Below are 144179 nucleotides of genomic sequence, written 5' to 3'. Positions count from 1 at the left end.
GTTTCATTGAAAGTCAATGGGAGTTAGATTCCTAAGTGCATAAATCACTTTTGAAAATAGGACATAGCCTCCTAAATCGCTTAGGTGCTTTTGAAAATGTTATCCCCTATTGCATACAAAGTGGGGTGGTGTTTTAATAGGTGCTCCATTTGTTGAGCATCTTACAGCTAAATTGTTGGGAAATTATTGTTCACAATATCCTCCCACATGAGTCCATTGGAGCCCCTCAGACAGGCTGTTCCTGAGGTCTGCTGTCTGAGCCTTGCCTACACTCTACCTACATGCCATGGAAAGGATCTCCATGCTGGTCCTGCATAGCCTGGTGTAGAAGGCCACTGTGGGGGTGGGCCAGGAGAGAGGCTGAAAATCCACATTTATGTGGATCCAGTGGTACAATCCCTAGCTCCGAGGGACTGTGGTCATTATTCCACTCCATAGGCTGGGAGATATGGAAGTACAGTAGTACTAAACCACTGTCTTGCTTGTGGGCCCTGTGGCAGGCAGGCAGGTGGTTGAATGACACTTTCCCAGATACTCTGCTCTCCACTGCATAGAAGCCAGATACTCAGCCTTTATGCAGGTGGAGTGAAATAGCAATCAGACTAATTTCCTGACTAAGGAGCTGAGTCTGAACTAGGACATGCACTGTGTTTGAACTCAACAGCTCATGTTTTGCATCATTCTCAGTATACTTCTGTATTAATAGCAAAATATGGTAGCCCTCTAGTGGCTGTAATATCTCAGAATTCCAGTGAGTATTAAGCTAAAGACTATAGTTTAGTAGATAAGTGGCTTCTTCACATTTCAAAGGGATTCTTCAAATCCCATGAAGGTTTGAATTGTGTTTAAAATTCCTATTAATCTTTCCCCCAGTTGTGTCATTATAGAGTAATTAATTCTGCTCACATTTCTAAAACAAAAAACAAGACTGATATCTGTTACTAAACATGTAAAAAACCCAGCACAATTGGAAAAGCAGCAGTCCAGACATATGAAGATGTAGACACTGGTTCTGCAAGCCTTCCTGATGTGGAACTCCCTTTGCAGTGACGGGTACTTCCTCACATGAAGCTTTGCAGGACTGATCTCAGCTCTTTCTATCTATGACAGCAACCGTTTGGCTGTTTAAATGCTCAAGATAAACAAGGACATAATTAGGGCAAAATTAGTTACTCCTCCCTAATTCACAGTTCTCATGTGTATGTTTAAGAACCCCAAAAGTGGACAAAATTGAGTGGTTTTTAGAGTTGAGTTAAAAAATAGTGTAGTGGATGGAGCACAGAACTAGAAAACACAAATTCTGGGTTCCAGCTCCAATTTTTAAAACTGACTTCCTATATCACCTTGAGGCATGTCACTTAATTTACTAGAGAGATTAGGAACATCATCAAAAAGTAATAAAATCATATACATCCTGGAAAAATGCCAAGTGTAGGGCAAAATAATCTGGAACAGTTTTGGTAGGAGACTGAAACTAGGGAAGAAGAATGCTGAAACAAATATAGGAATGATAGTGGACGAGTCTGCAATTAATATTAATTATTCTTTAACATTAGCACCTAGAGACTTCAATAATAATACATCAGTACTTAGATTTTTCTATAGCATGCATCACTGTATTATCTAAACAAATTAGTCAGCTAATTTTTGCCTAACTCTCAGGAGTATGAGCCTTAATGAATTGATGTTTGCAAATAGCTATGGTATCCTCTGCTCAGAGATGCTATAGAAGTTAAATTATAATTTCATTATAATTATTTGGCAATTAGTTTTGATAATCTTTTTTGGGTGCCATAAGTCAGTTGACCTCCCAAACACACAGACACACGCTCGCTCTCTCTCTCTTTTTCCAGGTGGCAGTACATATGTTAAGTGTTCATGCCCAGTAACTACTTTTCAGAAGGAACTTTAGTGGCATTTATCAAGTTGCATTGCCAGCAACATCCATTGTTCGAGGCATGAGTTCACTCTGCTAGGGAAGATGACGGGACACCAGCCTGTTTGTAGACTGGCACTGACATTCTATATCCCCCTATCAGAAGGGGAAATGCCTTCTATGATAGCAGCAGCTGGAGGTAAGAAGAAATGAGAAAAATGGGAAGGATAAAAATTCAGTCTGAGAAAATGGGGTCAGAAAACACTTAAGCCTCTAGCTGCAACAATCGCTGCCTGCCTTACCCAAGAGTGAATCTCTTACAGCAGCAAATATGTGGAATTAATAGCATTAAGAAAGCTACTGTCTTTTACACACTTGAGTAAGGCCATGAAATGCTAATGCAGTTGCTTGCTAGAATGAAAACCTGCATGACTTAAAAAAACAGAGACTGCCAAAAGGATGGAACAGGAACGTTTATCAAGCCAGCTTTCCTATCTCTAGTTACTTGTACAGCTGCCCATTTACAATAAAGGAGAAGAAAAACCAGCCGCAGAAACTTGTTTTCTCACTAAATATAAGTATAGACCAGGGGTCGGCAACCTTTCAGAAGTGGTGTGCCGAGTCTTCATTTATTCACTCTAATTTAAGGTTTCGTGTGCCAGGAATACATTTTAACCTTTTTAGAAGGTCTCTTTCTATAAGTCTATAATATAGAACTAAACTATTGTTGTATGTAAAGTAAATGAGGTTTTTAAAATGTTTAAGAAGCTTCATTTAAAATTAAATTAAAATGCAGAGCCCCCCCGGACCGGTGGCCAGGACAGGGGCAGTGTGAGTGTCACTGAAAATCAGCTCATGTGCCGCCTTAGGTTGCCTACTATACATAGGTATAGACTAATTTTTCTTAAAATAGTATTTAGCTTCTCTGATCTTTGGGAAACCACAATTAGTCTTTTTCCAGGAAATGCCACTGAGCATCTCCCCATCATAGTTTTCAGTGGTGTGTGTTTAAACACATGTGTGATGTTGTGCAGTCTATATGGTTTTATAAAAATATGATAAGTGAATATAATGTAACTGGAATATGCTTCATGCAAAAGGTCTCTTGTAAGGTATCATTACAAAGCTTATAATCTACTGAGTGTGATCATTCTATTTGTATAAATGTACCACTCTTGTATCTAAAACTAGAAATATGAAATATAACTCTGAGGGCCTATTGTAGTTATGCAAAGTGTGGGCCATTAATGGTGGTTTGGAATCTTGATGACTCCCATTAACCAGGACAATTGACTGCAGATGGCTGTGTTTTACCTGTAAGTCTTCCTGTATATGTGTGTGCTGGCAAGTGGGTAATAAGTCTTGCAGTGACATGTGATCATGTCACCTGAACTGAAATCCATCTTTAACCTGGTGCTTTTCCAGTGAGGGGGGGGGAAACCCAGAGGGACAAAGGGTTCCCACCTTATGCAAAAGATATATAAAGGGGTGGAACAGAACAAAGGGGAGAGAGGAGCCCCCCATCATGAAGCCACCTGAGCTGGAACAAGAACTGTACCAGGGGAAAGAATTGTGCCCAGGCCTGGAAGGTGTCCAGTCTGAGAGAAACTTACTGAAGCATCTCTGAGGGTGAGATTATCTGTATTCAGTTTGATTAGACATAGATTTGCACATTTTATTTTATTTTGCTTGGTGACTTACTTTGTTCTGTCTGTTACTGCTTGGAACCACTTAAATCCTACTGTCTGTATTTAATAAAATCACTTTTTACTTATTAATTAACTCAGAGTATGTATTAATACCTGGGGGAGCAAACAACTGTGCATATCTCTCTATCAGTGTTATAGAGGGTGAACAATTTATGAGTTTGCCCTGCATAAGCTTTATACAAGGTAAAACAGATTTATTTGGGTTTAGACCCCATTGGGAGTTGGGCATCTGAGTGTTAAAGACAAGCACACTTCTGTAAGCTGTTTTCAGGTAAACCTGCAGCTTTGGGGCAAGTAACTCAGACCCTGGGTCTTTGTTGGAGCAGATGGGAGTGTCTGGCTCAGCAAGACAGGGTGCTGGAGTTCTGAGCTGGCAGGGAAAACAGGAGCAGAGGTAGTCTTGGCACATCAGTTGGCAGCTCCCAGGGGGGTTTCTGTGATCCAACCCGTCACAACATGCCTTTCAGTTTCTTGGGGCAAAATCAGCCTTCTTGCAATCCATTTGGCTTCACTGTCTTGCTCCAGTTGCATCCCTTTCCTGCTTCCACCTGGGCTGAGTTTGTCTGTCTGTTGCTAAACTTCTCTAAATTGTATACCACTGTCCTGGGTTAGGGGATTACTATGCATTATGCTGATTTATCTTTCAACCTTCAGTCAGATGAGTAGGGTGCTGGTGGTAGAACTTTGTGTGATGCTGGCTGATTGCACCATGAGGATGTTTAAACTCTTATGCCGTGGCTGTGGCAAAGGAGAGTGTGAGGATCCACAGCACTAGAACCTGGGCCTACTGGTCTCTGAGCAACTATTACATCTACACCACCGCCTGATAGCTCTGGCAGGCCAGCAATTGGCTGTGAGCCTTGTGGACCCAAGCACCACAGGATGTGCCCCATACAGAGGGCCTGATTGGCCGTGCTCCCAAGGTGCCTGAGTGGCCCAGGTTCACTACCTAAGCCTGGTAAGAATACCAGGAAGTTGTCTGTGTAACTAGGTGCAGGGTCGGCGGTCGCCTAGGACACTGTGATTTGGGGGGTGGCGACCACGGCAGTATTTCCACGGCGGGACCTTCCGCCGCCTCTGTGGGGGGGCAGCATTTCAGGGCGGGACTTTCCGCCGCCTAGGGCGGCGGAAAAGCTGGTGGCGCTCCTGACTAGGTGGATCCTCAGCAGTCTGCTATGACACACCCTGCTCCTTCATCTTGCTTTGGTTCCTGGCTTCCCAATTCACCTCTGATCCTGGCTTCCGACTCTGGCTCTGACTGTTGGTATGGTTCCTGATTCTGGCTCTGACCCTTGGCTCTCTGGCCCTACCCATTAGGCCAGGGGTGGGCAAACTACGGCCCGCGAGCCACATCCAGCCCACAGGACCGTCCTGCCTGGCCCCCGAGCTCCTGGCCCAGGAGGCTTGCTCCTGGCCCCTCCCCTGCTGTTCCCCCTCCCCCGCAGCCTCAGCTCGCTCGCTCCACCGCCGGCGCAATGCTCTGGGCGGCGGGGCTGTGAGTTCCTGGGGCAGCGCAGCTGCAGAGCCCAGCCTGACCCGGTCTCTGTGCTGCGTGGTGGCGGCGGCGGCAGTGTGGCCTGGCTCCAGCTGGGCGGCGCGGCTGTAGAGTTGCCAGCCACCAGTGCTCCAGGTAGCGCAGTAAGGGGGCAGGGAGCAGGGGGGGTTAGATAGAGGACAGGGGAGTTTGGGGAGGTGGTCAGGGGCGGGGGTGTGGATGGTGGTCGAGGGGGAAACAGGAGGCTAAATGGGGGCAGGGGTTCTGGGGGGCAGTCAGGAAGGAGGGGGGATTGGATGGGGCGGCAGAGGGTAGTCAGGGGACAGGGAGAAGGTGTGGTTGGATGGGGCAGGGATCCCAGGGGGGCCGTCAGGTATGAGAGGAGGGGTTGGATGGGGCGCTGGGGGTCAAGGGACAGGGAGTGGGGGTGTGTGGATGGGGCAGGGGTCCCAGAGGGGCCGTCAGGGAACAGGGGGGGTTGGATGGGGCAGGAGTCCCGGGGGGGGTGGTAGATAGGAGGTGGGGGCCAGGCCATGACCACCTCCCCTAACTGGCCCTCCATACAATTTATGAAACCCGACGCAGCCCTCAGGCCAAAAAGTTTGCCCGCCCCTTCATTAGGCCCAATTCCGGGTTCATTCACTAAGCATGACTGCACCAGCCTCAGCTGTGACAAAGTGATTCTTTGCTTTCACCATAGCAGCCACATAATCTCAATATCCAGCTGATTTCTTCTGAGTGTCTGACAGACTGTTTCATACTGGCCGTATACTTGGTGGCCATTGAGAGTTCCTCCCATTGTGAGGGCCTTGCTAGTCATTTTGAGGAGAAAATAGCTTGGATTTGATTGAACGGTCTGTGTCCATGGAAGCAGAGTGTCTCATGCAAGGAACAGATGCTACAAATTCTCTATTTGAATTTTAGCTAGCTAGGCCGTGGAGGTGTTGGAGGAATTTTTTGCCAGAACCTGGGCTCATGCTTTCCTGACTGGGGGACACTAATGTAGAAATGCTAGGCCCAGTGCTAATGGAGAGTCTCAGCATCTTCCTGAAGAAAGGCAGGCTTCTGGCTTCACTTGGCGTGGCCTAGGCTCCAGAAGCTATCACTTGACATTGACAATCTGGCCTACTATCATTCTGTGTTAAATATAGCTTTGGGGTTAAGATTATTGAAATGGCTGTGATCAGATAACTCTCACAATATCCAAACGCCTCCAGTTTCCTTGACTCGTGCTAATCCGTGTACCAGCCTGGGTATGGTGCAAAGACTGTGCTAGTTGCACTGATTGATGGTTTCCTCCTAATGATAGACAAAGATCAAGCACTCATGCTGATTTTAGCAAAGCTGTCAGCTGCCTTCAGTACTGATGATCATGGAGTGCTAGTGACATACCTATGCACCGTGAGGAATGGATGAGTTTGCTTGCAAGTGGCTTCCTTCCTAACTCATGGGAGATCCCAGAAGGTAGTGTTGAGCAATTGCTCCTCTTCACCAATGGGACTGTAATGGGGAGTTCAGCAGGGTTCTGTCTTCTAGTACAAAGTGTATATGAGGCTGTTTGATAAGCAAGGAATGCTTGTCAGTGGGTTTCAATGTCTTCAAAATGCATGGCACACAGTTCTATGTTTCTGTCTCCTACAGCTCAGATGGTGCAGTTGAGCACCTCTTTCAGATTGGAGCATGGATGACAGCAAGCTGGCTGCATCTCTGTCTAGATAATACAGAGTTAGGAAAAGCAACCAGAAGATATGAACATATCTTGGCCCCTCTGACTGAGGGTGGGTGTTTGCCCACCGTTTGTTACTCGTGGTCATAGCTTGAGACTTTGATTAGACTCCCAGTTATTGTGGATAATCAGCTTTCAATGTTTGAGACCTGTTTGCATCTGCCAGGAGGCGGTGACCTTTCCTTTCCAAAGTAGACCTTGTTAGCATGATTCATGCCTTTGTCATCTTGAGACTAGATTATTGTGATGCATTATATTTGGGGCCGCATCTTAAATCCATTCAGAAACTGACGCTAGCCCAGATTGTGGCAGTCCACCATTAAGTGCAGTATTGCTGCCAGCATATTGCCTTGGCGTTTTGTTATCTGTACTGGCTGCTCCTGGCTTTCTAGGTGGAGCTTAAGGTATTGGTTTCAACCCTAAATGGTCTGGTATCGAGCTACTTGAGAGTGACCACCTGTCTTCCCATGCCATATTGACAGTTGAGAAAGTAGACACACCAAACAACTATGAGTCATTTCTTAGTTAAGCCAAGGCCATAGGTGTATTGGGATGGTCTGCTAATCATTGAGACAATACAAGGGGTCAAGCTTGTTGCTGTTATACTTTAACCTATGTGACTGTGTGTGCTGTGTAGCAATGGTCAACTCTGCACTCTAGCAAGAAAAGGTGTTAAATGATTAATTTGCTGACAGCGTGGCTGTTCTGTCCCGTGGTTAGATCTTTGTGCTCCGCATCAATAACTTTCCATTCAGCCAAGTCAACAGGCTTTTTAGAGATAATACGGTAAGAGTTCCCTTTGATGGCATATTATTTAACTAATATTGAATTACATTCTGAGAGTACATGAGGCATGAATGGATGCAGCAGTTTAAATAAAGGCACGTAGGAATTGCCCCGTTGGATCAGACCAGTGGTCCATCTAGTCCAGTCTCCTGTCTTCTTCAGGAAGGTGTAAGAAACCCTGCAGTTGGCATTTATTAATGTACCCACAGAGAAAGTTTCTTCCTAGCCCCCCTGAATCTTGAGGGCTTATACCTCTGACAAACCTCTTTAAATGTTCTTAAATATTATTTTTAATTTATGCTTTTATAACTGGATGTTCTGTTATCCATATACCAGCCTAATACTTTAGCCCCAGAAATGCTGTTGGCTTCCCTGGTGAATGTGACAGGTTGGCAGGTACTAGAATCCAGCATGAAGCTGCAGTTATTTGTACAGACTCATGCTGGAAAGTGGGTCCTGTTAGCTCAGTCTCAGGTAGAAGATGGGTGGAGCATCTCTGTGAAGTACAGAGAACTATAGATTGGAGAGGGGGGGGTCCTTCTAGGAAAACCCTAAGAACAGACAAACTCAGGAGAAAGCTTACTCTGAGATTTGTTTTCTTGTTATTTGTGTTAACAGTACTTAACTTATTCCACTTACTGTGACATATCCCTGTGAGTTACTGAACTGAACAGGCTCTCAGAGCACAGTGATACCTGTGTACCGAGGAAGTTGTCTAAGGTTGAGTGACAACACCTTTGGAGCCTGTTGTTTTTAAAGGCATCAGTTAATCATACCTGGGCTCTGTTAGCAAACAGATTCAGAGGGCGAGTAAGCATCTGCCACACCTTGCTGTGTAACATGCTGACTCTGAGTCAGCTGTTCAACCTGCTACACCCTTCACAGTAAGGGAGCTGATTAAAAACATTTTAAACAGTCCAAGTGAATATAATGGGTGTCCCAGGTACTTAGCGTAACCCAGCCTATTTGACTGCCAACCACAAAGGACGCGAACTTTCTTTGTTTTCTCTGTTAATCAGACTTTTTGTTTATCAACAGGTATTACTTGCTGTATTGAGATGTACTGTGACAGAGGAGGTACTACTTGTACAAGACATGGCATGTGCAGCAATGTACTGGCTGTCCATCCATAGTAAACATAATATAACATTTAATATCAAGTTCAGTGAGCAAACTAGGTGTGGACAATGAATAAATTGTTTAAGCTCTGAGCAGTCAAACAACACAGGCATAGGTGTAGGTATCCAAGAAACAGTCAACCTAGTCTGTGAGATTAAGGGCAGATCTACACTACCGCTCATATCGATATAATTTACATCGCTCAGGGTGTGAAAAAGCCCCCACCCCCCAGCGACGCAAGTTACACTGACCTAAGTGCTGGTGTGGACAGCGCTATGTTGGTGGGAGACGCTCTCCTGCTGACAAAGGTATCACCTCTTGCGGAGGTGAAGTAATTTTATGCTGACGGGAGAACAACTCTCCCATCGTCATAGAGTGTCTTCACCAGATGTGCTACAGCAGTGCAGTTGCATCAGTGCATCTGTGCTAATGTAGCGCTTCTAGTGTAGGCTAGCCCTAAGATTATGTTTGGAGAGACAAGGGATCCCAAGCCCCAAACTAGTCCTGTCCTGTCCTTGAATTGCTTGTCTACTATTAGTGGACTGTGCCATTGCTAGTTAATTTGCTGGGATGCTGATTCAGTTAACAGCAGGAACCAAGTGTGCCTTCAGTCCTATTGAGAACAATGGGGGATGGCAGTCATTTTGAAATAGGACAGTTCTGCATAATAAATCCTGATTCTTTCAGGCTCTGCTGAAGAAGCTTTCAATTATGAAGAATAAGGGGGGGGGGAATTACCATTAATCTTTAAAAAAATCAAGTGTTTAATTCCTAAAGTGAATTATTTTTTAAATCTCAGAAGATTAATTTTTTACTCAGTCAGTACTGTAATTTTCAGAAGGATACACATTTTTCATAAGAAGCTGAATCATCCTTTAAGTGCAAAACTCAATTCCACTTTAACTTTGGTGTCACTAATGATGCCTTCATAGTATGCTTCCACCTAAGCATATACTTAGGTTGGATATTAGGAAAAACTTTTTCACTAGGAGGGTGGTGAAGCACTGGATGGATTATCTAGGGAGGTGGTGGAATCTCCTTCCTTAGAGGTTTTTAAGGTCAGGCTTGACAAAGCCCTGGCTGGGATGATTTAGTTGGGAATTGATCCTGCTTTGAGCAGGGGGTTGGACTAGATGACCTCCTGAGGTCCCTTCCAACCCTGATATTCTATGATTCTATGATTTAATTCATCCCCTGTTGCTGACACACACCAGCTCTTGTGGAAGTAGATTATCAAGGAATTGGGATGAGCACCAAGGAGAGGGAGAACTCAGACATGGAGATCAGGAGGGTAACCATTAGCGGAACTATTTATGGAAGAAGTGGACTTTGGGGAGAGATTTGATAGAGAGAGCATGTACCAGGAATGAGAACACAAGAGAAACAAGAGTGGGAAAAGGATACAGTGGGAGTAGATGGGCATGAGGGGTTGTCAGAGGGAAGGGAGCAAGTGGGAGCTGGGAAGTAATTGGATCAGTGCAGTCTAGAACTGGGTGGTGAAGAGTCTAGAAGGCAATGCAATGAGTTGGAAGCAGAAGACAAGTGTTAGTGAAATACTTAAAGAAGGGGAGTGACATGGTGAAAGCAGCAGCCATGGAAGGTGGGTTTGAGGTCAGAGACAAGGAGGCCCTAGAAGAGCAGAGTCCAATATTTAGCTATTTAGAACCTAGTTAAGTTCTTATCAGGTGCTCATCACTATAGTGTCTACGCACACAGTGGCATTAGAGTTAAGGCAAGAGATGGCCAAATTGTACACTGAGATTTGGTGGAAAGGCTGGAAGGAGAGATTGCAGTAATAGTGCAAACAAAAGCTTGGATGTGTGGGGAATAGGAGAGGGAGAAAGGCTGCTCTGGTGGTTAAGGCATTGGACGGGGATTAAGGATATGTTGGCTCATTAACTAGCTCTGCCACAGACTCTCTGTGGGAGACTGGGAAAGTAATTTCATCTCTCTCTGCCTCAGTTCCTCATGTATAGAATGGGAATAATACCACCTCCTTTCTGCACGGGGTATCATGAGGATACATTCATTAGCACTTGGCAGCTGTTCAGATAGTACAGTGGTGGGGCCATTTAAGTGTCTAGATAGAGTATTCACCTCAGGATGTGGCCTAAACTGAAGTGTGAAGGAGTGGAGTTCTGATCCTTTAGTGATAGAAATGATGTTTCCTACTGTTTGTTATATAACACCCATATGCTGTGGGGAGGCTAGAGAGATTGATCCGCTGGAATGGGTACACTGTGTGTAGCCGCAGTGCATGTTGCTTCGCCAGGATCTCAACCTTGACATAGAGAAGACAAATATCTGTGTGTGTCCAGTCTTGGCCTCACTAACAAGGTTGAAAATTAATGGCACTTAATGGTGGTTGTTTTTTGTGATGTGGACATTGTTCACTAGGAACTGTAGTCCCACGATTTCCCACAGAAAGAATAAGACAGGAACTTCTGTTTTTCTCAGAGAAAGAACTATGCTGGAATAGTCTGATACTGAGCACCAAATGTGAGACTTGAATCCAAGTTAAAGAAGTCCCTAAAGTCCCTAAAAGACCATTACAGCATCCATTGAGCCATGATTGTGTTATGACCCCTGACTTACTATGTCCTAAAGCATATTCCTCTCCTAAATGCACAAGGAGTAATCTCCATTCTTTTTGATGAAGATGTTTTCAAGTATCTACTTGGTGTTATTGAAATGAGCAATTATCATATAAACTGCTGTAAATGAGGCAGTCTGTTTAATGACTGAAGAGCAAGAAAAAGAAAACAATATACAACTAATCTGTACCCAAAATGCATGCGTATTATGTTATGATATTTCAAGGTCCTAGATTCATTTGGCATATTTTTAATTAAGGCCTAACATTGCACTGTGCTGATACCCCAATTAACTTGGACTGACACTAATGAATTTGCTAAGTGCTTTTTTATATAAGATGTTACTATCCAATTGCTGTAGGCACAGAATGAGCAGGAGAGCTAGAAGGAACATACACAGTTGCACTGATAATTGTGCCTTATTGTTTTTACATTATCTAAGGGCCTGATCCTGCAAGGTCAAATCACTGAAGTTAATGAGAGCTGGGGGTCCTAAGAACTAGACAGGGTCAGGCCCACAATGAACAATCAAGTATTTCAGCTTTCTAAAAACATCAAACATTGTTCATTGTCAGTGAGCACTTAGGCAGTACAGTCTGCTGGTTAGAGCAGACAACTGGCAGTCAAGACTCTGGGTTCTACTCCTGGAATTGCTGGAGCTTTATGACCTTGAGCAAGTGACTATGGCCAATATTTTAAAAGCATCTACTAATTTTAGGTGTGTCAGATTTTGGGTGCAGTGTGTGATATACCTTGGGCCTGATTTTCAGAGGTGTCAAAACCCCTCAGCCAGTACTTCCAACCCAAGTTCCCCAAAATGATGAGTCAGGCCACAAAAAGTCATGAAATTGACATACAAGTAATGAGTTTTTGAAAAATGGATTCTTTTTCTTCGCTATCTACTTTGTGAGCCATTAGGTTACCCTCAAGTCATGTTTCCAAGGTTTTCTCTGCAACCACGAAAGCTATAAATGTATTTATTTATTTTAAATGAAAGCTGCAATTTTCACCTAATAACATCACCCCAAAACCGAGGCTTTAAGTAGATACCAAATATCATGAGATTTGCAATAAAATCATGAGTTGGCAACAGAGTTAGCTATATCTAAAAGTGGAAGTGTCACATTGTTACACGGTCAGTCCCTCTTTAGGATCTGCACATTAAAGAGCGACAATCTCTTTAGGATGTACCCAACTCCCAGTAATGTAAATGGATGAAGTTCTGCCCCAGTACATTTCCAAGGCCCAAGCACCATGGAGCTGATGTAGTTCCTCTGTGCTTGGATGAGGAGGAGGGCAACAAGGATGTCTTGAGCAGACCCTGGGCACTTTTCTCCAGGACAGTGTAGAGGATGGCTTTAGGAACAGGGCAGGAAACAGACTGGGGAATGGCTAGTGGATCAATGACTGTATGGAACCACTGACCTCAAAAGCCTTTTTTCCCTTAGAGGCCTTGTGCGGGATTTATTAGGAGCTAAGATACATAACAAGGTAGGGGAGTTACCACACACACGTTTTTGATAAAGTGTGGAATGAACTTAAATTTGGCAAAATTCAGTCTAGATCAGCGATGCAGGAGGCATCACACTGTGAAATTTACACAAACTCCTCGCTGTGTCTCACTGTCTGAAAAGCCTAATGCTATAAATTTTCCTCCTACCTTGTGAGAAATGAAAAGGCCGATGGCCAGCACAGCCATATGTTTGACAAAAGCATTCCCTCTATTTCTTGGTCTCTGCACCTATTAAAAAAGCAGATCTGCTTCTCTCCTTTTGCCTTGCCCCTTCTGTGAGGAGTGGTATGGCTGTGAGGAATGAGCCTGGGAATCACAGGCTCCTGAGTCCTCACCCTAAATGTCATCAATTCATTGCATGGCCGTGGGAAAGCACCTCTAGATGAATGATGTGGGACACCCAACGTTAGAGGCTGCTTCTGAAAATATGGGCCTCAGTATTCACATTTTTAAAATAAGGCTGTTAACACTTACCTACCTCACAGGGATTTTATGTGGAATAGTTGTAACTTCGTATTGCAGAGCCCTTTGCAGATGCTGAGTACCGTTTAAAGAGCTAAGCATCATTATCCAACTGCCTTTCCTGTCACAAAAACTCCACTGGCCAAAGTGAGAGAGAATCTTCTACTCTAATGCATACAAAGAAAACAGTTTTTTCATAGTGTGATTATGCTGCGTGTTGCTTGTTCTTGTCTGACCCACTCCCTAGCACTAGACAAAGAATCAATGCCTTCTCGCCTACATGGACTGAAAGAGTTCCACAAACCTTACCGACTGTAAGAAGCTCTGATCCTGAAAACACTTATGCATGTGTTTTAAGTTCCTATTGAGTTTAATGGGACTACTCACATGCTTAAAATTAAGCACACATGTAAGAGTTTGCAGGATCAGGACTTCAGCTGGGATTGTAGGGATACAGACCAGAAGAACATTGCTTCCTGCAGTGTCTGGTACTTTATTAGACCTGTAGGCAGACTCCTTGTTGGGTTGGCTGGTCAGACAGTAGCTCGGGTAACATAGGCACAGTGTCATGAAACATTGGTTATACTGAGATCCTCTCCCTATCAGGATGTCTGCTGCCTCCGTACAACCATAACCAAGAATGGCATGTGCTTGCTCACTGCCTATACCATAGACATTACACAATTTGCATGATGGCTGTTCGCTAGGATACAAAACTAGTGCTTTGTTTAAAAGTGGTAGTTTAGATTCCTTAGCTAGAGGTGAATTCGTTACACAGAATGGATAAGCTAGTAATAATTATCCATGACTCTCCTGTGATAATTACTATTGTGGTTCACAAAAATTATTTCTGTCATGGGGCAATTTAATCCGCGGTTACTTTCTAACATACCCTGACACCATCTTCTAATGTGCAGTGTTACCGCAAAACCCTTTGCAATCCGAATATGTAAAAGTTTGATACACCATAGCTGAATAGTCAATAGACACAAAGCTTTGGAAACTAGAGATCTAATGCATTTACTTTTAAATTTTGTTTTCTACAAATATGGTGCAACTTATAGTAATAAATGATTGATGGCTCCAGTAAAGTCTGCTGGGATCAGAATAGTCTGTGCGGTGTAAGCTTTTGTTTGGAAGGACCAGAATGGAAATGAGTTGTCTTTAGAGTAGGGCTATTGATTAATCGCATTTAACACATGCGATTAACTCAAAAAAGTTAATTGCCATTAATCACCATTTTACTCGCACTATTAAACAATAGAATACCAATTATTAAATATTTGGAGCTAAATATTTGATATGTTTCCCCAGCTCTCTGAAACTTGTAGGCAATAAAAAAAGGTAAAATTAGGAAGGGTGTGTGTGGAGACAGAGTTTATTCACAGTAAACCACCACAAACGTCTCAATTATTGTAAAATAAAAGATAATTAAAAGATCTAAAAGCTCCCAACTTTAAGCTCTGACAATAGTGGATTGATTTCTTAATGTCCCTGGTCATCCTTTTTGATCATGTAAGAAAAGCTAAACTGTGGTGGATCTGTATGTCTTCATATTACTGTTACTCTTGATAGAAAACGGTGTTAACAATTAATAAAATGGAAGCACTTTGTTTCTCAGAATTGAGAATATATTTTTAATATAAAGTCTTTTTTGTCACTTATGATCACATTTTACTTTAAAAATATGCTCTCCTTGAAGTTCTGGATTTGCAGGGATGTAGAATGGTCACTTACTTTAAAATTAGACCACTTGCATATGATGAAGCCATACATTTCTTTGTCAATGTGTAATGTTTACTCGTATAACATTAATGCATGATAAAGGGCCTGTCAAAGAAATGTTTTTTGATTGGGCTGAATACATTTTGTATAGATACATATGCCACACTGGTTTGTTTTCAAAACAAAGATATCACAGTTTTTGTCTATGGAATAATTAATAGCATCAACTGCAGCTTAAGCATTAGTCACAGTGATTTAGTCTTGTCAGTAATTCTGTAAATAGGGTCTGATTTTGATCTTACTTAAAATGATACAAGGACGAGTGAGGCAAACTGGTTTTTAAAAATTGGTTAGAGGTGAGAGAATGAATGAGTCCTGCAGCTGAATTAAGTGGGCAAACTTCAGAACAGCAAAAAGTTGGAGAGGACATACCCTCCTCCCCTCCCCCCCACCTCTGTGGTTGTACCTAGCCATCCATCAAAGGAAATGATGTTCCACTATTGTAGGGTTACCATATTTCCACAATCAAAAAAGAGGACACTGGGGGGGGGGGGGAAGCCCCGCTCTAGCCCCGCCCCTGCCCTGCCCCGCCCCCATCCAATCCCTCCCACTTCCCACCCCCTGAGTGCCCCCCCCAGAACCCCCAACCCCCCCTGCTCCTTGTCCCCTGACTGCCCCCTCCTGAGAACCCCCCACCCTAACTGCCCCCCTAGGACTCTACCTGTCCCCTGACTGCCCCGACCCTTATCCACACCTCCACCCCATATTCACACCCCCGCCCCCAGACAGACCCCCGGGACTCCCATGCCCTACCCAACCGCTTCCCGCCCCCTGACAGAACCCCCAGAACTCCCGACCCATCCAACCCCCTCTGCTCCCTGCCTGCCTCGACCCCTCTCCATACCCCCACCCCATATCCACACCCTCTCCCCCAGACAGACCCTGGGGACTCCCACGCCCTATCCAACTGCTTCCCGCCCCCTGACAGGACCCCCAGAACTCCTGACCCATCCAACTCCCCCTTACTCCCTGTCCCCTGACTGCCCCCTCCAGAACCCCCCTGTTCCTTCTCCACCCCCTGGCCCCCTACCATACCATACTGTGCGGCGTGCTGGGCAGCAGGGGAGGAGAAGGAGGAGGAGGAGGGAGGAGCTCGAGAGCTGCTGGAGGCCGATGTGAACGGCCCGGCAGGCGGCGATCTGAGAAGGGGGGGGGAGGGAGAGAGAAGAGGGGAGGGGAGGAGCTCTAGAGCCCGGCCGGAGGGAGAAGCGGAGGAGGGGCTCTGGCTGCCGGAGCCCCATGCGAGTGGCAGGATCCGGCCGGCTGCCCTGTCAGCCGTGCCCCTCTCTGCATGGGGGGGAAATCCCGTACATTTTTAGACATTTACAAATTCCGCCCGGATGCTATTTTTAACTCAAAAAGCCGGACGTGTCCGGGAGAATCCAGACGAATGGTAACCCTAACTATTGTAAAACCAGGATAAGTTAAAGCTGAATCAGATCCCTACTTTCAACACAGGCCAACATTTTCAAACAGGGTTATCTAAAGTTGGGCACCTAAATCCATATTTAGGAACCTAAGTAAAAAATAATGTGATTTTAAGAGGTGCTGACCACCCATAGCTCCCATTGGCTTCTAGAATGTAATGAGGATCGGCACCTCTGAAAATCATGGTGCTTTTACTTAAGCATTTAAACGGGAATTCAAATTATTATTATTATTTATTTATAATACTGTGGTATCTAGGAGCCCTAACCATGGAGCAGGAGTGCATTGTGTAGGCTCTGTGCAACCGCTGAACAAACTGACAGTCCCTGCCCCAAGAAACTTACAATCTAAGCCTTGGATCCTCAAAGGTATTTAGGTGTCTAACTCCAGTTGAAATCAATGGGAGTTTATAGACACCTCAATACCTTTGAGAATATGGACCTAAATGCCTAACTTTAGGCACTTTATATTGAGTATTTTGGCCATTGACTTATTTCTGGGTGTTATCAATACAAGCAATGTGCTGTGTTGTTGTAACAGCTCCATACCATGATTCAGTCAAACTGCACACTTTTCCCCAAAGACTTCCAACTTGGGGCAGGGGGGGAGAGTGGCAAGTTTGTTAATGTTGCTTAGAAGTTTGTCTGCACTGTACAAACATGCATAACTTAAAAAGGGTTTGATATACTGGCTTCCCTTCTACATAGGGAAACATGCTTTAGTATGCTAAGAAAACAGCAGCCACATCTCAGAGGGCACATCCTATTATCTACTGTAGTTTGAAAGCACCCAAACCAGAAGAGCATGAATTTTAGCAGAGGTCAGCTAGCACCACTTCTAGGATTTTTGCTGCCCAGGCACACCTGAAAATGGATGCTCACTGTCTACTATCCCTTGAATATCAAATGGCCACTAATTATTTTGCTGCCCTAGACAACCACCTGTTCTACCTACATGATACTTAAAGTAAGGTAAATCTAACTTATTTTTCCTTCGGCTAAGCAGAATTTCTTCTTTTGTCCCTTCCCATCAGTGAGTCTTTGATCTGATTTCTTTTGAAATGAGCAGTTGCAATAATAACAACAAGGAGTCTGGTGGCACCTTAAAGACTAACAGATTTATTTGGGCATAAGCTTTCGTGGGTAAAAACCTCACTTCTTCGGATGCATAGAGTGAAAGTTACAGATGCAGGCATTATATACTGACACATGGAGAGCAGGGAGTTACTTCGCAAGTGGAGAACCAGTGTTGACAGGGCCAATTCAATCAGGGTGGATGTAGTCCACTCCCAATAATAGATGAGGAGGTGTCAATTCCAGGAGAGGAAAAGCTGCTTCTGTAATGAGCCAGCCACTCCCAGTCCCTATTCAAGCCCAGATTAATGGTGTTAAATTTGCAAATGAATTTTAGTTCTGCTGTTTCTCTTTGAAGTCTGTTTCTGAAGTTTTTTTGTTCAATGATAGTGACTTTTAAATCTGTAATAGAATGACCAGGGAGATTGAAGTGTTCACTTACTGGCTTTTGTATGTTACCATTCCTGATGTCCGATTTGTGTCCATTTATTCTTTTGCGGAGGGACTGTCCGGTTTGGCCAAGTACATGGCAGTGGGGCATTGCTGGCACATGATGGCATATATAACATTAGTAGATGTCCTCACCCACAACCACTTCAGATTTGGGGACAACTTATACCTTCAAGTCAGTGGCACTGCTATGGGTACCCGCATGGCCCCACAGTATGCCAACATTTTTATGGCTGACTTAGAACAACGCTTCCTCAGCTCTCGTCCCCTAGTGCCCCTCCTCTACTTGCGCTACATTGATGACATTTTCATCATATGGACCCACGGAAAGGAGGCCCTTGAAGAATTCCACCTGGGCTTCAACAATTTCCACCCCACCATCAACCTCAGCCTGGACCAGTCCACACAAGAGATCCACTTCCTGGACACTACAGTGCAAATAAGTGATGGTCACATAAACACCACCCTATACCGGAAACCTACTGACCGCTATACGTACCTACGTGCCTCCAGCTTCCATCCAAGACACATCACACGATCCATTGTCTACAGCCAAGCCCTAAGATACAACCAAATTTGCTCCAACCCCTCAGACAGAGACAAACACCTACAAGATCTTTATCAAGCATTCTTAAAACTACAATACCCACCTGGGGAAGTGAGGAAACAGATTGATAGAGCAAGACGGGTACCCAGAAATCACCTACTACAGGACAGGCCCAACAAGGACAATAACAGAACAGCACTGGCCATCACATACAGCCCCCAGCTAAAACCTCTCCAGCGCATTATCCACGATCTACAACCTATCCTGGAAAATGATCCCTCACTCTCACAGACCTTGGGAGGCAGGCCAGTCCTCGCTTACAGACAACCCACCAACCTGAAGCAAATACTCACCAGCAACTACACACCACACCACAGAAACACCAACCCAGGAACCAATCCCTGTAGCAAACCTCGTTGCCTACTCTGTCCCCATATCTACTCTGGCGACACCATCAGAGGACCCAACCACATCAGCCACACCATCAAGGGCTCATTCATCTGCACATCTACTAATGTTATATATGCCATCATGTGCCAGCAATGCCCCTCTGCCATGTACATTGGCCAAACCGGACAGTCCCTCCGCAAAAGAATAAATGGACACAAATCGGACATCAGGAATGGTAACATACAAAAGCCAGTAAGTGAACACTTCAATCTCCCTGGTCAGTCTATTACAGATTTAAAAGTCACTATCATTGAACAAAAAAACTTCAGAAACAGACTTCAAAGAGAAACAGCAGAACTAAAATTCATTTGCAAATTTAACACCATTAATCTGGGCTTGAATAGGGACTGGGAGTGGCTGGCTTATTACAGAAGCAGCTTTTCCTCTCCTGGAATTGACACCTCCTCATCTATTATTGGGAGTGGACTACATCCACCCTGATTGAATTGGCCCTGTCAACACTGGTTCTCCACTTGCGAAGTAACTCCCTGCTCTCCATGTGTCAGTATATAATGCCTGCATCTGTAACTTTCACTCTATGCATCTGAAGAAGTGAGGTTTTTACCCACGAAAGCTTATGCCCAAATAAATCTGTTAGTCTTTAAGGTGCCACCAGACTCCTTGTTGTTTTTGTAGATACAGACTAACACGGCTACCCCCTGATAGTTGCAATAATAGGAATCTAACTAAGATGCTCAAATTTGTTATCCTTCACTTAATGTTTGCAGTCAGGAGAAATAGGATCAGTGGCATTATGCTTTCAATTAGTTATGGGATGACAATTGAATTTACCAGAGTAGACTGTCTACAAGGCAAAATGTTTTCCTGAATTCTCATTTGCATGGAAGGAGGAAAATACCCATAGGTGGCAGTAGTACAGAAGCAATGCTTGTGTATATATATGGTATTCGTCTCTTGTGTAGGTTAGGCATTTAGGCTTGAGTAAACCTTCAAGTTAATCTTTCTTTACCATTTTAACTTAATTACTTGGTTTATTTGTTTTTGAAGACCAGGGCATGTGGTCCCTGATGCTTTTCTGATTCAGAAATCCAAGTGCCAAGCTCTCCATGGCTCTAGTGTTATCTATGGTGAGAGACTATTAGAAATTTTTGGAAATTATATGCAGGAGCATCTATCACTTTAGCATATGGAGCTATAGGGTTTTCCCCTTCACGTTGACACAAGCTTTCTAATGCTGGTATCAAGGAAATTTGTTTTTAAATTAGTTTTAATTTCTTAAAATAAAATAATAAGTGCAGGTGCAGTAACAATAGTTTATTGCAAACAAAGATTCTCTCAACATACTGGAAGGATAAAGAACGTTATGTACATTAAGTAAAAATAACTCGTATTAATACCAAAAACAAAGGGCCAGACTCCAGCCTTTGCTACTGCCCTTTCACACTGCTCCTGTGTGGAATGGCATCCTGTGAAATTTCTGCAGTGTAGGGTCTATGCAGCAGGCCCTACGATGCGGGAGCCAGGAACACAGTTAGGAGTAGTAGAGCCAGGGGCATGTCAGAGGTAAGAGGGGGAGTGGTACTCCCTCTCTGAAAAGCATAATGCTATAAATTTTCCTCCTACCTTGTGATACTTCATTTAAGGTAAAGGAAATAGGTTTCTGTACACTCAGCCATATATTCTATTTATCTCTTTGGTTCTATAGTTACTACTCCAGCCCTAATGGTTCCTTCGATTTTTGTCACAATTTTCTTCATGAATTATAAGTAAGGCTAAGTTTTTGTCAGGGATATTGTTAGTAAAAGTCATGGACAGGTCACGGGCAATAAACAAAAATTCACAGAAGCCCGTGACCTGGCCCTGACTTTCACTAACAATATCCCTGACAAAAGGGGTCTGTGACTTCAGCACCCACCACTGCTGGGGCTCCTGGGTCCCCCACCACTGCAGTGCATCCCTTCACCCCCAGGAAGCTGATAGCTGAGGGTCCCCCAGCCGCTGGTGGGGGCTGGGCAGCTGCGGAGGCCTTCTACGGCCTGCTCCAGCTTGACAGCTGAGGGGAGTGCCTGCTGAGTGCCGCAGGGTCCACTGACCAGGGCGGGGGCTGAGAGCTGCGGGGCAAAAATGTCATGGAGGTCAATGAAGGTCACGGATTCCACGACCTCCGTGACAATCGTAGCCTTAATTTTAAGACAGTACATAATGAACAGTTTGAGTTAATCAGCCACTAACTTCCATCTTTGGGTAGAACAAGAGTCAACTCTACAGAAAGTGATAGATACTCTCTTAGGGTACGTCTATACTTACCTCTGGGTTCGGCGGTAAGCAATCGATCTTCTGGGATCGATTTATCGCGTCTTGTCTAGACGCGATAAATTGATCCCGGAAGTGCTCGCCGTTGACGCCGGTACTCCTGCTCCGCGAGAGGAGTACGCGGAGTCAACGGGGGAGCAGGGCCGGCTCTGGCTTTTTTGCCGCCCCAGGCAAAAAAGCCTCCCGCCACCGCCCCCACCCCCCGCGGGGAGGGTGCCGAGCCTGGCCGCGGGCCCACTCTCCCCGACCGGCCGGAGCGCCGGGGGGAGGGCGGTGAGCCCGCCGCGGCTCCGCTGGTGGCCGGAGCGCCGGGAGGAGGGCGGAGAGCCCGGCCGGGGCCCGGCTCTCCCCGACCGGCCGGGCTCTCCGCCCTCCTCCCGGCGCTCCAGCCGCCAGCGGAGCCGCGGCGGGCTCGCCGCCCTCCCCCCGGCGCTCCGGCCGGTCGGGGAGAGTGGGCCCGCGGCCAGGCTCGGCGCCCTCCCCGCGGGGGGTGGGGGCGGCGGCGGGAGACTTTTTTGCCTGGGGCGGCAAAAAAGCCAGAGCCGGCCCTGCTCCCCCGTTGACTCCGCGTACTCCTCTCGCGGAACAGGAGTACTGGGCTCTCCACCCTCCCCCCGGCACTCCGGCCGGGGCCCTGCTCTCCCCGACCGGCCGGAGTGCTGGGGGGAGGGCGGAGAGCCCGGCCGGGGCTCCGCTCTCCCCGGCGGCCAGAGCGCCGGGAGGAGGGCGGCGAGCCCGGCTGGGGCCCCGCTCTCCCCGACCGTCCGGAGCGCTGGGGGGAGGGTGGAGAGCCCGGCCGGGGCTCCGCTCTCCGACCGGCCGGAGTGCCGGGGGGAGGGCGGCGAGCCCGGCCAGGGCTCCACTCTCCCCGGCGGCCAGAGCGCCGCGGGGAGGGCGGCGAGCCCAGTTGCGGCCCCGCTCTTGGGCCGGAGCGCCGCACCGCGCCGCCCCCCTCCAGGTGCCGTCCCAAGCACATGCTTGGTGGGCTGGTGCTTGGAGCCGGCCCTGCGGGGGAGCCTGCCTGCCGTGTGTGGACCCGCGGTAAGTACTTTGTAGTTCGAACTAAGGTACTTCGACTTCAGCTACGTTATTCACGTAGCTGAAGTTGCATATCTTAGTTCGAACTGGGGGGTTAGTGTGGACCAGCCCTTAGCAAGTGATTGTTGCTGAAGGATTTTATAATGTCAACAATATTTAATCAGATCATTTGATATTTTAACATTTAAAGCAAAAATCTTTTATCTTTATTTGAACATTGAAGCATCTGTTACTTATCCTCTCTAAGTACAAATTACATTGATGCTTTTCCTATTATATTGAATTTTTCATCTTTGAAAAGAGGTGCAAAATCAGTCACTTCATAGCAGTGGTTCACCAAATATCTGATCATCCATGATTTTATGCTGCCTCATCGGAATATATATGCTTAACTTTAAGCATGTGCTTAAACAAATAGTGAGTGCTTTGCAGAATAGGGATGAACTTAATTACATACTTAAAGTTAGGCAGTAACAGTACTTGCACATCATCTCATTGTTCATTCTGCTTGTACGTTATATCCCTTCCCTCCCATCCTGTGTCTATCTTGTGTTTAGATTGTAACCTTTTTGAGACGCAGACTGTCTTTTATGTTACGTGTACCATACCTAGCACAATGGCATCCAGATCTCAAGTGCGATCTCAAGGCATTACTGAATATAAATAACAGTAGCTGCTTAATGGGGCACTGCAGGTTGAGTAGACTAATCATACAGAGTTCTATTTACTGTGTTTTATTTACAATGACATTAGTATTAATTCCACAAGAACAGGGAATAATTTATCCCGTGATATCTCCAGTTGCCCCCAATGTAGCCGTCTGTCCAGAATATTATTTCCTGGGCGTGTCCAATTCATGTATTCCAAGTGCCCTGCTGGCTGATGGTAGTTTGCAATAAAGAGCTTTTGCAGTAATGTAATCACTGTCCTAAAGTTACAAATCCCGATAACTGAGAGGAAATTGTTGATTCAAATTTCCTGTAATTGTCCTCCCACTTTAATTGGCAATTTATTTGACTCTCTTCTGTCCCCCATCAGCCTAATAACTGAGACCATGTTATGCTTATACAAAGCACACGGGATCTTTATAGAGGAAGGTAAATACACTGCATTTATTGAGAATACCACAGTTAGCATATGCTTTTTAGACACACACACACACACACACACACACACACACACACACACACACACACACACACACTCAGTCCTGCAGTGATGTTTATAGTTACCAGTCCAGAGTCTGGATCAATCTAGTGGCCAGCCAGATTGGTCGCAGAGGGGAGCGGGGTTCTATCGGTCGCGATCCGATGCTCCTGGAGTGTGGCAAGACGAACCCAAAGTCCCATGGCCAAGCACCTTGTTCTTATAGGTTTTCTTCTCTGTTGAAGCCTGTGGATTTTGCTGTGTCACTTTGTGACCCGGTTACTTCTTAATTGGTGTAAACATTCCAATACACCTCCAAGAGGGTCATCCTGTCCTTTGTTCCGATTTAATCAATTGTCTTTAGGGGTGCCAGCCTTTACCTCAGGGTCGTCAATCTGCCCTTCATTATGGATGCGCGTTGATGATTCTTTGATGTTCTTTAAGTTTCTTCACTCCTCCTTCCTTGACTCTGGCTATAACAATGGCCTTCACACCTTATCTTTTCCTGATGCATACATTCCTCATTCACACAAACAGATTGAGAATACAAACAGTAGTATTTTATATTGAGCAAAAGGGCATTGCAAATTAAACCTTGCTAAGTTTTACAATCAATAACCAAGACAATTTACATTGAGACCCAGGCCTTCAATGTTCCTCTAATCTACTTAACATAGACACAATAGAGAATCCTGTCTCTTACTTCCTAATTTGTAATACATATAGGAAACCATAGTAGCTTTATAACTTATTCTAAAACAAAAGGATGACCATAATTAGTCATAAGGATTGTTCTGGTCTGTCATTCCTTTCTGCTATTCAAAAAGGGTGGCTGACAAGATGAAATCAAATCATACATTAATTCTCATAGTACATTATAAAATCCAGCTCCTACAACCATCCATATGACACATGAATTCACTGACTAAATTGAATTGGTCAAGGAAGAAACAAACTCTGTGTTAAATGTACAGAGTGCCATTTGAAATAACCAAGTAACTGCAGAAGCTAAATACATGTGTGAAATCCAATTGTAAGTGGAGAGTAGCAGCTCTGAGGATTCTGTGACCTGCCTTGCCATTTTGGTTATTTGCATTAGTCATCCTGACAGCCGAAACCCAAATCTCCTAACTTTCTGATATTGTTCCTGAAATGCTTTTAAAGGAAATATCATCATCTGCCTGACTTGACAGAGTGATCATGAGCCCATGATGACAAATTCAGCATGGCACAGACTGGTGTTTATTTTTGTGTGATTCACTTGTACATGACTAGACTTGTGTGATTAGCAAGTAGGTGAACATGTTTTCCATATGAGGAACCTTGGTGTTATCTCCCCTTTCTTCTCCGAATACTTCCTGCTCTGTGAAGGACCCAGGTCTTCAAGGTGCTGACCACCTCCTGTAATGACTTAAGATAGTTAAGTTCAAAGCAGAAGAGTTACAAAGGGACCTCACAAAACTGGGTGACTGGGCAACAAAATGGCAGATGAAATTCAATGTTGATAAATGCAAAGTAATGCACATTGGAAAACATAATCTCAGCTATACATATAAAATGATGGGGTCTAAATTAGCAGTTACCACTCAAGAAAAAGATCTTGGAGTCATTGTGGATAGTTCTCTGAAATATCCACTCACTGTGGAGTGGCATTCAAAAAAGCTAACAGAATGCTGGGAATCATTAGGAAAGAGATAGATAATAAGACAGAAAATATCATATAGCCTCTATATAAATCCATGGTATGCCCACATCTTGAATATTGAGTGCAGATGTGGTCGTCCCATCTCAAAAAAGATATATTGGAATTGGAAAAGATTCAGAAAAGGGCAACAAAAATTATTAGGGGTATGGAACAGCTTCCACATGAGGAGAGATTAATAAGACTGGAACTTCTCAGCTTGGAAAAGAGACAGCTGAGGGGGGGATATGATAGACGTCTATAAAATCATGACTGGCATGGAGAAAGTAACTAAGTGTAATTTACTCCTTCTCATAACCCAAGAACTAGGGGTCACCAAATGAAATTAAGAGGCAGCAGGTTTAAAACAAACAATAGAAAGTATTTCTTCACACAACGCACAGTCAACCTGTGGAACTCTTTGCCAGAGGATGTTGTGAAGGCCAAGACTGTGTAAGAGGGTTCAAAGAGGGTTTATATCCACGGATATAAATCAGTATTCGCGGAACCGCAGGGCTCTCCCGGGAACCGCGGCAGCAAAAGGAACAGAACGTGGCGCTGCCGCTCCCAGGAGTCAGCTCCCCGTGCCGGCAGCTCCTCCGTTGCGGCTGTACCTCCTCTAGCCCTGCCCCCATCCTGTCCACATAGCGTCCTGCGACTCCTGTCTGGGGGCATGTGCGCCCCTTGCATACGCTAGTGCGACCGGGGGCAGCTGCCAGTGAGCCTGGTGCCCGCCCCCGTGGGCGGGGCTGGAGGTGGTACAGCTGTGCCGGAGGAGCTGCCGGTGTGGGGCGCTGGCTCCTGGGAGCGGCAGCCCCACGTTCTGCTCCTTTTCCGCTGCGGTTCCCGGGAGAGCCCTGCGGTTCTGCAGATACCGATTTATATCCGCGGATATCCTCATCTGCAGATATAAATTTGTATCCGTGCAGGCTCTAAGTATGAGGACATTTTATTATAACTTTGAGCCCCACCTGAAACTGGGGTACCACTGAGCCCTCTGACCCACCAGCCTGGGCTCCCTCTCACACTGTGCTGCTGTGACAAGCTGCAAAGCCCTACAGCCTGCACTTTCACCAGCATTCACACAGATAGGGACATACCCAGCTGCAGTTACACGCAGGCTCTCTCACCACCAGCTTCCCAGCCTGGGACCCTAGAGCAGTACCATTCTGCCCTACTCAAATCTGGCCAGTATATGGGTTTAATACCCAGTCCGCCTCTCCCTCAATGTGAAGAGAACAGTGCACACTTGTGGTGAGCAAGCAGAGATTTTCCCCAAGCACTCCAGTCAAAGCTCATTGGTTTGGATTAAAACATAAAATAAGTTTATTAACGACACAAAATAGATTTTAAGTGATTATAAGTGATAACAAACAGATCAAAGCAGATTACCTAGCAAATAAACAAAAACGAAACCTAAGCTTAATATACTACATAGATTGGATATGAATAAGGCTAAGATTTTGTCACAGATATTTTTAGTAAAAGTCACGGACAGGTCACAGGAAATAATGAAAAATTCATGGAAGCCCATGACCTCTCCCTGACTTTTACTTGCTGCTCCGAGCTGCGGGAGTCCCCCTGCCTCCTGCGGCTGCTGGGAGCTCAGGGGGTTCCCCCTGCTGCCCAAAGAGGTGAAGAGCTGTGGCTATCCCCGTGCCGCCCGTGGAGGCAGGGAGCTGCCAGGGTCCCCCCCGCCGGCGCTGGCTGAAGTCACGGAGGTCTTTGGAAGTCACAGAATCGATGACTTCCATGATCTCCGTGACTAAATCACAGCCTTAGATATGAACAGCAGATTCTCACCCTAACTGATGCTACAGGCAGACTTGTAGATTCTTAAGGCACAAGCTACGCTTTGCAGCTTGGAATCCCCAGGTGTTTCATACACAGGCTAGAAATCCCTTTAGCCTGGGTCCAGCACTTCCCTCAGTTCAGTCTTTGTTACTCAGGTGTTTCCAGGAGTCTTCTTGCATGGGGAGTGAAGAACCACAGATGATGCCAGTTCCTGCCTTATATAGCTTTAGCATATGGTGGGTACCCGTTATTTCAAAACTTGGTTCCCAGACCGGTTTGTGGAAAAATACTGACATCCCAAGATGGAGTCCAGAATCATGTGGCCTGGTCACATGTCCTTGTAGAGTCATAGCAGCCATTACTCGGAGGCTGTCTGTAGCATTCTCAGGAAGGCTCACCAGAAGGCCTATTGTTCTCCTAAGGCCTATTGTTTTCCCCAATGGCTCATTGCCTTGAATAGGCCCTTCCCAACCAGCTATCTAGACTGAAAGCATCTTGTCTAGTTGGCATTACCCAGGTGTAACTACATTTGAAGTACAGATACATAGTCAGTATTTAAAATTTCAGATACAAAAATTATACATGCATATAAATAGGATAATCATATTTAGCAAATCATAACTTTTCTAATGACACCTCACATGACTTATCTTGTACAAAATGCATCATAATTATGCCATAACCATATTATAATAATATTACTATGACAAATATGGGGTGCAGTGTCACAATAACATGTCTAACGACTTGGACTTTAGGCTTGGGGATTAAGAAGGGATAAACATTTGTAAATTTCACGAGAGGGATTTCTGCTCCGATGCTCTGTTCTGCTGAGCAGCTGGTAAGATTCCCAGGAGAGAGGCTTCCTTCTGTCATCCTCCAGAGATGTACTAGAGAGGGACTCTCTTCTGTAAACCTCCTACAGTTGTGGGAAGAATGTTTTGGTGGTTTCCAGCCAAGTAGTTGCAGATGATAGAATTTATACATGCTCTAACCAATTTAAGTAGGGTTACCATATGTCTCATTTTGGCTGGGACAGTCCCTTTTTTAAGTCCTGTCCTGGCCATCCTGACTTTTGGCAAAAGTGCACATTTGTCCCATTTGCTTTTCCCAACTGATCAAGTTGACAAGAGCAAACGGGACAAATGGCCACTTTTGTCAAAAAAGTGGGGTGCAGAGGAACATGTGGGGTGATGCCAGCCCTGCACAGAGAGGGAGGCAGGACTCAGGCTGGAGGCAGGCAGGGTTTGAGTGAGCAGTGATGCCAGCATCAGCCCCCGGGAGAAAGGGGCTCAGGCAAGCGGCTCATGCCGGGGGGAGGAAGGGAGCTCAGGCCAGCCTTGCGCAGTGTCCTGTTTTCCCTTTGGGAAATATGGTCACCCTAAATTTAAGCCATCACAGCTCTGAAGTCCTGGCATGTGAAGTGCTGCCTCTTTTATGTATCTTCATTTTCCATCTTCTTTCTTTTAAAAAAAATATTCTAGGAAACGCCACATAAAAAACTATGTTATAAGAATGTTACAGTTGCATCATTCAACATTCAAATGTCAGGAAGGTAATACAGTGAAGGCTGCATTACAACCGTTGTTCAAAGGTGCTATGATATTGTCTTTACTTAATCACATACTATTTCAAATACAATGTAAGATGCACATTTTTTGTACGGTCTTTGATAAATGAACCTTGCAAAGGAACAATGTTACAGACCTACAACTTTGAGAAATATGTAAAATGAATGCCTAATACACAGGATTGGAAGTCTGGATTTTACACAGCGTCTGGAAAGTATGGGGCTAAAAGACTTTCTGAACAACAGAAATGCAGTGCAGAAAGACCCAAGCACAGAGGGGTGGGAGGGCAATGTACCTTGGCTCTTCTGAACCCAGTTAATTACCTTGTTGTTCAGGGATCATAATGGGGAGTAAGCCCTGAGATAAAAGTTAGCAGCAGACCCAAGAAAGCAGCGTTAATGTGTGTGTGTGTGTGTGTGTTTTAATTTCTTGAAATATATACTATGTGACTGGGCTTTTCTCTCTCGTCCTCTCCCTCCCACCACATCTCTCTGAGACATTTTAAAAACTCACAAGAGACTTTAAACTGTAGATAATTATTATCCTAGGCCATATAGATGTGTGTTCTATAAATACATTCCAGTTTATCTGAGTTTTACAAGATGGGCGAGGGCAAGCATAGGGAGGGAGTTAGGGAATATGTATTTTTAACTTCCTGGTAGCAAGATTTCTTATGACATCTAACAGGATTTTTATGTGTGTTTGTCAGGCCTTTTATCAATACACAAGAGAGAGCTATCACACAGAGTCTGTTCTATAAATGTTCATATTAGTCCATCCCGCAGTCCAGCTGAGCTGTACTCAGTGCTGGGCCTGAGAGGGGTTTAAAGTCACTTTGGCACTCCACACGGTATCCCCTCTCACCCCAAATGTAGGGTGAGCCTTGCACTGCTCCATGGTGTAAAAGGGACGTATCGGGGATGAGGGTCTGGTTCATTGTGTGTAATGTCATGTCTGCTTTAAAGGACTGTGGGGGAGGAGTGATGGTGTAATCCTCTGGGTCTGTTACCATGGCACAGCCATTATGTGTGCCCTCTGCACTCCTTCTTATAAACATCACTTCTGTAGGTATAGTGGGAGAATCAGTGCTCTTCCGAGCGTCAACCCCACATCCGCATAGCAGAGGGGGAAAAGCTCACCCTTCGAATCATTACTGCTGGTCTCCTTCCTAAATCTAAATAGTTTTAGCCACCTATCACTGGTGTATCCAAGTGCTGTACATATAAATCCATTTCACATTCAGTATATCCTCCTGTGATCTCATCTATAGCTTGCCTTGATAGCAGGAAGGATTCTTTCTCTTGTCTTCCTACTCTTGCCATCCCTGTTGGACGTTAATGCAGATATTATAGGGAGGAAGGCTTTAGTGGGGCTTGAGCCTGATCTGAATATAGCCTGTCCAGGGTTGAATCCGATCCCCTTTGATGTGAAGTTCCACAGCTGAGTCCTGCACTGAGCATACTCTGTCCTCAGTGCCTGAAGTCTGAACCTGGGTTTCAGTAGCTGCAAATCACTGATGATAAGACATCCCTGAGATTCTGTAATGCAGTGAGTCATCAGGACTTAGAAGTCGCAAAGTACCACAAAGAGAAAAGGGGGAGGGGGGAGAGGAAAGCAAAAGTAAACACCCGACAACTCAAGAACATGTACACAAAGGGAGGAAATCCTTTAGAGTTACCTGCTTCCCAGAAAGGCAGAACTATCCTCTGCTAACCTCTGTCATGGAACAGCAGGGCCATCCCACTGAAAATTGAGTTCTGCTTGTGTAGAACACGTGATAGGAACATTGTCTAATAAATATAATCAACCTATCTCAATATTGGCAGCTACATAGTAAAGGGAAATCTTAAGCATGAACGTAAGTTTCATAGCACTGAAAAGGAGGGAGTCCCACTAGATATACCCAGGCTGTGTTCCTGATATTCCCAAACTCTTCTACAATCTTCTTCTGAAACTAGAGAGGCTCTAAACTTTCCCAAAGCATGGGTGGGGTGGAAATTTCATAACCAGGACTTTGGAGCAAGCCACAGAGTGAGGCCCACCTAAAATGTTTAGGGAGGGTAGGATTATTTTCATTTAAGCTTGCAAGGAAGGGGTCCTTTCCTTTTTTCCCTTTGCTCTCTAACCTGTATTTATAAAGTACTATTCACCATAGTATTAATGTAACACCATGTCTATACATTTGCATCGGGTTTGTGTAGAATCTTGACCTGCCTCCTCTCTTTACACTTATTCTGTCACTATAGATGTGGACCTCTACTTCTTTCACTTCCAATGCAAACTCCCTGGGGTCTGTGGAAAACTTTTTTGGAAATTGCAGACGTTACCTCAGGCATCAGTCCATGGATACTAAGAACCCCTGAGTTTTGGCCAGTAGCTTAGGGCTATGACAATTTTTTTTAACTCTCCTTTGTAAGAGAGGGGAAAACTAGGGACATATTTGGTTGCAATAGTCTGTGATTTCTTTTAAAATAGTCCCCAGCTTGGGAAGTCTGTATTTCATTGAAGTAAATGGGAGCTATTGAGTGCTCAGCATGTTGGAAATCAGGCCACCTATTTAGGTATCTAAATATAGATTTAGGAGCCTAATTTTGGACATCCACTTTTGGCAATCTTGGCCTCCTAGCTCTGGGACTTGCACCAAAAGATATCGAGAGCAGTAGTTACAATGTCACTATACATTGTCAGTGTCTTTGACTGATTTTTAGTCAGCACGTCTTAAGTGAATCCAGTTGTTTTGTTTACTTGTGAACTGTAGGAGCTCTGAACTGTCGTCTGGTATATAAGAGCATAGTCTTATTAAGGAGGCACAGTGGTGGTTTCTTGTCACACAAACTCTAATGTGTTACATGAATACTAGGTTGTTCTACTGCCTAATAAATGTCCCAGTAATTTTGTATCTGGGTAACTCCCATAACATATGTATTTAGTTCCAAATATCCTGTTTACATCTCTAAAACACATCTGTTGTTCTAGGGCAGGGATCGGCAACCTTTGGCATGCGGCCCATCAGGGAAATCCGCTGGCGGGCCGGGATGGTTTCTTTACCTGCAGTGTCCGCAGGTTCGGCCGATCGCAGCTCCCACTGGCCGCGGTTTGCCATTCCAGGCCAATGGGGGCTGCGGGAAGCAGCGCAGGCCTAGGGATGTGCTGGCTGCCGCTTCCCGCAGCCTGGAACGGCGAACCGCGGCCAGTGGGAGCTGCAATCGGCCGAACCTGCAGATGCTGCAGGTAAACAAACAGTCCCGGCCCGCCAGCGGATTTCCCTAACCAGGGCCGGCTCCAGGGTTTTTGCCGCCCCAAGCGGCGGGAAGGAAAAAAAAAAAAAAGCCGCGATCGGCAACAGCTCCACCGCGCCGCTTTCTCGGTGGCAATTCGGCGGCAGGTCCTTCCCTCCGAGAGGGAGTGAGGGACCCACTGCCGAATTGCCGCCGAAGAGCTGGACGTGCTGCCCCTTTCCGTTGGCCGCCCCAAGCACCTGCTTGCTGCGCTGGTGCCTGGAGCCGGCCCTGTCCCTAACGGGCCACATGCCAAAGGTTGCCGATCCCTGTTCTAGGGTACTTAACACTTAGGCCTTGCGTACACTGGCACTTTACACCGCTGCAACTTTCTCGCTCTAGGGTGTGAAAAAACACCCCCCTGAGTGCTGCAAGTTTCAGCGCTGTAAAGTGCCAGTGTAGACAGTGCACCAGCGCTGGGAGCTATGCCCCTCGTGGAGGTAGTTTTTTTTATAGCGCTGGGAGAGCTGCGACTACACAAGCCATGTTAAAGTGCTGCCGCGGCCAGCGCTTTAATGTTGCTAGTGAAGTCATGCCCTTAGATACTGTCATCAGTGTATTAGACATGTCTATGTAGATGCTGATACAGGTACATGTGGTTGAATACAAATTTTGCCCCTACTAGAATATGAAAGATGTGAGATGATACAATTCAAGGGACTGATATGGGGATAGGGAAGCTCTTGGTTACTGGTTCAAACCTAGTTTGGGACAGCAGTATCCAGAAAAAAAATGACTATTTAATGGTTCTTCAGTGGCTTATGTAAAATGGTCTCTGCTCAGTTCCTAAGGGGAAGATGAGTGTCCATATGAAAAGAGTCCTCCATAACATGGAACAGGACACAGCAAAAATGTTCAAAAGCATGTTTGAGGCTGGCTGGCCAGAGAGGAGAAAGTTGAAGCCAGCCATTGGGGACTGAATTTAGAACAAGGACCTGGGTAGAGCTGCCAGGATGGGTTACAAGGAGAAGACTGTCAGGGATCTGCTAGGCTGAGGGCAGTTAGCGAGATGGGGTGGAGGGCGGTGGAGGGCAGAAAGAGTCTGTTGCAGGAGGTTTATATAGTGTCCCGGGCAGGCAATCTGGAACATTTTATGAGCATGAAATTCCAAAAATATTTTTTTCAGTTTGCAATTATAAGGTCTTGTCTATATGAGAAGCTGCACAAGTTTATTTAAATTGATTTTAAATAGATCTACTTAAACCAGTGCGAACACTCCTCTGGATGCACTTAATCCAGTTTATCTTGCATTAGTAAATTACCAAATTAAGCTAAAGCAGTTTAAATGCATCCATACTAGGGGTTTGCACAGATTTTAACTAGCTCAGTTTAAGATTGATTTAGTTAAGCTGGCACTGCCCTTTTCACGTAGACAAGGCCTATATTGAAAATAACTTTCTTCTAACAGACATTCTCCCAGCTCACAAGTAGATTTTAATTTTATTTCCCCCCACTCCATTAAAAAACACATACAGCTGTGGTTGTGAAATTTATGCCCATTAAAGAAATTTCAAATCTAGGGTGCTTTCCAAAGTACTTTGTAAACAGAACCACAGAGGTGGGATATTGAGGGAAGAAACAAAGTAAAATGTAATTTATAGAAACTACCTTGTATCTTTATCCTTATCCTGGGGCAACAAACTTCATTTTTGTTATAGCTGATAAATGAGCCTAGAACATGGACATGGTACACTCCCCTATTAACCCATCCCACCTCTATTTATTAACATGTTCTCATGGGATATCCCCATTAAGATAAACCAACTAGTTTACAATGGATTCTTGCCCAAGAACGAGTTTAAAGCAGCATGTGCAACCACAGTGCATTACAGTATGCTAGCAGAGGCAGTTTGTTCAATACATGCCAATATACATATGTATCTTGTACTTCATATAAAAAATTACTGGCATTTACTGTAGAAGGCTTAGTAATTGGATTAGTTCTCTCTGTTCATATATGTTTTTAAATTCCCTTGAAAACTGCTTGCTGTTCAAAAATATTCCAAATTCCTGATGCTGTTACAGCTTTTAAATGGTACAGTGGAGTCCTGACAAACCATTTGTGATGACAAGCAATTTCCACCATTGAGCCTTCAACAAAAGAAGAGTCCACACTAGCAACATCTCGTACTTGAGATTACTTTCAAATGCAGCCATCTGAGCCCTCCATCCAGTTTCTTCACTCCTTCAGACAAGCTGACAGAACTGAAATTAGTGTGGAAAAATCTGTAGGAAGAGATAAATTAATCTGGTACCTTCTGCATAAACATGTGCATGACAATAGTCCTGGTGGTGGCTTGGGGGACTCTATTCACAGAAATATAATCGGTGCTTATTTATAGGGACAAACTAACACCGCTGAGGGAAACAGGAATGAAAGTGACACATCGGATGGTGTTTGAAAGGCCCACAATAGTGTGCTTCAAGAGAACACCATGTGCCACAGAATCAAAGGCTGCAGAAAGAGCAAGATTTAATATTAATGTAATACTGGAATCCATCTGCAACAGAAGGTCATTGCAAACCCCTCATTTAGCAATCTTAGCATTGTGGGCTTGTCTGAAGCCTGACTGAATTTTTTCCTAATTGCATTACCCCACCACACTCTTCTCCTGGATTTGTAATGGAGTAGAAAGAAGACCGGAGAGATCAGCTGAGAAAAGTGTAAGCTTTATAGCCATTGGTGCCACTACTACAGCCTTCAGTGAGAGAGAACTCTCAGAAAAATAGCAGATGTGTTCGTAATAAAAGGACTTATGTTTTCTTTATGAACCTCACCCTGAAAGACCGATTGGCACTGGACTAAGTCAATGTCTTGTAGGTGCAGTTATCTCTATAAAAAGAGACTGTGACGGATTTAAAATCTGGAAGATAGAAAAGGTTCAGAACTGTTTGTACTGTGATTTTTCTAGGCACCAGGGCTGGCTCTATCATTTTTGCCACCCCAAGCAAAAAAACAAAACAAAACAAAAAAAGCCGCTCAGATTGCTGCCCGAACTGCCAAGGCAAAAAGAAAAGAAAAGAAAAGAAAAAAGCCGCCCGGACTGTGCCACCCCAAGAATGGACGGAATGCCGCCCCTTAGCATGTGCCATCCCAGGCACATGCTTCCTCCTCTGGTGCCTGGAGCCAGCCCTGCTAGGCACAGCAGAATCTAACAGGGTGTCATCTTCTTTCTGAGATTAATGTATTTATCAAAATATGTGTAGAAACATCACAATGTCTCTGCAAAATAATCTAAAATTCGAAATACCCTAGGTAGTTCTGAATAAAATGTCTAGGTTTTTTTAAAATCCATTGTAGTTGGTATTTTAACTAGCCCTGACATGGTTTACATCATAGATAAGCAGAGAGAGAAATCTAAAAGTATTAAAAGAACTGTGTGACCTACAGGATCAAATACAACTGTGATGTCCCATGACACTACCAGTGACACAGAGCCTTAGGGCTACACCCACAAAGGGACTTAGGCATTGCCATGGAGAGTGTGGCAGCGATAGCTTTTATCCACAGCATTGAGTTGGGCTCCCATGCTCCCTGTTCAACGTATGTGGAAAGCAAGGTACCCACAAAAGCCAGCAAACCGAGCCAGGAGCCGCCTAAAATAGCCAGTAGGAAATGGTGAGGAGAGGGGTGTGGCCTAATCCCTGCTTCTCCAGGGGAGTTAGGCGCCTGTCTCCACTTGGTGTTCTCAGCCAGGAACCCTCTCCTGGAGTTAGGTGCCAAAGCCGGGAGGAGGTGATGGTGGTGCCCCTCTGATAACTTTTAGCCCCATGGAAAGAGCACTCTCCTGGGAGAGGAGAGACCCAAATTCAAATCCCCCCTCCTCCTGATGTGAAAAAGGGTATTAAAGCCAGGTTTCCCACATCCCAGGTGAGTGTCCCAACCACTGGGCTAAATGTTATAAGGCAGACAGCACCATCACCACCACCACCTCCTCCTGTTTTGTGTGGGGTAAGACATGCTCTGAGAATGCCTTCTGACTTGGACCCTGCACAGGAGATAGGCAGAGGAAGGCCCAGTTTGAGGATCCCTCTTGGTCTTAGGTGCCTGAGTGCCTACCCAGAGGTGGCTGTGTGCATGCTCACTGAAAGAAACTTAGGAGCCCAGGGGACTTTAACCATGGAAATGTAGGTACCTACAGGGTTAGGCAGTAACTGAGTGGGATTTTGAGGATCTGAGTGGCACCTAAATGTTGAACTTAGGTGCCTATGTCTCTTTGTGGATCTAGCCCTTAGCTATTAGTGGATTATCAGATGACCTCAATAATGCTGTTGTGGATTGTAATCCCTGATATTGCATCACAGTTCAAATATCTATCACAGAGCAGGAGAAGTTTGACTGTTCCAATTAGAAGACTAAACCCTCCCCCCTTTTCTGTGGTAATTCCAGAGGAACCAGACGGTTTTAGCAGTGAAAGACAGTGAGGCAAGGTTTGGTGATCCCCACACAGGGGTCTGTGTACCTCGAATACCACAGAGCTCTGTATTATGAGGGCTCCCTTATATATGGAAGAGGACAGTGTGGTGAGTTAGGTTATTGGATACATGAGTACATGGATCCACTGGATATTCTGCTTATGGTGGGTTGTGGGCCACACCAGCCAGAAGAGCTACTGTATCACTGCGTCTGTAGTAGCCACCTCAGTGGTTTTCATGCTACTCTATACTCTTTACAGTCACCTCAAACTAAGAACCTAGCTACTTGGGCTCCATGCTAGGATTTGGCCTTTAGTAAGATTTATTGTGTGGCTACTTCTTTATCATCCCTCAAGCAGTGGTGGCATAAAACTGAATGTAGTGTAGGATGGGACCCGTTTTTTCCATAAAGAACATTTCACTGTAGTCTAGTCTTCCTCCTCTTTGTTTGCTCTAACCATCAGATATTGTCTACTCAAGCTCCCAGACGGTTCATTGGGAACTTTCCTAGTGGCTTTTAATTTCATTTTAATTTAACTTTTATTCTTTTTTCTGGACTTTAAATTTTGACATTCACTGATTTTTCTCCAAATATACTTATGACTCCATAAGTATTGGGATCAATACAATCCCAGGGATATATGGTGAATTTGTTGATTTCATTAAGGATTGTCAATAATTTATTTTTTTTCAGCCTTTTCATTTTGAATTCATTCTCGTATTTCTTAATTTACCCTTCCTGTTCGATCATCTGCACAGTTTACTAACTTTCAGTCTTTGCCTTCATTAGCATGCACAGACTCAGCTGTTTATTCACAATGATGTGTGTGTTTGGGTGAAGACTTGCCTTAATTAGTACAAAATGATGCAGAAATATAAATAGTGTTCCTTGACTTTTGTGATCCACATTTGAATTAATTCTTGGTGCTCTCCTTGGAAATGGAAAAGCTCAGGGGACCATTGTCAGTAGAGGGATGCAGGGTGAAATTACAATGAAGAGCATTTGGATTCTTTAGGCAATATGACATAGAAATCTCCTATGTCTCAAAAGAAGGAGGCCTGAGCATCTGTGAAAGCTAATAATTCCTCCAAAATCAACTGCATACCACTCAGTAATCATCTCATTAAGTTAGTCATGTTCAGCATCTGCTTTCTTTCCCTGTCATGTTCCTCTAGGATCTGTTTTGATGCTTCTTCTTTTAAGTATCTATATTCTTCCAAATGATCAGTCATAAGGAAACGTAATCTGCCCTTTCACTTGTATGCAGATGACACTCAATTGTTCTTCCTCCTATCCCTTATTGTGTTGTGATTTCTCATATGTCTGCCCTGGTTTGCCCTAACAGGTTTAAAAATTTTATTAAGATGATGTTTAAATAAAAAAGAAAAGGGTACAGAGTTTAAGCATAGAAGTTTCTGGTTATCAAGATTATCAAGGGTGCAAAGTTCGGTTTAAGATCGGATGGCGTAAGGAATACATAATCTGCAATATCCCCAATTGGGGGTAAAAGGTTAACAGGTCAAAGTACAGACATTGAGATATGAGGGTATGTTGTTCATATAATTGGCTGGAACCAATTACTCAACACTGGTTTTAGTCTCTGAAATCAACAGGTGAGGAGTATAATGAGTGGATACAATGATGAGGATGGATTAACCCTCATTTGGTGAGATTTAACATTCGGTGAGTTTATGGTTCCAGTTCATATGGTCCAACGGATAAAGTCTCTTGGTCCCTTTCTTGTAGTCGATGCATGATGTACCTCCGGCTCACGCCTTCTGGTTCTGTTGGTGGCCGGTGATGTGTTCGGTGTAGATGTCCCTGGACCATTGGATGGTGTCTGAGACCATGAGGCGCTGCATGAGCCGTGCGTAGCGTCGACCGATCCCGCAGGTCCGCAGCACACGTTCATTGCAGGAGTCCCAGGTGCCCAGGGCTCCGACGATCAGGATGTTCTATTAAACTGAATCTGAACACAATGGGAGCTCTAGTTATTAGCTGCTCCCATCTTGATGATTCTGTTAGACAAAGTAGTACCGACTTGAGCCTTAAATATAAAATATCTGGATGTTGTTATGTCTTCACTTTTATTAACATCTTTTACATGCATCTTTGGTCTACCACTAGAACCTAATTTTGATTAGGTCTACAAATCATCTTCAGGTTGAGACCATTGCTTAGCAAAGTAAATTTAAAGAATTACTGACAAACACCTTTGTTTTTTTCAAGGCTAGATTGCTGTTGTTCCTTATCTTTTAGAAATCTGTACTGGTATTACAACTAGCAGTTAATTAAAAAAACCAGCAACTCGCCTATTTATTGGAGCATGGCAGGCTGCGCACATTGCCTGTGTTCTAAAAACTGTGCACTGGCTTCCTCTTAAATCTTGTGCTGATTTTAAAAGTCCTTGAACTTACATATATGGATCTGTATAGCTGCTGGCCCAGTTTATCTAGTCAATTGTTTGTCTCTTTAAGTTCCTGTTAATTGTGATCAGAACCAGAAGGCTATTTGATTTGCTTCAGTCAGTGGGAGCTAGGGCACTCAGTAGTTTATGTGCCAAGTTTATGGAATTTTCTTGTTTATAGTTTGGTAGATCCCATTTGTGCCATCATTTTAAGGCAACTGGGATAAATATGTTCACGAAAACTTTTAATTCTCCCTGTATGGTGTTAGTTTAATCATGGTGATTTGGACAGCATCCTTCAATGTTGTTGTGAAGCATACTATATCAGATCCACCTCAAATTTAAACCCTGCTGATTTCAGAGACTAAAACCAGTGTTGAGTAATTGGTTCCAGCTCTGCTCTCAGTTAATTGCATGTGTACAATCAATTGCCTTCAATCAGTTCAGTGGGACAGAATTTGGCCCTTGAAATATATTAAATTTATCTCTTCTTGCGCAGTCAACTTTACTATAGATACAGAAGAGTCAATGGTCAATGTTTAATGATTGTGCAAATTGTCATTGGCTATGAGGCCTGAATTGTTACTAGTTTGCTCAAAAGGGCAAAAATGCTAGAGGAGTTAGTGGGTGTTCAAACTTCATGTATTACCAAGACTTACTAAACAGAAACTTATCAATAGTAATTGAAGATGCTGGTGAAGATCCTTAGCTGGTGTCAGTTGGTGAAGCTCCACTGAAGTCAATGGGCCAAGGCCAGTTTTATACCACCAGAGAATCTGATCCAATGACTATAATTACTAAGAACCAATTCAAACTCTGTTTGTATTAATTTAGATGGCATATATGGGCTAAAGGTGTTAACACAAACCATTCACTGTCCAACATTAAACAGTTTTAAAGGAGGTTTGGAGTTTGGTATGCAGAGACCTCAGCCTGCTTAGTATTATGGCAAACCCACCATTAAACATCCTTTCAACCTTTTATTAAAGATACAGAAAAGAAGGGACGCCAGTTAAAGCATTTGAAATGTAAAGTATTAAGTAAGGTTTTCATTTTAACAACAACCCTTGTTCCCCTTCCCTTTAGCTGGAGAGAGATTTTAGGGCATGGGTAGATTGGAGTCTCCAAGGCTTGGTTTGGGTGCGGCACTCCACCTGCATATCGCACTATGCCGAATCTATACTCCAAGTGGTTCTCTCTTATCTACTTGTAAAATGCCATACTGTAGTGATAATACATATGTATATGAAATATATAAAAATAAAGTGAATAGTGAACAAAGACTAAGACATCTTCCACAATATATTTTAATATATGTTTTGTTTTTAACATCTTGAAATTTTCTAACTGGGATCTGTTTAATTCCTGGGATTGTAGGTACTCAGATATTATGGTGATGGATGTGATATAAAAAGCTATTGAAGACAGCATTTTCTCACTGATTTACTGACTGCTTGGTTGTTAATGAATACTGGGCTGCTGGCACTGTTTTGTTAAGGAATATTGAAAGATTAAGAGAAAAACATGTTCATACAAAGAACTACAGTTATAAACGGATACAGTGGACCAAACTCTGAAGTCTTTCGGGGGACAGCCATTGGCTCAATAGGAGTCTTGTCAAAGTAAAAAAGAGTGTAAGGATTTCAGGATTTGGGCTCTAGGTATGAAATAAAAAAAATATGTCCGTCAGTAAAATAACAATGTGCCCTATTGGGGGATAGAGGGCAAACTTTAGGCCTGCTAACTGAATATTTTTAAATCACTGCATTACTTTTGGTGAGCCAAACAACATTTTGTTCAATGCAATGATCACAATTTATTTGTTTTTTATTCTGATCTTAAAGGAGGATGTATTTAAAGCTATTTAAATCTTTAGGGACAAAGTTTAATTTTGAAATGTTTATTCTGCTGCCTTGTCTATGTTCAGTGCATGGTAATGTGAGCATTCCCTGCTGGTTAGACTCAACTGATCTGCCTCTTTTCCACATCAATGAAACTGAGTGGCATACAGTTGTGTCTTTGACTTGTATATCACCATTTTTTGTAAACCTTCATTATGATTTTGGGTAGTGGGCCAACAATGCCTGCATAATCAGAGGAATTTTCCAGCTCGGTAATAGAGAAGGAATTTTTATACAGATTTATTGAGACATCTCCAGAAGATGACACAGATTTAGAGAACAGAAGGACATGATTCTCCTGCTAGGTCACTTGTTCTGAAGTTATATGTAAAGATTTTTTTCTTAACTATTCCAATTCATTCTTACAGTCATGTTTTAGATTTTTACTGTGTGGCTATACATGGCTTTTGTCCCCAAACTAGAAAGCTGTTTCAACTGTTAGCTCAGATGCTTTATTTCTACAGACTCAGATTGGCAGTGTCCTTGATGCCTCAAGAATCCCTATTAGTTGTCTCCTCTCTACTTCTATAACGTCAACTCTGTCTGCATGAGGACAAGTGTTCTCCCAGACACGAACTCTGATATTGAGCTACTCATCAACAGAGCTCCCTTCAGAAGTTCCATACCTGTTCCTGAACATAATTCCGTCTCGACTCATAAATCTTCAGATATAAATAAGAAAATAGAATTTGAATATGCCAGACCTGTATTGAAGTTCTATTTGGAAGAGTGGCTCTGTTCTATGGTTGGTGGTTCCCGATGCCCATACTTGTACACTTTCTAATAAATAAAACTAAGAAGGCTTCAATGATGAATGAATTGTCATTCTTCTTCTTCTCGTCGGCTCATTAAGCCTTACAAGCATAGACATTATGAACCTTTGGGTAGGAAAGTATCCCCCCACATAGGGCCATGATAACTGAAAACCACGAGGCCTGATATTCAAAAATGTTGAACAGACCTAGTGAGAGAAAATTTGCACAAGACATTAAATTTTGGTTTTGATTTTTTTGACAAAAGAATTTTTTGGTTACTTTTAGTTTTCAAACTCCAAAAACTGTTGGGTATTTTGTCGAAAATGTTGAAGGAAATGAAAATTTTCATTTAGAAAAAAGGCTGATCTTTCAATTGTAGTGACGAATGTGCAGTTGAGGTCAATGGGAGATTCAGCTGCTCAGTAACTATGAAAAATCAGGTTCTTGTGTATCTGAGATAACAGAAACCAATGTAGCCACTTGAGAGCCAGAACTGGCACCACTACACCAGAATTTTCTGTTAAACAGGGTGGATAAAAATCAATGATTTTTAAAAAAAAATAAAAAAAATCAGATTTTTTTTAATTTCAATTGGATTTGTTTGATAAAATGCTTTTTGAGGAAAAAGCCTATCTAAAGATAGTTTTAATTAAGATACATTATAGCTCAAAGATATCTCATCATGGAATAGGGATTATAAATTCTAATTCTATACTATGAGACAATATATTCATGTAATGTTTAAGAAAAGTTTTGTAAATGAGTTCCAATAATTCATGGATTAGGGACCCAATCTTATGGGGTTCCACAGGCTTCTGTATAGATTATTTAGGTTAATCTTTCTAAATAATCCAACGGGACTCAGTGTTCAGTCTAGAAGACACCATCAGAGATGCTTTAGTTTTGCAGTTCTCAAACTGTGGATTTGTGTCTCCAGAGGTAACATGCTTGTTAACAGCAAAAATGTTTTTAAATAAATAAATAATATATAGCGGTGAGAAATAACAGACCTCAACCCTACTGTCCCTCTGCAAATTTCTGTACACAAAGTCAATCCCTTACCTCTCTCTACAAGTGCAAAGTTTCAAAAAGTTCAATGAATAGAAGATTGTTGGGGGCGGAGTAGATCTGGACAAGGAGAAGAAGTCTGGAGATAAATGTGAGAAGCGAGGGACATAGGCTTATTTTGTTAAAATATTATGTTTGCTGTTGAAGAAAAAAATCCTGAATACTTAACGTTGTTTTAGTTAAATAAAACAATTTAAATGTCTGTCTGGTGATGTTCTCCTCCTAATACAGCATGGCAAGAAAATCCTCCAAATATTAATGATTAACCTGTTGAATTGGAGATAGTTCCCAATGACTCCATAAATATCTGCTTCAATTACCTTTGGTAAATGAAATAACCAAACAATCATTCATTTTCTGATATAGCTGTAAAACTAATCTGAAAAGTTTTCAAAATAAATCACTGTTTAAAAATGTATAATGTGTACCTTCTAAAAATGAAACCTACATCTATCTCTGAATTGTGAAGAATATGTATTAAGGTTATAACAATCAACAAGAATGCACTTTTATGTAGAAAACCATGATTAAATCGAGTCTTCCTGACTAGTGATTTAAATCAAATCCACCCTGCTGTTAAATGTACACCCAAAAATAGTTTGTCTTTTGAATAGTTTGTATTTCTCTATTTATTATGAGTTCTACTGAGTTAAAACCTGAGAATGACATATTGTATTATTTTGGCAGAATTTGTAAATGCCCTGTAACAAAGAAGCCTGATTACTTAATAATTCTGTTTTTCTAGTCACTCCACTAATTACCAAAACCTCAGAATATGATGTGTCCATAGGCTGTGATACATCTGGCTGTAGGATTTTCTACTAAACAAAATTCACGATGACAAATATATCAGTGCCTGTAGGTGCTAATCAGCCTATGTCTTCAAAACAGGAAAGCTGATGCATTCAATTCCCTCCTTACAATGTTAATAAAAAAGAAGTCCAGAGGGGTGTGTGTGTGAGTGTGTGTGTAATATATTAGTTCTTAACATATGATCTAAATGGAATAATTTGACTGGCAGGTCTATAATTAGATTTACCAACTTTGTATTCATTTACAGGCATGTACATGCAGGATTCTTGTTGAGAATGACATTCTTGTCTACAGGTCTTGAAAAATTTCCCAAAGACCTATTAAATTTGGATGCCTGAGGTGGTTACAAAACAATGAGATGGGGAGCTGCCCTAGCAACATCAGCAGCAATGCCCTAGTGCAGGGGTAGGCAACCTTTCAGAAGTGGTGTGCCGAGTCTTCATTTATTCACTTTAATTTAAGGTTTCGTGTGCCGGTAATATATGTTAACGTTTTTTACAAGGTCTCTCTCTATAAGTCTGGGGTGCGTGTGGAGGTGCAGGGCAGAAGGCTAGGTGTTGGGGGGACTCGAGATCAGGGCAGAGGGCTGGGGGTGTGTGGAGGTGCAGGGCAGAAGGCTGGGTGTGTGGGGGGGTTCAGGGCAGAGGGCTGGGGTGTGTGTGGAGGTGCAGGGCAGAAGGCTGGGTGTTGGGGTGAGGTCAGGACAGAGGGCTGGGGGTGTGTGGGGGTGCAGGGCAGAAGGCTGGGTGTTGGGGGGAGGTCAGGGCAGAGGGCTGGGGGTATGTGGGGGGTGCCGGGCAGAAGGCTGGGTGTTGGGGGGAGGTCAGGGCAGAGGGCTGAGAGGGGGGATGGGGGTGCAGGGCAGAAGACTGGGTGTTGGGGGCGACTTGAGGTCAGGGCAGAGGGCTGGGGGGGATGGGGGGTGCAGGGCAGAGGGCTGGGGTGCTCGGCTTGTGGGGGTGCTCCCAGCCCCCTGCCATGAGTCGCTCAGGGCAGGGGGCTGGGAGGGATATGCCCTGTTCCCCCCCCTTCCCCCAGGCTCTGTCCCTACCTCTCTCTGCCTCCTCTACGGAGCAGCGAGCACGCTGCCGCTCGGCTCTGCTCCGCTCCCCCTCCCCCTCGCAAAGGCCATCGCCGGCAGGGAGAGGGAGGGGGAGAGGAGGGGCCGGAATGCACCACACTGGGGGAAGAAGCGGGGGAGGGGGGAAGCTTGGCTGCCGCAGGACCAAGCTTCTGCCTCCTGCCCCCGCAGGGGAGAGCGGTGGGCGGTGGGGCTGAGTGGGGCGGGGGTCCTGCGGCAGCCTAGCTTCCCTCCTCCCCCGCTTGTTCCCCCAGCATGGCGCTTTCCGGCCCCTCCTCCTCCTCCTCCTCCTCCTCCTCTCACTGGGCAGGCAGCGTGCCACTCAGAATCGGCTTGCGTGCCGTGTTTGGCACGTGTGCCGTAGGTTGCCGACCCCTGCCCTAGTGAGAAGCTCAGATGACTACGATATTTGTAATAATATAATACAGTACTTAGCTCTTCTATAGGGCTTTTCACCAGCAGATCTAAAAGTGCTTTACAAAGGAGATCAGACCAGCCCCAATCCAGCAACCAAAGCTGTTGGAGGCAGCGAGGTGTATCTGTCCTCCAGAGCTCCATCTTTGGCCTTCGATAAATTTGAAGCCCCACACATTCTGGCCTCAGAAGGGAGAAGGAGCTTTCTGTCTTGTCTCACTCCAGAGCCTCCTGACTGCTGCTAGATGTCTCCTATTCTATCACTCCCCTGGAGCCTTCAGGCTTCTGTAAAAAGGGGTGGAGGAAAAGATCTTTACTATATTAGATCTCCTAAAATTCAGTGGTTGTGCAAGAACTAAGGGGGGGGGAGAGAGAAAAGCAGCCCTGAGTTTTTATAGCTTAGTAACTTTTGTTAGCTGTGCAAATGATGAACTAACTACTTACCACTGGACTGAAAGGCACTTTTTTCCCTAGCTCCCATGTTTTCCTCGATGGAACCACCACCAGCACTGTCTGAAACATTTGTATTCATTTCTCTCCTAAAGATCTCCTCTTTGGCACAAAGGTTCGTTTACATACTTCTATGTTTTTCTTTTCCTGCTAAATTTAGTTCAAAAGGCAGCTTTAGATCTCACCAGCAGCGCTGAAATAGAAGGTTAGTCGGGAAATACTGCTTTTATAAGCAAGTTCAGGAAACATGATGCTTTATACTTGAGACAGAAGAAAAGGACAGATCCAGCTCCTGGACCCACGCATGGAGGGTGTCTCCCATGAGCAGATCTTCCCCTTCTCAGGAAGAGGAAGGAACATAGCTACCTGCATGTCGCCATCATTCACCACCTCCTCCCCCATGCCAAGACTCTGCTAATACCTCTGCATGCAGTCTACATCAGGGCTGGAGACTGCATGTGAAGAGTGGATAGGACAGGATCCTGGTCTCCTGTTGATTCCCTGGGATCTACAAGGTTTGGGGGCTAGTCCAGCAGACTTTTCTGTGAAAGGGCATGCCCTACCCGCCATGGAATGATTGTCTGAGAGGGAATCATGGATATTTCCTTCCCCAGACCCTACTCTCTCAATGTTTTTCATTGGAGGGGATAATCTGGGTTGATGTTCTTAACAGCAGCTAGAATTCACTGGTAAATTGCAGTAAGCTGAGAATGTGAAATGTATTGAGACTGTTAACTCCACTTCATCAAGAAGGACATAATTTTATACTGTTAGATTCCTAAGTCTTGCATATCAAAAAAGAACTCTTGGAATTTCATATGAGCCTTCAACGGGGCAAAGAGCCAACTCAAAACAGCACTGGATTAAATTTTAAATATAATAAATAATTCATATTCTCATGATTATTAGTATTGTGTTTAAATGTCATTTCCTCTAGCTGAGATTTCTTTTGGTTTCTGTCTAAAACCTTTATTAATTCCTAGGCCATCTAAATATAGGTTCCTGTGCCAGGCTGGAATGAGGCAATATCTTATCACTTAGTTTGTGGTGAACCAGACACATTTTTAAACCTCTCTAAATCAGAAATATGGCCCTGCTTCAACAAAGCACTCACACACGTTTCATTTTAAACACCGGAGTAATCTCATAAGAGTACTCATGTGCATTAAGCTATGCATGTTTATAGGTATTGTGGGATTGGGCCCTTAATAATAAGTGAATTTGTAGTGGAAATATACAGAAACATAGAGTGAGACCCTGGCCTTATTAAAGTCATTGGCAAAACTTCCATTGACATCAGTGGGGCCAGGATTTCACCCACAGAAACGTCCTTTTACATTAAAGTAAAATAAACTTAATTCCAATAAACAGCCTTGTAAAGGCCGAAAGAAAACAATGCAAAGCATCGTATTAAATAAAAAAATACGATAGGATTACATAGTCATGGCTCAGATCCCTGGTGATTGTAAATTGCAGAGTTCGGATGAGTAATATAGAATAATATCGTGTATTTTTAAAAGACATTTGTTTGGGGACGGGATGGAGGAAATGACTTCTGTTGCTCAAATTAACATTATATTTGCATTGGACTTTTAATTATGCTTTCTACCTGAAATGCACATTTGGAATTATTAGAGTATAATAGAAAACAGGCAGGACTGGGCTTCTGTATAGTTTTCCATTTTGTCAATGAGGCAAGAACAAATTGTTCCAAGGGGAATCAATAATTGCTTTGGGGGCCAAGGACCAGATTTACACCTCATTTGCAGAGACACAAATCTGGAGTAACTCTTCTAATTTCAGTACAGCTACTCCCTATTTACACAGGTGTGACCAAAGCAGAATTTAACCCACATTTTTTTTTAGTTAAATTAGCTGTAAAGAAAACTGTATCCTGGATCTCTGAGATACAATACTGCATTAAGAAGAATGGCTCTCCTTCATTTGAGACACAAATTTACTTACCCCCACACAGATTGCTGCTGCTGTTTTTTACTGTTGTAGTTTACTAGCTTTAAAAAGTCATGAAAGTCAGGTTATTGGGAACTTTATGCAGATTAAACATAATGGATTTGCATGTTGGCCTCTCCCCTATTAATAGCTATCATTTCAGGTCCTAGTCACACAATTCAGAGCCCCATGTCACGTGTTTGGGCCTTGGCTGGTTAAGAGCTGCAACTGATGAGGGGTGGATAGAAATGTCCTGTTTTTATTATGCTGATTTTAAATGGACTATTAGACACATTTATTTAATGGCTCATTAAACAGCTTATTAGCCTGCTAGTTTACATACTTAACAATCCACTGTGTTCATGTCATTTTAAAGGAGACCTTTCATACCAGAGTGAACTAAACTTGGAAGAGAAAACTATACAATTTGTCATTGTTATGCTATACAAAGCACACAGGATCTTTATAGAGAAGGCAAAAACACTGCATTTATTGAAAATACAAGAGTTAGCATATGCTTTTTAGTCACACACACACACACACACACACACACACCTGCCACCTGATGTTTATAGTTACCAGTCTGTTGTAGCTCGAGGCAATCTAATGGCCAGTTACATTGAGCATGAGTGAGGAGCTGGGCTCCAAGGCTTTGCAGGACTGAACCCAGAGTTCCATGGCAAAACACCCCAGCTTTATAGTTGTAAATTTCCATTTGAGTCCATGCATTTTGCAATGTCATCCTGTAATCATTAGTCCTTAAGTGGTGTTAATCTTGGAGTTTTCTGCTGTTATCATTTGATAGTTATTATCGGGCTTCCCATCGTTATCTCCTATTTGTTGTCTCGCCTTCGGGGGTGCCTGCCTCAGCTCTGAGGTCGTCAATGCTGCTAACATGTTTAGCATCGGATATAATGGATGTTTTCTGATTTTTCTCCTGGTTTTTTCAAGTCTCTCACTTTTTCTTGACCATCTGGACATTTGTGATGGCTTTCACACCTTATCTTTTCCTGATGCATGCATTCCTCATTCACACAAACAATCTCTTAAAGAAACCTTCAAAGGTATACAGACAGCAGTATTGTATATTCAGCAGAATACATTGTAAATCAAGCCTTGCTAAATCTTATAACTAAAACAATTCACATTGGGGCTTCACGCCCTCAACGTTCCTCTAATCTCCTTAACATAGACACAATACAAGATCCTGTCTCTTACTTACTAAAACCTTAAAACAAAGAAATGTATATTTAACTAGAGAGCCTAATTTGTAATACATATAGGAAACCATAGTAGACATTATAACTTATCCTAAAACAAAAGGGTGACCATAATCAGTCATAAGGATTGTTCTGGTCTGTCATTCCTTTCTGCTATTCAAAAAGGGTGGCTGACAGGATAAAATCAAATCATACATTAATTCTCACAGTACAATTATAAAATCCTGCTCCTACATCATTAGTGTTCCCTTTGTTAGTATTAAAGGAACTTGGGTCTTATTCTCCTGTCACTTACTCCAGTGTAAATCAGGAGTAACTCCATTGAAGCCAGTGGAGTTGCATCCATTGTGCACGACTTAGTGAGAGGAGATTCAGGCTCACTTATGTTGCCAGTAATTTCCCTATCCCCTCACAATCCAGTGTCATTTTCTGGCTGACTTGCAAAGAAGTCCTAATACTGTGTTTCACATCATTGTCTTGCTATGGAAATAATTGATGTCATACATTTAGAACTATATTATTTATGCAGTACCATGGTACTTTACAGACAAATGAATTTGACATTCCCTGCCTAGAAGAATTTACAGTCTAAGCCCCAATCTTGTGAACATTTTTGTGTAAAGTTAAGAACGTGCCTAAGGGGAAGTCTACAATACAATACAAAATTAAGTCTATTTGAGTTAGGTCGACCTAGAACCGCCACAGTAATTAAATTGGCTCTTTGTGTCCCACCGTCTGTCGGTGCTGCGCGTCCTCACCAGGAGCACTTACACTGACTCATGGGGAGGCAGGGCTCCAGCTGTCAACCCCCCACGGGGCGGCAGGGCTCGGGCTGTCAAAGGCAGCAACAGGCAATGTCAGCTACACATTGTCTACACGGACACTGCGTCGACCTAACTACATGGACCAAAGAGCTACTCCTCACACACACGGAGATAGAGTTATTAGGTTGGCATAGTGGGTGAGTTAAATTGGCAGGAGGAACATTGTGGTGTAGATGCCTTACGTCGACCTAACTCTGTAGTGTAGATCAGGCCTAAGTGTTTGCAGGAGCATGGCCTAAATTCCAAGCATTCTAAGTTAGTGTGGCTCTAATGCTACAGTCTTTTAGTGGTAGGGTGTGCGCAGGGATGTGCTGTTGTTCAGGCGTAATGATTTTGGGAGCTCAGACAAGAGTTTCCCCCAGCTTCATCATTTGAAATGTGTCGTGTGCATTTCTCCAAACCTTGGGCAAGCTCAGATACCTATTAGGGAGGAAGGTCTGAATCCCACTGGGGAACCTAGCATTATTGCTTCCCAGGAGCAGTTCTTGTGCCGAGGGGCTACACTAAGGTTTTTGTTTGTTGGCCATTTTTTGTTTGGGCTAAAATGTCCCATTGCTACTGCCACTGGTTCAGCTCTGCCAATGGTAGCAGCAGTGGGAGTGCTAGTGTAGACAGGATTCCAGGCATGTTAAGCACAGTGTCATTTAACCCTGCTCAGAACAAGTCTACATTTCAGTGTTTATAATGGTAGTGGATGCTGGCACCTGGTCTGCACTAGCACCACTCTGACTATTGCTACCACTGTGGGTAGCAACAGTGGGGAGTTATTTAGCAAAAATATCCCATAGGAAACAAGGCCAGGGAGCACAAGAACTGAAATTGTGACAAGGCCTACACTGGGGCACAAGGGGTGGAGGGCGGGAAGGGGGATGGCTTCTTTCACTGTCTTCTGTATCTTCATGCTCCTTCCACACACCTGAACAGGAGTTAGGCACAGTCCAATTGTATGAGTTTACTACTCGGTCAGATAGACAATGGGCACTAAGAGCTCAAACATTCATGTACACAAAAATAGCTTTGATAAGTGGAAAACACAGCAAGAGATTCTTAATCCAAAAAAAGCCTGAAAGGAAATAGATGTAAGGTTTTAGTCTGAAATATCTGAATTTTCATCAGCATCACCATTCCAAAGCAACAAAGTGATTAGTAAACTTCACCCTGGTTTCATGGCAGCTGGACTGTGCACTGGTAATGAGAATATCTCATTTCCAGTGGGTGTAAAAGGCTCACACTTTGGCAGATACAAACTTGAATGGTCCCTTAGGCTATGTGCTAACTACTTATGCTAAATGATCTGTTCCAAGGGTGTAGGAGCCTTCCCAAAAGTTGGGAGGCCAGGAGCCCCCGCCACCCGGTCCCTGGCCAAGCTGGAGCGGGGCCAGAGAGCCCCCCCCCCATACTTGGGTGGGGGCTGAAAGCAGCCCCTTGCCCGTGTCTCTGCCCTCGGGGTCCCTCACCCAGGGCAGGTGGAGGGACCCAGGTTCCCCATAGCTGCCCATGTGGCTCTTACCCTGACTTGGCTCTGGAGTCACAGCCTGGCCATGATAAGAGCCGCATGGGCAGCTGTAGGGAGCCATGGCAGACCCTCAACCTGTCCGCGGTGCGGGGGGCCCGAGGAGAGCAGCCCTCAGCCCATGTCTCTGCCCCCTGGGCCTCCCACCCAGGGCAGGTGGAGAGTCCACAGCTCCCCGCACAGCTTTTACTATAGCTGGGCTGTGGCTCCGAGCCTCACCCCTCCGGCTGGAGGCAGGTTGGGGAGAGCCAAGCGGGCAGCTGTGGGGAGCCATTGTGGACCCTTCACATCCACCTGCCCTGCACCGGGTGGGGAGCCCGGGAGGCGGGGACATAGGCCAGGGGCTGCTCTCAGCCCGTACCCGGGCTCCCCCGCCGGGCTTCATGCTGGCCTGGGGGGAAGTGGAGGGGAAAGGGTGAGGTCCGCCCCGGCAAAAAGTGGACGGGCCAGGTCCGTCCACTTTGCAAAAGTGGGAGGGCCACGTCTCCCTGCCCCCGCTCCCCCGTTCTGGAGCCACTGATCTGTTCTATTTTGTATTTAGCTGTGACACTCTGAGTACCTTTTCCAAACCTAAGACTCTGTGTAGCTCGAAAGTTTCTCTCTCACCAACAGAAGCTGGTCCAATAAAATATATTACCTCACCCACCTTGTCTCTATGAGTCCTATGTCATTATGCTGAGTCCCATTACCTGTCTGACTAGAAGTGGCACTGATAGACTCCTTCACATAAACTTTTTGCTGGAGATGGTTACTTCAGCTGATGACCTTTTGGGAAAAGGCTTTTGAGTGCATGTTAAAACTCATATGAATAGTCAGTACTCTGTGTAGGGAACAAAAGTTCCCATTGTGGGAAGAGAGGAGACCTCTCCCTTTTCAATGATTCTGCCTCTGCCAATACTGGATACTGTGCGTAATATTTCTTCTACCAACAATAAAGTACTGCATATAATAGCACTTTTCATACATTGATCTTAAAGGTCTTCACAAAGTAGGTGCCATTGTCCCCATTTTACAGATGGGGTAATGAAAACACAGAGAGATAAAGTGATTTGCCCAAGGTCAAACAGCTGAAGAGGTAGGAACAGAACCAGTCTGATTCCCAGTCCATCCCCATCCACTGGATCACCCTGCCTCCCATTTCTATAAAGAGAATCTTCTGCTCCCCTCCAGCTACTTTGTGCTCCAGAGGCAATACAAAGCAGCCAGAGCCAGGGCTGAAAATCTGCCCTTCTCTGTGTAGAAATACCTATGTGCCTTAATATCCTTTTAGTTTCTCCAAACATCCTGCATGGCATATGTAAATCCTACTCCCATTCCCAATTCACTTATTTTTAAAAGGTCACTTCTTGAATAGACGAGAAAAGCAGTGGAAGTGTCGGGAGTTATGAATTGTGGATAGTGTCAGTACAGTATTGACAAGGGAGAAAACTGGAAAAGGATGGAATTGGAGTGTATCTTTGAGAATAGTAAGTCCGTCAGTGAATGCTTATGAGAAATTTGAACTTTAAAAAAGACATGATGGATGGCTAGGATGATTTCACATTGTTTTCTCATAAACTTAACCATACAACTGAATTTTATAAAGTAGCTAGTGAAAATTACAGGAAGATAAGAGAATTTATCTACTAGTCACCAGTACTATATATGCCACCTTTAATCTAACTTCATATTCTTTAAGTGATGTTGCCAATATCAGGACAAAAATGGACACACAGATTTACACTGATGTGAATATACAAACTGAGAAATGAAGTGTGGTTTTTGAGATTAATGCAGAGAGAACATTTCATGGGGCTGTGAGAAATTCTGTGTTAATTTAACTGCTATGTTAAAGAGCTGTATCTCTGCTTTAGGGGTGGGGAAGGGGCATTACACAAAGCAGGGGGTGGGGTGGTTGGAATGGGTTTTTTGTCTGTACTCAGCCAAGAAAAATTAAGTATATTCAGTGAATATACTGTAGGATAATGGAGTCCAGTGTTTATGCTATAGCCCATGGAGAATGTAGTAGTACATTAGTGAGAGTAGGGCCTTGGCTACACTCGCGGATTCACAGCGCTGCCGCGCGAGTGTAGTCGCGCCGCCAGCGCTGCGAGAGCTCTCTCGCAGCGCTGCAAGTACTCCACCACTCCGAGGGGAATAGCTTGCAGTGCTGCGAGGGAGCGTGCAGCGCTGCAGGCGCTGATTACACTGGCGCTTTACAGCGCTGCACTCGCTGCGCTCAGGGGGGGTGTTTTTTCACACCCCTGAGCGCAGCAAGTGCAGCGCTGTGAATTGCCAGTGTAGCCAAGGCCTAGGTGAGGGAGAAGGAAGGAAGAGCAGCATTCTAGATTGGCTAGAACAGGGGTGGGCAAACTATGGGCCGCATCCAGCTTGCCAGCTGTTTTAATCCGGCCCTTGAGCTCCCGCTGGGGAGCAAGGTCTGGGGCTTGCCCTGCTCCAGCGCTCCAGCTGGAGAGCAGGGTCAGGGGCCGCTCCGCACGGCTCCTGGAAGCAGCAGCATGTCCCTCCTCCAGCTCCTACGCGTTGGGGCAACCCAGGAGGCTCCGCTCCACACACTGCCCCCACCCCAAGCGCCGCCCCCGCAGCTCCCATTGGCCAGGAACCGCAGGCAATGGGAGCTACAGGGGTGGTGCCTGTGGATGGAGCAGCATGCAGCAGAGCCACTTGGGTTGCACCTTCATGTAGGAGCTGCAGGGGGGACATGCTGCTGCTTCTGGGAGCTGCTAGAGGTAAGCACCACCCCGAGCCTGCACCCCTGAGCCACCCCCTCGCGCCCCAACCCCCTGTCCCAGCCCTGATCCCTTTCCCGCCCTCCAAACCCCTCATCCCCAGCCCCACCAAGAGCCCTACCCCCCTCCCCGCACACCCCCCCGCTGCCCCATCCCGGAGCGCCCCCTTGCACTCTGAACTCCTCATTTCTGGCCCCACCCCAGAGCCCACACCCCCTCCTACACCCCAACCCCAATTTCGTGAACATTCATTGCCCGCCATACAATTTCTATACCCAGATGTGGCCCTCAGGCCAAAAAGTTTGCCCACCCCTGGGCTAGAACCTTAAATGGTACCTCTAGACTTGCTTGCATTATGAAAATATAGTCTGGAACTTGCCTCCTCCTTCCATCTTCTTTCAAATGGAGGCGATGCAAAGAACTACTTACTAGATCTGATTGGTAATCACGCCTTTAATGCAATTTCTAGGTCCTGTGGAGCTAAACACATTATTCCATCTCCTCATAATCCTCTTTACCAGAAACACTGCTTACTTTGTGCACGCATCATTCAACCAACGAACACTGCCTGCAGCATGCACGTGTTATTTATTACTTGTGTGGTGCTGCCCTGTCTCCCTCTTTTGTGGAGGGAATTGTAGGTTCCATCATGTTGTGGCCTCTTAAAACTTTTGCATGAACTAGGAATTAAACAACTTCTATATTGTTAAATAGTCTGGCACTTGAAGCTTTCTGCATGTCCCTTCTCCAACTACTTATCTCCCAAACATTTTGCTCAGCTGAATTTGGGAAGAGTAAAAGGTCCTGCACGCTTCTGAAGAAATGAAGGGGACTAGGGAATGTGGAAGCTCCTTCCTTGGATCTGTAAATTGCATAGTCTGCTTCAGAAATGCATGGTTGGTGCTGGCTTTGCTATGAAAATCTGGGAACTAATGCTTCTTCCATTCTTTATTGCCCCATTATTAATTATTATTGTATTACCATAGCACTTAGGAGCCCCAGTCATGGAGCAGGACCGCATTGTGCTAGGAACTGTGCAAGCACAGAACAAAAAGACAGTCCCTGACCCAAAGAGCTTTGTCCCCATACCCTAACCCCCCAAACGTGTTTTGGATAATGAACCTTACTTCTAGGTTTATGTTGAGGACCTGAAGAAAGCCAACGCTTATTTTAAAGTATCTGCACAACAGCCTTCCAATTTCAACTACTGCCTTTGTTTTACAGCTACATAAAAGCTGTTGGGTGGAATGGCAGATAAGCACTTATGTACAGGTATACGGTATGATTTTGCCTACATGAATAAATCTATGGAGCAAATTGTGCTCCCTTTACACTAGAAGACCCATTGACTACTGGATTTGGCTCGATATTTGGAGATAACTGAAAAAAAAATGAGTTGTTAGAGTAACAGAAGTAAAACTTACCAAAGGAGTGAGTTCTAGTTCTCTTTTCTTTTTATGTGAGACTCCGAATATTTTCTAATATTTTACTACATGAAAACTAACTAGGCTCTTGTGTCACATAATTAACCCTCAACAGCAAATCTTGTTTCATAGACAATGCTACTGAATTTAAGGTTTAACAAACAAAATGTAAAATGGGCAATAAATCACTCAAGGGTCTGTGAGTGTAATGAGATGTATATGTATGCAGGCCTCAGGGGTGCTGTTCCCTGAAGCTTGAGAACAAAGGTGGTGTGACGCCAGCGCCAAGAAGTGCATTCATATGCATTTCATGAGAACTGAATGTGAAATCCTGCTCTTGTTACTACAGTGTGAATCTGAAACAACTCCAGATTTATACTAGTGTAACTTGGAGCAGAATTTGATCCCTGAACTGTTTCATTATTGCACTTAGGGGGGGGGGAAATTGTAAATGCCTCCTGCAACATAAATGAGTAACTCTACAAAATGCTTTTATTTCTACATTGCTCCTGTTGTTAAGTTATTAGCTTAAATTTATTCATCTAATAGGGTATTCAGAACACTTCTGGACTAGGTATGCTATACTGAGATGTCACTGGAAAGTATATTTTCCTTAGATTTGCATAATGATTGCAGATTTAATCCTGACTTCCATTTTATATTATATGTAAAGATTTATCTCCATACTGGTAATGTACAGTGCTGATAAGAAAAATATCAGTGCAAGTTGGGTGCCTAACTCCCTTAGGCTCCTTTGAAAATCTGTGCCGTTTATTTTGTAGATTTGCTAGACCCTATAAAGCAGGTGTTATGTTACAAGGAATGGCTCCTGAGTGCTCCACAGCGGTGGCACTGAAACGTTCAACAGAACTCAGTGTTGCCAATGTCAAGAGATCAAAAATCATGAGTCAGGCCCTCAAAATCATGAGATCTTAAAAAATAATAAATGTCAGATTCTTTTTATTTGTCTTTGCCATTTTTTGTCCGTAACCATGAGGGCTTGAAACTTAACTACTTTTTAAATTTTATTTTAGTGAAAGCTGAGATTGTCACATAATCACTGGCCTTGAGGAGCTGGAGCTTTCAGAAAAACTCCAAATATAGTGAGAGTTGACAACTCTGGGAATGTGGTGTTCTTACCTTAGCCCATCTGTGGCCACAGGAGAAATTACCACACAGTACTCTTTTTGAAGGGAGACACAGAGGACAAAATAGTAGCTGAGCAAGAGTTAGGATATGTCTACATTACGGAGACTACACCAGCCTATGGCGCCGGAGCTATACAGGCATAACCCCATAGTGCAGAAGCAGCCTACACTGATGGAAAGGGTTTTTCTGAATCTGTGGGAACACCACCTCCCCAAGTAAGAACAGCTATGGGCTGTTCTACACTAGAAAGTTACGTAGACCTAGCGACATCATTCAGGGGTGAAAAATCCACACCACTGAGCAATGTAATTAAGTCTAACTCCTGGTGTAGACACTGCTAGGTTGGTGGAAGAATTCGCCCATCTACCTAGATACCACCTCTCGGGGAGGTGGATTAACTACATTGATAGGGTGTTGCTGTAGTGAGTATCCACACTGAAGCACTACAGCAACACATCTTTTTTAGAATGTAAGACTGGCCATACTGGGTCAGACCAATAGTTCATCTAGCCCATCATCCTGTCTTTGCTTCTCTCCACTATGAAAATTGACTGTTAATTCTGCCCTTTCTTTCCTATCTATTAAGCAGTTACTGATCCATGAGAGGACTTTCCCTCTTATCCCTTGACTGTCTACTTTGCTTAAGAGCCTTTGGTGAGGGACCTTGTCAAATGCTTTCTGAAAGTCCAAGTAAACTGTATCCATTGGATCAGCCTTGTCCACATGTTTGTTGACCCCCTCAAAGAACTGTAATAGATTGGTGAGGATGATTTCCCTTTATAAAAGCTGTGTTGACTCTTCCCCAACAGATTGCCTTCATCTATGTGTCTGATAATTCTGTTCCTTATTATAGTTTCAACCAATTTACCTGGTACTGAAGTTAGGCTTACTGGTTTGTAATTGCCACGATCGCCTCTGGAGCCTTTTAAAAAAATCTGCACCACACTAGCTATCCTCCAATCATCTGGTACAGAAGCTAATTTAAGTGATAACCATCAGGAATTCTCATGACAAATTTTTTGGTGGCCTCAGAATATAGCTACCAATGCTTGCTGGTGGCCACTCTTGATACTTTCCCTAAAATACTTAACTTTAGGAAAAACAAATATGCACATATACACATCCAAAACATTGTAATTTATTTATTGCTAGCTAGTACACCTCTACCCCAATATAACGCGACCCGATATAACACGAATTTGGATATAACGCAGTAAAGCAGCGCTCCGAGGGGGGTGGGGGCGGGGCTGCGTGTGTGACGGGTTGGATCACAGAAACCCCCTTGGGAGCTGCCACCCAATGTACCAAGACTACCCCGTTCCTGTTTTCCCTGCCAGCTCAGGACTCCAGCACCCTGTCTTGCCGAGCCAGACACTCCCGTCTGGCTCCAACACAGACCCAGGGTCTGAATCACTTGTCCCAAAGCTGCAAGTTTACCTGAAAACAGCTCACAGTAGTGTGCTTGTCTTTAGCACTCAGATGCCCAACTCCCAATGGGGTCTAAACCCAAATAAATCCGTTTTACCCTGCATAAAGCTTATGCAGGGCAAACCCAGAAATTGTTCGCCCTCTATAACACTGATAGAGAGATATGCACAGTTGTTTGCTCCCCCAGGTATTAATACATACTCTGAGTAAATTACTAAATAAAAAGTGATTTTATTAAATACAGACAGTAGGATTTAAGTGGTTCCAAGTAGTAACAGACAGAACAAAGTAAGTCACCAAGTAAAATAAAATAAAATGCGCAAATCTATGTCTAATCAAACTAAATACAGATAATTTCCTCACCAGTTCCAGAGTGCTCCCTTTTACAGGCTAATCTCCTTTTAGCCTGGGTCCAGCAATCACTCACACCCCCTGTAGTTACTGTCCTTTGTTTCAGTCTCCTTCAAGTATCCTGGGGGGGGTGGAGCGGCTCTTTCTTTAGCCAGCTGAAGACAAAATGGAGGGGTCTCCCACAGGTTTAGATAGACTCTCTCTTGTGGGTGGAGACCCCTCTCCTCCCTCCTATGCAAAGTCCAGCTCCAAGATGGAGTTCTGGAGTCACCTGCGCAAGTGTCATGTCCCTGCATGACTCAGTCTTTACAGGCCGAAGTCATTGTCCACATGGTATCTTGCATCTCTCCAGGAAGACTTCTTATGTGGATTGGAGCATTCCAAGATGCATTGTTCCCCAAGTGTTTCCTGATCAGGTACTTAACCTGGCGAATTCCTTCCTAAAGAAGCTGACCAAATGCCTCACAAAGCTTACTTAGAAACCAAGCCAGCATACAGCCCATATTCTTAACCTCAAGTAGAAAATGATATACATGTACAAATAGGATGAATAGATATAGTAGACCATAACCTTTACGGAGATATATTACATGGCACAGGCAGCACAAAACATATTCCGGTTATGTCATACATACATTTATAAGCACACACACCCCCCATAAAGCCTTATGGGGTACACTGTCACAGCGTGCTCCGGCGGATCAAAGCAAGTTCAATATAACGCAGTTTCACCTATAACACGGTAAGATTTTTTTGGCTCCCGAGGACAGCGTTATATCGGGGTAGAGGTGTATGTTTAAAAACTGATATCACTTTTCACAGCAGACTTGCTAGCTAGTAAGTCTGTTGTGACGTTTGTGCTATTAGCCCTGACACAAATTAAGCACTGGATGGCAGCAGGGGGAGGCAGCGGGGCCCTGGGGCAATGAGGGGATGGATGGGAGGGTTGGAGGAGGCAGTGGGGGCCAGGGGTGGGTAGTCCCACTGCCCCAGGGTTGGAGCCCAAAGCCCCATCATCCCCAGGAACTCACTGGCCACCTGTTCCTCCAGCGTTGTGCCCCATGTGTCTCCAGAGGTGGTGCAAGGCGCCGAGCCCTGCTGGCGGCCCAAGCAACCAACCCCAAGGTATTGCATCCAGGAGCAACTGGGGAGGGGTGGGCGCCACTGATTCTCTCCCCCCCCCCTCCTCCGAGGCCACAAGAAAAGCTACTGGTGACCACGTGCAGCCATGGTGGCCGCATTTGAGAAACGCTGTTACATACCCCAAATAGTAGTTCTGCAATTTCATATTTGAGTTCCTTCAGAACTCTTGGGTGAATCCCATCTGGCCCTGGGGACTTATTACTGTTTAATTTATCAATTTGTTTCAGAACCTCCTCTAGGGACACCTCAATCTGGGACAGTTCCACAGATTTGTACTTAAAAAGAATTGCTCAGGTGTGGGAATCCCCCATCACATCCTCTGCAGTAAAGACTGATGCAAAGAATTCATTTAGCTTCTCCACAATGGCCTTGTCTTCCTTAAAGGATGATCTTATAATTAAGGCACTGGACTCTATGGCAGGAGAACTGAGTTCTATTTGTGGATTTGATGTGCACTTTCTGTGTGGCCTTGAGCTAGTTGTCTGCAATACTTTAGTTTCCCTCATCTGTAAAATGGGCATTAACATATTTCTTGTCCTCACTGAGGTTTTATGAAGGGTAAATGCACTAATTGTTTGTGGGACAATCAAATACTAAAGTTGATGAGCATCACCGAACCCCCCCTAAGTAATTACATCAATAAACAAATGTTATTCTTCTGATTTATCTTACTCTGCTTTCAAAGCCACATACTCTAACAGGACACCATTACAGGGCGTTATGAGGAAGAATTCTGCATCAATAACCAATTTCACACATGCTTCCATAGTGCTTACAAATTGATGCAAATACAGAAGAACTCTCCCATTTGTCATTATGGAGTTGCATCTTTATTATTTATAGCTACAAACACAGGGTTTAGACAGGAGATCAAATAGTCTTTAACGAAATTGTTCAAAGTACTGAATACCACTGATAACAATCAGATTTTTTCTCACTCATTTGCTTAATTCTGTTTCTTGCTAGCTATTAAATAATATTTTTGTTAATACAAAAGGTGAAAAAGTCAACACCCTTTAATAGCACTAGGGAGAGACTTTCAGCTGGGAATGTAAGAGGACTTGGCCCACAGAAATGTTGGGGCTATTTGATTCCCTTGATCCTAACAGTTCTCTTTCCTGTATTTGTATGTATAAAGTGAGCAAATCTGGCCTGAAATTTGTTGCAAGACGAAACACAGAACCCCATTGTACCCTTTTTACAGTCACTTCTCAGCGTATAACTGCTCTTTTAAGAGGTTTCTGGAGCTCTTATTTAAACAGATAACATTCTGCTACGTTGTGGGGCTGAAATGTGTGGAAACAATAGCAACACTAGTGATAATAGTGTGATTTATAGATGAGATAGAAAATAAACATCCTAATCTTCTTTTTTGTGGGGGAAACTATGTTGGGTAAAAATAATTCACGACCTTTTAAATGGAGACAGTCTTGGTCATACCTGCTCTCAATCCACACACACTGAATTTCCCACTGAAATTATCTCCTGGAAATATGAGCAGAGTCACGTCACTGGCAGATTAAGAACTCTGATTTATGGAAAGTGAATGCCATATGGCACAGTTCCTTCTCATTTCATATTTTGTAGCTCAAAGAACCATATGACCATAACATCAGCAAACTCATCACATTAGCTATCCGCCAGTCATCTGGTACTGAGACTGAGTTAAGTGAGAGGTTACATACCACAGTTAGTAGTTCTGCAATTACATATTTGACTTCCTTCAGAAGTCTTGGATGAATATTATGTGGTCCTTGTGACCTGTTACTGTTTGATCAATTTCTTCCCAAACCTCCTCTATTGACACCTCAATCTGGGACAGTTCCTCAAATCTGTCACATAAAAAGAATGGTGCAGGTGTGGGGATCTTCCTCACATTCTCTGCAGTGAAGACCCATGCAAAGCATTCATTTAGCTTCTCCGCCTTGTCTTCTTCAAGTACCCCTTTAGCACCTTGGTCATCCAGTGTCCCTACTGAATGTTTGGCAAGCTTTCTGCTTCTGATGTAATTAAAAAATGTGCTGTTCTTGATTCTTTTGCTAGTTGCTCTTCAAATTCTTTTTCAGCCTGCCTAATTATACTGCAGTGCAGCAGCTGTAGCCTTTCTAGTGTGGACATACCCTATATTGATGGAAGCATTGGACATTGGTGGACACTTACGCCTGGAAATTAGGTTGTTAGAACTACCTTGCTCATGGTTGTAAAAAATCCACACCCATGAGTGACACAGGTAAACTGATCTAACCTGGGCTGTAGACAGTTTTAGGTCGACAGGAGAGTTCTCCTGTTGACCTAGCTATGGCCTCTTGGGGAGGTGGAATACCTGTGCTGATGGGAGAATGCTTGCCTTCGGTCTAGGTCAGCCTAGGCGGTGATTGGGGGTGGGTAGGCAAAGCATTGGCCCCTCCCCTGGGTCTGCAAGTAGGGGTTGGGCCCTGCCCCCCTCTGGAGCCACAAACGCCGGAGCAGCAGACAGCCAGGGTGAGTGCCCCACCTTCTTGTGGGCAGTAGGGCTCAGGCTTCCGGCTTCAGCCTTGGGGTGGCAGGCGGCAAGCTTCGGCCATGGGGTGGCAGGCTCTGGCCACTGGGCTTCAGGCTTACCACCTCCTTCATCGCCTCTGGCCCCCGCTGCCTCCCCCGGCCCCTCACCCATCCTCCCTACCCCTTCTCCATCCAAGGCTTAATTTGTCCCCCGGCTTGCCAGGGCTGAGTAAGTCTGCTGTGAAAAGTGATATTTGTATGTTTGCTAACAGGTCTGCTGCTGTGAACAGTGATATTAACAAACATACAAATATCATTTTTCACAGCAGCAGACTTACTAGCTAGCAATTCTATTTAAAACAAAACAAAACAGAAACCAAAAAAGCAAAAGAAATAACAATAATAAAAAAAGACAAGAACATGCAAAACACCTTATTTGTGTTTCTATTCTGTTTAGGTCTAGTAAAGAATAGGAACAACTGTACATTGTTGTTATTGAGTCTGCAAAAAAATAATAATAAACCCTATGTAAATAAACTACAATGATTTGGATAGGTATGTGTACATATTTGTTTTTCCTGAAGTTAATTAAGTTTTTTGGAAACTGAGGCCACCAAAAATTTGTTGTGAGAACCCCAGTTTAGGTCATGTCTACACGGAAGCGCTATGGTGGTGCTGCTGCGGTGTTTTAAGTGCAGACAAGCCCTTAGCCCTGGGAGGGAGAGCAGAGAGGATGGCTTACCTAGTACAAGTCCTGCCTAGCCAGTGTCTCTCACCCAAGAGCACTAAAAGGACCCCCAGATTTAAACGGGTTGAAAGGCAAAAGCAGGGCAGTTGTGGTATCTCCTCCCTGGCTGAATGAAAGGGCGGAGAGACTCGAATGAAACCGGGAGCAGAGCGAGGGCCATCGCCCCTGCCTTGTGCAGGCGGAGCCTTTGGGCTGCCCGGGAGTAACACGGCGACACGAGCCTGCCAGAAAACAGGGCTGTGGGCCCCTTATGTTTTCCTCTTTCACCCAAGCGCCTGTGGCTTTCTCCCCGAGAGCCGCTCTCAGCCGCGCCCTGCCCCCGCAGCCTCCAGCGCCCTGGCGCTGGGAATCCCGGTGCTACTGCGGGACTGGTTTGCCCAGGGAGCGGCCCCAGCTCTCTCGGCCGCCCCAGGCAGGGGCGCGGCGCGGCTGCCGGAGGGTTAACGGGGTTATGGGCGGGGGCAGGAGGAGCAGCTGCCGGGCGTGTCCGCTACTCGCGCACCGGGCTGCAGCCAGGGCTGGAGGAGGCAGAAGCGCCGAGACGGCGAAGCCGGGCTCTCCTGCTCGGGCACTGCTCCCGGGGGCGCTGCTGGCTCTCGGGCTGCCCGGGGAGAACAGCCGCTCGGGGGCACCATGCCTGGAAGCGACACCGGCCTGGCTGTGGACAGGACTTACTCGGACCCGGAGAGGCACCAGCGCTCCAAGACCCGGGTAATTCCCCTCTCGCCGCGCAGCCCGCGGGGGCTAGTTGCCCACCCGCCACTGCAGCGCTTGGCTCTTCCGTAGCAGGGGCTGCACAGCGTCCCGGGGGGCTTGTTCCAGCAGCCCCTGTCGCCGCCCTGCGGGTCTGGGTTGGAAATGGCGGGGGGTCCCCTCAGGTGCTAAAAGCTGTTTGTCTTGGGTGCTTAAAAGGCGCCTGTCACCTTGGGAGCCAAACCCAAACGTTCGGCCACTGTACGTGTAATCTCAAGTTTCAGCTCCTCTCGCCCCGAAGCAGCCTCTGGGTGCCTGGGCAGAGAACACACCTGGCCCGCTGCTCCATTCCTCTGCGCACTGCTCTCGTTGCACTAGATTGGACTGGAGGTGGTTGGTGGTAGTTGCTAAAGGTTAGTGGAAGCGCTGCGGATGAGGGATTCAGGGCCGGCGCTTGACACACTTGGTTCCAGCCAGTCCAAAGGTAACAAAACAGCTTGTTTTGCTCCTCCTGAGGACTTAAAAGCCGCAGCAGTTGTGGGGATCACAGCTGTATTTTTTTTGAAGTGAGGTCAACAAGTTGAGAGACTGTCTGAGGAACTGCCATGTAACAATCCCACTGCATTTCTGTGTAGAGTGTAAGCAGTGTCAGTGTGAGCCTTCAATTCAGACGTGCTTTTGAAAACATGATCTCGCTGAAACCTGGACCAAAACTTAGGTTCTCTATTTTTAAATAAATATCACAAAATAGCTATTTCGATGACTATTTTTTTAACCTAAAGGAAAACTTTTAATAAACTTTCCCATTCAGTGTTTATAACCCAAACATTGCTTCATTGCTGTGTTGTGTAAGAAATTGAAACTGAATGACTGTTGACAGACTGTAGAAACTGAAGTTCAAGATAAATTCACTAAAGAAACTAGCTCAAGCTGAGAGTAATGGAAAACAACTACGAAAAGTGAACAGAAAACTAGCTGTTTAATTCTTTGAATATTAATTGTTCATGCTTAGACATCCCTGGGATGTCTCCCTCAGAAATTGCTTAGGTAATACAAGCAAAGGCTCTTCTTTTATTTCAATCTCCCTTAAAGTGAAGATCTGCAGAGCAAATGATTTTTCTACAGTAGGGAGCAATTATTACTGCTCACTCCATCCCCCCTCCCTCCGTTGCTCGTTCTCCCCCATCCTCACTCACTCGCTCATTTTCACCAGGCTGGGGAGGGTCCCTTTTCGACCTGGTGTTCGGTTGAAAACTAGACACCTGGCATCCTACATGCTAAAATTGCTCCTAAGAGGGTTGGAGCAATATATTTATATACTATAGATTCCATGATGTACAATTTCATTGGGGCAATTTTTCTCATGGTGCAGTGGAGGTTAGATTTGTTTTGTCTGATTATCTTGTGTCTTTTTTTAATAGACTGCATGATATCTGCTTGTTATATTAGTGATCATAATATGTATGTGTAATTACATGTATGACTGCACTATGGATGGGACTAATGGGTTGGCTAGCTTGTGTACAAATTTCAAATCTCCAGCTACCTGTTCAGTTTAAGCAGGTGAAGTCCTCTGTATTTATGACTCTGGTTAAGCAAAAGAAAGCAAAGCTGCTCTTCATTGTATTGTAATTTCCTATTGCTGGCTCTGGCTGTGGGCAAAAAATAGCTGTTCTGCTTTCTCTCTTCTACTGAGACAAGATATTTAGTGCTTCAAAATAAATGAGCTTCACAGCTTGAAGTACTTGGATTATTTATCTGTGGAGGAAGACCGCTTCCTTTCCCTATATAGAATGCTAGTCTTTCTTTCCGCCCCTCCCATCTCATTAAATGTCACTGCTAGACAAGAGATAGTGTGCTTCAGATTGTTTCTGCATAATGAAATGTTTTAAATTAAGTAACCTCATTCACTGTGGCTTTTACTGTTGGTATGCTATCAGCATAGCATGGCCTTTGCACTATAAGTTTGACACACGTTATACATAAACCAACAGTATTGATGTCTACTTAGTGTTGAGCAAATTAGTTTTATACCTCGTAATTCTTTTCTTTCTGGAAGGTAAACATGCTATATCGCTTAGCATGATGACAGAAGAAAACTTGTATTATTCTTGATGTCTTGATTTATTTGGGAATTTAAACTGAAGTCTCTTCAATCCGGCAGATTGACTTAATAGCTGGAACAAAGCAGCATGACCAATTTTCAGTATTGCCAACTCCAGGTGTCCAAAAATAATGAAATTTCTGTTTTTAAGAAAATGTTGCGACCTTTCTATTTGCATTCTGATGGCTTAAACATCAGGGTTCATATTTTAAAGCTTTTCTCTGCAACCATGAGGACTAGAAACTTACTTTTTTTTAAAATGCAAGCTGAGGCACTGATCTAATCACATGACTCTATGAGCCAAGGCTTTAAGAAAAATGCCCAATATAAAGAGACCTGTGATAAAATCAAAAGAGTTGGAAAAAAACTGAGTCTTGTGTAACTGGATAGTTTTATGCATCATATGTCTGGAGGTTGGAAAAACTCCATTCTCACTTACCCAGGACAAGTAACTCCGCTCTCGCTTACCTCCTCCCAGGAGGGGAGGGATAGCTCAGTGTTTTGAGCATTGGCCTATTAAACCCAGGATTGAGAGTTCAATCCTTGAGGGGGCCATTTAGGGATTTGGGGCAAAAATCTGTCTGGGGATAGGTCCTGCTTTGAGCCGAAGGTTGGACTAGATGACCTCCTGAGGTCCCTTCCAACCCTGATATTCTATGATTCTATCTGGATAAGTGAGCTGGATAGCTTCTGGCTCATTCCCTGAGAATTGGGAAAGGAAGGAGCAGAGTAGTTCAAACTCTGCTATCCTTTAGCTGGAGGGGGTTGGGGTGGGCAGGAAGCAGAGCAGCAAGCCATGCTGCTGCTTTGTAGTGAAGGAGGATCATTTCTTCTTTTAAGAGAAGGGGAGTGGGAAGGAAGAGCAGAGCAACTGAAGCTGCTGTTGCTCCTGACAAGGCAGAAACTGACGTCCTGCAATAATCCAAAATGGCTGCATTCCCTCGGACTGCTCCTTCGCTGATGAACTGAGGCCCTTCTCGCTTAGCCACCATTGTAGCCATTGTTCTGGTTTGGAGTCAAGGATTTATTTCTCCCAACGAGACTGAGGTGGAATGCAACCAGAACACAGAAGACAAAGGGTTTGTCAAGCAGTTTAGACCCAATTGTAGCTTTCCGGCCCGGGGAGCGCCAGAGCCCAGCCCCCACCCGGAGGCCCAGGCCTGGATGGGGGCGGCCCAAAGCAAGCTGCTGCTGCTGCTTTTCCTGGAGGGGCATGGGAGTATGAAGCAGAGCAGCCCATGTGGGAAGCCAAGGGTTTCCTACATGTCCAGAATGGCAGCAGCCCCACAGAAGCCCTGCAAACAAAATTAGGGAGCCTGGAATTAATTAATTAGGTGTCTGTAGGCAGAGGGGGTGATTAGGAGAGAAGGAGATGTCAGGATTGATTTCATTAGGAGGACCTGGGAGCCTGATGGGGCAGGACGTTTTAATCTGGACTGACTAAACATAGTCCTGGAGAGATCAGGTGTTGAGACTTTTCAATCGCTACACATCACCGTGTTCATCTTGAACTCTACTAAGGATTATTCAGATTAGACTTCATGTTTTCCTTCACCTTCTATTTTTAAGAGAAAAAAAACTGCTGTCTGTTCTGGAGGGGGAAAAAACCCAGCAGATTCAGTTTGTACAAAAGTTAGAACAATTCATTATGAAAGGGGAATGTCAAGATGGTAGAATCTCAGGAAAGGGAAGAAAAGTAATTTTTAAACTCCACTGTAGTTAACAAGCCAGAGACTCTTCCTCTAGTTCAATGTCTACCTGAGACTATTTAGAGAAGCCGTCAGACCTCACTGCTGTTTAGCTGGCAGGAAAGCCAAGAACACCGAGCTGGGGGGCGGTCTCATTTTCTATACAGTCAACACCATCACAAAGATCCCACTGCCTAAAAGAGATGAGTACTTGAATGAAGAACAGCTGGCTCATTCTTGTCTGGGAAAATTAAATTGCTGGTCAGGAAGAAGCAATGTTTTGAAGAAATAGCTAGGCCACTGGTTTCTCCTCCTTTCAAGGTGTCTTTTCTTCCCTAATTCATCAAAGAGGTGCAAAGCTTCAGGGTCCTGCAGAATTTAGTATCAGTGTCAAGAAATTCTGTTTGCTAGGAGACTTCGCCCCATCCTCCCCAGTGAGGATCTGGCCAAAGCAATCCATGCATTTATTGCTTCCATACTGGATTACTGTAATTCTGGGGCTGAAGGTTGAAGTGATGCAGAAACTTCAAATTGCACAGAATGCAACAGCTCACCTTCTCAATAGGAAGAGCGCTGTTATGAGTATGTCATCCCTGACTCTGAGCTCCACACCCTCCACTGGCTGGTTCCTTCTCCACTTCTAGGCCTTGGTTAAGACTGGGGTACATCAACAACTGCATCTCCATCTGTAATCCACTAAAACAACTGAAGTCTTTTGGAACAATGCAGTTAACACAAGCCAGGCAAACAAGTACCAAGAGTCTCATTGCTTCCACAATGTGCTTCAAAACAATCCTTTTTTGGGGGGAAAAAAACAAAAAAAACTTTTAAAGTATAACCAGATAGGGATTGCCCTACTCTGTCACATCAATGGCCCATGTAGTCAGATGCCCTGTTTGACTGACCAGTATCCGATGCTTCATAAAACGGTGCAGGAAACCCTAATTACTGTATTTCCTGCCCATAAGAAAAGGGTTTTTTCCCCCCCTTAATCCCCATCAATTAGTGGCAGGTTTATAACCTGAAGGATGAGTTTATCCAGTGCTTAATTTGTAATGAACGAGTTGCCAGAGCTCAAGCAATTCCGTGCTGGGGCTAAAGCAATTTTTTTACATTGATAATTGATGCAGCAAGACCAGAAGTGCCGGGGCTATGAACTGCCAAGCCTAGAGGTGCCGGGGCTTAGCCCTGGCAAGCCCTATCACAAATTAAGCACTGAGTTTATCCCTTTTTAAAAATGTAAATTTATCTAATATAACTGGATGTTCTCATGACTTGTATAAATGCCATGTGGTTACAAAAATTCCTTTTCTCGCTTACTTCTAGTTAGAAGTCCCCTTCTTTTTGCATTATTAGAAAAGGTAAAAAAAGAAGCATTTGAATTCACCTTTGCTGCAGTCATTCATACTTTTTATATTCCTCTTTCATGGTCCCTTTCATCCAGCTCACCTCAGTTTTTTTAATCTCTCCTCATATGGAAGTCTTTGTGGCCTCTAATCACTTTCCCTTCTAGATCACCTATTTTTCTGTTATATCTTTCCTTGGAATCACGAAGAGGGTTGGAGGAGAAACATGAAGAGACCTAAAGAGATCGGAAACACAGGGAAAATGTAACAGTATGAGATTCAGCTTGGAAAAATGCAAGCTAATGCTGCTGGAACTAATGAACTAAGTTTCTGTACCTGGCTTGGAGATAGGACCAGTAATGTAATATCTGGTGTGAAGTAATATTACACACATTTCATAGCTTTCACAACAATTGGAATGAAATTAATACTTGGTGTAACTCTGTTTAGTTTCAGGAGGTTTATGCCTGGGTGAATGTGGTTCACTGTGTTAAAACAATTAGTAGATATTTACTACAGTTCTAGTACCAGTACCTGGTGAATGACGTGTTGTAAGGTAGCAGAGCTGGTAATTCCATATGTTTGAATGTTCACTGCCCATATTCTTAACTAGTGTACATTTTAAAGCATTACTGCATATCCAAGTATTATGTTTTTAGGCCTTGACTAATGCTCAAACCACATTCTTTTCTTATCAGCATTATTTTAGCCATGTTTTAAGAAACCATTGAGGACACATCATACCCTGTGTAATGCTAACAAAAATTATAGCAGGATGCTATTGAAGATTCAAGAACTTTTTTTTTTTTTTTTTTTTTTAAATCCATGACAAGTGTCTGCTTTTAAAAATTATTTCAAACAAGTGACAGTCTCACTACAAAATTCAGATCTGGTTTTCAAACAAACTCAAGAGTTTCAGATTTGGGGATTTACAGCATTTGAGGTAGAGAAATAGATCTGAACCAAAATCCTCAACGGAGCTTTATGCTACAATAGCATAACTAGCACGTACATTTTCTGTTTATGATCAGTTTAACTGGCTATTGTAGCTCCACTGTCCACGCTAAGTGCAGTGCAAAAGTAAACTGCATATATGGTGAAAAGGAAACCACACTTTTAACATGTTTAAGTTTGATAGTCTAAGTTAATAATAGATACACAAGTTCTTTTACAAGTGTATTTTCAGAGTGCTGGATAAAATATTTTTTTCTGTGATGGTAACATGAGGATTTCTATTAAAATATAATATATACTTTATATGTACATTTTATGAAATGGTATATTGAGAGTGTCCCTTTAAATATCAAGATATTTCTAATGAAAATACTGTAAAAGAACCCCTCCAAAATATTTTGTGTCCAGATGACTTGAGCATCCTTACAAATGTTCCTACATTAGGGGGAAAAAATTCAAGATGATGTGATGAGGCAGAACACTATTCAGGCCTCCTTAAAAGCTGATATGGCTATCCTTACCTCACAGCATCTCTGAAGACTTGGGTGCCCCGTCCTCAGGTACCATAAAATTATGGGATGCCTACTGCCAGGATGCTAGGAATAGGAGGGAAAAAATCTAAAACTGCAGGGGGAAAAAAGAAAAGATAGCTAGGATAAAATGAATTCTTTTTGTTTTAGAGGATGCTCCTAACCAAACACGGATATTTCAACAATGTAATGGAAGAGTTTTCTAAATTGCTGACTTTCAAAACATTTTTAACTGAATACTCCAGTAGAACAATATTGAACAACAGGGAGCTGACAAAGTTGATTTCTTTTGTATCCGTTCAATTTCCAGATTAAATACAGCTGAAATAATAATGGCTGCTGTTATTTAAAAAAAATTATAATTGCTAAACCAAGTGAAATAAGGTAGGGTGAAAAAATTGTTACACGGCTCAGTATGTATTTTAAAATGTTTGCCTGTGTCTCAGTGTACTGCTAGTTTATGCCCCAGTCCTGTGATCTGTACAAATACATTCTTGTGCCCACACATTTCGGGGGTGGGTTAAAGGCCACTGTTTCTCTCTCTTCCCCCCCCCCACCCCACTCCATTGCTCCTATGAAGATGATTGCAAAATGGAAATGGGGACCAGATTTCTCTTCGAAGTTTGAATGGATTTTTGATTGAGAATTTTATGAACCTGGGTAGATGTGTGTGAACTTTGCTTTGGGTCTCTGCCAGAATATTTTGCACAGCTCTAGCCAAAACAGTGCAATGATTCATTCCTGCTGCTATGCCCCTCGTGGATCCTTGTTACTGAGCATATTGCTTGCAGGATCAGGGTCTAAGTTAACTACTTTAAACATAGTAAAAAGATGTTTTGTGTGTGTGACACACAAACACACCCACACCCACACTTTTAATTATTTGGTTTGATTCTCTTGGTTTAGTTGGTTTGGGTAGCTTTTAGAAGGATGCTTAATTTGGCAGCCTTGCAAAAGGAGAGTTACTGTGGTGTGTTGCAGACAGCGAAGTTGATTTGATTTGTACTGCTGTTCAGGTTATAAATCAAATGGGCACTGCTGGATATCAAGTTTCAGCATCTTGACACAATAGGCAAATGTATTGCAATCCAGACCTGACCTCAGTTTGGGGAGATGTTGAAGGGGGAGTGTAATTCGAGGGAGAGTTTAGGAATCATATGGTAGAATGAATTAAAGTATTGATACTATTGGTATGTTCAAACAAAGTAATTTGTAACTTCCATTAGCGTTGTTAATTAAACCTCACATGTCAAAATATCCTTAAATCAAACTTTAATACATTTGAAAGCACCATTTTTCTTACTTTGCCTGTTGGTAAATTTTTGATTATCATGTATGTGTGTATGAAGAAATTAGTGTTTACAACATTTACTGATAAAAATCGAATCCTAAACCTAGTTTTGAGTCAGGAAACCTGGGTTCTTCTATTCCAAATCCTTCCATCGACTGGCTGCATGGCCTTGAATAAGTCAGTGACCTTTGGATCTTGCTTAGCCATTTGTACAATAGGAATAGTAATGCTTATGTGTCCTTTTATTTATATATATATATATATATATATATATATATGGATGAAAAAGGTTGTGTGAGTGCAAAGTATTATTTATATTATTGTGTTATTGATTAAAAATAATCAATAAGGACCTGATCCAATATGCACTGAAATCAATTGGGGTCTCTTCATTTACTTCAGTGATCTTTGGAACAGGTCCTAAATGAATTAGGACAGCATTATGAAAACAGTCTGTATATAATCAGTAGGCTATAGTTGTAGTATAATAGATGTATCCTTGTAAAGTTTCATCTAATTTAAGTCCCAAGGTTGGTGTTAAACTTTTTAAAGGAACGATCTTGTGTCAGTTTTGGTCCAAAATGGGTGTGGTGTTTGATAACTAAATTGATTTTGTTTTAAAATCAAAGATAGTGTTAATAACAGAAACAAAGAAATGTGTGGGTTTTTTTTTTTTTTTAATTGACATGGTCCTTTGAAAGTATCTATCCTTTTAATTGCTGACTAAGGACTAGATCTACCAAACGCTATATGTGTTTGTCTTTACTCATGTCATGTAGTCCCACTGAAATTAATAGGACTGTGCATTTCAGTAAAACTACTAACATACATAAAGATTTGCAGGATTGGACCCTAAAACAGTAAGTAAGGGAAGCTTTCAAATGACCTAGCAATTGTCTCTCATTCAAGAGGACAAGTCACACAGACTGAAAGTGAATTATGGCCTGTAGATTACATTAAGTCAGGTATGTTGACTTCCATGCAGGGCCAGCTCTAGGTTTTTTTGCCGCCCCAAGCAAAAAAATTTTTGGCTGCCCCCCGTCCCAGCCCTGGGCTCCTCGCCGCACTCCCCTGCCACCCCAGCCCTGGGCTCTCCCCCCCGACCCGCACCCCCCTGCCGCCCCAGCCCTGGGGTCTCACCCCCCCCCCCCACCCCTACCCCCTGCCGCCCCAGTTCTGGGCTCTCCCCCCCTACCCCCCCACCATTGCCCCCCACACACACCTCCTGCCGCCCTAGCCCTGGGCTCTCTCCCCCCCCCCCCCCCACCTGCACCCTTCTTCCGCCGCAGCCCTGGGTCACTGGTAACTCGCTCCCAGGGCAGGTCATTCAGCAGGAATTTTAGGTGTGCACAGAACACAGACAGGATTGGTTCCCATATGGTTACAGAACTGCAGTAAAGTGGAACGATTTTCAGCTTCTGTGATTGGAGGATATCTGGATGCATATTATAAGCCTGTCCTACATAAATGAGGAAAAGTTGAGGTGCCTTTATTATTCTTTTGTTCCACTCTTTCTTTCTAAATTTGCCAATGCAATATCACTGTCTTCCTTTTAAACAAACAAACAAAAAAAAGGCAATGGCTGTTGAAAATAGCAATTCCAGTCCTAATAACCACTGGGAAGCATTTCTTGCTCAATTTTATCCTACCTTTTCCTATAGCAAGTTACAGTGGATCAGTATATTTGATTTGGGAGAAATGAAGTAACAGCCGCCCAAACTGAGCTTGAGCACTCCTGAATTTTGAGGTGTTCAAATCTGGAAGGCAGGCAGGTACGGGGGGGGGGTGAGGGGGCTGTGGCTCCGCAGGGGAGCACGGCAGCATGTATGCAACATGGTCTGAGTGGCACGGTAAGGGGGCTGGGGGGTTGGAGAAGGGGTAGGGGGTTCCGGGGGGTCAGTCAAGGGACAGGGAGCAGGGGGGGTTGGATGGGGTGGAGGTTTGGGGGGGCAGTCAGGGGCAGGGAGAAGGGGGGGTTAGATGGGTCAGGGTTCGGGGGGGCAGTCAGGGGACAGGCAGAAGTTGGATAGGCATGGGAGTCCCAGGGGGTTGTCAGGGGACAGGTAGGTGGTGGAGTCCTAGGGGGGAAGTTGGGGGGGGGTCCCAGGAAGGGGCAATCAGGGGACAAGGATCAGTGGGGCTTAGATAGGGGCTGGGGCCCTGGGGGGCAGTTGGGGCAGGGGTCCCGGGATGGGGTGATCAGGGGACAGGGAGCAGGAGGGTTGGATGGGTTGGGGTTTCTGTGGGGGGCAGTCGGAGGGAGTGGATGGTGGCAAGGTGGGGCTACCCTCCCTCCCTGTGGAGTGTCCTATTTTTGAATGTTAAAATATGGTATCCCTACCCTTCCCAGTGCAGCTCTCCAGTCACAGCAGGCTACAGCATGAGGTCTCAGCTTCCTCACTCCCTCCCCCTCTTTCCTGTTGGTAGTGGCCAAGGGAATGCTGGGAAATGTAGTTCTTTCCCTGCTCCAGGGCTGGCTCTATAGGCAGGGAGCTAACCAAGGAACTACAGCTCCCAGGGCCCCCTGTTGGTTCTCAGCTCCCATGCTGGATCCCTGCCGCCCCTGCAAATGGGCTGCCCCAAGCACGTGCTTGCTTTGCTGGTGCCTAGAGCCGCCCCTGCTTCCATGTGTTGGACTTAAAAGTCATTGCAGTTTTTTGTATGCACTAAGGACTTATTAATTTAGTTAGGCTTGGGATTCAAACAAACCTTCAGGGCAGAATTGACACATCTGAGATTAATCCTACTTCCTTTAAAAAAATACAGATTTATTTAAACACGTAACAAGAGATTACAGGAAAAATGAGGTGGGAATGATTCAGTGTCTTTGATTAAAAAAAAAATCTATAGTGGATTTGTAAGTGTGCTTCTGATATCTCAATATCAGAAATACTATGATGCGAGAGAAGAGTCATCGAGGTTGGCCAAGATGACTGGTATTTCTGGATTTGCAGCATTAACTTTTCTATTTCTATTCTAAATTGTGTTACATTTCATACAAAAAGTACAAGGTAGCGCTTAATGTAAAATACACTGTCATATATCAGTGTCTGGTCATGTGAGTGCCACAAAATAGAAACACTTTAAAGTCAGAACTGGCACTAACATTTTCTAATTCAGTACAGTCTATCTTGGTAGCCTACAGTGCATAAAAATATACCCAGGGCAGCTAAAGATGCATTATTTTTCTCACTTGGTGAGAGAGAGGCTTATTTCTCTTCTGGCTTAAACCAATGGGAGGTAAGGCTATGGTTTGTCAGACATGCTAAGTAAGAATTCCAGTGTCCATTAAACATTTTTCAGCAGTTACAGTAGACAAGAAGCTTTGGTTTAAAATTGCAGATAGCCAAGAGGAAAGAATTGAAGACCTGGAGCTACTAAGTAATGAACTTGACCCCATTCTAAAAGGGCTCAAAAACTCAATGAACTAGAGTTGTAATCTAATTGGTAGCAGTCCTTAAAGTAGATGCTGTGAAGAAATTATAGAATTTTATTTGCAGTGAAGTATAAAGGTGTTGGAGAGGGATAACTTCAGTCCCACTTGCAGTGTTTAGGCTCCATGTATCATCTGAGACCTCAAGCCTCTTTGTGACTCTTGGAGAACAATGAGCAAAATTATAAAATTCCCACATGAACCATGGGGTGGGAAAGTAAACATTGGTGTAAGAATCTTTAGCTGCCCTTTGTCTTTGGAGTTGGACTATCCTGCAGTAAAAACAGAAGAAATAAAATATTGCACGTCAGCATGAGCAAGACTAATCAAATCCATTAAAATGTTAAGCAATAAGACATACGTCACATAAATCCAATAACTCTAGTACCAGTTCCATTTTTTTGGCTCTGTTTGTCAAACCATTTCTTCCTCCACTTGGTGCTGTTCTATCCTGTTCACTAGAAATTTGCAGTAGCTTGGAGTGAAAGGGGAAAGATACTTATATGGCTGGCCTTTCAACTCTACTGTCAGCCTGCCAGAAAAGGCCCAACTATGTTTCCAGGCCCATATTTTTTTGCGCTCTCTTGACCCACTTGGAATAAGCAAGAGGTGTTGCAGTCTCTAGCACTTCAAAGCAAGTGTGGAAAATGGGGACCTGTAAACAGTTAGGCTTATTGTGCCAGGCTGAAAGTTCAGTCTTAAGGGCAGACATAGAAGCAGGGCCGGCTCTAGGATTTTTGCCGCCCAAGGCAAAAAAAATTTTGCCCCCCCCCCCCGTTTTTTAATTACCCCCACCCCCGGCCCCGCCTCAACTCCGCCCCTTCCCCAAATCCCCAGCCCTGCCTCCTCCCCCCAGGCTCTCAAGCCTGGGAGGGAGAGCAGCGGCGCGCGAAACAAGTGTTTCGCACGCCGCGGCCGCTCGGGATCTCCCCCTCCCTCCCAGGTTTGAGAGCCTGGGAGGGAGGGGGAGACTCCGAGTGGCCGCGGCGCGGGCGCCACTTCTCCCCCTCCCTCCCAGGCTCTGAAGCCTGGGAGGGAGGGCGAGTAGCGGCGCGCGAGCGGCAGCGGAGGTGAGCTAGGGCGGCCGGGGCACATTTTTAGGGGCGGCATTCTGGCGCCGGCCATGCCGCCCCTAAAAATGTGCCGCCCCAAGCACCAGCTTGTTTTGCTGGTTCCTAGAGCCGACCCTGCATAGAAGTGTCTTTTTGTTTCCCTTTCTGACCCCACATACATGCTTTGCAAATAGAAGAATAAAATTGTAATAGCTGCTATGTCTACAGTTACTGAGGTTTATATGATGTACATATTATTGCTCAATATGCAAAATAGCTCATTTTTGTGACTTGTACTGTCATGCTAGGAGTTTCGGTTTCATTCTTACTGGAGACTGCATTGGATTTCTTGTTGGTTCATGTCAGGGCTGTCCTTCGCTTTCTCTGCCAGACCTGCAAATATTTTGTCACTTGCTTCCTTACTCCCCCAAAAGCTAATTTTTGTGTGCAACGTTACCCTCTTCAAAAAATCACTGACTATCTAGTCTGCCATGACCTCACACCTCACTGTGCATTAATGTGAATGAACAATCAGTTTGTTGATTTCATAAATGATAGAAGTATGTGCCCCAACCATCCCACCCCAAAGTGGCTGCCAGCCACCTGATATGGTGAAGTGGATAGCAGACTGTATGAGGCGATGTGCACTTTGGATTGCATTCAGCTCTATCATACAATAATGTTATTGCTGTACCCTCCATAAAGCCCAGCAGATAGTGCCCCCCCACACACCTACTCAGATACAAGTGGAGTTGCACTCCTGTGAGTGATGGTCATACAAGCAGTATAGCTGCACCAGGTATCTGCATGTGTTAATGGCAGTGTTCCTTGTCCACACTAGAATAGCAAATACTTTGCTAATGGGATTTAAAGTAGCATTTTCTACAGAATATTTAAACTGGCTTATTGCATAGTTGTTGAGCACTACCATCAACATTTCTGTATATCATCTGTAAACTAAGATATCCAAACAATTTTGACGCAGAATTACAGCAATTCCAGATTAAAACAACAACTGTGTTTCTCTGCTCTTTCTTTTCTTCCTTTCTTTCCCTGTCCCCATCCTTCTTGGCCCTTGTCATCCCTTCAATTTATGTATTCATCTGTCGTCTTTTCTTCCCCAATTCTTTCTTTGCGTTTACACTCATGGGGCAGAGCAATAATATGGGTAAAGCAGAGAGGAAAGGCGCTTTCATTCTGGCTTTATGGGTCAGGCTGCAAAGCAAAATTGACTCATGCAAAGTTGTGGAACCATCTGTTGCTCACCAAAAGGAGGCAGCCAGTCAGGAGCTCTGCCTGGCTCAGGGAGAGCCCATTCAGCCGCCCAACACTTTGTTGCACTATGTGACTTAAGCAGGGGACATTGCTGTGCTGACAGATGCTCGGCTCCTGTGCCTTGCCTGGCAGGTTTTTCTAGTACAGAACTTCAGTTAAATACTAGGTAGAGTTATATATATTTGCATGAAATATGTGGGTTTGATTGTTTTTAAAGCCTGATGCTTCAAATATTTCAAGAGTAGGCCCCTGCTCCACCCATTTTACTATTTTTCTGCCTCAGATTTTTCTACTGCTGAAATCTGAATGTTGTCATCTACGCCACTTAATATTCCAGACTGAAGTGGGTTTATACAGAGGGGTGTTGGAGAAGGAGAGGGCCTGTTGTGAAGAGTGACAGAAGAGTTGCAGTACTTGTATAACAAACTTACTAAGGTTTGGCTCACTGTCTTAATTGTTAATTGACCTAAGCTCCAGTATCTTGTGACCAGTCAGTTTCACCTTGACTCTAATAACTGGTTATTTCAACCCGTTTCTGTAGCTGACTGGGAGACTGAGAGAGTGCAGTGGGTCTTCACCATTAACGCACAAAAGCTTTGTGTTGGAAGAAAGGTTGGTAAGGTGATCAAGTTGCATTGGTATTGCTGTTTTTTATTGACGCAGCACCGTTAGTGTCCAAGCATTTGCAGATTTTTTAAAAAGACAGGTCACTGATTAAAGGAGCTACACTTTCAACTAGACACAACATAGACAGGGATGCCTATAGGAAGGTGCAGGGGAGGAGGATGCAGGACAAAGTTTACATAGCTGAAAGCTCATGAGGCACGCTCTTTGTATAAATATCTTGGTAGTTCCATTTTGTTACAGTTTTATATGTAAAAGTGTGTAGACGGTATCCAGAATTTCCATCTACGGTGGAAGTCAGTGATGGAAGGCTACTTGAGAGAACTCATCACTTCAGTCACACAAATTCTGGTCTTCCAGTTGAAAGATGCTGTTGCATGCTCCTTTTTAGATCATTTTATTTAGTGCTTATGTTGTACTCTTGATTCTCATCGAGTAAGAATACATTAGTGTTGTTGTAAGTTTTTGCTCAGCTCAGATCGGTCAGTGCACTCTCACAATTTTAATATCTTCCTTTCAAAATGTGACCTGTAATCTGCAGGGAGTAATTGCTGCAACTACTCCTGAATAGACACCTTAACATTTAAATATAGATTTGGGGTGAGGGAAGGAGACTCATTCTACCCTTCACTTTCCATATTTGGCTCAAATAAATGTTCCAGAGTTGTTAAAACTGGAGGTGGTTAATTTCTGGAGGCTAGTTCTCAAATTTTATGGAACAGTATAGATCAGGGGTAGGCAACCTATGGCACAGGTGCCGAAGGCGGCACGCGAGCTGATTTTCAGTGGCACTCACACTGCCCGGGTCCTGGCTACCGGTCCGGGGGGCTCTGCATTTTAATTTAATTTTAAATGAAGCTTCTTAAACATTTTGAAACCTTATTTACTTTACATACAACAATAGTTTAGTTATATATTATAGACTTATAGAAAGAGACCCTCTAAAAAGGTTAAAATGTATTACTGGCACGCGAAACCTTAAATTAGAGTGAATAAATGAAGACCCGGCACACCACTTCTGAAAGGTTGCCGACCCCTGGTATAGATAATATTTTCGTGTCAGCTTTCTACATGGTGGTTTGTAACTTTCTATGACAATGCTTGGTTAACTGCAGCGCAAATTCCTACTGTTAGAGAGAGATGCCCTTCCTCTCTCCCCACCCATGTTATCCTGGCAGTGAGAGAACACAAAGGTCACTCAATGTTTACTATTTCCAGAGACTACAGTCATAGCAATGTATTTTTAAAATGATAAAATAAGAACCATAAAAATTTAACTAAGAAATTGTCAGAACATGAATTTAAAAATAAATGTAAGAAGGAAAAAGTGGGGGTTTGTGTGTAAATAAGTGTGTTCCATTTTTGTACCTAGTCTTTTGACACATTCTGTATTAAATTTCTTAAATAAACTTTTTGTATCTGTAGACTGCCCACTACAGGCAGACAACTTGAATTTGTTTTACTGGATAAAATTTTGCTATTGCTAACGTCTCATGCAAACCCATTGACTTGTGGAGTAACATTGACACAATATTTATTGTTAAGAGAAATTCTGACTCCAGTTACATCCCATGTGCTCTGTTAACTTTGGGAATTGTGGTGTCCTCAGAATAAACTAAAGCAGAATTTCTTCCACAACAGTAGAAAGCGTTTTAATAACTGCTTCTGAATGTTTATTAAAAATATGTTGCTGTATGTTATTTAGTGACAAATATTTTATTTGGAATGTTAATATACTGGTGACTAATAGACTGGCTAGACAGATAAATATATACTCTGTTACTAAAGGATATTTGGTATGAAATGTAAACAGCAAGAATCGAGACTCCAAGTAGCTTTTAAGAAGTCTCTTGTCATATCTTAATATGTGAATCATCATATCAAGTGTGTTCAATGCCACATAGTTGTAGATGTCATATGACTACTAGAAAAGCTTTCACAATATTTGTATTCGAGATGTTTTTAAAATTCACCTCAGTTATTCAAGTGTATCTTTGTTACATTATGAAAATATATATAAGTATACCAGCAAAAAATGAAAGTAGTAATTTATTTTCATGTACTAATTACTCCCCACTAATTTTTGAGAGTAGTTCCTGGCATCGTCCGTGGCTTTGTTTAGTATACTATGGAGATTCAGTACCCAACACTCTGACTTTCTCTGCTGATTTAAACAGGAGATGGCTTCAGTCTCTGATATGCTTCTCTCTCCTAGGGCAGAAGGTCTATTTGTGTTTCTTATCTTGGCAGTTGCAAAATAATTATTTAGGGGTCATTTATATTCATACCAGTACAAAGTGATTTCAGTCTAATACCTCTTTCCAAACATAGAAAAATTAGCAGTATCATGGCAGGGGCTTTTGTAATGTTTTTTTCTTTTAAAGACTGAAAGTATTAATCATATTATTACTAACATCCTCAGATTTGCAGGGGGAGACTGAGTAGGTATGTCTACACTGGCAGAGTTACAGCGCCGCTCAGAGAGCGCTGAAGGGAAACTGCTCTTGTGTGTTCACACTGTCAGCTGCCTGTGCAATAGCGTGTTCACACTTGGGGCACTTGCAGCGATATTCGGAGCAGTGCACTCTGGGCAGCTATCCCACAGAGCATCTCTTCCTCTTCTGCCGCTAAGAGTTGTGGGAAGGCGGAGGGGGTCGCGGGGCATCCTGGGTCCTGTCCCAATGCCCCTTGATGCATTGCTTCGCATCCCAGCAATCCCTGTACTTCCATCCACATTTGGCGCCATCTTTCTACTGTTTGTGTACTGCGCGCTCTGCTCTGCCTCTTTGGTCCGCAGGAATGGATCCCGCACTGTTGACCAGTATGCTGCTCGCTCTGACTAATACGTCATGAGTGGCTGTGGAGTTATTCCTTAAACTACAAAGACAAGAGGAGTGTGACATTGATCTCGCCACGTGTAGTAGCTACGACACAAGATTGCTTGTTGCTTTCATGGAGGTGCTCACCACAGTGGAACACCGGGGAAACAAGCACTGGCTGTTGGGCTAAGTTCCCTCTAAGCTGCGCAGCTGCCTATTAAGCCCCGCGCAGGGGCTCAGGGCTGTGGCAGGGAGAGATCTCTCCCCCAGCACGGACCGGCCCCGGCCTCACCCCAGAACCCACACCCCCATCACCCCAATCCTCTGCCCCAGGCCTGAGCCCCCTCCCGAACCCCTCATCCCCAGCCCCACCCCAAAGCCCACACCCTCAGCCAGAGCCCTCATCCTCCCCCACCCTTCAGCCCCCTCCTGCACCCCTCATCCCCAGCCCCACCCCGGAGCCCGCACCCCCAGCCAAATCCCTCACCCCCCAACCCTGCACACCAATCCTCTGCCCCAGCCTGAGCCCTTTCCCACACTCCGAACCCCTCGGTCCCATCCCCACCACATGAATTTTGTTGTGTGCACCAATATGAAGGTGACATAGACGTAAAAAATTAGAGGGAACACTGCTGGTGGGATCACATCGTCATGCACGTCTGGGATGACGAGCAGTGGCTGTAGAACTTTCGGATGAGGAAAGCCACATTCATGGGACTGTGTGATCTCGTCCCAGCCCTGTGGCGCAAGGACATGAGAATGAGAGCTGCCCTGCCGTTGGAGAAGCGTGTGGCAATTGCATTGTGGAAACTGGCCACTCTAGACTGCTACCGATCGGTTGCTAACCAGTTCAGAGTGGGAAAGTCGACAGTTGGACTCGTGTTGATGGAAGTGTGCAGAGCCATTAATCGCATCCTGCTCTGAAAGACCATGACTCTGGGCAACGTGCGTGACATTAGGGAAGCTGATTTGTGCAAAGCCACCCACAACTGTGGAGGGGCGATAGATGGGATGCATATTCCAATTCTGGCACCAGATCACCTAGCCACCGAGTACATTAATAGGAAGGGGTATTTCTCAATGGTTCTCCAGGTGTTTGTGGATCACTGTGGGCATTTCACGGACATTAACGCAGGCTGGTCTGGAAAGGTGCATGACACACACCTCTCTTGGAACACAGGCCTGTTCAGGAAGCAGCAAGCAGGGACTTCCTCCCCGGACCAGAAGATCACCGTAGGGGAAGTCGAAATGCCCATTGTGATCCTGGGAGACCCTGCCTACCCTTAATGCCGGGGCTTATGAAGCCATACACGGGGCACCTTGACAGCAGCAAGGAGCGGCTCAACAGGCTGAGCAAGTGCAAAATGACTGTTGAATATGCTTTTGGCCGTTTAAAGGCCCACTGGCGCTGCTTATATGGGAGGCTGGACCTGGCCTATGACAATATTCCTAGGCTTATAGCCACGTGCTGTACGCTCCATAATATTTGTGAAGGGAAGGGTGAAAGCTTCACTCAGGGCTGGACCGCTGAGGCTCAGCGCCTGGAGGCTGAGTTTGAGCAGCCAGAGACCAGGGCTTTTAGAGGGGTGCAGCGTGGGGCCATAAGGATCAGGGATGCCTTGAGGTAGCAATTTGAAGCTGAAAGCCACTAATATTTGTTGCTATGCTCGGGAGTGCAGTGCTTGTAATGGTAGGAGGTGATTGTGATTGGTGTAGACCAGGGGTAGGCAACCTATGGCACGTGCGCCGAAGGCGGCACACGAGCTGATTTTCAGTGGCACTCACACTGCCCGGGTCCTGGCCACCGGTCCGGGGGGGGGGGGTAGGGGGGGGGCTCTGCATTTTAATTTAATTTTAAATGAAGCTTCTTAAACATTTTAAAAACCTTATTTACTTTACATACAACAATAGTTTAGTTATATATTACAGACTTATAGAAAGAGACCTTCTAAAAACGTTAAAATGTATTCCTGGCGCGCGAAACCTTAAATTAGAGTGAATAAATGAAGACTCGGCACACCACTTCTGAAAGGTTGCCGCCCCCTGGTGTAGACGATGCAATATGAAGGCTTAAGAAAATACCTGTTGCTTTACAGGGCTGTGTTTGCTTTCAATTAATAGAATAAAGATTTCTTTCAAACCAACACAATCCTTTTATTAAAAAGCAACAACCGGAGGAGAGAGATAAATAAAAAAACACATCAGCACTGAGGGGGACAGGGGAAGGGAAGGTTCCAGGAGGAGGTGGGGTCCCGGGACGGCTAAAGATTTGTGTATGTCCAGGTATCATATCCAGCCTTCTCCTTTGGAGTACAGTGCAGCGGGTACTGTACTTCAGCAGGGCTAAACTGCAGAGGGACGCGTGTTGAGTGCAGTGGGTACTGGAGTCCACACTGCTGGACTGTGAGGAGGGAGGAGTGGAATGCGGCGGGTACAGACTGGAGCCAGGAGGTTGATAAGAGTGTGTTGGCAGTGTCTGGGGGGTGCATGGGAAAGAGTTTTGCGACAGTGGCTGCAGGGGAGGGCAGGCGCGGAGCTGCTCGGTTTGCAGTGCTAGTAGAGCCTGGAGTGTGTCCACTTGGCACTCCATAACATTTAAGAGCTGCTCCATGGCTTCGTTCTGGCACCCCGCGTTCTCCTTTTGGTCCCTCTTTTCGCTGTCCCGCCACTCCTTCGCGGCCGAAAAACAAGAATTGGAGTGCATCATGACCTCATGCAGAAAGTCCTCCTTAGTTCTTCGTGGCCGCTTTCTAATTCTGCGCAGCTGTTCAGCCAGCGATAACAAAGAGGGAGGCTGGGCTCCCAAGATCATATCTGTGAAGCCAAAATGCAACGTTTTACACAAGCAGTATTGTTTACAACACACAGACCACTGATTCAGTGATTTTAAAATACAGCCACTATTCACATACCTGTTACTAACTGGCTGACCCCAGGCAAGCATACATGAGCCACAAGAACCCCAAAATGGTGAGTAACTGCAGGGGCAAGGGAAATCAGTATTACAGGACCGTACTGTACACTGGGCACGTGGCTCTTGGGGAGAGCCAGCACTGTAGGGGGGGGCCTTATAAATCATTCCTGTCTCCACATTTTCCACAGGCTATGTTCATTATGGAAGATATCTCACTGCTGAGGGTGAGCAGGGAATCAAGGGAGGGTCATCTCTAAGACTTCAGCTTCCGCCCTGGCCCTTATGTGGCTCGCCTGTGTGCAGCAATGGTCTCCCCCTCGCCCCCGCCCCCACTCAGTAATGGCAGAGTGACGCGGGAAAGTTACCTTTACTGGGGCAAGAAACAAAGCAGCTCTGCCAAAGAACCTGCGGCAGCGGATTGCCAGTACACCTCTACCCCGATATAACGCGATCGGATATAACGCGGTAAAGCAATGCTCCGGGGGGGCGGGGCTGCGCACTCCAGCGGATCTCCATGAGAGTTTCCTGGAGATCTCTGAGGCAGATTCCCGTGAAGTGAGGGAGTCAGTCAACATCCCGTTCTACCGCTCAGACTAGGCATGTGGTGGTACGTGCATCATACAAACACAAGCCTGCTGTCTGCAACCCTCTTGCCCCCAACAACTTGCTTCAGTGATTTCCAAAATCAAAGCCACTTACCAGGGGTCTCCTCTCCTGTGTGTGCTTCGCCAAGATCCGACATCTGTGACTGGCTAGCCTCCTCCGGGGTAGAGAAGAGCTCCTGGCTGCATGCATCTCTGAGTCGTCCTCTGTCCTCTGGGTCCCCTTCCCCCTCCACATCCTCGTCCAAGATTTCCTCCTCCTGGCTTGGTCCACTCTCGACTGGCATGCGAGCCACGAAAGTATCCACAGTGGACTTTGCAGTGGAGGTGGGGTCACCACCGAGTATCGCATCCAGCTCTTTGTAGAACCGGCAGCTCATGGGCATGGCACTAGAGTGGTGGTTTGCCTCCCGCACCTTGTAGTAGGTGTTCCGCAGCTCCTTCACTTTGACCCTGCACTGCAGTGTGTTCCGGTCATGGCCCTTTCCGTCATGCATTGTGAAATCTATCTGTAGGTATCATAATTTCTATGGCTGGAGCATAGCTGGGACTGCACAGCCTCCTCTCCCCAAATGCTGATGAGGTCCAGCAGCTTGGCATTGCTCCAAGTGGGGGATTGCTTGGTGCGTGGAGCAGGCATGGTCACCTGGAAAGATGCACTGAGACCACTGCACATGTCACCGAGCAAACAGGAAGGGGAATTTCAAAATTTCCAAGGAATTTACGGGGTGGGAATGATGATTGGTCACCTGAGGGTAGGGCAGTAGACTTCCAACCACCAGAGAGGCAAGAATAAGCATTGTGGGACACCTCTTGGAGGCCCATCGCAGTGCTGTAATTGACCAGGGTGTCTACACTGGCACCATAGTGCTGTACCCCCGGCACAGAAAGCTGTACGCCTCTCGGGGTGTGTGGTTTGTATTTTTTTTTTTTTTCCTCCCAGCGCTGCAACTGTGCAGTTTCTGCACCCTAAGTGGCTTGGCAGTGTGTACACCTCGGGAGGTACAACACAGAAAGCTGCTTTTCTGCACAGAAACTTGCCAGTGTAGACAAGGCCTGAGTAATCTTTTTACACTGTACTCAGCCTTTTATCTTTTAAAAAGGGAGAATATGACTTGAAATGATAGCTTTGTAGATACCTAATGGGTTATGTGGAATTTTAAATATTGATTACAGTCTGTTGAAACTCTTTTGTGGTGTTTTCTATCTGAAAAAGCAAATCAAAATTAGTGAGTTGTAAATATTGCAATGTTCTGGTACTTAAAGATAGAATATTTTAATAGATTTCTGACTGCCAATTTAGTCTCCTTATTGTGGTTTTTTTTTTTCTTCAGAGTCAGCTTCTTTGTGCATATTCATTATGATTCTGCCAGAATGATACATGATCTGTTTATTGTAGATATTCAGATCTGTTTACTATTGTCCATTCTTTATGTAATGTAACTTTGTTTGGGATAAATGTATATTAGGTTCAAAGCTTGACATACTTGGGAGCCAACTATTACAATTATTGTCTTGGCTCAAAAACTTCACTACACAAAAGTGATCCAATCTGTATGTCCGTTAAATATTTACCAGTTTGGATTTAAGGCTGCCACTGCCAATAGCAGCAAATACTGATTTGGATGAGTCTATATGGAGGGTGTGGGAGGAAAAGAAGATAAAGACACCATTTCAGTGGCAGGTGACTTACTCTATTTTTGTATTTTTGAAGTCAGATTTTTTTTTCTTAAAGACCCTTTGAGGAAATGCCTTATGTTCTCCAATCACATTTAATTTGTTATGCTTTTTCAGTACTGCATACAACTGTCTCCCATCCCAATCTCCCTGCCTTGTCCCCTTGGGAAAATGAGCATGTACTGAGCAGAAACATGACAAATGGTGACTGTTGTGTTGTAGGAAGTCATACTGACCTTTAGGTCGAAATTTTCCTTTTTTTCTTTTGTAGCTGTATTGTATCAAACAGCTGGAGCTGTTTAAAGTTAATTTAATTTTGACAAAAGATCTGCTTTTGAACCCTGATGAAATAGATGCTACGTGCTTGTAGCAATTTTTACAATTATTTTTTTCCATTTCTGAGAGAGCTTTCATAGATATTTTAGCTGAATGACTTCACTTTATTCCTCCGGGAAGGAAGAAGTTGGGAAATGAGGGTTGAGGGGCATGGAGATCAGGAAGGTAACATTAATTGTCATTAATAATGGTGGTTTGCAGCCCAACAAGGAATTTTATTGCAGTGTTAGTTCAGAGCAATTGCCTCTAACTACTAAATTAATATGACTAACATAAAGGCAACTGCTGTAAGATTTAAAAACCTTATTAATAGGGCTTTTCTTTTGAAAACTAAGTGTTGCCGCAATGACTGGATGTGCATGTTGCTGTGTGTGACCCAATATATTCAGCCAGACGTTTCTTGTGCTGAAACTTCAAAATTGCCTACAAAAATTATAGTTCCGGCAATGCTGATTATATCGTAACAAAAAACTCATGGTATTGTTCCATTATAAATTGTTTATGGCTTAATAAACTGCCTGACCAAAGGTTATATATAACCCATAATAAACTCTTCTAAATTGCACTGTAGACATGTGACTTGGAGGGCAATTCCTTCCAATCCTGTGTAAGGTTTCATGAAAGTATGATCTATTTTGGACTCTTCAGACAGGTTTATACAACCTTCAGCCCCAAATATTCCCCAGCAGCTCTTGCGATGGGTTTTTGTCACATCCACCTGAAGGGGTGCCAATGAGGTGCCTGTCAGTCACAATGGGTAAGGGAGCCAAGCGCACAATGCCTTCCAAGGTGCGTTGGCACTGGCAAGCTACAGAAAATAAACAGGCTCATGCACTCTGGGAAACAAATAGAAGATCCAAACAGAATACTGGCAGGAGTTCTGCTTGGAATATAACTTCTGGATGGGAAAATAGGGGCAAAACTTTGGAGGGAGAGTAATATAGGTATCAGTGTCTTGGATAGAATTTAATTATCCTAGGTGCCGGCTTGCTCTTACAAGCTGTCTTCAGTTGATGGGTTGATCCCTCATGATTAAGGTTACGCTTTAAGCATGGGTATTTTTAATAAAAGTCATAGACCGGTCACGGGCAAGAAACAAAAAATCACGGCCTGTGACTTATACCATAAATACCCCGATTGAATCTTGGGGGGTGTGTGTGTGTGGGGGGGGGTGTTGCAGCACCAGCGTCCAGGAGGGGTGCTGCGGGGAGGGAGTCTGCGGTACCAGCAGCCGCTGTGGAGGGAGCCAGCAGCCGCTGTGGAGGGAGCCCTCAGGACCAGCTGCCCAGGGCCACCCGAGCAGTGGCCGGAGCGACCTATAACAACGATTACTGTAACATTACTATAACAACAATGTTCAGTGCATCATGAGCCTTCCGAAGACACCCGACATGACAAACTTTGCATTAGATACCACACAGCCATAAGGATGAACATGGGGGTGCTGGGTATTCCCCCGAGGTACAGAATGTCACAATCCCCTTAAACGATTTACTTAGAACTCAAGTACTTGTTACAAGCTCCTGTTGGACTATGGGAGTTCACACATCTCTTTTTCACTCATTTTTAAAGATATTTGGAAACACCTCAACTATCTTAATATTTGATAGACTATTCAGTTATTGGCATTCTCAAAATTTGCAATCTGCAATACCAGGATACTGGCTAAGTGTACTCCTGGATCCTTCTAGTACAGGGGTTCTCAAACTGGGGGTCAAGACCCCTCAGGGGGTCGTGAGGTTATTACATGGGGGGTCGCAAGCTGTCAGCCTCCACCCCAAACCCCGCTTTGCCTCTAGCAATTATAATGGTGTTAAATATACAATAATAATTTTATTTTATAAGGAGGGTCGCACTCAGAGGTTTGCTATGTGAAAGGGGTCACCAGTACAAAAGTTTGAGAACTACTGTTCTAGTATGACTGTCACCAGTAAAATGGCTAACAATATTGGCATTTTAAATGGCCACAATCAGGGCCGGCTCAGGCACCAGCTTGGCAAGCAGGTGCTTGGGGCGGCCACTCCGGAGAGGGGCAGTAGGTCCAGCTATTCGGCGGCAATTCGGCGGACGGTGCCTCACTCCCGCTCGGAGCGAAGGACCTTCTGCCGAATTACCGGCTTTTTTTTTTTTTGGTTTCTTGGGGCGGCCAAAACCCTGGAGCTGGCCCTGGCCACAATAGTTTTTCAAAAGAATATGACTGTAGGAAAACCACACGTCTCCATCCTGTTGTTAATCCGACTGCAAATTAAAAGGCAATCGTGAATGAATTTACATTGTGGAATTACCAATTTTCTGTTTTTTCAATTGAAGTTTAGATTCTGGAGAACACTTGAAATACTATGTGTCTAACCTGCATAGCCTCACAATTCACATATTTTTCACTCCCATAGATTGTGTTTCCAGCTCATGGTTTAGGGTAGTAATCTCTGTTTGCTAAATATTCAGCCTATGTAATTAACAAATCAATATGTAAACCTCAATTTTATTTAATGGTACCACTGGTTGGAATACATTAGCTGAAGTGCCTCTTGTTAGCTGGCCACTGCTGTCATCTTTGGGCTTTACTGAGAAGGCCTTATGCATGGGAGGATGCTGTTGAGTGTATAGCTTGTAGGTTCAGCTAATTGACCACAGATTATAGTAGGGTGTTTAATTTTTAGCAAATGCATACTTGGCCATAGTGCATACCGCTTTGTGTTAAATTACAATGCTACAGAAGCTTATTCACAAAAATGTTCCTGAAGCATTCAGTCTCTAGACAGTAAGCAAGTAATTTTTTTGAGTCTCTGTGGTTTCTGGCACAGATCTGGAGATGTTTATGGGAAACGAGCACAATAACACAAGTTCATTGGATTGTAGTAGTAATCACTGATAGTGATAATTCAGTTAACAGATTATCAATTGTATAAATGGGATGTCTGACTGTTTTGATATGTGCATACTATATCACTAAACTGTCATGTTTGCTGTTAGTTTCATTTTAACCTTTTTGGTGACGAATCTGAAAGAAGAAGAAACCAAAAAATAGGGTGGTTTTTATAGAACTATTCTCTTTTCCTAATCTGTGGATGAGTTAGGGCTCATGAAAGAACAGAACTGTTCTAACAAAACTGTTTTGTATCAGCTTTCTGAATTCCATACCCAGAATATTTTATACTTATTGTTCTCTAATATTTTCTTCATTCAACAAAGGCATTTAATTTTGTTTCTGGCAGTGTTTTAAAAAACATGCTGGTATTTGATTAGATAGCATGGTAGAGTTCATGCTTCTGTGTGTGAATATGCTTGAGGAGACAAATGAATGGCAATTGATGATCTCACTCAAGTATTTTTCCATGCCACTAATTGCTACTCAGTTTGGTAGAACTCTTTTAGCTTAGTATCAGAGGGGTAGCCGTGTTAGTCTGAATCTGTAAAAAGCAACAGAGGGTCCTGTGGCACCTTTAAGACTAACAGAAGTATTGGGAGCATAAGCTTTCGTGGGTAAGAACCTCACTTCTTCAGATGCAAGAAGTGAGGTTCTTACCCACGAAAGCTTATGCTCCCAATACTTCTGTTAGTCTTAAAGGTGCCACAGGACCAGGGCCGGCTTTAGCAAGAGCGGGGCCTGATTCCTGGGGGCGGGGCTTGCAGCAAGCCCCGCCCCCAGGAATCAAGCTGCGCTCCGGCGGGGTTGCCGGGCTTGGGTCCGGCCCGGAGCCGCGCCGCGCCGCGGGGTCCGGCCCGGAGCCGCTGGGGCCTGCGTGCTCGGCCGGAACCGGGGCCGGACTGGGCCGCGCCTCCCCGGAGCCCTTCTCGCGCCCCCCGCCACCCCAGCTTACCTGGTGCTGCCTGCCCGCCCCTGCTTCTTTTCAGACTTCCCGCGAACCTCTGATTCGCGGGAAGCAGGGGAGGGGGAGGAGCAGGGGGCGGAGCGTTCAGGGGAGGTGAGGAGGGGGAAGTGAGCTGAGGGCGGGGTGGAGAGCTGCGGCGCGGGGCCCTCTTTGCGCGGGGCCCAATTCAGCTGAATCGGCTGAATCGGCCTAAAGCCGGCCCTGCACAGGACCCTCTGTTTCTTTTAGCTTAAGCAGCTCTGGATGCTACTGCTGAAACTGTGGATTGAGGTGCCTGGGCAGAGCTAAGTGAGTTTTTAGAATGATTGCTTCTAATGCATGCCATTAATAGTTCACCCTCAAAAGCACTGAAGGAAGAAAATCATGACATTCATAAAAAAATTAAATGAATGGGCCCTTTTTTTGGAGTGGATTGTTACATACTTTATTATCATCAAGTGTTAAATGTCTGTATTAGGGAAATTGTTAGCAGAATTAGTGGCTTTTTGGCTCTAGAAGAACTTTCCTGTAATATCTGTAATATCTCAAGTATGTGACATACAGTGGATGTTAAGCAGGAATATTCAGTAAAATAAATCAGCAAAGAGTGTGAACTGGTTCATGGAAGTACTTCTACTGTTCCTTGATTAGATTATAAAGTGCCTTCATTGGTAAGCTAGTATATCTGGCATAATTTTAAATAATATCAAATACTTAGTCATACCCACCAATGGTGTTACAAATGGCAGGTTAGGGTTTTTAAGTTAGGAAATGCATACAAAACCAGCCTGACATTGGCAGGCTATCGTTCCTTATTACTGAACTAGCACAAACAAAATTTTGCTCTCTTTACAAAACTGAAAATATTTCTCTTCAGCTTTGTGGAGTTGGTTTATATACCTGTTTAGAAGTAGCTGAAAGGCACTGCTTGAGTTGCAGCTCAGACTGAGCTGCACACGTTGGAAAAAAAAGGTGAAAACAATAGGGTTTTTTAAAAACAAGGTTCTGTCCACCTACACACTTTCAGTGTGATGCACTGTGCCTTGTATGTAACACCTGCTATTACGAGTAGGAGTTTATGCCTGTCAGTTTTAATGTGGTGATGGAAATGTCCTGAAATATGATGGCAATGTGTGTGCTATTTCCCCCTGGATAGTCACTGGTCTACGTAAATTGTAACAGCCTACTTATTCTAGCATTTGTTCCTTTAGCTCAAGTGGAAGAGGTCTGTGCTGTGGGTGTGAACCTCCAATAGTGACCTGTTCACCTCCCAGTCAAGCAGGAAATGCAACATATACTGTTCCCGAGGGGCCCTAAGTCACCACTCTCAGGGTGATGCTCTATTTCATTCATGGTCCAGACCATCTGAACTATGCCTGTCTGCCACTACCACTCCTGCCTTGAGTTTTGTGTGAGATTTGGCAGGACAGGGTGTGAGTCATTCTCATTGCCCCCAACTGCTGCAGACATTTTGTTTCCTGAACCTCCTACACATGTTGTCTCAGGCACTGATCATTTTTCCAACATTTTCTGATCTCCTGATCCAGGGGAACACCAAGATCAAGCATTCCAATGCACGTCCGCTTCATCTCAAAGCCTGGTTTTTAGATGAGCATTGTCCTTAGAGCGATCACGTTTTGAAGCTGTACAGAACGTCCTTTCTAATAATAGGAAGGATTCACTAGAAAATATTACCTAGCCAAGTGGAAGCGCTTTTCTGTCGGGGTGCATCAAAGACACGCTCCCAGAAGCTGCAGATGTTACTTTCATTCTGGACTATATTATTTTCGTAAAGACAGCAGGTTTGTCCGTCAGCTCTTTATGGGTCCACTTGCCAGCAATCAGTGCACGCCATCCACCTTCAAAGGGCTACTCGATCTTCGTGCACACACTGACTAGCAGATTCTGGAAAGGCCTAATCAGAACCTTTCTGCCTAAGAACAAGCCTACTCCTCAATGGGACTTGAACCTTGTTCTCTCAGTACTCACTAAGTCTCCTTTTGAACCATTAGCTTCTTTCTCCATGTCTCTAACCATGAAATTCGCATTCCTGGTAGCCATCACCTCCACCAAGAGGGTTGGTGAGCTTGGAGTGCTGATGGCAGATCCTCCTTACACTATATTCCATAAGGACAAAGTTTTATTATGTTTTACACCTTAAATTCACCCCCAAAGGAGTCTGAGTTTCACCTGAACCAGTCAATTCACTTATCTGTGTTCTTCCCAAAACTACACATATCCTTGGAAGAAAGGAGGCTCCATTTTCTTGATGTTGGTGAGCTGACCAGTAGAGAACAAAACCAGTCAGGAAATCTACGCTATTTGTTGCCGTAGTGGAAAGGGTCAGGGGTCAGGCTATATCCTCACCGCCACACCCTGCAACTGGAGGTCCGGTGGCTGCGGCAGAGCCTCCCCTGGCCTATTATACCTGTCGCTCATGGACCAGCACTTGAAGAGTTACTTGCCTTATAGTGACTGGAGGTTCTTCAAGATGTGTAGTCCCTTTCTGTATTCCACTACTCACCCTCTTTCCTCTTTGCTTAGAATCTTCTCTGATATGTGATAGAGAAGGAACTGGAGAGTTGGTAAGTCCGCCGCACCTTTTATCTCCTTTTATCTGCGTGCATGCGCAGACCAACAGACATTGCTTTCAAAATTCTCCAGCTCTGGGTGCATGGAGCGCATGCACAAGCACGCACAGTGGAATACTGATAGGAACCACCAATCTCAAAAAATCTCCAGTTACTATAAGATGCTGTAATGAACTTTCTCTTATGATATTACTTTAATTCCACTTCGTATCACATTCCACTTCACATCAGAAAAAGGTTAGACTGTCAAGGAAGCATAGTCAGTATTTCCAATAATTCTGTGAGTTGGACTTTACAAAATGGAGTTTTATAGTAACAGTTAATTTTAGGGCAATTTGTAACTATCCTATTTTATGTTAAAAAACTGGGAAATAATTTGGCAACCCTGTGAATATGGAGAAATTGTTTAACAAATGTTTGTCATTCACAAGTGATCAAATTGAAGACCATATTTCAACCTATGTTTTGCTCTGTTAGAAGCTTATTTTCATGCCATGCTAAAACTGTTTTAACAGTATAACCTATGATGAGATGAGTTTTTTTCATGAATTAAAAAAAAAAAAATTATTCCTGAGACAATTGCTTCAATGGTTAAATAAGCATTGAATGTAATAGGAGTGTGAAGATAGTGAGTTACATTTACAAAATGCATTGTAAAATCTTTGGAACGAGTACATCTAAGCTTATGTCAAAAGCAGCACTCCAGCTGCAACGATGGAGCGATGCTGCTGTTTCTTATGAGCCTCAGGTGGCACATGACCAGGATTCATCACTGAATTTGGTCCGCTGGTTGGATCATTAGCTTCCCCAGCTCGGGTTGGGTACTGACAGGGAGTGCGACGTGAATGCTGATCCATGCCCCCCGGAGCTAGGCTGCTGCTGCAGCATTTTAAGTGTAAACAAGTCCTGCATATGAAGTCCTCAAAGTACTCTAGTCCTTTCCTTCCTTTTATAGATCATATGTATGTGATCATAAATAATTGTCAGTTTCATGAAGCCAGAATTGCTTCTGAATGGCCAGTCGTCTTATTGCTAATATTGGTTGAGTAGCAAAGAGCAAGCTATTTTCATTATGCGCTTTTCACTAATTACTGCATGTATTGATTGATTTTCAATTACTGCAAGCTTTCCAAACTACTTAAATGGGGGCAAAGTAAGTTTTAATTTGCAGTTTAATTTATGCTGTTGATATTGCAGGAGAAGGAGCCTGTGTCAATGTCCATAGTGGACTCCCCCGCAAGACTAAAATTTCTTTGAACTTTAATGTTTCTGCATTAGGTTACACTTGTATTTGAGAACTGAGAGAAACATACTGATTTTAAGCAAAAACTATTCCTGCTTGCGCACAGAGAGGTGATAGACTGAATAGCTACACCAGTAGCTTAGGGTATATAATACTTAGCACTTTAAAGATACAAAACAAACTAATGCTGAAGGTGTATGAAATTCTATCACTTAAGTCTTCCTCTAAGATAGCAAAAGCAAAGTAACTTCATGCCCTGTAATATGGCCTTTGATTTCCAGTAGTTACCATTTCCGAATGTTTTCAGCGTCAGAAACCAAGCCCTAAAGAGGCAGACAATAGAGAGGCAAAAAAATGTAAGATTGTTTCTTCCAGCATTCAAGGCCGATTGAGTTGTCAAAGCCAGGCACACAGGATACTGCACTTGCTTTACACAATGGTTCATGTTTCTGCAACTGCATCTTGCTATTATTGGAAGCTTCCTGCAAAACTGTTCTCAGTAAAGTCGCTGCTGCTTTTATTGTAAAGTGCACAGGCAAAAGAGTGGCACAGTGCTTGATCAAGCATCCTGTGAGAGACCTACACTAAACCTAGGAAAGACATAAGGAAGCTTGTATGCTTTAATAAACAAAAGATTTTCCCGCAAACTCTCTCATACTAGGATGGAAAGTATCCCTTTACCTGTTGGCCAAAAGCTTGGTTTACAGGGGACTATTAGAGAGTAGCTGGCCATTTTAGAGGAGATGGCCACAGCGCCGCCTGTGACTAACCAGCTGCCTCCCAGCTGAGGCCGTGGAGCTGGGGCTTATAGGATAGCTTGAAGAGCACCTGGTCCTTCTGAAGACCAGGAAGCGCTCAGCTGAGCTCCAGTGAACAAGTTGATTCCTGTGAGAGTCCGCAGGTCAAGGGAAGGAACCCAGCTGTTAGTATACTTCCAGGCAGATGGCCCGGGGTGTGAGAACTGCAGGGAGTAGAAAAGCTCCCTGGGGCAGGGTACTGGCTGAGAGGGGCGAGGGAAAAGCGTCTGGGAACCGTAACTTATGTTGGGAAAAGAAAATATTTTGTTATTTACCAAAGTTTCTGTTTAACCAATAAATTGTGCCCTAAGGCAAGGGCCTGAAACAGACGGTGGCCTGGCAAAGATCATTTCTATACTGGCAAACTAGCGCATTGGCATATGGGGACAGTCAGGTATTTTTTATTATGTACAAAGAACATTTCATAAAATCCCCCTCTTCCCCCCCTTAATTCAGTATAGTGATTCTTCAGTCTCTCCCTGGTAAAGAGAGCTCCATTCCTGGATGCCATATGGCATCTACTGAAATGAGTACAATAAGGGGGAGTCTCAAAAAAGCAGAGAAGTTGAAGAAATACTAGTCTAGTTTTTGACCTAAAATAGCAGAATCCGTATGTATGGTGTCTGATTCAGAATGGTGTCTTATCTGAATCGATCCTAGGAGCTTCTTCAATCCGTGTAATTAACACTACATGAGCCAAGAGTCTTCAGTTGTCAGTGGCACCTTATATTTCCTCAATACTTCTTTTCTCTTTCGCCTGACAACAGCTCCTTGGATGTTCACAACAATGATGGCACTAGTTGCACCAGCCAGGCTGTGGATGGGAGTTTACATAATCCCATATTTCATCTTGCTAATAGCGCCAAGTAGCTTGAGGAGGCAACGCTGGCAGTAAAGAGAATATGGTTCATGTTCTCGCACTTGAAACTTGTGACCAGTTCGAAAGAGAGCTCTTTTACCGCCCTCCCACTGCACACCAGTGACAGAAAAATCAAATCTCTGTTGAACAGAACACTGAACTGAACTATCTAAACGTAGGATTTGAGAACCTGATGACTGTATTTGGATTAATAGCATCCTGTGAGAATCCTGCACCGTGGTCAAAAATTCAGTTGAGACCATTCAAGCTGGTCATCGGGGGCAGGAATCCACAACTTTCACTTGTAAAGATTGCTTTAAAATTGTCTGTTGTAGTGCAGATGGGAACACTTCAGAAGGCGATCACAAAGGCATCTTGTACAACTACCAGAGCTTAGATATTAACTGCAAACATCTTTCAATCTTGCTAGACCTGTTCATCACAAGGAATGTTGGCAGGCTGCCTGGTGTGCCAGTAGTGATTTTGAATACCAAGTCCTTTCAGATTCCACGCACCTGCTGTAACAGGCTTTTGATCAGCCAATCTATTTAGATTTTATTACCTTGCTATGTGCAAAATTCTGTTTGATATCAAGTTGACATCTAGGTAATTTGGTCCCAAGTGCTTTATGGACCACAACCAGTACCTTAACTTCCATTCACAAGCTAATTTGAAATCTATACTGATTCTGGAGTGCTGTCAAGCTGAACACAATCTGGAACAGTGCTACTGTATGGGACTTACCAGGTCCTGTGATGAAGGTGAATACATCTTCCTTTTCTATGCAGCCATGATGAAAAACTTTGAAAAACCTCAGTACAGATAATCCAGTTTGGGGAAAAGATTTTCAACACCAGTGCTCTAACCAGATAGTACAATAATGCAGTCAGGCGAGTACCTAGATAGACTAGATAAGGGAGCAGGTCTATATAAATAGGTGACCTATAAGAATGGGTCCGGGGAAGATGCCCCTCTATTGATAGCCGAGGATGAAAGTTCATTATAAAGTCCAGCTAAGCCACTGTCACAATTATCTGTCAGTTGAATGGCAGGCTTTCTTAGAACTATTTGGAAATACACTGATTCCATTAGCCTCAGAGAGTGAACAAATAAGGTCTTCACTCCAAACAAATGAGGCATGCCCTGATCTTAAACTAGAGTAGGTATTGCCTGGTCTACAGCAAAAGTAAAATTCTCATTCCTGGACCAAACATGAGATCCAGGGAGTGGCCAAAACCTCTTTTCAAAATAGCCAAAAATGATTTTATAGGATATGAGTAGACCGGCAAAAATGCTGACTGTAAAGGTGCTTAGAGGTAATTCTTGTACCTGTATATATTATGTTATAGTGATTTCAGGACCTGAGACCTAGATAAATTTGAAATCTGAATATTCACTTCTGCTTATCAAACCCCCAAATATCAGCTAAATGTGAAATAGTCTTAACGAGCTTTTTCATGAATTCCTTCAGTATCTTTTAAAGATCTTTTAAGGCTATTAGTATTTGTTCAAGATAAATGGATGTTGAAGATTGTTTGTTTAAATATTTTTGAATAATTTTTTCTTAGAGCTTAAAATAAATGCATTGGACTCTAACCCTTACAGAACCTTTATTTATTATGATAATTCCTTTTAAATAAAAAAAAAAATTAAACAAAGTAAAAACCCATATACCAAATGGAGAAATTAACCAGGAATAAATCAGATATCAACATGGTTTTTGGCTGCTAATACTAGAATCATAGAGAGGGAAATCCTTTTTAAATGAATGCTTAGTAGAGGGAAATCTATTCAAGGACTAAATTCCCAGTGTATATAATGGGTTGGATTAATTTACCACCTACATCAGTGGTGTATTTGGCTTAACATTATTATTTGTGCCATACATGCTCCTGAATGTCTTTATTAAAAGATTGAGACCCTTTTTGAGGTTGTTAGGATGGTAAAGCCAAAGTTTCTGTTCATAAACAAATATATTTAGCTGTTATTTATATCTTCATCTGGCAGAAGGAGAATTAGAGCAAATCTGCAGGAAAGGAGAGGGGCGTGAGTCTGAATGTAGATGTTTTAATCTCAAGAATATAAAAATTGTTAGTTTCTCTTTTTCTCTGTAAAAAGAAGAGGCACCATACTTCTTTTATGGATTTATTGCTTTTTAAGAGGGGGGGGGAAAGCACTCTTCATTCCTGTGGTTCTGATTTTTTAAAAAATGTGTTCTATCTGTATGCAGAAATACTTGCTACACCATTTAAAATCATTGGAGCAAATACTTAATCCAAACTTTTTTTTAAGAGAGTTCCTGTATTACAATAAATTCCTGTATTTTGAATCTACTAAAAAAGCATATATGTGCAAGAGAAAAGTGTAAATTTTTCCACAAAGAGTTCTGCCATAATAGATTTAAATGTTGGTAATAAAACTAAGTGTATCAGTGCTTCTGCTCCCCCAAAAAGCTGATGAACTGAAGAACACTCCCATGAAATGTCAGCTCATTAGGTACCTTTTGAGAGAGCTTTATAATAAGCTTAGGGTTGTTATAAAGAGAAGGGACCCATAAGAGTGTATATGTTGGACCCCATTACGCAAAATTAGACTTCTTTGCACTAACTCAGACTCCCCTAGACCTACCTCCCCCACTTTGCCCACGTGTTGGGCAGTCTACGTTGGTGTAATATACATTCTGAGTAACCAGAAGAAGTTGCAAGTCAAAGTAGTTCCCACCCTGCTTTAAATTATAACTTTTTACAGCCTTCCACTTCATCAATTTCTAAGTTGCATTAACATAGACTCCTTAATATAGGGATAGAGTAAGACGTGTGTCTAAAGGAGTCTAAATATGAAAAGGTCTAACTTACACCATCTTTTGTCACTTCTAAATTCAGCCTTGTTTCACAGCAATATTGTGAAAGCTTGTATATACAACATTTTAGATTTCAACAAAACATTAGCACCCTATATATGCTTTGTAGTAAATTCTATAAATAATGGACTGAAGTTAGTTTGGAGTCTTAACCATAGTGCTAACAGCAGCTGTAGTTATAAGGAAAAGGCAGTGCCTGAGGCAAGGAATTGTTAGTAACACCAACTTGTGAAGGAGCTAAGGTTTTGTTTTCTAAGATAACTATGACTTACACAATGTGTTCATTTTGGTAACTTATTTTAAGGAGGACATCTGGAGAATGCTTTTCCCATAAATAACAAATTAACTAATTTGTCTGAAAATTGTAAATAGTCTAATCATTCAGATCATCACACGGGAGCCATATTTTTGAAGGCTTAATTGGGGGAACATAAAGTTTTCATCTGTTCAGAGAGCTAATGTGAGATCTATTGATCATCGTTTATGCTTGTTGGAGACTCTAAAGACTATGAAAAATACTTAGTCTTCTAGTTCCATCTTTGGAAATAGGATTTTCTTTTCCAAGGTCTCGTGGCTTCTGTCTGAATTTAACTTTGTTTGTTTGTTACAGGAACCAGCAGCATATAACTCCATGAATGCATTAATTATTCAAATCCTGGTGGGAAGTGGGGGTAAAGCATAACCACAGACTGTGACTTTTATCTATGTCAAGATCGCAACAAGGGCAATCAAGGCCAGGGTCTGAGCAGGGGCAAACCTGAGGCTGGGAGTAGCAGAGGAGTTCATAGATTCCAAGTCAGGAGGGATACCAAGGGTCAGAGTCTGAGTCAGATTTCAGGGTCTGAGCCAGAGGTGAAGTTCAAATCAAGTTTAGGTCAAAGCCAGGAATTCAGGAGCAGGAATGGTTGTGGGAGCTACAGGAGATCTGTGCTGTTTTCTGGAGACTTCCTGGAGTGCCCCTTGGGTTTATACAGGACAGGGAGCCAATCAGGAGCCAGGAGGTTGTTGTCTGTCAAATCTTTGAGGTGGAACCTCCCGTGGTCTGTTCTCCCCCCCCCACCCCCGTTGGGTCATGGGAAATGGAGTGCAAGCTAGTTTCAGTTGCCACTGGGTAGCAGCCTGGAGATGTCAGCTGGCTGGTAGCTCTGCAGGCCTGGGTTCTAGACCTACAAAGCCTTTGCAGTCTGTTTCCTTTGCTGTTTAGTTCTGCTTGTAACTTTCCATCTGTTCAGAGAACGAAATACGCTAAAGGATGTTATTTTGTATTACTCTCTGCAAGTTGTAGCAATAACATGCTTATAAATTGCATACCAAAGCCACTCGGGTGATGCAAAGCATGTCCTTACGGATGGTATTAGTAGAAGTGGACCCAGGATGAAAAAGCATTTAGTCCAGCAGTTCTCAAACTTCATTGCACCGTGGCCCCCTTCTGACAACAAAAATTATTACACCGCCCTAGGAGCGGGGACTGAAGCCCGAGCCTGCCCAAGCCCTGCCACCCCGGGCAGGCATGCCAAAGCTGTCCAACGGCTTCTGCCCTGGGTGGGGCGCATGTAACCTTAGCTTCCTGGCCCTGGGCGGTGGGGCTCGGGCTTCAGTTCTGGGCCCCAGCAAGTCCAACACCAGCCTTGGCAACCCCATTAAAATGGGGCCGTGACCCACTTTGGGATCCCGACCCACAGTTTGAGAACCGCTGATCTAGTCAGAAGGTTCATAAGAGGTGAAGGCAGGCTGGGAACAGTTTAGATGAGATGCTGATTGTGGCTTCATTTGTAATCAGATCATATTGTTGAATAGACTGCTAACATCTGCACCTTTAAACTAGAGAAATCGGATAGGATTTTAATACATGGGTGCCACTGGAAAAAAAAATGCAAGACTGGCTAGGAAGAGACATCAAAAATACCAAATGCTTGAAAAATGCTCAGTCTTTCCCTTGAATGAATCTTGAACAGATGGCATTTCTCATTTTAAAAACATACCGTAAATTATGTATTGAACGGCATTAACAAGTGCATCAGGCTTAAGGTAGCATTCAGTATTTTGCTACATGCAATGTCTCATTTACCATACATCAAACAAGAAACTTGATATATGGCTTTGATAACGAAGGTGAAAAATTGTTCCCTTAAACACAAAATATATCTGGAAGACTTTACCTCTACAGGAAGCACAAATTCCCACTATGTATGTTTACAAGTATGGTTTCTGGTGGTAGACGATATCTATAAATAACCCCATGAGCATGTTTTTGATATTAATAACCAACTTTTCAGTTTCTTTTCAATAAATGTGGATTGGGGAAGGATTTGACTGGTCTTAACACCCCATTTTTAAACTTTAAATGGTCAGCCTATGGATGCAAACAGAAATATTACAATGAGATGTGTATATCTCTTGGATCTATAAAAGCCTTCCTCTGTAGCGTGGGGCACGGGTCACTTGCTGGAGGATTCTCTGCACCTTGAAGTCTTTAAACCATGATTTGAGGACTTCAATGGCTCAGCTATAGGTTAGGGGTTTGTTACAGGAATGAGTGGGTGAGATTCTGTGGCCTGTGTTGTGCAGGAGGTCGGACTAGATGATCATAATGGTTCCTTCTGACCTTAAAGTCTATGATTCTATGAAAAGCATTTCAAGAGAGAGCAGGCCTCTGAGTCCTCTTCCTATTTTTCTTACTTTAACTTCCCTTCCTCCGTGGTCTTGTATCCTATCCTTTCAGAGGACACTGTGAGCTAGTTAATGCTTCTGTTAATCAGCCATGGGGGCTTCTTTTAAAAATGCCCAGTCCCTCTTCAGAAACTGAGAATTCCTGAGGTGAGTGTGTTGTCTGTATCTCTTCTTCCTATCCCCAGCCCAGTTGGCGTGTGTGTGTGTGTGTGTTACACAGATGAGCACACATTCACAGAAATACTGTTGGGACACCTAAGCCAATGTCTTTTAGAAAAACACCATCACCCCTTCCCCTGTCTCTTTACACTGAAGGGATCGAGGGACAATTGGAATAATACTTTTAAAAAATCGAAGGTGTTTTGGGGCATGGAGTAAAATGGTTAGCCATGTTCCTTGGTTTTCCTTACTATCAAATGTACTACTTCCCTTTAGACTATGAAATGAAAGTGCTGTGCAGGGTGTTTCAGCTTCCTACACAACTTCCCCAGCTTTGTGCTGATATGTACAATAGGCTGTTACCACAGTAGAGGGTTTCTGCCTTTCATAGGGCTGGCACAGTTAACTTTTTAAACTGTTCGCTTTAACTGAATTTGGTCTGAGGCAGCATTTGTTGCAGATGGGGATAGGGCTTTGTCTTGTCCTCTGTATTGTATCCATACAGCCTCTGAAGCTGCAGAAGGATGTACTGGTGGCCCTGAAGTTGGCCAGCCTATTTACAGGAGACATCTGCCCTGAAGGACAGCCAAAAGCCTAAATCACAAGCAAAAAGGAAAGTAGGGGGCATGATGGGGAGGTGTGCGGGTGCTCATGCCAGTGAGTGCTCTGCCTTGCATTGCTTTTTCTAGATCTGTGTTCTAGGCCAGTGGTTCTCCACCAGGGTACACATACCCCTGGGGTTAACACAGAGGTCTTCCGGGAGTACATCAACTCATCTAGATATTTGCCTAGTTTTACTACAGGCTACATAAAAAGCACTAGCGAAGTCGGTACAAATTATAATTTCATACGGACAATGACTTGTTTATACTGCTCTATATACTTTACACTGAAATGTAAGGACAATATTTATTTTCCAGTTGATTTATTTTATAATTATATGGTAAATGAGAAAGTAAGCAATTTTTCAGTAACAGTGTGCTGTGACACTTCTGTATTTTTATGTCTGATTTTGTAATCAAGTAGTTTTTAAGTGACGTGAAACTTGGGGGGTACTCAAGACAAATCAGACTCCTGAAAGGGGTACAGTAGTCTGGAAAGGTTGAGAGCCACTCGTCTCGGCTTTCACAGCCTGTAGGTGAAAGTTAGCTTTCTGCATGGCCACAAGAGTGCAGATGGATGTGTCTTGAATCAGCTTCTATGTGGACTTCCCATTCTCTTTGTCTATTGTCTGACCGAGAGAGCAGTGGTTGGGGCAGGGGCCCATCTCCTCTCTACTACTTCCCTTGAGGCAGGGAAGCAGTAACTAGCATTGACATCAAAAGCTACTCTGAGCATCTTCTATTATTCTCATATACTTGGCATAGAAATTGAGCTGGGTGGAGTATGTGACTCAGTTCCTTGGAAGGAGAGTCTTCAGTGACTAGAGGGAGTAGACTAGTAGCATCTACCTTCACTTTAGAAATGTGGTGATGGTAGGGTTTTTATTGCCACTCTAGAACAGAGCAATCTGTATTGCTTCATAGCCAGGCTGGAGACAATTTGGGGCTGGAGAGAAACCCATATTAACTTCCAACTTGGAAATTGTCTCTTCATCATACTGCTTTGTATCAGTCAGGTTACCCATCACTGTGGAATTCACAATACATACTCCTGGGGATTTAATAAAGTCCACCTGCTTTTGAGACTGTGCTATAATAATTAAGCATTATGTTATGAGCTGGCACATCAAAAATCTTTTCAAATAGGAAATGCATGGATTGCAGAGATACGGGGGCTTGGGATTTTGTATCATGTAGAATTAAAGCTTACATTTTAAAATGTTAAGTTTATCTCTAACTGTTGCATATGTAGTCTCGTGGAAATTGTTGCTACTGTTGTACTGAGCCAGATTATTCCAGGATAACTTTAATTTCCTGTACGCTTTGATATGAATATTTCCATCCAAACAGGAATCGGCATGTATTGTCTGTGAAGATTTACAGTCTAACTTCTAGGTAAAATACATCCCAGATAAACAGCAAAATAATAGAATTATTTTAAGATAATAAGAAAAAGAACATACAAGAATTAGTAAAGCCAGCACAAAAACGATAGCAGGAAAGAGATAACTGAGGTATAAAACACTACAAATTTGTTGATGCAGATTTTTATTTAAAACTCACTCTGCTGCAACATTTTAATGATTTGTATTAGGGGAGTGTTAAACAGAAAATCTCATTTTACTAACAGACTGTTTATGTTAATCCAAATTGAATAGAGCGTGTGTGTGTGTGTGTATTATATATTTAAATCTAAGCTATAGTTAACATTGCATATAACATCAGTTGGCTACAGTAGGCATCTGAATAAAGCAAATCTCTCTCTTAACTCAAATAAGATTTGCCAGAATATAATTTGAAGAATTCCTGCTCCCCTTTATCAGCATTGTACATTACCTGAGAGGAACTAGCTATCTCATCCTGGGACAAGGTGCAATTAGATATTGTGTAATATAGTCTTTTCTGATTGTAATCCTGAATTATTCTTTTAACCAGTATGGCCTCTGGAGGACTAAGATGAAATCGCCAAGATTTCCTTTAGGACATTTAGATCTAAATTAAATTGTGATCCTAAAAGTTAAAGACTGGCCCTTAATCCTCTCCTCCCTCCTCCAGTTTTAATGAAAGCAGAATAAATCAAAGAGCTTTTAATATGAAGGGTCAAGCGCTCATAGCACTTACCCAAAGGAAAGGCAGTGATGCCAATACATGTTGCAAACTGCCATACATGTCTGTCTCTGGCCTAGGCAACGCTTACTACTGCCATTGGTATTATTACCTTTTTTATTGACCCCCGCTGTCTCCTACAACAAAGTCTTTGACCAAACCTACTGTATGTAGAGCCAACTTTTATTTAAAGCATCTCTATGTAGGATGGGCTTCATACTGTATTAGTACAAGATACTTCTGTGTTTATAATCAGTGTGTGCTCTTTGGCTCTGCCCCCTGTTGCTGGCAATCTCCCAGATAAGCGTTTAATTAATTATACTGCTTTTAAAAAAGCTTTGTTCATTACCTGTGTATGAGTACTTTGCCAAATATGCCTCAAGGTAATAAAATAGTCTGTGGGTAGTTCCTTCACGGATAGGTTCTTACACTGCACTTATCACTGTAGATCAGGGGTAAGGCAACCTATGGCACGCGTGCCAAAGGCGGCACATGAGCTGATTTTCAGTGGCACTCACACTGCCTGGGTCCTGGCCACCGGTCCGGGGGGCTCTGCATTTTAATTTAATTTTAAATGAAGCTTCTTAAACACTTTTAAAAACCTTATTTATTTTACATACAACAATAGTTTAGTTATATATTATAGACTTATAGAAAGAGACATTCTAAAAATGTTAAAATGTATTACTAGCACGCAAAACCTTAAATTAGAGTGAATAAATGCAGACTTGGCTCACCACTTCTGAAAGGTTGCCGACACCTGCTGTAGATTCTGAGCACCGTCCAGTAGTGGATTTAGCAGCATGACTAATATCTCACATGTGGTTTGTTCGTGCTCTGATCCTCTCCCAAGGGGGAGAATTGTGTATGCAGGGTGGTGGTGTATTTTGGTAGGAATTTTTCTCGGTTGTTTGGGGTTTTTTTGTGGGGATGGAGGGGTTGGTGACTTTTTTTTTTTTTTGGTAGTGTTTGGTTTTGCTAGCTTCTGTAGGGTGGATTTGTTTTGTTTAATGTCTGTGTTTTGTTAGAGAAAGAAAGTCAAACAAAAGACAGCTTGTACTTGGAGCAGAAGGTGGTGAAGTTTGTGATGGTCCTTAGTTCCTGGGGAAGTTCATTCCACCCCTGACATTTTAATCCTAGCCAAACATTATAGATGGATAACTTTCAGCTCGCAAACCTCCATATAAGGAAAAGTCTCCCTTGATTTGCTAGTAGGGGTATGTAGTACCGCATGAGGGATGCAAAATTACTACTTCAGCTTGTTTTGAAACACTTCAGAGGTTTTTGAACTACATTTTAATAGTGGCCGTGAATCTACATTTTAAAAATTTTCCTGAAATATGATGTTTTTTTTTAATCCCTGAAATTTAAATAAAATTAATGCTGTCATAAAATTAAAATTACTTGAACCTTTTCTATAATCCAGACCATTTTATAATTGATTTTTGCTTTTTAAACTCTATCTAATAAATCCCACTAATTGTGGAATTGTCTTGTTTCATGGATTAGATCATTTAACTGTGGAATTTTTAATTTTCACTAACTGGGTGTATCATTTTGACTTTTCAGCTGGACAAGTCTCCTGTATTTTTAGTCTCTAATTAAAATGAATATATCTTATTTGTGAAATGGAATTTTTAGTGGACTAATGCAGTGGTGAAGGTTATGTTAGTAGATGTGTAGGTATTCAATATTTGTTTTAATACAGATTAGTAAGGATACAGTCAAACTGATGGCAGTCTACTGATAAAATAAGAGATGGACTGTGTTTTATGGTGAAAACAGGGAGGGGAAGAGGGGATGGATTCCAACAGTTTTAGTCATGCATCATTACAGATGAAATGCCACATTGCAAGGCATAGCATTTTCAGTGATAAACTTTCTGTACTGGGCTTAATTGGATGCTGCCCAAAGGATTTGGTTTATCAATATTAATTTAAAAACAGCTAGCAAAATGCATTATTAATAAAGAATATATATATATATATGATAAAATATTAGCAACCATATGAAATATATTTAATCTTTGGATAATGGATTTCTAAAATGAGGACTGTAGGAAACGAAGTCATACTCTGATAAAGAACCAATCAGGATTCCTTTTCTTTGTCAGAGGCTCTCAACTTGGTTGTCTCCTAAAGTCATTCTAACATCTGTCTGTACATTTTAGAACACCGTAAGGGGACAAAAACAGGCATTAAAATTAATTTTCCTGTATTTAATATGCTTTTCACAGAAATTAGTACCAGCAGGAACAAAAACTCAGAACTCTTTCGCTTAAAAAACAACCCCCCCCCAAAAAACCTTGTTTTTTTTTTTTTTACATAAACTGCTGCAGAGTCAACTTTAAAGTGTTGTTTTTTCAGCATAAGGTTTTGTCACTTTCTTTGTGAACTCATATTTGGTGTAGAACTATTTTGAATTGATAGGTTGTGAAAACATCACACAAACCCCAGATTCACTAGAAAACACACTTGGCTACTTCATCAGGAAGTTGCAATTTTTTATTTATGTATTAATTTATTGAGAGTCTGGCTTTATTTGATAAAGTTAAATATTTATGTATTTATTTTATTTTCTCCAGCGCAGACTGCATTACACAATTATAGGAGTGTTTTGCATACACATTAGGGTACTTCCTTCACAATTCGGAGAACTGCCCTAGTTCAGCAGTTCTCAACCAGGGGTCCGGGGCCCTTTGAGGGGCCACGATCAGGTTTCAGGGAGCCAGCCAAGCAGAGTTGGCATTAGACTCTCTGGGGTCCAGGGCAGAAGGCAGAAAGCTGAAGCCCTGCCACCCAGGGCTGAAGCCAAAACTTGAGCAATTTAGCTTCGTGGGGCCCCCTGTGCCACGGGGCCACGGGTAATTACCCTGCTTGCTACTCTCTGGCTACTCGCTGGCCATGGCTTTTAAATATAGAAAAATAGTTGTGGCACAGATGGGCCGTGGAGTTTTATAGCATGTTGGGGGGGTGGGGAAGGAGATGCTCAGAAAGAAAGGCTGAGGACCCCTGCCTAGTTGTTATAAAGAATAAAGATTTTATTGTTAGGAATCCTAACTGTAAATTATTCTTGACTGTGACACCAAATTAGTTCAGGAAGTTACTACAGTGGAAAACCTATTTCATTGCTGTACAAGGTTGTCTTCAGTATTTCTTTAAATATTTTCAGTTTTGGTTAGTATTTTTATTTTGTAAATATGTCATCTATATTAACTTTTGGTAACAAAGACCTGTTTTCTTCTGGAGGAGAGACACTTAAGGAAAACTGATTGTCTTGGGAGGAAAGTCTAGCTTTGTACTCTGATATTTTTATTTTGATCTTAAATTAGTAAAAGAAGCACATAAGATGTTTCCAGTTAGAGAAATGTAAGCAAGAAAATGCTGATTTTGTTCTGCAGGAGGCAAAAGGACAAATCTTGGTCTCTTTGAAGTCAGGGAGAGTTTTGCCATTTATTTCAATGGAACTAGGTTTTGTCCCAGATAATTTAGTGGAAGTAATGTTAATAAGGAGATTGAAAACTACGCTCTTCTTCATATAAAGGCATTCCTTTATCTGCAGGCGTGGGATCAAAAAACTATCTTAAAACTCAGTAGCTCAAGGACTGAGCCTACTTACTTCTGTGTATGGGGTGTGGTGTGGGAAGAAAGAGGAGACCAGAAATATGTCATCTTCATTACACACCCAAAGCCATGCCCTCTGCAATTCAAAAGAATAAACAGTCATTGATTGTTTTTGTATTACAATTAAACACAGTAACACACAATCAATCAATGTAGGGTTTTTTTAATTGACTTTAAAATAACTACAAAAACAATGAAATGAGGAAGACATTTAAATAAGACAATCATCACCATGACATTAGACTATACTATTTACTATTTTGCATCCAGACAAAGACAAGTCTCTTGACTCTAGCTAGTTTCTGGCTTTCTTTTCTTCTGTTTTTAAATTTGACACAGGAAACAGTCAGTGTAATTGTAAGGTCAGTGTAAATTAGTTTCAAATGTAATGTTAAAAACATTGTTTCTTCTTTGAGAGCTTGCTCATGTCGATTCCATTCTAGGTGTGCACGCGCCCACGTGCATGGTCGTCGGAGGTTTTTTCCTTAGCGGTATCCATAGGGTCGGCTGTGGCTCCCCCTTGAGGGCCGTGCTCATGCATCGGTATATCAGGCACGGCCGGCCCCACGCCCTCTCAGTTCCTTCTTACTGCCCGTGGTGTTAGTCAAAGCGCCCTTCCTTGCATAGCAAGGGTCAGCGGTTTCGTCTCTCTGACTTCGAGCCTTAGGGCCTTGTAAATAGTTGTTTATAGTAGTTAGAGTTAAGTAGTTGATAAGTGTAGTTAGGAGGTAGAGTCCCAGCGGGGACTTCACCCCAGGCGGGGCATTCCCCGGTCTCTGGGGTTTAAGCCCTGTGCGGACAGTAACAGGTCTATGCCTGAAAATGACCCCCACAGCAGCTGCCTCAAGTGTTTGGGGGAATCACATGTGAAGGATAAGTGTTGTATTTGTAAACATTTTTGACCAAGGACTCAGAGAGTGGGATATTCATTTGCGGGCTCTCCTCCTGGAGGCTCCCCTTCGTCCGGCTTCTGAGCCGTCCCACCAAGACTTGCCTAGTGCCTCGGTGCGAAGCGCACCCTTCCTAATCCCTAATTCTGGACCTGCATTGCCTCAACAAGTCTCTCAGAAAGTTGAAGTTCTGCATGGTCTCCCTGGCCGCCATCATCCCCTCCCTGAATCCAGGAGACTGGTACTCCAGCCTCGACTTATTTCCATGTTCCAAGGTCACAGATGTTTCCTCTGTTTCATAGTGGGCGGACGCCATTTTCAATTCACGGTGCTGAAAACATGAGACGCCACGAACGCTATTTTTCTCAACCAGGAAAAAATGTAAATGTCACACTTATGATAGCGTTGTCAAGTTTGATTATACTTTTATAATTTTTGTCAACAGTTGATTGTCTGCACAACATATTTGTTTAAATAGTTTATAAATTATACTCAGCAGCTGAATGAGAAACTGTGTGCGGGAGCCGACCCGCTCTTACCTGCTGTCCCGGAGGTGCCCCAAATTTTTGGGTGCCCTACGCAGCCGCGTATGCTGTGTATGCCTAAGGATGGCCATGGGGAGAACATTGTTGTTTCCTCACTTTTGAACAGTGCTCAAATTACAGGGGCACTTGGTGTGTATGCGGGGGGAGTACTTTAACTATGTAACCTTAACATGCTCTTAACAGTGAGCTAGATTATGTCTTTAGGCACTGCCTTCACCACCCCAATAGTAGCCCTGGGAAATTTTGTGCCTCAGAGACATCTCTTTGAGGCTCAATTACCTCCCACCATCTTCCTTGCCTCAGGGAAGCAAATAGTAATTTGCTGCTTCCCCATATCAGAAACAATTTCTGACATTCCCTGTGCTGGCAGAGCCAAGGCTTTGCCCTCTTCCCATCCCTTCCTGCCCACTTACTCTTATGTGCACAGGGCCCACTTTCTCCTGCATACCTGGACCGAAGGCGCAGGTAGCCATGCATGGTGTGTGTGAGGGGTAGTCAAATAGTTTAGTCCAAGCCCATAGTCTTTATGGCATTTGTGTGTGTTGTAACGTAGGGGTGTATCTTAATATTTTGAGCATTTTAATGTTACTATAAAGTTATGTGCTAGCATCAGACTAGGTGCTACTAACCAGCAGCTGATGATTTGGGTTCTTGAAAGCGTTTTGGCAGAATCTGAGCTGCTTTATAGCTCTCATTATAATTGTACACAGCTGACTCAGGGCCCAGGCTGCTAGTGGAGCACCAGTTTGCTGTTCTCAGTGGATTGTGATGATACAGTAGAATGAAAGGACAGGGTATAAAACTTTACAGAGTGCACATATTTTTGTGACCTGACTTGATCCAGTACTGCCTTGAAAAGTAGCTGTTTTCTGTGGGTTGTGCTGGGTTTATTGCTACTTCTAGGTACACTGTGCATGGATTTTTAATCTAATAAAGTTATTTAGGACTGCCTACAGTACTAGTAAGATAAGCTTGCATACATTTTATAATTATATGGGATATGCATACTCATTTTTTGGACTTGCATATATTGTTTACACTTTTAGACTAGTGACTATCTTTTTTACTAAGCTGAAGCTCTTGTGTTGCTGCACAGTATGATAGGACCATTAAAACACACCAGCATGCCTTATTTGCTCTGTCAGTTAAATATACACAAATCTAGTCCCTGAAAGAACATATTGTATTTAATCCTGAAGTACAGTTTGTGGTGAATATGGAGCAGCTCTATAATAACTTCAGAATATTCTGTGAGCTGGTTATTGGAGTGTTTACTTTGAGTATATGGGGATAAATATTGGGATGTTTACTATAGGACTCTGCTGGGCTAAACTAACAGGACTGTTGGGGAAACAAACAAGAGGGAAATCAATGACTGGAGATAAGATGCTCCAAGAAAACTTGACAAGACCATGGAAGAGCAGTTGTCCCAGAGAAGACTGACTCTCAGCCTCCTGTTAGAGTTGACCAAAGCGGTTTTGGGCAGCAGAACCAAAAGCCCAGGAAACTGAGAAGACAAAGGCCTACTGGCTGGATGAAAAGTGACTCTCGCACACCACTGTTTGCAGAGTAGACCTACCCTAAGGGCTGGTCTACACTGCGGGGGGGTCAATGTAAGATACGCAACTTCAGCTACGGGAATAGCGTAGCTGAAGTCGACGTATCTTATTTCGACTTACCTTGGGTCCCACACGGCGCGGGATCGACGGCCGTAGCTCCCCCGTCGACTCCGCTACCGCCACTCACCCTGGTGGAGTTCCGGAGTCGACGGGTGCGCGTTTGGGGATCGATATATCGCGTCTAGACGAGACGCAATATATTGATCCCCGATAGATCGATTACTACCCGCCGATTCGGCGGGTAGTCTGGACGTACCCTAAGAGTGGGAGAATTGCATGTTTTCACCTGAGGAAAGGTAAAGGCATGAAGCCTGACACATTGGGGGGGTGACAAGGGAGGGAGAATTGCAGCTAGCCCTGGAACAATTACAATGTTTTGCATAGCACTGAAAATTGACATTTGCCAACTCACTAATTGTTAGCTATTCTACCTGTCATGTAGCTTTTGCAAATTTTTATTATCACTTGGACAATTCAGTATATTATGTAGGATATGAAACTGTTTGCACCTGTTTAATGAACTGTATATATCTGCAATTCTTTTGAGAGCAGACACTTGTATTTTTTGAGCTTCCTTTGTTGATCCAGTGTGAGGAGAAGGGAGTGAAGGAGAGGATAAGCAAATGACTCAGTTCATGTGCGGAACAAGATGCAATTGTTTGTATTCAGGATGTGCTGCTGCAGAATTAAAACAAATCAAAATCTGCTTGATGGAATCATTGTTCTGTTGTTTATAAATGAAGCCTTGCAGCAGCCTCAAAGAAATAATTCATGCAAACCAGTCATGGTGATTCTATCCAGTTTTAAAGTGATTTTAAAATCTCTAAATGGTAACACTTTTGGACTCCACAGTAGGAACGAAGCTTTAAAGGCCCTGTGGCAGAGAGTTGGGGCTTAAAGAAAAACATAAAATAGCCCAAGACTGGCAATAAAATCACAAAAGTTGGCTATAGTGCAGAACAGGCACATTTCATGATTTTTCAGTAACTTATCTACACGGAATAGGGAAGTATTTGTGTAAGTAGAGGGTGATGAATCAGAGTGGGGAAAGGCCCTACAAACCAGAGAATGGGGGCAGTGAGGAAGGCGGGAGGACATAGGTGCTGACTCTGGGTGCTAAATTAGCAGGTGCTTTGCATCCACCGGCAGCCAAGCTCCCCTCCCGCCCGCTCGCTGGCAGCCCTGCCGGTCAACTTTTCCCCCTCCCTCCCAGTGGGGAAGTGTTTCTCACAAGTAGTAAGAAATGAGCAAGATAATCGATTTAGAAAAAGGGATACAAAATGTCTTGTATCAACTCTCAGAGCACACCCACGCATTGAAGCCTTATCTACACTACAGAGTTTTGTCGACAAGTCAGCTTTCTTCGCAAAAAGGGTGGAGGTGTACACACTACAATGTTCCTTCCACCAACAAAACTCTCCTGCTTTGCTGACAAAATAAATCCACCTCGACGAGAGGCATAGAGCTTTTTGCGGCAAAGTTATATCGACAAAGTGTCAGTGTAAACACTTGGCTATGTTGCTGTAAATGGCCTCCGGCAGATGTCCCACAATGCCCATCCTGACCGCTTTGGTCAGCGATTCAAACTCCGCTGCCCTGCACTCAAGCACACAGGCTTCTGCCCCTCCTCCTTTAAAGGCCTGGGAATTTTTGAAATTCCACTTCTTGTTTGCTCGGCATGGACAGCTCACATTGCATCTTCCCAGCTGACCCTGGTGGCTCCATGTGGCAAACAGTCTCCCGCTTGGAGCACTCCTGAGTTCTTGGCTCTGCTGGCACTGTGGGGAGAGGAGGCTGTGCAGTCCCAGCTGCGCTCCAGCCGTAGGAACTTCGATACCTATAGTCAGATTTCTTGTGACATGTTGGAAAAGGGCTACAAATGGGACACACATCAGTACAGTGCGAAGATAAGAGCTGAGGCAGGTGTACCAGAACGCAAGGGAGTCAAACCGTTGCTCTGGTGCTGGTCCGAAGACCTGCCACTTCTTCAAGGAGCTGGATGCCATCCTTAGCAGCGACCTCACCGCCAAGAGTCCCATGGATGCTTCGGCGGGACTGGAGACAAAGGACTCAACCCTGAGGAGGTCAAATTGGAGGACGATGTGGAGCACATGGCAGAGTTGTCTGGTGGCGCGGCGAGTCAGGATTTTTTTTCCAGTCCGGAGGGATCTAGCCAGTCCTAGCTGTCTGTCTCTGGCGCGCATGATGCAGGAGAGGAGAGCTCTGGTAAGTGATCTTTTTGAGTTGATGCTGCTTGGTTATATGAGGTAGAGCTGTCCTTTGCTTTGTATATGCTAGAAGTGGGTGAAGGGATAGAAATGTACAAGACTAGCTGTGTTTGCGTGTGCTCCACATTCCCCTGTACAGCTAAGAAGTGCTGCGTAACAGTGTGTTGTTAATGCACACCAAGATTTCACAGGAATCCTCCACAGAGATCTCTAGGAAACTTTCCTGGAGGTACTCACCAATTCTTTGCCAAAGGTTCTTTGGCAGAACTGCTTTGTTCCTTCCCCCATTGTAAGAAACTTTCCCGCGCCACTCAGCAATCACTTGTGCTGCTTTGGTCCCTGAACACACGTGAGCAGCAAAGGGACCCGGTCTGAAGCCGCATGCATGCAGGAGATGCATTCTTGCTTACCCTCAGAAGTAAGATAACTGCTTCAATCACACACACACACACACACACACACACACACACACACACACACACACACACGTAAGCTAACTGCTTCAATGAGACACACGCACACACACTTTCTCTCTCACACTCTTGTACTGATCCCCTTAAAAAACCACTGAGATCTTGAGCCCCACCTCTCCACCTGCGGGCTGAACTCACCATATTTAGGATGTTCGCTGAGCTGTGTGCTTGCCATGGAACAGTGAGAAACTAATTTGTATTTTAAAAAAGGTGTATTTTACTATAGTGATTCGATGCTGTGCGTGAACTAGCAATCATGCTTCTGTTTACTGTTTCTTGTGCTTCTGCAGATGTGGCTTGCAGGGGGCCCACCCCCCACACCGGCAGAGCACTTCCGTGACCAAGGAGTAAGGAGAACATGTTTTGAGAGGTGCTCTAATCCTCAGAGGCTGAAAAACAAGAACACATGGCATGGAGAGAGACTTTAAAAGAAAATTATAAAATAGAAGGCAGGGTAGAAAGGAGAGCCAGGAGTGAATTTTAATGGTCCAGGTCCATAGGCGCCGACTTCCCCTCTTTCCTGGGGGTGCTTAACCCTGCCCCCCCCGGCCCTGCCCCTGCCCTGCCCCCTTCCCACCACTGCCCCAACGTCCCCGCCCCGACTCCGCCCCCTCCCTGCCCCTATTCCAACTCCTTCCCCAAATCCCCACCTCCTCCCCTGAGCACACCACGTTCCCGCTCCTCCCCCTCCCTCCCAGAGCATGCTAACGCTGCCAAACAGCTGCTTGGCGGTGGCCAGGCAGGAAACGCTGGGAGGTAGGTGGAGGAGCAGGGATGCGGCGTGCTCATGGGAGGAGGAGGTGGGGCGGGGGGTGAGGGGAGCTTGGCTGTCAGTGGGTGTGGAGCACACACTAATTTTTCCCCATGGGAAATTTTTCCCCAGCACCAGAGCACCCATGGAGTCAGCACTTATGTCCAGGAGCAGATGATAAAAGTGATGGAGGAGCAAACAGAGATGTTTTGAAGTCCCTAATCACACAGAAGGCAGAATTCATGTATGCTCAGCCCCCCCACCCCACCCAATATAGAACTGCTTTCCATACCCTCCCCAATCTCCTCCCACATATTCCTTGCAACTTCTAGGCCTGTCTCAGTACCCCATTCACTCTACCCCTTCGGACAGCTTCCAGAAAGATAGCTGGACTTACACACAACTATAAGAGCCTACGCTGCCCTGCACTGTGATCTCCCTTCCCACCAAGCCTTTTGTGTGCTTTGTTAATTGGTATTTAATAAAAACATACTCTCTGAAAGATAACTGAGCTTTATTTGTCTCCTCCACACGTGGTTGCTGCTGGAATTAATACACAGTGGCAATCTGATCATTCGCCAAGTACAAATCACGGTCAGGAGTCATCAAAATTTTCATGCAAGGTGGCATGTTAGCAAAGCATGGCAGAGTGCTGTCTAGAAAGACACGTTATTGGAGCTCATTGTCAAAATGTTGCCTCAAAGCCTCCCTGATTTGAATAAGCCCCCCCATTGTGCCCCTCTGATAGCCCTGGTATCTGTCTGCTCAAATTCAGCAGACTGGCAATCTGCCTCCGCGCTCCACCCCAGGGGAAACTTTTCCCTCTTAGCATCACAAATATTATGGAGCACATAGCAGGCTGCTATGACCATGGGAATGTTTTCCTCATTTAGGTCTAACCTGCCATAAAGGCAGCACCAGCATGCTTTTATTCTGTCAAAGGCACGGTCATTCTGCACTTGCTCAGCCTGTTATTGAAGCGCTCCTTGCTACTGTCCAGGTTTCCCATGTAAGGCTTCATGGGAGTAAGGGGTACACTGGGTCTCCCAAGATCACTATGGGCATTTTGACATTCCCCATTGGAATCTTCTGGTCTGGAAAGAAAGTCCCTGCTTGGAGCTTTCTGTACAGGCCCGTGTTCCTGAAGATGCGTGTGTCATGCACCTTCCTGCACCACTCTGTGTTGATGTCAGTGAAACAGCCACGGTGAACCACAAACACCTGCAATACCATAGATGATCTGGCACCAAAATTAGGATATGCGGACCATCTATCGCCCCTCCGCAGTTAGGGAATCCCATTGCCGCAAAGCCATCCACTATTTCAAGCATGTTACCAAGAGTCACAGTCCTTCATAAAAGGATGCAATTAATTGCCCGGCACATGTGGATGCTCTGAATCCAAAGTGAGGGTGTGTCTACATGCAGATTTGCAACAAAATAATTTAGATGTGAATTAAAACTGATTTAGTTATTTGGTTTATAGTTTCTGTGTAAATAAGCTCTTAGTCTGAAATGAGATAGGAAGGATCACCATCCCAAAACTTCACTAACTCTGGGTCTGTGCCAGCTGCTTTCTGGTCTCCTATTGGATAAATTGTAACAGGTGTACTCTTCTAGTCAAAATACTCTTCTAAAGGCACCCCTTGTGTTCCTCATAGGTAGAAGTACTTTGAAACGGTGTGCTTTTCATTAAGCATGTCCAGTGAGATCCCTGTACAAGAGTTGTATTATTATTACATGCCACACACAAAAAATAAATAAAATAAAGGGCAGTTGATGCAGTGTTGACAAGAGAGTGTCAAATTCAAAAATTGTGGTTCCAATAGCAATAGTAATGTAACTTCTGGGTGTGCTGTGTTTTGTATTTCCTTATATGGAGTAATTTTAAAAAAAGATATATTGGCTTTACTGATTGTGATCATTTTGGGAATCTATGTACAGCTTATAAATTCTGTTTGATGTTGGGGATTCTGTACGTGTATCTGGGTCAGATTGCAAACTCCATTTTGAATGTAGGGCTTTGTTTGCCTTCTCTGTCTTTTTACCTCCGTGATCGAGTGAAATTCCAGGGGTTGGTGACACAGGCATGACAATGGAGATACGTTAACCTGAATGGCTCCCATTCAAATGGGAGCATCTTAGGACAAGGGGATGGCTGAAGCTTAGGGGAAACCAAATTTTTCCAACTTCTATGTAGGGGCCTGGAATCTAGAGCAGTGGAATTTCCCAGAAGCAGAACAAAGACTGGGTTTTATTGGTAGGATTTACAAACTCTGGATGACTCTCATAAAGCCTGAGATTATGGGGATGGGAGGGGGATAAGCGGAAGCTTGGGAAAGAGAGCAGAAGGAAACTGGCTGCACAGGAGAGAGGAAGAAAGAGACTGTCATTTGGAGGAGAAAGCCATGTGAAGAACTGGGATCCTGAACTCCTTAGAGCAAGGGTTCTCAGACTGTGGGTTGGGACCCCAAAGTGCATCACGACCGCATTTTAATGAGGTCGCCAGGGTTGGTGTTAGACTTGCTGGGGCCCAGGGTTGAAGGCGAAGCCCAAGCCCCTCCACCTAGGAGCAAAGCCAGAGGGCTTCAGCCCTGGATGGCAGGGCTCAGGTTACAGGCCCCCCACCTCGGGCTGAAGCCCTTGGACTTTGGCTTTGGCTCCCCGCCCTGGGGCAGTGGGGCTTGGGCTTCCCCGACCCCCCCGGGATCCTGTAGTAATTTTTGTTGTCAGAAGGGGGTCGCAGTGCAATGATGTTTGAGAACCACTGCCTTAGAGGACTCTGCCCTAAGCCCAAAGAATGTTTCAGAATGGTTAGAAAACGGAGGTAGGGAAATTCACACAGGTACAAAACTTGTCTATTTGCTTCTTTTATCGCATGTCCCCAAAGAGGTGAGCTATAAACCCAGAGTGCCCCCTAGGTTGCAGCCCTGGGAAAGGGTTTAAAGCAACTGAGTGGGGGTCGAGTGCAGCTGGCCTGCGGGATCCCACTTCCATGAAAGGGTAACCGACAGAGCCAATGCCCGGGAAGTGTGCCACAGAGCCCAAGGAAAGAGACAGCACTGCACCCTACTTCAGACCTAGGGAAGCTTAAGACCACACAGATCTAACTTGTTGGGACCCAAACACAGTAGCCTAATGAGGGGGAGCTCAACGAGGGCTGTGTGTGACACTGATGTTGGAAACGTAACTTCAGCTTTCCTGATGTGTCCTTGCTTACAGCCTCACAAACGGTAATGTTGTATTAAAACAATAGACTGGCTGTGAGATGACATCAAGAGGAACAGGTTCCATACATCAGGGCCTCCTATGACAACCCCTCTCATTTTCCTGTGTGGCCACAGCTCAAGCTATGGACCTGTCAGAAGGTCTGCATAGTGCAGTATGGACATGTTTGCATGGCTGTGAAACTTTGGTCCAGCAATTTTAAACCTAGGCTTACAATGCAGTGTGGATGCTTAAACATGGGCTTGGAAACTCCGAGTCCACCAGCTTGTGTCCCACAGATCTGGGCTTGGAGTTCAGTGTAGATATGCCCTGAGAGTATGTCTACACTGCAAAAAGACACCTGCAGCTGCAAGTCTCAGAGCCCTAGTCTCCAGACTCAGATTTGAGGAACTTGCATTATGGACAAAACAATAGCTGGGTAGATGGTCCTGCTCGAGCTCTGAAATGAATCCACCCCCCCTTTGGCATCAGAGCCCAAGCGGGAATGTCTACATGGCTATTTTTAGTGCCATAGTATGAGCCACAGTCTGTAGACCCGGGCTCTGAACTGTGTTGCTGTGGGTGTTTTTTGCGGTGTAGACATACCCTGAAGGGCTAGCTTAGGGTTTCTACATCAGAGACTGCTCCAGTAGACTTCAGGAAGAAGAAAGGACTTGAAGGACACAGTAGGAGGAGGGAATTGTGAACTGAGCATATTTGATAAAGAGATCTCTCGTTGACTTTTTGGCTTTGTTTCCACTAGTAGGGGAAACCCCCCAAACTACCTCTAGGCTGTGCACACAGTCAGTCTATGGAAAGTATATGCACTCATCCCTGTTTCTCCATTCTCTTCATGTGTTTTGTTTCACACACCTCTAAAAATATCATTTTAAGAAAAGACTTATGCTATTTGAGGCATGGACTGTTTTTTTGCCACATCCCTAATACAGTGGGACCCTGATCTGATTGGACGACATATAGGCACTACTTTAACACAAATAATTCCCCATTGCCATTTTTGTGGAGCCACTTTTCAAAGCACAAGCAGATGTCTAAAAACAATACACTTTATTTACATCAGGTTGCCTCTTACCCAACCCCCACTTCTCCAAAATGCATTTATACTAGACAGAGGATATGCATGTTAATTGTTTGGCCAGTGTTAAAGTCCTTAGCCCTGTACCTGGTTCAGTGTTCTGAACAGCTGGTCTAATGTCCTCTCTGGATTACTGTACTTCAGCCTAGGAAGGGCTCACGTGGGTAGTCCAGGAAAGGTCTCTTCGGCTACGTCTTCACTGGGGGGGGGGATCGATTTAAGATACGCAAATTCAGCTACGCTATATTCGACATATCCAAGCCGACTTACCCCGCTGTGAGGACGGTGGCAAATCGACCGCCACGGCTCCCCCGTCGACGGCGCTTACTCCTACCTGTGCTGGTGGAGTACAAGCGTCGATTCGGGGATCGATTGTCGTGTCCCGACGAGACGCGATAATTCGATCCCCGAGAGATCGATTTTTACCCGCCGATTCAGGCGGGTAGTGAAGACGTAGCCTGAGTGCATAAAGGCTGCATAGGTGCTGGAACTGGGGGTGCTGCCGCACCCTGGCTTGAAGTGGTTTCCATCCTATACAGGGTTTGCAGTTTGGTTCAATGGCTCTCAGCATCCCCATTATACAAATTGTCCCAGCACCCCTGAAAGGCTGTGAGCTGGCCTGCTGGGCTGTTTGTTTGCTTTTTATTTATTCTACACATTTTAAACAGGCATTTGTAGACACCCATCCAGTGCGCTGTTGAACTCTGGCTTCCCCAGCAGGAAAGGCCCTGGCTGCTCAGCTCCTGGACTATAAATCTCTAAAGCTATCTTAAGCAGTGTAAATGGTACAAATAGCTCTCGACTAGGCTTTTTGGGGATGGTGTGTGGTCCTTCCCTCCACAACATAGCACTGTTCTTCCCCCCCACCCCCACCTCTGTCCCCCACTCTTACACCTCACCCCGCAAAAAACGCCTAACATTTCCATCAACAGCCATTGCATGAGTCTGAGTCTCCTCCGCTCCACCAGGGAGTTAATGGGATGTGTGTCTAACACCACATAAGCACAGTAGATTCCTTCAGGCTCTTAGCTAATGCTTTGCGTTCCTCATTCTGGTCTAGTGCCACGTCTGTCTCAGGATTGCTTCCTCTGCTGCTCAACAGCTTCTATCCCAGTTTCCCATTTACTGCTTTTCTTTTAGTCAAGACAGCATATTTCCACTCCTTTCAGACCTCCCCCAGGTAGACTTTTTTTTTTTTTTAAGGGCTCTCCTTCACTGATGCAAGACACAGATGGTCCCGATATGCTCCTTGCATGGTTAGCATGAAGGTAACTGGTGCTGCCACTGCCTGCAAAGGTGACTTGCTTGACACCTTTTTTGGCTGATGTGAACTCCATATTTGCCTGATTTGTCTTTATACCTTCCTGACCGGGTAGGGAGGGGAAGTCACATAGCATGGGTAAGAACTGAACTTTGTGACCATTAGCTGTTCCAGCACTTTGCAGTAAGGGACATGAGGGAGAAGAGACCTGATTCAGGCTTCTATCCAATTATTGCAAAATATTTTTAGAACACTTTTGTACTAAAGGAAGTAAACACTATAAAGATTGTAGTCAGAACCACCCATTTCTGGAAGCAATGTACAGTTTGTGCTGGATAACATCAGTGACAAGTCTGACTTGCGTGTGTATGTGTGGTTCACGGACTTATTTTAGGATAACTTTGTGTCAAGGTTTATTCAAAAGTGATTTGCATTGTTTCTGGAAGCTATTTTATACTAGGCTTCCCGCCATCCCCTTTGTTGATTTAGCCAGATACAGTAAATGCTTCTGATCAGACATTCATTTATGTGGGCTAGTGGACTGACTACATAAACTCCTGAGTTATAATCCTGATTCTGACACTGACTCTCTGTGTGGCCTTGGGCAAGTCATCTAATGTCACTGTGCCTGAGTTTTGGCACATGTAATATTGGAGATGCTTATCTGTCACAGAAGTATTGTGAAGATTTATTAGCTATTGTTTGAAAATTGGTATATAAAGCTAAGTAATTATTTTTACTGTTCGTTATAATGTCTAAGACCATTCTGGAAATACAAGTATTTCTGGAAATAAGATCTTGTACATCAGTGACCCACCTTAACAGTGTAGTATTTTGATCACAATTTTCGGATGGAACATTGAACCGCTGTGTGTGGAATCTAAGTTAATACTGAAATGGGATTGGCTTAATAGAGCTGATTCTCCTCTTGATGCACATATGTAATTATTATTAGCGTTCTATGCAAGCAAGAAGGGGGTAAATAATCCTGTTTGATTCATTGAGCATATTGCTCAATATTTTTTCATGTGAGCAAATTGGTGAGGTGCTCAGATACCACAGTGAGTGGACTGCCAGTAGTGCAGACTGTCTTGGGGCACCTGCTTGTGGTCAGGCCTGGCGCTGAGGGTTAGGCCTCCCTTGATTTCCCTGCACATGGGATATAAACATTCAGGCAGACCTTCAGGTCTCTTTATTTGGAAGGTCTCTTTATTAACAGAAAAATCCATAGACTTCGACAGAGAAAAAAAGACTAAGAACAGGGTGCTTGGCCATGGGACTTTGGGTTCATCTTGCCACAATTCCAGGAGCATCAGATCGTGACCGACAGAGCCCGGCTCCCCTCTGTGACCAATCTGGCTGGCCACTAGATTGATCCAGATTCTGGACTGGTAACTATAAACATCAACTGGCAGGACTGTGTGCATTGTGTGTGTGTAAAACTGAAACGCATATGCCAGCTGCTGTATTCTCCCTAAATGCGGCGTATTGCCTTTTTCCCTGAAAAAGATCCTGTGTGCTTCTTATAAGCATAACACCAGGCCCATTACCACCAGGGTTCTCTCGACTTAGGTCCCTTTCTCTGGAGTTAGATCTCTTGCCTTTACCTGGGTAAGGCCCTTCTCTGGGTCCAACTCCATGGAGACCAGTCAGCTGCAGCTCTTCTCCAAGGCAGCACGTTGTTCCTGGCAGGCTGGGCTTCCTACAACTGTTTGGGAGATCCTTTTGCTGAGACCAGGCCGCCTTGGATGCCTGTCAACTGTAGCTGTCCTTTTAAGAATCTCCTGTCTCCAGGAGTACACTGTTACATTGTGCAGTCTATATGGTTTTATAAAAACTTGATAATAAGTCAATATAATGTAACTGGGATAGTTTTAGAGAAAATACGGTAATAAGTGAATGTAACGTAACTGGGATATACTTCATGCAAAAGGTCTCTTGTAAGGTATCATTACAAAGCTTATAATCTACTGAGTATGATCATCTGATTTGTATAAATGTACCACTCTTGTATCTAAAACTAGAAATATAAAATGTAACTCTGAGGGCCTATTGTAATTATGTAAAGTGTGGGCCATTAATGATGGTTTGGAATCTTGATGACTCCCATTAACCAGGACCATTGTCTGCAGATGGCTGTTTACCTGTGAGTCTCCCTGTATATGTGTGTGCTGGCAAGTGAGTAATGAAGTCTTGCAGTGACATGTGATCATGTCACCTGAACTGGAATCCATCTTTAACCTGGTGCTTTTCCAGTGAGGGGAGGTGGAAACCCAGAGGGACAAAGGGTTCCCGCCTTATGCAAAAGATATATAAAGGGGTGGAACAGAAGAGAGAGAGAGAGGAGCCATCATGGAGAATCCCCTAGCTAACACCTAAGCTGGAACAAGAGCTGTACCAGGGGAAAGAATTGTGCCCAGGCCTGGAAGGTGTCCAGTCTGAGAAAAACTTACTGAAGCATCTCTGAGGGTGAGATTATCTGTATTTAGTTTGATTAGACATAGATTTGCGCATTTTATTTTATTTTGCTTGGTGACTTACTTTGTTCTGTCTGTTACTACTTGGAACCACTTAAATCCTACTGTCTGTATTTAATAAAATCACTTTTTATTTAGTAATTTACTCAGAGTGTGTATTAATACCTGAGGGAGCAAACAACTGTGCATATCTCTCTGTCAGTGTTATAGAGGGTGAACAATTTATGAGTTTGCCCTGCATAAGTGTAAAACGGATTTATCTGGGTTTAGACCCCATTGGGAGTTGGGCATCTGAGTGCTAAAGACAAGCACACTCCTGTGAGCTGGTTTCAGGTAAACTTGCAGCTTTGGGACAAGTGATTCAGACCCTGGGTCTGTGTTGGAGCCAGACTGGAGTGTCTCGCTCAGCAAGACAGGGTGCTGGAGTCCTAAGCTGGCAGGGAAAACAGAAGCAGGGGTAGTCTTTGCACATCGGGTAGCAGCTCCCAAGGGGGTTTCTGTGATCCAACCCGTCACATACACCTTCTAGACTCTCTGCTCCGGTGATCTCTCCTGATAGCTTCTTTCCTCAGAAGCTTCCTGTTTCCTTGGGAGTACTTACCCTAACTAAACCCAGATAACCTTTTTATTAGGTCCAGCTGTCATTCACCAATTAACCTTTAAGTAGTCATCTGGGGCAGTCATTTAACCTTGGTGGTCCTGCAGAAGGCAGTCACAAGCAGACTGGACCCTGATTCCACTTAAAGGGGCCAGTCGCCCTGGGACATCAACAGTAACCAATATTCTTAACAAGAAATAATCAATATCAGAACTGTGCTCTCTGCATTCTTAGGACTGCTTGGCCCAAAACATAAGAAGCATCAGTGTTGCACTAGCTGCTTTTTATACTCCATCAATTCATAGAATATCAGGGTTGGAAGGGACCTCAGGAGGTTATCTAGTCCACTCTGCTGCTCAAAGGAGGACCAATCCCCAGACAGATTTTTGCCCCAGATCCCTAAATGGCCCCCTCAGGGATTGAACTCCCAACCCTGGGTTTAGCAGGCCAATGCTCAAACCACTGGGCTAGACCTCCCCTCGTAGTAGACAATGCTTGCAAGTCTAAAAAGGCATACAGTAGTTAGATTCTGTTCACACTACATGAAGTTAAGTAGCCAAACCCTTTCTGTGCTATGTCCCAATCTAATTTTATTTTTTATTAATAGGCATTTGCATTGCATGTTTCTTACACAGGACCTTGAATAATTGATTCTTGCATCATCCATTCATATTCCTATAGTGGCAAAATGTAAGAAAGGCATAAGTAAAAAGCCCTAACCATGCATGAGATTTGTCTAAAAGCAGTTTTGCCATTGAATGCTCAACCAAATGCCCTTCTGTATGGATGAAATAAATTTCATACATGAGGAGAATTGACTATACAAGGCGTAGTGTTCTTTCATCAGTTCTATTGTCATGGGGCAACTTGTGCAATAAGTGCAGTGGGGGACTAGGATGAAACTACTAAACTCACTTTCATTGATGGTCTAAACTGCCAAGACTAAAGCCCAGCTCTTCAGAGATGAAAAGGTCAATGTACTGCAAGTAACCCCTGGCATCATTCTAGTTCTTCCTCTACACGCTATTTTTAGTGATAAAATGCATTTATTTTAACTATTCAGCTTTTAAAAAGCTGAATGCTCGTTTATCACAGCGGTGAATTAATTAAATGCTTGCCAAACTCTGTGTGGTTTATGGTGCTATGTAGAAAAATACCCAAGGCATGACATTCAGAACAAAATACAATGTGAGGACTTGGGGGACGGTGGGTGGTGGTGGTGAAAGGGTTGTCCAAGATTTACTACCTATCACTGGGACTGTTTTGAGTCGGTACTAATGCCTTTAACTTATTTGGACTGGAGTTTTTTCTCTCCAAAGCTAGCTGAAGACTGGCTGTATTTTTTGGCACAACTTTTTTTTTATGAAGACTTTGTGATGCATGGGAAATCCATTATGGCCAGTATATTTGAAAAAAGCAATCTCTATCAATTGGATGCTATGGCTGATTCAACAAAGTGCCCCCACTTATTTGACAGGGGATATTTTGGTGTGATAGTGATCAGATATATGAAAACTTTCTCCTTAGATAAATTCTACTTCACTACTCCACAGTAATTTTATATGAGAAAATATTTTAGTACTTTGGAAACTGAGGCTGTTTTGATATGCTATCTAGATTATTAATCAAGCTTTAGTGCTCTGGCCAATTATCATCATCAAGTGGCTTAATCACTATTCATCTACTTTATTACACTTCGGGAGAATACTTACCAAGTTCAATGTGCAAAACATCTAAGCGATTACAATTGAACGCAATCATAGGAGTCCAGTACTTCAGACACTCTTCTTTTCTTGAGAGTTGTGGGCATTTAAATCACACACTGCCAGGCTGATATTAAAATATAATCAACTTAGCGGAAACAAACCAGTTGTTGGACACCTTCAACAAACTTGAAAAGTCAAATGGGTGTCCAGTTCTCTCTGTGATAGCTACACTGAAAGCTAATGGATGCTATTGGATCTGACTGTAAATTGGGGCTCATGCTGTCACTAAAGCTTCCTGTAAATTGCAAGACACCTTTGTCTAGATGAGTAAGAACAACTGTTTGTTTGATCAGTTGGGTCCATAACTGGGCTTTAGCTCAGTAAAGCATATTGGATAGTACAGTGAGAGATATAGAAAGAGAGAACTTGACCACTAATGAGTGTCCATCCAGCTACAGTGGGATGTTTACCATTCATGAACGATATAAATCTTTTGATAATAGAAAATCTACAGGGAATGTTTCCTGATGCTGGTAAAGCATTTTTGTGTTTAAAAAAAACAACACCTCCCCCCCCCCAACCTGGCTTTACCTATAATGTTCTAGTTTTGATTCTTCATATTACTTTTACTTTTTTTAAGCAAAAGACAAGCTACTTGGTTGTCATTTGTCAACTCAAGCATGTATTTTCATACCCATATTGTACATGGCTGAATAAGTAGCATGTCTTCACTTTCTACATTATTTAACATAACTTGTGAGAAATACTTTAAAATATGTTCAACACATATTGAACTCGTAAGTTACTTTCGGACCAGTGTTTGATAGAAATAGTTTGATGGGAAATCCAATTTTGGGTAGAATTGAAATATAAAATAGAAACAGCTGTCTTCAATTTGAATTTTAATCTCTTTTCAGGTGGAAAGACATGACATGAATACTCTGAGCTTGCCACTTAACATTCGCCGTGGGGGTTCAGACACCAACCTCAACTTTGATGTACCTGATGGGATCTTAGAATTTCACAAAGTCAAACTTAATGCAGATAGCCTGAAACAAAAAATTTTGAAAGTTACAGAACAGATCAAAATTGAACAAACAGCCCGTGATGGAAATGTGGCTGAATATTTAAAACTGGTGAACAGTGCGGACAAGCAGCAGGCTGGACGAATTAAACAAGTCTTTGAGAAGAAGAACCAGAAATCTGCCCACTCCATTGCCCAGCTACAGAAGAAATTGGAACAGTATCACCGAAAGCTCAAAGACATTGAACAAAATGGATCTTCCAAAAGTTCCAAAGATATTTCGAAAGATAACTTGAAGGATATCCATCCCCCTTTAAAAGATGTCCATGGCAAATCTCGTACCAGTGGCCAAGGTGCTGAGAGCAGCAAATCGGGTGTGCCAGGTGTCTCCTTGACACCACCAGTGTTTGTTTTCAGCAAGTCGAGAGAGTTTGCAAACTTGATCCGAAATAAATTTGGTAGTGCTGACAACATTTCTCACCTGAAAAATACCCTGGATGAATTTCGGCCAGAAACTAGTTCCAGGGCCTATGGTGGCAGTGCTACTATTGTGGCTAAACCAAAATATGTTAGTGATGATGAGTGCTCAAGTGGGACATCTGGCTCTGCAGATAGTAATGGGAACCATTCCTTTGGGCCTGGTGGGACAAACGCTCTGGACAGCCAAGCAAAGCTTTCCATGATCTTGGAGGAACTGAGAGATATAAAGGAGACACAGTCCCAATTAGCTGATGACATAGAGAATTTAAAAGCACAGTTTCAAAGAGACTATGGTTTTATTTCTCAGACATTGCAGGAGGAAAGATACAGGTATTTTCTTTTTCTGTTCTTTTGAAATGGCTTTTGCACGGCTATATGAACTGATTCAAAACTATGTGATGAATTTTTTATTTTAAAGGTGAACTTGTGTTCAGTAATCACTGTCAGGTACCAAAGTTCTTGATTTCTTCTGTTAACCTAAATTTGTGACAGTACTACTTCACAATCTGATAGAACTGGATAGTTCTGTGCAGTTGTCTAAGGCTTTTCTGGAAAGCTTTGTTATCTGATACTTTACTGACATTACATTATGTGAATGTTGCATACAATTAGTGCCAGTGCTGTTGTCACCAATGGACTGCTCCTGATTTATTGTAATTTGGCATCTAACAAGTGGTCTCTGATGTAATAGAGCTTTACAGTTGACAATACTTCCTTATTGATGAGCCATTTCCTGCACTGTGGTATGGTATATGTTCTCAACCACATTGTTATGGGACTGTGAAGTTTGAAGACACAGTGTAACAAAGTATAGAGAGATTTGGTTTTAAATACTTTAACACGGCTTCCTTGTGGGCTCATTAGCTGCTTGGTAAACCCTTTAACATCCATTGTGGAGTGTGAGTTATATTCTGCAGAGTATCAGCACCTGGTCCCAGAGACTAAAAGCAGACACAAGGTAAATTTTTTGAAGGTGACTAGTGACTTTTTAGATGCCTCAATTTTTGAGCTTCTCAGCTTAAGATACCTTAAAGGATCCTGCTTTTCAGAACGCGCTGAGCACCTGTCCTCTGAAAATCAGGACTATTTAAGCTGTAAAGTTTAGGCATCCAAAGTAATTAGTCACTGTTGAAAATCGTGGCCCCCTGAAACATACGCAGAACATCCTGTTTGTCATATTAGTCGTGATAATAAGTGTATTGGTTAATGAGATTAATATAGTTTCTACTGTGCTAACAGATTAAACATTCATACAAACACAATACTTATTAAAATTTCCTTGTGTAGTTCTCCAAGTGTAGGGAAGGCAATTTATTTCAGTTTGTTTATATGGTGGGGGAAATATTTAGAAACCCCCAGGACAAGATTTGAATTGTGGTCTGAAAGGAGGAAGAGCATGAATTGGATACACTTATCCACTGAGTTATTTTTATATTGCAGTATTAAAATGCCTTGGTCTTTCAAACATTGTTCTGTTATTTCACCAACCAGGAGTATTTACAAAGAGCTTTCAGTCTGCCGAGTAAGTCCTTGGGAAACTTTCCCTCCATCCCTTTCATTACAAACCAAAGTGGGGTGACTTGAGATACAAGGAAAGATTACTTTAAAGTACAGATGCATTCTAACATGGTGTAACATCATTTGTGTAGAAGGAGCTAAATTCAGACTTCTTTTTTTCCTGAAAAAGGTATGAACGATTGGAAGACCAGCTAAACGATCTGACAGATCTTCATCAGCATGAGACTGCAAACCTGAAACAAGAGCTAGCCAGCATAGAAGAAAGAGTGGCATATCAGGCCTGTGAACGGTCACGAGATGTTCAGGTATTTTTATAATCAACTTATTACATAGCCTAGACATTTTGCAAAATTTGGAATAACGTTTGCATTTAAGGAATTTAGGCCCAATTTTTTACCCAACTAGAGTGAAATCTTGGCCTCACTGAAGTCAGTGGCAGAATTCCCACTGAAGTCAATGGGGCCAGGATTTTACCTGCTAGTGTTTCATAATCGAATGAATAAAATCCTGTGGATTCTAAATGGTGTCTTATATCTACTGCTCTGTCATCACTATAAGGAATCTACTGATCTAATGTAAAATGCTCTGAAATGCAATAATTTTGCTTTCCCTGCTGGCTCTGTAACAGCAGTAAGATAACACTATTCCCAGCTGTGTGCTTAACATAAAATAATGTCCAAACCCCTTCCTAGCTGAATACTAACATAGCATGGCAGAGCCCTATGTAAATTTTGAATTTATTGTAGAAAAACAGTATAGTTGTTGAAAACTGACTGAGATCCCAAATCATTAGTAAAACACCCATGTAGACTTGTGAATTATTAATACAGTTTACAGATGAACTGAGAAGTTTTTAACCTACCAAGACCTTTTGTTCCCTGTGTTTCTCCTGCAAGAGTTGTTCACTTTATTAACGCCTAAAGTAGTGAAAAGAAATTGCATTTCTTGTACTGATTTATGTATTTAGTGATGAGAACTTTACCACAGTCAACTAAACACAGTAAATGAAGTAGAAGATTTTAAACAGATTTGTTTTGGAAAGTATGTATTTATTTACTTGTCACTTATGTTTGCACATATGTTGGGTTAATAATTCGGGGGGGGGGGGGGTAGGGGTAATTTTTAGTTAAAGAGCATTTAGTTCACATTTAAACAACAGCCAGATTTATACGTTCAGGTTCAGAACAAAAGAAACATCAAATGAGAAAAGACCAAGTCAGTAAGGGATGGGGAACTTAATTTCAAACTATAGACTAGAGTTCCATCTACAGAAAGTATAAAATGATGATTGAAGAAAAGAGTAAGTCTGGGTAGCTGTGTTTTGAGTGCAGGACATTTCCTAAAGATTAATGACAACCCTGGGGTCTTGGTTATCCACTTTTCCCAGATGATCGGAATTTGTGATTTATTGTATAAAAGAACAAGTTGGAAAGTGAATTATAATTACAGTATTATTTAGACAGCTAAACATTTCTGCATTTTACTTGTTACAAGAAAATATTAAGAGGACTGTATCTCCGTTTAAGCTGACATATTGATATTTAAATGATATAACTGTAAGCAAAGTTAGGCTGGAAAGTGGCCAGCGTGACTCAGTTTTATGTTCTCCAGAGACATGCGTGCTCACAATGCATTTATGACATGGATCATTGTACAGTGGGTGGCATTCAAGAGAATGAAAGTGAATTTAGACCAGAATGGAGGTGTAAACCTAATGGGTCCACATTGCAGTTGATTTAATTGGTGTTACAGCAAGCCAGCAGTGTCCTAACATTTTCAATGGTGTATGCGAAGAAACTAATTTTGGTGCTGGTTTGATATAATGAAGTTACCATGGTAACAGCTTACCCAGTTCTTCAGCTCATCAGTACAGGTTGAACCTCTCTAGTCTGGCACCCTCAGGACCTGACCGGTGCCGAACCAGAGAATTTGTTGAGGTTAATGCAGAGTGCCAGCGGGTCTTGCCCAAGGGCTCCATGCTAGCCCCAGGTCCCAGCCGCTCGCCCCTCGCCTGGGGTCCCAGACACCGGCACCAGGTCCTCCTCTTCCCTCCCAGAGCTTGAATGCCACGAATCAGCTGTTCGCGGCACTCCAGAAGCGCTGGGAAGGAGGAGAAGGAGATGGTAAGCGCAGGGCCGCTGGTGCGCGTGAGGCACGGGGGGAGGGAGGCAGAGGGGGGAACTTGACACTGGTGGATGCTCCGCACCCACTGATTTTTCCCGTGGGTGCTTCATCCCCAGAGCTGGTGCCTATGCTGGACCACAGATGTTGCCAGACCAGGGAGTGCCGGATTAGAGAAGTTCAGCCTATACATTCAGAAAACATGAGACACCATGAACACTATTGTTCTCAACCAGGAAAAAATGTAAATGTCACACTTATGATAGCGTTGTCAAGTTTGATTATACTTTTATAATTTTTGTCAACAGTTGATTGTCTGCACAACGTATTTGTTTAAATAGTTTATAAATTTATACTGAATGAGAAACTGTTTTGTGTAGAAATGTAGCTGACTATTATTTTCCTTTTTTGTCTACAGGAAGCCTTGGAATCTTGCCAGACTCGGGTTTTTAAGCTGGAGTTCCATCAGCAAGAACAGCAAGCGCTGCAGTCAGAAACTGTGAATGCCAAAGTACTCCTAGGGAAATGTATAAATGTAATCTTGGCCTTCATGACCGTCATCTTAGTGTGCGTTTCTACCATTGCAAAGTTTATAGCTCCTATGATGAAGAGCCGTTTCCATATCATCTGCACTTTTTTTGCAGTGACTCTACTTGCAATATTTTGTAAAAATTGGGATCACATTATCTGTGCCATAGAAAGGATGATCCTACCAAGATGAATCCACTAGTCCGGATCTTTTATTTTTTTAAAGAAATGTGTGTGTACAAACTACCAAAATTTTTAATTTTGCAATTTAAACATGCAGACTGGATGAAGGCTATAAAAACACTTGAATGCTAAGGTGTAAATACTTAAATTTATACTCCGTGGCAGTTATTTGCCTATTCAATTATACTGTATGTAATTGGCTAAATCTATTATAAACTGCTCACTCGTGTAAATCTTTTGCCTTAATCTTACCAGCTTTCCACTTTACAAACCAGCACATCTACAAGAGGTCATGCTACTGGTGGTGTAAGAAACCTGAAGTGTATTGTGTCATTAACTAGAGTGAAGAGGAGTGATGGTGGGAGTGCATTATAATAAGCATGTACTTGCCCCATTCCTATTGGATTAATTCAGTTGTCTAGCTTCCCATATGAACCAGGATAGAATGGCTAGCTATATTTTACAATATTAGGAAATACCAGCCATACTTATAGTATTTCCTAATGCTAGATGATTTAACATCTGTGAATTAGAAACTGGGAAGGTGCTTAATCACAATCCAGCACCATTTTCTGATGCTTCTGCCAGTAGGCCCATACTCAGACAGATTCTGTAAATGTTATACTTTCCCAACAATTTGATATGACTAGAGTCTCTTGTGATACAGATTAGTAAATATTGTATCCTAGTGCTATTCTTTATCATGTTTAGGAAATATATAAATGTAATAACATGCCTCCAAATATGATGCAGTGAATGAATTATAAGATCACAAGGACATCTTAGAAGAATAAAGAAACTAGTAACCAGTGCGGATGCCACTATGTTGACTTCAGTACCTCTTCTTGTCATATTTCAAGCTTTGCAGATTGCAAAGGGAGAGCACATAAACAATTGTTTAAATTTTTAACAGTCAGTTGATAAGCTTTCCAATTAACATGAAATGGATAACACTAGGCCCCAAGTTGGAGTAGGAGTTAGTAATTCTGAAGGAAGTTGGATGCTGTAAGTTTTTTTTGCTTCAGGGTTCCACAGGGGATGTGCAGGAACCACCAGGTCAGGAGGATTGGGAAAGAATGAAAGTTTATATATTAGAACTAACGTGCAATGTCTTTTGTGAGAAATTCCTGAGAACAGTGTTTTAGACATCAGACAATAACACCACTATGAAACAGGTAGGTTTTTTTAAATATAATTTATTTTGCCTGATCTAGAAACTACAAAATGTTTTTCTTGAAATCCTTTATTGCCTGGGTAAGCAGATATGATGTAAAATAATATATGAAATAAAATATCAGGATTCTTCTCCACTTGTATGTATCCAGAAAAATGACAAATGTCTTGTTATTTAATTTAATATTTAGTGCTGTTTGCTTTTAAGATATGTTATCATGACAGCATTATTGTTACTTTGGTCGCAGGGGTAATTATGCCTGAATTTTAATTAAGTGCAATAATTTGTATGGAAGTCTTTAGAAATTCTTATATGGAAAAAAGGAAAAAGCACTTTGTCCTTTCTTCACCATAACACGATTTGTAATTAATCTAATAGCTTGCTGTGGCTTCAGGGGCTGAACAAAGAGCATGGCTAATGATGTAAATAATGATATAACTGAGACTTTAGAAAACTAAATTTAAAAAAAAAAGTCATTAAAGAAATTCTGATATGTGCAATGTTTTTGAATATAGAAAGGAATTGAATCCGGAAGGATTGTGACTTGCTGCAGGCACAGGAAATTAATCAATAGAATACACCCACTTTATCCTATCTGGACCCTGTTCAATCTTCCAGAGAAAGGTGGAGGAAATTAAAACAAAAACTTGCTAATAGTGGCATGACCTTCCATACCTCAAACTTAACAGTTAGTTTAACACTGTATATGTGAGCAAGAATTGCCATATATTCATCCAAATCCATTTATTCTCAAAGTCACTATTGGTATCCAAGTAATTAGTCCTCTTTTCCTTGATTTCTGAAAGCAAAGAATTCCAAACACTGATGACCCTTCTGAGGGGTGGAACAGTCAGTGTTATACCTAAACTTTACCTTTTGCAATTTGCAGGCAGGTCTTTGTGCGTTCCTATTGCTGTTTAGTTCAATGAGATCCTTATTCCCAATTCTTTTATCATCCCCATTTAGGTGTTGTATGGATACATTGCATTAAAATTTCATCCCCTAACCAGTCCACCCACTCATAGCTACCTCATCTATCCAGTTGATAGGCTGAGGAGATTACAAACTGTATCAGTTGAAGAGATTAAACAGATCTTCATAGTGAAGTCCCCTCCATAACTTTGAAAAAACGTAGCTGCTGCTTTCTGGATTTACTCCAGAATTTGTACATCCTAACAGAGGATTTCCCTTGTTTTGTTTATATACCCTTTTGATGCAGCTTGGGAACCTTTTGGCCTTTACTGCGTTAAACAGTAAATTCCCATCTTCATTGCAGCTAACATGAATATTAAGTTCTTTTCTTGTCGGTACTTCCCAGTTCTTTAGCCAGCAATTATATTTTAGATTCAAAATCCTTTATGACTTGCATTAAAATCCATCAGTCATTTTATAAACCATTCCCCTAATGTATTTAAATTTTTCTTACCAATTTATAACTTTGCATCTAAAGGTGAGTTTGGAGGGGACGGACCTAAAAGGAAGAGCCCCAGTACTGACTCTTGACATAATATGCTAGTGACTTCTCTTCATTGTAATCCATTGCCATCCTTTTTGTATCCTCCATTTAATCATTTTGATATTCAATTTATATACCTGCATTCCAGGCTGGAGAATAGAAAAATCAAGCATTGATATAGTACTTTTGTTAAATGGCTTACAAATGTCTACATATATGTAATATGGATGCTACTTGTCAGTAGCTTTTCTGAACTCAGGAAAACCATTGTTTAGTTTAGTTTAGCATAATTTAGATACCTTTATTAATTTAACCTTGCTGATTCCAATGTAGAAACCTTGAATTTGTGACCCATTCTGTCTGATCTGTCTCTGACAATTTCCAGGATCAGGACATAACAAATTAAGCTTCTTTAACTATGTAAGATCAGCCAGTCTCTCTCATAAGCAGAAAAATCTGTTACAGCCATGCTTTGGGAATACAAAGACATCTGTATTTGGGTAGAATATGGTAACTACCAACAAGTGATCTCCATGTAAAATGAGAATGTAATGCTCAAAGGAACTGTTTTACACTTGGCTGATAAATCTGACTGACTCCAAATCAGAAATAGTGAGGTCTTACATAACAAATGTAGTACATTTCCATATTGGCTTTGTATTGGAAATAAAACACATTTAAAAATCACAAGACATCTCTAAAGTAAGAAAAAAGAAAATGCTTCTCAGTGCAAGTTAATACAGCCCTAACCGTTCTGTCAATCAGGCACTTTCATCTTTTTAGGTTCCCTTCTGAGCTCTATCTAAAACCATACCAATGTTCCATAGGCTGTCCCAACCAATAGCAATTTCAAGATCTTTCTCCATGAGAAATGCTCAGATTCTTTATGGATCGCACGTCTTCTGTCAAGTCTCCCCATCTTCTTTCCTTCTCTTTCCCTGCGGCTGTCCTGGTCCTTTGGTAATCTTTCCCTCATGTTCTATTTTAATATAAATTTCAAAAACTAATTAAAAATGCTTCAACATACCATATTTTCCCTCATTTTTGCTTCAGTAATTTGCATATGTCCTGTACTACTTGCTGACCCCAATCTTCACTTTCCCAACTCTTACAACATTTTGTATTTTTTTTTCTCCTTATGTACCCTTATCTGTGGTAAGCCAGGGTGTCTAACTTGTGTTAAGGAAGTGGAAGATAGTCTTTAATATGCTCATGGCACTCAATCCCTTTAAGTGTATGCCAAACTCTTTGAAACTCCCTCTCCCAAAATATGTTGAATTCTTTTCTCTGGCTGATTCTGGCTGGCAATCAAAGAACCACTTAATTTCATTGCCAAGTGTATCTTCAGTCTCAAGATCCTTAGTAAGTTAGTCATAATTGGTTGGAACTGAGTCTAGTAACCCTAGTCATTATGGTTAACACCCTAACTGCTTGAGAGAGAAACACATCTTTGAAAGCCCCAAAGAGTTTGATGGTAGAATCCATACCTGTTGATACCTGGAGAGTTAATTTCCCATGACCGTTACCTTCACTGTTAGTTTCACTGTTAGCTACCTTTCTAAGTTCAGCCCATTGATCCAAATCAAGGGGTTTCTTTAGGGCAGGGGTCGGCAACCTTTCAGAAGTGGTGTGCCGAGTCTTCATTTATTCACTCTAATTTAAGGTTTCGCATGCCGGTAATACATTTTAACGTATTTAGAAGGTCTCTTTCTATATGTCTATAATATATAACTAAACTATTGTTGTATGTAAAGTAAATAAGGTTTTTTAAATGTTTAAGAAGCTTCATTTAAAATTAAATTAAAATGCAGAGCCCCCTGGACCGGTAGCCAGGACCCAGGCAGTGTGAGTGCCACTGAAAATCAGCTTGTGTGCCGCCTTCGGCACGCATGCCATAGGTTGCCTACCCCTGCTTTAGGGCTTCCCACACAAACCTAGTGAAAGATGCCCACATAAATTTAGTTCCACTGTTGTCCAAAGTCACTGATATTACTCTGACTGGATACTATCCTATTCAATTTCTTCCTGCCTTATATACTATAAGTTCAGTCCTTCATGTAACCCAGTGGTGCTTCTTGCCTTATTAAGCTCCAGTTATACTAGTTCTGGCTTTTCATAGAGAGCTATTGAATCTGGCCACTGCTTTTTTAGTATTAAAATGCCTAACCTTAAGAAGTGGAACCGCTACTGGAGTACTGTGTCCAGTTCTGGTGTCAACATTTCAGGAAGGACATTGATAAATTGGAGAGGTCACAGAAAGAACATTGAGAATGATTAAAGGGTTGGAAAACATTCCTCACAGTGAAAGATTCAAGGAGCTCAATCTGTTTAGTTTATCAAAGATAAAGTTAGGGGGTGACTTGGTCAGTCTATAAGATCCAGATGCTTAATGTATTTAGGCTCGTATTCTATTCTATATAGGTTTTCATACCATGCACATCACCATAGTATCTGAGCACCTTCCAGTAGTGCATTAAGCAACATGACTACACATCTGTCACATATTGTTTGTGTTCTCATCCTCTTCCCCAGAGGGAGAAGCATGTGGAGTTGAGTGTCTTGTTTTGGTAGGGTGGGTTTTTGTTTTGTGTTGTTTGTTTGTTAAATATAGCTGTTGCTATGTGTTCATGTTTGAGAAGAAAAGATCAAAGAAATGTGCCTTGCACTTTGAGTGGAAAGTGACAAGGTTTGTAGTAGTTGTTAGTTCCTGGGGGAGTTTATTCCAGTCTCATACCATCCCTGGAGAAGGTTGTGTCTCCTGCATAGACAAGCTTTACTCTTATTGTTGAGAGTTGCATTGTGCCAGAGGAGTGAAGTTGTTGACCGTGGTCTTCATCCCAGAACTTTTGGTCTTTTAGGTATTCTGAGCCCAGGCCATGGAATGCTTCGAAGATAAGGACTGAGACCTTTAACTTGATTTGAAATTCTATGGGAAGCCTGTGTAGGGAGCAGAGGACAGATGTGATGTGCTCATAGTAGTCTGTGTTGCTGAGGAGAGACGCACTGTAGCATTTTGTACTAGTTGGAGTTTCCTAAGTTCCCATTGATTTCAGTGGAAGTTAGGAGCCTAAATACCTTTCAACATCTTTGCATAAGTACCTACATTGAGAACAGAGATTTGATAATAGAGGTCTCTTCAATCTAGCAAACAAAGATATAACATGAATCAATGGCTGGAAGCTGAAGCTAGACAAACTCAAACTAGAAATAAGGTGCAAATTTTTAACAGTGAGGGTAATTAATCCTTGGAACAATTTACCATGGGGTGTGGTAGACTGTCCATCACTCAAAAGTTTTAAATCAAGATTGGATGTTTTTCTAAAAAATATGCTGTAGTTCAAACAGGAATAAATGCAGGGAAGTCCTATGGCCTGTGTTATACAGGATGTCAGACTAGATGATCACAATGGTCCTTCTGGCTTTATAATCTATAATTTACAAAAATTAGATAAACAAGCTCAAAATACAAAGAGGATCCAGAATCACTTAGGTACTTTTGAAAAATTTTACACCAAGTCCTATTTTCAGAAGTAACATGCTCTGAGACTTAGGCGCCTAGATTTTATATTGATTTTTTTTTTAATAAGGCAGTTTTATAACTTCTTCCAGATAAACAAATATATATTCATAGTCAAAACTTGAAATACAGTACTGTAGACACAGACGGGTTTTTAAATGAAATTTGAATGCCAACAGAATGAGCTTAATCTGATAGTGAAGCAGAGTTCAGTTTAAAAAATGAAAATTTTATATTAAAATAATGTAAGGGAAAAAGAAAATATTGCAATTTACTGAATTGCTTAATCACCCTTGAAGAACAAAAAGCACTATAAAATCCAGTTTTGAGGCCAGTAAAATCCTGTCATCTGTTTTCTAAGAAATTAGAAGACAATGTACATACAGATTGCATGGGGACTTGATTGAATTGTCTTGTAAATTTGATTTTATTGCATATGTGTGGTGTATTAAGTTGTACTGTTGGTAGAAAGCTCTTTCTTTCCATGAATCTATCTCCCTTCCTTTTTTGTAAGGTAATGCTGACTAGGCAGTACCGAAGTGTACTGAAAGCTGTTTATTTTTATTGACTGAAAATATTTGTGTCAGCATATAACCTTTGTATCTCGCACCACTTTCATTTTGTGCAGCATGGTGTAAAAATGCATCTATTAATGTATGTAGTGTATTTGTATATTTCTTGGTGTGGTCATGACTGCTCAAAGGTGCCATTAACATTTTTTTTTAAATAAAAGTATTTTAAATTTAATTTGCTGTTAAAAGTTCATTTTCTTACAATTATCATCTGATTGGTCAAATCCACCTCCCTATAGTGCTTTCTCTGTCCATATCTACATTTCTTAATGGAGAGCATTCTCCAGTTTCAAAATAAAGATGAAAACTATTCAGATTTTGATTTTGAGTGCTATACCCTGTGGGTGTCAAAAATTGAGATCTTGGATTTTATTTACAGCTATGGCTTGGCAGTGGTGTAAAGGTCAGAGGAGGAACCATCGCTAGACGTTTTTTTCCAAATTCAGTGTGAACATGATGTATGGTGAGATGGTTTAATTTTATCAAGTGTTTGGAGTCATTTGGGACTTTTTCTTTGGACAATTAATAGAAGCTTGAAGTTCGTTTGTTTATTTATTCTAGTGTCAGAAAACAGGTTTAGGCACATCACCAAATATTACTACTGTTGAGAATATATTCTTAGAATGTTCATATTAAGTATAACAATTCTTAATTAAAAAAACAAGTGCTCACGAAAGGTGTTAGACTGACAGCCTTTGGGACTAAGGTCATGTATACCCAGACCACATACAGCACAGACATAAGCAGTACCAGCAGGCCATTTTGCTCTGTGGCTGTGCATCAAACCTGCTGTTGAGGAAATGGGATAAAATTGTTTTTATGTCCAGTCAATTGCTTCCCCTTCCAAGTAATGCCAGTTTTAGTGCTAGGTTTTGATATGAATGCTAGGTGCTTTAATCTTTAGTAAAGAGATCAAGACTAACTCATTTCACAAACTGTAGGTTGTCCTCAGACTGTAATTATTTTTGGTTCTTGCTAATGTTGGCTGGATGCATGTTGGTGGCCCAGAGAAAAAAATGCTCTACATTACTAACCATCTGACTCAGCCCTCACAAAGGGTTGTATATGCTTGTACACATATAGCACCAAATTCAACTTGTTGAAAATGAAAGAGGCGTCAGCACTGGGGTGGTACAAAACATTGATTATTTGTGTAGCGGTAGCACAAAGAGGCCAGGGCCCAGTTGTGCTAGGCAGTGTACAATGCCATCCTGTACAAGGATGAAGGTCCTTGCCATGAAAGAGTTTACAGTCCAAGACAACAGTTCGATACAAGAAACAGACAAGAGTATATATGAGGAAATAATGAGATGATGCTGGTCAGCATGATAACCAGTGACTGCAGCAAACAATTGTCAAGTTTTGGTAGGCATCATAGCAGAGAAATGTCTTAAGGGGGTATTTGAAGGACAACAACGTAGTTTTGCACATATTTAGAGAACTCCACCCACACATAACAAGGTTATATGTTGGGAAAGTATTTAAATGGCCAATCAAAACGGGCATTTGTGGAACAATGACAGAAGTCGGTTTCTTTATATTGTATAAGAGGTGATAGGTAGGGTGGGGAATAGGATGTGGAAGGCCTTCAAAGTGAAGACAAGTAGTTTGTGTTGATGCGGTAGAGAGGCATATGGCCAAACTCTGCCTCCAGGCTTTATACACTCCCCCTACAGCTCATCTCTTAGTTCTGCAGAGTGAACTTCTTTCTTTCTACAGTCTCCAGGTTGACTTGTTGCTCCTGGGCATCATTCTTCAGTTTCACAGATACGCCTTTTTTTTTTTTTTTTTTAAATTCTTGTATTATTTTTTCATCCCAGTTTTCCAAGACAGACTGCATTTAAATGTTATAGGAAATTGTATTTAGCTTTTGTATTAACATGTTCTATCTTAAATAAGTTCATTACTTTGCATGTGTTTACTTTATTACTCAGTTCAAAGCAAATGGTAAAGTTGGATGTACACAATTACAACTCTTGCCTTTTAGTGAAAAAGTACAGTAATTGAAAGTGCTAGAGTTCTCCCTACAGTGACAATCCATCCAGATCAGGACTGAAATAAATGAAAAGATGATATGAGGAACTCTGCACTGCATCCTCCTGAATTCTTACTTGACATAGTGTTTCACTTATATTCAGACTGTTGATTTAGCTGAAAACTCATTCGTTTTGTGTCTCTGCTGGGTGACAGCTGAGTCCCCCAGTTGATAGCAATCCACCTTTCATGACATGAACTGCCAGCTTCAGACAGAGCTTGGGCAGAGAGGCTGAATTCTCTGTTTCCAGTACAAGTTCGAAAGTTAACTGGTGCTCAGTTGGTAAAGGAAAATTCTCAGGAATTTTCTGGCTTTATTATCTAATATTTTATCTCCATCTCAAAACAGGAAAACTTTGGATGGAACTTTTATGATTGTTGCTGCATTTGTTTAATCCACAATCTACTCTCCTGGTGAAGATTCGGATTCTGTTCTCCCTTACACTTGTGTAAATCTGGATTAACTCCACTAAAGTCAATGGAGTTGTACAGGTATCTATCTGATGTGAATGAAAGTAAAATCAGGCCTGAAGTCTGTAATATATAAATGCAACACACAAATATTATCTAATTTTAGCCCACCAGGACACAGTCTGTAAGCAACCTCAGTGTTTGCCTTTTGAATACAATTTTAATTTTTTTAATTTACAATTTTGTGATCATCTTACAAACATTTTTTAAATTTAAAAATGTTGAAAAATTGGAGAGGGTTCAGAGAAGAGCCAGGAGAATAATTAAAGGAGTAGAAAACATGCCTTATAGTGATAAACTTAAAGGGTTCAATCTATTTAGCTTAACAAAGAGAAGGTTAAGGGGTAACTTGATTACAGTCTATAAATACTTACATGGAAAACAAATATTTAATAATGGGCTCTTCAGTCTAGCAGAGAAAGGTATAACATGATCCAATGGCTGGAAGTTGAAGCTAGACAAATTCAGACTGGAAATAAAGTGTGATTTTTTTTTTTAATTTTTTTTTTTAACAAGTAATTAACCATTGGGACAATTTACCAAGTCATGGGGGATTTTCCATCACTGATAAATCAAGATTGGTTGTTTTTCTACAAGACCTGCTGTAGGAATTAATTTGGGAAAGTTCTATGGCCTGTGTTATACAGGAGGTCAGACTAGATGAACACAGTGGTCCCTTCTGGCCTTGGAATCTATGAATACGTTGGTATTTATGTTAGAAAACACCTACTTTCCCTAACAGCTGTGACCCCTCTTTGTAATTTTTTCACTACTATAAAAGCCATATGTTAAAGAATCAATGACTGCTTACATCCAAATCAAATAGAATGGAGAACATGGGACTGTGTAGTCAGTCAGCAGTCCGCTGTAATATAACAAGACACTTAAATGGGACTGACATGGCTGCAACTACACAGCATAGTATCCTGTTGATTGGTCTCAGTCTTTATATCTATTGACTCCCATAGTTTTTTAGACTATACCAGGGATGAAATCCTGGCTTTGTTGAAGTTAATGGCAAAACTTCCTTGACTTCACTGGGGTCATGTTTTTACCCCAGGAATAAAGAATTCCAGTGACGTTTTGTCTTCTGACTATAAATGTTTTTCTTAGGAGCACCACATACAGTATCCACTCTATTTAATTTTCCCTCTTCCTCAGCCTAAATAATGCACCCATTGGAGCCAGTCATCTCTGGGCTTGTGTTAGAAGGTATGGGGCTTTGTCCTGTCTGTCTGGGACTCAGAGTATGTTTATACTGCAATTACAGGGTGTGACTGCAGCACAAGTTACCATACCCGAGCTAGCTTTAATCTAGAGCAATGAAGTTGTGGAAGTGTGCGTTTCTGCTCAGGCTGTACAAATCTGCCCGGAACCTGGGATAATTACTCAGTGGACTAGTCTGCACTGAAATGCAGGCTACAGCAGCTTCACTGCTCAGGTACCCGAGCTCGCTAGATGAAAATTAGCTCAGGTACGTTTACTTGAACTATAATCACAACCTGTGCTTTCAGTGTAGACTTACCTAAGATTGTTGCCTGCCTAATACTTCCAGGCCCAGCTGATGCAGGAGCAGGATAGAGCCTTTGATCACCACACTTACTAATTTCCCATGCGGCATCTCTCTTGCTAGACCGCATTTAGGCCAAGGTGACTGTGAAAGTCCCCAGGGAGGCATCTCACTATCATCTGCCCTTAGCGTGAGAGAGCCTTAACTGTGTCTGCCAGGGGTCAGCTCCCTGACAACCCTGGCCACAGGCAGAACAGGTACTCCCCTCTCAGCCCCCGCAGGCTCTGCTGTCGCTCTGTGAGTAAGTAATAGATATAACACCCCCAAGGACTCAAAGCGTACCTCTAGAGTGTCCAGCCTTAGCCACTGACACTCAGAAAATTACCAGACCCTCTGCTCCTAAGTACACTGCAGCCTACCAGTTCACCTAAGAACACAGCACTGCTTAACTCACAGCACTTAGATTTATTTATAGAGAAAGCAAGTACAGTGGAACCTCAAAGATACGAACACCAGAGTTACGGACTGACCGGTCAATCAGACACCATGGGGAACCGGAAGTAGGCTATTAGGCAGCAGCGGAGACCAAAAACCAAAAAAACAAACCAGCAAATACTGTACTGTGCCTGTATTGCATCTTAAAGGTAGGCACATCTGGGCTTCCAGTCCCCACCCCCTTCCCTACTCACCATGGCAAGGGGCAGCCAATTACAGGTAGGAGGTGGTGAATGCTGTTTTCCCTTCTCCCTCCTGACTGGGAGGGGGGACAAGCTTGCAAGTTCAGAGCCTGGGAAAGAAACTTCCTGAGCTGCTACTGAAACCTGGCCTGGAGTGTAAGCTGCCGGAGCCCGAGCTCCTGCCTGCACGCTGGGATCTGGAGGAGCAGCTCAGTTTTAAAGGGCCACAGCCTGCACCATGCACCCACTGATACTGTGATGCCCCAGGGTGCCTCATTAGGCAACCAGAGGGCTAGAACCAGCTGTCTGTGCCCACCCGCACTCACCGGGCAGCCACTGCAGAGCTGAGCCCCTGCTCCGAGCAGTCCGCCCTGAGGAGCAGCCTATAACGGCTTGTTCATAGTAATGAACAACCTCCATTCCCGAGATGTCCGTAATGCTGAGGTTCTACTGTATAAGTTTATTTAACAAAGAAAGCAATTAATATGATAAACAGAAATATTGGAAACAAAGGGTTACACATAAAACAAAGTCACAACACACATTCTAGAGCCTAAACTCAGCTAACAAATGCCCTCTTGTGCAGGGCCGGCTCCAAGTTTTTTGCCGCCCCAAGCAAAAAAATTTTCCTATGGCCCCCCCCCCCCAACTCCATCCCTTCCCCGCCCCATTCCAACCCCTTCCCCAAATCCCCGGCCCCGCCTCCTCCCTCGGGCGTGCTGCATTTCCCCTCCTAGCCCTCCCTCCCAGGCTTGCCTGGGAGGGAGGGGGAGAAGCGGAGTGGCGGCGCGCTCGGGGGGAGGAGGCAGAGGTGAGCTCCCCCCCCCCGTTACTTCCTGCGGCCCTCCCGGTGCCCCCCACACACACCGCCGCAGCTCACCTCCGCTCAGGGCCGGCTCCCGGCTTTTTGCGTCCCAAGCAAAAAAAAAAAAAAAAGGGAGCCAGAGTGCCGCCCCTTGGAAAGTGCCGCCCCAAGCACATGCTTGGAGGGCTGGTGCCTAGAGCCGGCCCTGCTCTTGTGTAATGAAGTCCTCACAGCATTGTTCAACCAAGATGGCTGAGATCCTCCTTTCATGAGGCCACGCCTGCTGGAAGGTTGCCTTCCCCAGCTGAAGGATCCCAGGGCATCTCTCTGCACCCCCCCAATACACCAGACCTTCTTAAACACCTCAAAATATCTTTACCTCTAAAACAGGGGGTCTTCCCCCATGCTCCTGCTGTTTACCTCTTCCTGTTTATTTTCTTTTGAAGTTTCCACAAGCTCTTCATTAGTATTTGACTCAGTATGCTAATAGACTTTTATTGTAAGACCCATAATATACAATGGTCAGCTAGGGAGATAAGTGTTTCCTACCTCCTGTCTGGAGAAGTCTATCTCAATGCACACAGTCTCTCTGGTCCTTTAACTACAAGATCTTAAGAACATAATTTTTAATATATATATTCCTTACATATTATCTGCTTATACATTTTGCAAACATTATGATGACCAGTGTGACACAAGCTTTCTGTTGAAACCTTATATGGCATTCTTTGGTGAACTAGAATGTAAATACCAGATGCTGGAGAGCCCTGTGACCCTTATGTACCCCTATACCCTCTCCCCGTTGGCATCAGGAGCTCCTTGGGTCACAGTGACACATACTAAACATAGATTCATATCTGCTACTACAGCAATAGTCCTATCTAAAGAGACACTTCTGGGTTACCAAAACTCATGTTTGTTCCACATAGCAGCTACTTTCACCCTTGCTCCATAGGGACAGCAAACAAGTCTGAAGTGAGCTTTTGGATTCATTACAGCATTTCTTGGCCATGACTACATATTATCTATCCCATGAAAAGAATGGAATTGGGGGAAGGAGGAGGGAAAGTCTGAATTGCACTTATATAAGACTCTGTTCCCATCAAATTCCTCTTTTCACTCAGGTAAACTTTCCTTTTTTTTGTAAAATTCTGAACATCTAATCCAGTAAATTCCCATTGTTAAAGAAATAATTTAAGCACAGCCCCAATTTAAGTCACTACAGCAATTTTTAAGAGGAAGAAGCAGGCTTTGTGTTGCCTTTCACAAAGATGCTGCTCAGAACAGCTCTAGGGGAGATGGGCATGCAGTTCTGCTCCTTGCTTAGGACTTCAGACAATTAGATCTGCTGGGTCGGGGTAGCTTTTTTTTTTTAACAGCCTTTTTTTAACAGTCATTTTTCTGAGAACTACACTTTACAGTCCTGTAAAACTACTGTGCTTTGCATCCAAAACAAAAAGCTTAACTTTTTAAAACAAAATCTTTGTTGACTTTGGAAAAAACCTCAATCTGTATTCATGTTATTGCAGTATTACAAAATATTGCTACAGATTTAATGCTTTTCTTCCTAAAAGCTCCAGTTGTTACCATTTTGCTACTGAAAGTGTCAAGATATTTATCATAACCTTATGATTATAAAATTCTATATAAAAATCATACATTTTTACATGATTTCATCTAAAGAGAAACAAATATTCAACCATTTTGCCTAGACTTATTGTTCTTGATCTTTGGGAAATAATTGTCACACGTACTAGCCTTTTCCATATCTAGGATTACAGCAACCTCTAGGGGAACTAATTGTAACTGTAATTTTTTATGCAGATCTATAAAAACATTCTGGTGATATTTAACTTTGTTGTTGTTGATTTGTTTGTTTAATGGGGCTAGGAGCATAAGTGAATCACACCTTGTGATATACAAAGTGGAGCCTTTTTTTATTAATTCCCTATTGAAAGGAAGGGCATTACTAGACTGGTGTTGCAGGCACAGAGGCCCGAGGACAGCAACAGCTGGTTCGTTGCCCGGCGTGCTTCGCGCCAATAAACATACCGGGGTGGAGAAACAATCAAAGTTTATTTGAGATCTCAAAGTGGTGCAAGGAGACAGGCAAGTCTCAAATCGAGCACACCAGAACAAAACAGTTTCTCTCTTCTTATACCTTACAACTAAGCCCCCACCTCTCTCCCCCTGTACCACCACCTCCTACTCCCCCTCCCCTCTCTACCGAAGACATGTTTATACATTTAAGCCGTTAAATCATTCTAGGGCTATAAATCTAGCTTGTTAGTAACATTCCTCTAAACAGTCATTTGGTTCTGTTTATCCTAGTTTACTACCCCTTCTCCAGCTAGAAACATGCAAACCTCATCATTATTGCTTAGGACCTGGTTATGAGCAAGGTCGTAATTGGTAACTGGCTATTTACACATTCCAATTCCTGTCCTTGGCTCTTGAGGCCGATTAGAGTTAAACATGGAAGAACTCTGGTTCATATATATAGGCCTAGTAACCCCAACACTGGGATGATTAAGGACT

General features: G+C 43.3%; 1 protein-coding gene across 1 annotated transcript; it reads left to right on the top strand.

Annotated features, from left to right (window-relative positions):
- The first annotated feature begins 62694 nt into the window (after positions 1-62694).
- TMCC3 (transmembrane and coiled-coil domain family 3) lies at positions 62695-129435 on the top strand. Its single transcript, XM_065418761.1, has 4 exons — positions 62695-62772; positions 124489-125405; positions 126763-126898; positions 129133-129435. The coding sequence occupies exons 1-4, from the start codon at positions 62695-62697 to the stop codon at positions 129433-129435; spliced, it is 1434 nt and encodes a 477-aa protein (XP_065274833.1).
- Positions 129436-144179: the final 14744 nt, after the last annotated feature.

Source organism: Emys orbicularis, chromosome 1 (genome assembly GCF_028017835.1).
Source record: "Emys orbicularis isolate rEmyOrb1 chromosome 1, rEmyOrb1.hap1, whole genome shotgun sequence".
In the NCBI taxonomy this organism is placed as follows: domain Eukaryota; kingdom Metazoa; phylum Chordata; order Testudines; family Emydidae; genus Emys; species Emys orbicularis.
The sequence above is the reverse complement of the archived record's forward strand: the minus strand, read 5'-3'. Positions and strand labels throughout refer to the sequence as shown.

What these genes read in the sequence shown, in the direction of transcription:
- TMCC3 (XM_065418761.1), top strand. Translation starts at nt 62,695, where the DNA reads ATGCCTGGAAGCGACACCGGCCTGGCTGTGGACAGGACTTACTCGGAC. An exon ending in ACCAGCGCTCCAAGACCCGG is followed by an intron (nt 62,773 to 124,488) that starts GTAATTCCCCTC and finishes ATCTCTTTTCAG; the next exon opens with GTGGAAAGACATGACATGAA. An exon ending in TTGCAGGAGGAAAGATACAG is followed by an intron (nt 125,406 to 126,762) that starts GTATTTTCTTTT and finishes TTCCTGAAAAAG; the next exon opens with GTATGAACGATTGGAAGACC.